Raw genomic sequence first — 144,179 nt, forward strand, 5'->3', positions numbered from 1 at the left:
GTAACGTTCAGGGCCTTCTAATGACGATGGAACACTCAATTTGCGTCGAGATTCAATACATCGGCCTCCAGCCGACTTGTCTCCAAGGGTCTGTTGCTGCCTCGGGCACCTTATGGTCGTTCTCCTGTGAGTCTAGATTTTCGAATCCGACGCAAAAATGATAGTTAATTGTAACGTTCAGGGCCTTCTAATGACGATGGAACACTCAAATTGCGTCGAGGTTCAATACATCGGCCTCCAGCCGACTTGTCTCCATGGGTCTATTGCTGCCTCGGGCACCTTATGGTCGTTCTCCTGTGAGTCTAGATTTACGAATCCGACGAGAAACTGATAGTTAATTGTAAGGTTCAGGGCCTCTTAATGACGATGGAACACTCAAATTGCGTCGAGATTCAATACGTCGGCCTCCAGCGGACTTTTCTCCAAGGGGATATCGCTGCCTCGGGCACCACATGGTCCGTCTCCGGTGATTCTACGTTTTCGAATCCACGCAAAACTCATAGTTAATTGTAACGTTCAGGGACTCCTAATGACGATGGAACTCTCAAATTGCGTCGAGATTCAATACATCGTCCTCCAGCCGACTTGTCTCCAAGGGTCTATTGCTGCCTCGGGCACCTTATGGTCGTTCTCCTGTGAGTCTAGATTTTCGAATCCGACGCGAAACTGATAGTTAACTGTAACGTTCAGGGCCTCGTAATGCCGATGGAACACTCACATTGCGTCGAGATTCAATACATCGGACTCCAGCCGACTTGTCTCCAAAGGGATATCGCTGGCTCCGGCACCACATGGTCCGTCTCCGGTGATTCTACGTTTTCGAATCCGACGCAAAACTCATAGTTAATTGTAACGTTCAGGGCCTCCTAATGACGATGGAGCACACGAATTGAGTCGAGATTCAATACATCGACCTCCGGCCGACTTGTCTCCAAGGGTCTGTTGCTGCCTCGGGCACCTTATGGTCGTTCTCCTGTGAGTCTAGACTATCGAATCCGACGCAAAAATGATAGTTAATTGTAACGTTCAGGGCCTTCTAATGACGATGGAACACTCAAATTGCGTCGAGGTTCAATACATCGGCCTCCAGTCGACTTGTCTCCAAGGGTCTATTGCTGCCTCGGGCACCTTATGGTCGTTCTCCTGTGAATCTAGATTTTCGAATCCGACGCAAAAATGATAGTTAATTGTAACGTTCAGGGCCTTGTAATGACGATGGAACACTCAAATTGCGTCGAGAGTCAATACATCGACTTCCAGTCGACTTGTATCCAAGGGGATATTGCAATCTCGGGCACCTTATGGTCGTTCTCCTGTGAGTCTAGATTTTCGAATCCGACGCAAAACTCATGGTTAATTGTAACGTTCGGGGCCTCCTAATGCCGATGGAACACTCAAATTGCGTCGAGATTCAATACATCGTCCTCCAGCCGATTTGTCTCCAAGGGGATATTGCAGTCTCGTGCACCATGTGATCCTTCTCCTGTTAGTAGATTTTCGAATCCGACGCAAAAACGATAGTTAATTGTAACGTTCAGGGCCTTCTAATGACGATGGAACACTCAATTTGCGTCGAGATTCAATACATCGGCCTCCAGCCGACTTGTCTCCAAGGGTCTATTGCTGCCTCGGGCACCTTATGGTCGTTCTCCTGTGAGTCTAGATTTTCGAATCCGACGCAAAAATGATAGTTGATTGTAACGTTCAGGCCTCCTAATGACGATGGAACACTCAAATTGCGTCAAGAATCAATACATCGGTTTCCAGCGGACTTGTCTCCAAGGGTCTATTGCTGCCTCGGGCACCTTATGGTCGTTCTCCTGTGACTCTAGATTTTCGAATCCGACGCAAAAATGATAGTGAATTGTAACGTTCAGCGCCTCCTAATGACGATTGGACACTCAAATTGCGTCGAGAGTCAATACATCTTCCTCCAGCCGACTTGTCTACAAGGGGATATTGCTGCCTCGGGCTCCATGTGGTCCGTCTCCTGTGAGTCTAGATTTTCGAATCCGATGCGAAACTGATAGTTAATTGTAAGGTTCAGGGCCTCTTAATGACGATGGAACACTCAAATTGCGTCGAGATTCAATACGTCGGCCTCCAGCGGACTTGTCTCCAAGGGGATATCGCTGCCTCGGGCTCCACATGGTCCGTCTCCGGTGATTCTACGTTTTCGAATCCGACCCAAAACTCATAGTTAATTGTAACGTTCAGGGACTCCTAATGACGTTGGAACTCTCAAATTGCGTCGAGATTCAATACATCTTCCTCCAGCCGACTTGTCTACAAGGGGATATTGCTGCCTCGGGCTCCATGTGGTCCGTCTCCTGTGAGTCTAGATTTTCGAATCCGATGCGAAACTGATAGTTAATTGTAAGGTTCAGGGCCTCTTAATGACGATGGAACACTCAAATTGCGTCGAGATTCAATACATCGGACTCCAGCCGACTTGTCTCCAAGGGGATATCGCTGGCTCCGGCACCACATGGTCCGTCTCCGGTGATACTACGTTTTCGAATCCGACGCAAAACTCATAGTTAATTGTAACGTTCAGGGCCTCCTAATGACGATATAGCACACGAATTGAGTCGAGATTCAATACATCGACCTCCGGCCGACTTGTCTCCAAGGGGATATTGCAATCTCGGGCACCTTATGGTCGTTCTCCTGTGAGTCTAGATTTTCGAATCCGACGCAAAACTCATGCTTAATTGTAACGTTCAGGGCCTCCTAATGACGATGGAACACTCAAATTGCGTCGAGATTCAATACATCGTCCTCCAGCCGATTTGTCTCCAAGGGGATATTGCAGTCTCGTGCACCATATGATCCTTCTCCTGTTAGTAGATTTTCGAATCCGACGCAAAAATGATAGTTAATTGTAACGTTCAGGGCCTTCTAATGACGATGGAACACTCAATTTGCGTCGAGATTCAATACATCGGCCTCCAGCCGACTTGTCTCCAAGGGTCTGTTGCTGCCTCGGGCACCTTATGGTCGTTCTCCTGTGAGTCTAGATTTTCGAATCCGACGCAAAAATGATAGTTAATTGTAACGTTCAGGGCCTTCGAATGACGATGGAACACTCAAATTGCGTCGAGGTTCAATACATCGGCCTCCAGCCGACTTGTCTCCATGGGTCTATTGCTGCCTCGGGCACCTTATGGTCGTTCTCCTGTGAGTCTAGATTTACGAATCCGACGAGAAACTGATAGTTAATTGTAAGGTTCAGGGCCTCCTAATGACGATGGAACACTCAAATTGCGTCGAGATTCAATACATCGTCCTCCAGGCGACTTGTCTCCAAGGGTCTATTGCTGCCTCGGGCACCTTATGGTCGTTCTCCTGTGAGTCTAGATTTTCGAATCCGGCGCGAGACCGATAGTTAATTGTAAGGTTCAGGGCCTCCTAATGCCGATGGAACACTCAAATTGCGTCGAGATTCAATACATTGTTCTCCAGCCGATTTGTCTCCAAGGGTCTTTTGCAGTCTCGTGCACCATATGATCCTACTCCTGTTAGTAGATTTTCGAATCCGACGCTAAAATGATAGTTAATTGTAAGGTTCAGGGCCTCCTAATGACGAAGGAGCACACGAATTGAGTCGAGATTCAATACATCGACCTCCGGCCGACTTGTCTCCAAGGGTCTGTTGCTGCCTCGGGCACCTTATGGTCGTTCTCCTGTGAGTCTAGATTTTCGAATCCGACGCAAAACTCATTGTTAATTGTAACGTTCAGGGCCTCCTAATGACGATGGAACACTCAAATTGCGTCAAGAATCAATACATCGGTTTCCAGCGGAGTTGTCTCCAAGGGTCTATTGCTGTCTCGGGCACCTTATGGTCGTTCTCCTGTGAGTCTAGATTTTCGAATCCGACGCAAAAATGACAGTGAATTGTAACGTTCAGCGCCTCCTAATGACGATGGGACACTCAAATTGCGTCGAGAGTCAATACATCTTCCTCCAGCCGACTTGTCTACAAGGGGATATTGCTGCCTCGGGCTCCATGTGGTCCGTCTCCTGTGAGTCTAGATTTTCGAATCCGACGCGAAACTGATAGTTAATTGTAAGGTTCAGGGCCTCTTAATGACGATGGAACACTCAAATTGCGTCGAGATTCAATACGTCGGCCTCCAGCGGACTTTTCTCCAAGGGGATATCGCTGCCTCGGGCACCACATGGTCCGTCTCCGGTGATTCTACGTTTTCGAATCCGACGCAAAACTCATAGTTAATTGTAACGTTCAGGGACTCCTAATGACGATGGAACTCTCAAATTGCGTAGAGATTCAATACATCGTCCTCCAGCCGACTTGTCTCCAAGGGTCTATTGCTGCCTCGGGCACCTTATGGTCGTTCTCCTGTGAGTCTAGATTTTCGAATCCGACGCGAAACTGATAGTTAACTGTAACGTTCAGGGCCTCCTAATGCCGATGGAACACTCAAATTGCGTCGAGATTCAATACATCGGACTCTAGCCGACTTGTCTCCAAAGGGATATCGCTGGCTCCGGCACCACATGGTCCGTCTCCGGTGATTCTACGTTTTCGAATCCGACGCAAAACTCATAGTTGATTGTAACGTTCAGGGCCTCCTAATGACGATGGAGCACACGAATTGAGTCGAGATTCAATACATCGACCTCCGGCCGACTTGTCTCCAAGGGTCTGTTGCTGCCTCGGGCACCTTATGGTCGTTCTCCTGTGAGTCTAGATTTTCGAATCCGACGCAAAAATGATAGTTAATTGTAACGTTCAGGGCCTTCTAATGACGATGGAACACTCAAATTGCGTCGAGGTTCAATATATCGGCCTCCAGCCGACTTGTCTCCAAGGGTCTATTGCTGCCTCGGGCACCTTATGGTCGTTCTCCTGTGAATCTAGATTTTCGAATCCGACGCAAAAATGATAGTTAATTGTAACGTTCAGGGCCTTGTAATGACGATGGAACACTCAAATTGCGTCGGGAGTCAATACATCGACTTCCAGTCGACTTGTATCCAAGGGGATATTGCAATCTCGGGCACCTCATGGTCGTTCTCCTGTGAGTCTAGATTTTCGAATCCGACGCAAAACTCATGGTTAATTGTAACGTTCAGGGCCTCCTAATGACGATGGAACACTCAAATTGCGTCGAGATTCAATACATCGTCCTCCAGCCGATTTGTCTCCAAGGGGATATTGCAGTCTCGTGCACCATATGATCCTTCCCCTGTTAGTAGATTTTCGAATCCGACGCAAAAATGATAGTTAATTGTAACGTTCAGGGTCTTCTAATGACGATGGAACACTCAATTTGCGTCGAGATTCAATACATCGGCCTCCAGCCGACTTGTCTCCAAGGGTCTGTTGCTGCCTCGGGCACCTTATGGTCGTTCTCCTGTGAGTCTAGATTTTCGAATCCGACGCAAAAATGATAGTTAATTGTAACGTTCAGGGCCCTCTAAAGACGATGGAACACTCAAATTGCGTCGAGATTCTATACATCGGCCTCCAGCCGACTTGTCTCCAAGGGGATATCGCTGCCTCGGGTACCACATGGTCCGTCTCCGGTGATTCTACGTTTTCAAATCCGACGCAATACTCATAGTTAATTGTAACGCTCAGGGCCTCCTATTGGCGATGGAACACTCAAATTATGTCGAGATTCAATACATTGACTTCCAGCCGACTTGTCTGCAAGGGTCTATTGCTGCCTCGGGCACCTTATGGTCCTTCTCCTGTGAGTCTAGATTTTCGAATCCGACGCATAAATGATAGTTAATTGTAACGTTCTGGGACCCCTAAAGACGGTGGAACACTCAAATTGCGTCGAGAGTCAATACATCGACCTCCAGTCGACTTGCATCCAAGGGGATATTGCAGTCTCTGGCACAATATGGTCCTTCTCCTGTGAGTCTAGATTTTCGAATCCGACGCAAAAATGATAGTGAATTGTAACGTTCGGCGCCTCCTAATGACGATAGATGACTCAAATTGCGTCGAGATTCAATACATCGGCCTCCAGCGGACTTGTCCCCAAGGGGATATCGCTGCCTCGGGCACCACATGGTCCGTCTCCGGTGATTCTACGTTTTCGAATCCGACGCAAAACTCATACTTAATTGTAACGTTCAGGGCCTTTAATTGGCCGATGGAACACTCAAATTGCGTCGAGATTCAATACATCGTCCTCCAGCCGATTTGTCTCCAAGGGGATATTGCTGCCTCGGGCACCAAATGGTCCGCCTGCTGTGAGTCTAGATTTTCGAATCCGACGAAAAACTGATAGTTAATTGTAACATTCAGGGCCTCCTAATGACGATGGAACACTCAAATTGCGTCGAGAGTCAATACATCGACCTCCAGCCGACTTGTATCCAAGGGGATATTGCAGTCTCGTGAACCTTATGGTCGTTCTCCTGTGAGTCTAGATTTTCGAATCCGACGCAAAACTCATGGTTAATTGTAACGTTCAGGGCCTCCTAATGACGATGGAACACTCAAATTGCGTCGAGATTCAATACATCGACCTCCAGCCGACTTGTCTCCAAGGGTCTATTGCTGCCTCGGGCACCTTATGGTCGTTCTCCTGTGAGTCTAGATTTTCGAATCCGACGCAAAAATATAGTTAATTGTAACGTTCAGGGCCTTGTAATGACGATGGAACACTCAAATTGCGTCAAGAATCAATACATTGACCTCCAGCCGATTTGCCTCCAAGGGTTCATTGCAGTCTCGTGCACCATATGATCCTTCTCCTGTTAGTAGATTTTCGAATCCGACGCTAAAATGATAGTTAATTGTGAGGTTCACGGCCTCCTAATGCCGATGGAACACTCAAATTGCGTCGAGATTCAATACATCGTCCTCCAGCCGACTTGTCTCCAAGGGTCTATTGCTGCCTCGGCCACCTTATGGTCGTTCTCCTGTGAGTCTAGATTTTCGAATCCGACGCAAAAATGATAGTTAATTGTAAAGTTTAGGGCCTCTTAATGACGATGGAACACTCAAATTGCGTCGAGATTCAATATATCGGCCTCCAGCCGAGTTGTCTCCAAGGGTCTATTGCTGCCTCGGGCACCTTATGGTCATTCTCCTGTGAGTCAAGATTTTTGAATCCGACGCAAAACTCATAGTGAATTGTAACGTTCAGCGCCTCCTAATGACGATAGAAGACTCAAATTGCGTCGAGATTCAATACATCGTCCTCCAGCCGATTTGTCTCCAAGGGTCAATAGCTGCCACGGGCACCTTATGATCGTTCTGCTGTGAGTCTAGATTTTCGAACCCAACGCAAAAATGATAGTTAGTTGTAACGTTCAGGGCCTCCTAATGACGATGGAACACTCAAATTGCGTCAAGAATCAATACATCGGTTTCCAGCCGACTTGTCTCCAACGGTCTATTGCTGCCTCGGGCACCTTATGGTCACTCTCCTGTGAGTCTAGATTTTCGAATCCGACGCATAAATCATAGTTAATTGTAACGTTCAGGGACTCCTAAAGACGATGGAACACTCAAATTGCGTCGAGAGTCAATACATCGACCTCCAGTCGACTTGTATCCAAGGGGATATTGCAGTCTCGGGCACTATATGATCCTTCTCCTGTGAGTCTAGATTTTCGAATCCGACGCAAAAATGATAGTGAATAGTAGCGTTCAGCGCCTCCTAATGACGATAGAAGACTCAAATTGCGTCGAGATTCAATACATCGTCCTCCAGCCGACTTGTCTCCAAGGGTCTATTGCTGCCTCGGGCACCTTATGGTCGTTCTCCTGTGAGTCTAGATTTTCGAATCCGACGCGAAACTGATAGTTAATTGTAAGGTTCAGGGCCTCCTAATGACGATAGAACACTCAAATTGCGTCGAGATTCAATACATCGTCCTCCAGCCGACTTGTCTCCAAGGGTCTATTGCTGCCTCGGGCACCTTATGGTCGTTCTCCTGTGAGTCTAGATTTTCGAATCCGACGCGAGACCGATAGTTAATTGTAAGGTTCAGGGCCTCCTAATGCTGATGGAACACTCAAATTGCGTCGAGATTCAATACATTGACCTCCAGCCGATTTGTCTCCAAGGGTCTATTGCAGTCTCGTGCACCATATGATCCTTCTCCTGTTAGTAGATTTTCGAATCCGACGCTAAAATGATAGTTAATTGTAAGGTTCAGGGCCTGCTAATGCCGATGGAACACTCAAATTGCGTCGAGATTCAATACATCGTCCTCCAGCCGACTTGTCTCCAAGGGTCTATTGCTGCCTCGGGCACCTTATAGTTGTTCTCCTGTGAGGCTAGATTTTCGAATCCGACGCAAAAATGATAGTTAATTGTAACGTTTAGGGCCTCCTAATGACGATGGAACACTCAAATTGCGTCGAGATTCAATACATCGGCCTCCAGCCGAGTTGTCTCCAAGGGTCTAGTGCTGCCTCGGGCACCTTATGGTCGTTCTCCTGTGAGTCTAGATTTTCCAATCCGACGCAAAAATGATAGTGAATTGTAACGTTCAGCGCCTCCTAATGACGATGGGACACTCAAATTGCGTCGAGAGTCAATACATCTTCCTCCAGCCGACTTGTCTGCAAGGGGATATTGCTGCCTCGGGCTCCATGTGGTCCGTCTCCTGTGAGTCTAGATTTTCGAATCCGACGCGAAACTGATAGTTAATTGTAAGGTTCAGGGCCTCCTAATGGCGATGGAACACTCAAATTGCGTCGAGATTCAATACATCGGCCTCCAGCGGACTTGTCTCCAAGGGGATATCGCTGCCTCGGGCACCACATGGTCCGTCTCCGGTGATTCTACGTTTTCGAATCCGACGCAAAACTCATAGTTAATTGTAACGTTCAGGGACTCCTAATGACGATGGAACTCAAAAATTGCGTCGAGATTCAATACTTCGTCCTCCAGCCGACTTGTCTCCAAGGGTCTATTGCTGCCTCGGGCACCTTATGGTCGTTCTCCTGTGAGTCTAGATTTTCGAATCCGTGGCGAAACTGATAGTTAACTGTAACGTTCATGGCCTCCTAATGCCGATGGAACACTCAAATTGCGTCGAGATTCAATACATCGGACTCCAGCCGACTTGTCTCCAAGGGGTTATCGCTGGCTCCGGCACCACATGGTCCGTCTCCGGTGATTCTACGTTTTCGAATCCGACGCAAAACTCATAGTTAATTGTAACGTTCAGGGCCTCCTAATGACGATGGAGCACACGAATTGAGTCGAGATTCAATACATCGACCTCCGGCCGACTTGTCTCCAAGGGTCTGTTGCTGCCTCGGGCACCTTATGGTCGTTCTCCTGTGAGTCTAGATTTTCGAATCCGACGCAAAACTCATGGTCAATTGTAACGTTCAGGGCCTCCTAATGACGATGGAACACTCAAATTGCGTCGAGATTCAATACATCGTCCTCCAGCCGATTTGTCTCCAAGGGGATATTGCAGTCTCGTGCACCATATGATCCTTCTCCTGTTAGTAGATTTTCGAATCCGACGCAAAAATGATAGTTAATTGTAACGTTCAGGGCCTTCTAATGACGATGGAACACTCAATTTGCGGCGAGATTCAATACATCGGCCTCCAGCCGACTTGTCTCCAAGGGTCTGTTGCTGCCTCGGGCACCTTATGGTCGTTCTCCTGTGAGTCTAGATTTTCGAATCCGACGCAAAAATGATAGTTAATTGTAACGTTCATGGACTTGTAATGACGATGGAACACTCAAATTGCGTCAAGAATCTATACATTGACCTCCAGCCGATTTGTCTCCAAGGGTCTATTGCAGTCTCGTGCACCATATGATCCTTCTCCTGTTAGTAGATTTTCGAATCCGACGCTAAAATGATAGTTAATTGTGAGGTTCAGGGCCTCCTAATGCCGATGGAACACGCAAATTGCGTCTAGATTCAATACTTCGGCCTCCAGCCGAGTTGTCTCCAAGGGTCTATTGCTGCCTCGGGCACCTTATGGTCGTTCTCCTGTGAGTCTAGATTTTCGAATCCGACGCAAAACTCATAGTTAATTGTAACGTTCAGGGCCTCCTAATGACGATGGAACACTCAAATTGCGTCAAGAATCAATACATCGGTTTCCAGCGGACTTGTCTCCAAGCGTCTATTGCTGCCTCGGGCACCTTATGGTCGTTCTCCTGTGAGTCTAGATTTTCGAATCCGACGCAAAAATGATAGTGAATTGTAACGTTCAGCGCCTCCTAATGACGATGGGACACTCAAATTGCGTCGAGAGTCAATACATCTACCTCCAGCCGACTTGTCTACAAGGGGATATTGCTGCCTCGGGCTCCATGTGGTCCGTCTCCTGTGACTCTAGATTTTCGAATCCGACGCGAAACTGATAGTTAATTGTAAGGTTCAGGGCCTCCTAATGACGATGGAACACTCAAATTGCGTCGAGATTCAATACATCGGCCTCCAGCGGACTTGTCTCCAAGGGGATATCGCTGCCTCGGGCACCAAATGGTCTGTCTCCGGTGATTCTACGTTTTCGAATCCGACGCAAAACTCACAGTTAATTGTAACGTTCAGGGCCTCCTAATGACGATGGAGCACACGAATTGAGTCGAGATTCAATACATCGACCTCCAGCCGCCTTGTCTCCAAGGGTCTGTTGCTGCCTCGGGCACCTTATGGTCGTTCTCCTGTGAGTCTAGATTTTCGAATCCGACGCAAAAATGATAGTTAATTGTAACGTTCAGGGCCTTCTAATGACGATGGAACACTCAAATTGCGTCGAGATTCAATACATCGGCCTCCAGCCAACTTGTCTCCAAGGGTCTATTGCTGCCTCGGGCACCTTATGGTCGTTTTCCTGTGAATCTAGATTTTCGAATCCGACGCAAAAATGATAGTTAATTGTAGCGTTCAGGGCCTCCTAATGACGATGGAACACTCAAATTGCGTCGAGATTCAATACATCGTCCTCCAGCCGATTTGTCTCCAAGGGGATATTGCTGCCTCGGGCACCAAATGGTCCGCCTGCTGTGAGTCTAGATTTTCGAATCCGACGAAAAACTGATAGTTAATTGTAACATTCAGGGCCTCCTAATGACGATGGAACACTCAAATTGCGTCGAGAGTCAATACATCGACTTCCAGTCGACTTGTATCCAAGGGGATATTGCAGTCTCGGGAACCTTATGGTCGTTCTCTGTGAGTCTAGATTTTCGAATCCGACGCTAAAATGATAGTTACATGTAATGCTCAGGGCCTCTTAATGACGATGGAACACTCAAATTGCGTCGAGAGTCAATTCATCTTCCTCCAGCCGACTTGTCTACAAGGGGATATTGCTGCCTCGGGCTCCATGTGGTCCGTCTCCTGTGAGTGTAGATTTTCGAATCCGACGCGAAACTGATAGTTAATTGTAAGGTTCAGGGCCTTCTAATGACGATGGAACACTCAAATTGCGTCGAGATTCAATACATCGTCCTCCAGCCGACTTGTCTCCAAGGGGATATCGCTGCCTCGGGCACCACATGGTCCTTCTCCGGTGATTCTACGTTTTCGAATCCGACGCAAAACTGCTAGTTAATTGTAACGTTCAGGGCCTCCTAAAGACGATGGAACACTCAAATTGCGTCGAGATTCAATACATCGGCCTCCAGCCGACTTGTCTCCAAGGGTCTATTGCTGCCTCGGGCACCTTATGGTCGTTCTCCTGTGAGTCTAGATTTTCGAATCCGACGCGAAACTGATAGTTAACTGTAACGTTCAGGGCCTCCTAATGCCGATGGAACACTCAAATTGCGTCGAGATTCAATACATCGGCCTCCAGCCGACTTGTCTCCAAGGGTCTATTGCTGCCTCGGGCACCTTATGGTCGTTCTCCTGTAAGTCTATATTTTCGAATCAGACGCAAAAATGATAGTGAATTGCAACGTTCAGGGCCTCCTAATGACGATGGAACACTCAAATTACGTCTAGAATCAATACATCGGTTTCCAGCCGACTTGTCTCCAAGAGTCCATTGCTGCCTCGGGCACCTTATGGTCGTTCTCCTGTGAGTCTAGATTTTCGAATCCGTCGCAAAAATGATAGTTAATTGTAACGTTTAGGGCCTCCTAATGACGATAGGACACTCAAATTGCGTCGAGATTCAATACATCGTCCTCCAGCCGACTTGTCTCCAAGGGGATATTGCTGTCTCGGGGACAATATGATCCTTCTCCTGTGAGTCTAGATTTTCGAATCCGACGCAAAAATGATAGTGAATTGTAACGTTCAGCGCCTCCTAATGACGATGGGACACTCAAATTGCGTCGAGAGTCAATACATCTTCCTCCAGCCGACTTGTCTACAAGGGGATATTGCTGCCTCGGGCTCCATGTGGTCCGTCTCCTGTGAGTCTAGATTTTCGAATCCGACGCAAAAATGATAGTTAATTGTAACGTTCAGGGCCTTGTAATGTCGATGGAACAGTCAAATTGCGTCGAGATTCAATACATCGGCCTCCAGCCGAATTGTCTCCAAGGGTCTAATGCTGCCTCGGGCACCTTATGGTCGTTCTCCTGTGATTTTAGATTATCGAATCCGACGCAATAATGATAGTTAATTGTAACGTTCAGGGCCTCCTAATGCCGATGGATCACTCAAATTGCGTCGAGATTCAATACATCGTCCTCCAGCCGACTTGTCTCCAAAGGTCTAATGCTGCCTCGGGCACCTTATGGTCGTTCTCTTGTAAGTCTAGATTTTCGAATCCGACGCCAAAATGAAAGTTAATTGTAACGTTCTAAGACCCCTAAAGACGGTGGAACATTCAAATTGCGCCGAGAGTCAATACATCGACCTCCAGTCGACTTGTATCCAAGGGGATATTGCAGTCTCGGGGACAATATGATGCTTCTCCTGTGAGTCTAGATTTTCGAATCCATCGCAAAAATGATAGTGAATTGTAACGTTCGGCGCCTCCTAATGACGATAGATGACTCAAATTGCGTCGAGATTCAATACATCGTCCTCCAGCCGACTTGTCTCCAAGGGTCTATTGCTGCCTCGGGCACCTTATAGTCGTTCTCCTGTGAGTCTAGATTTTCGAATCCGACGCAAAAATGATAGTGAATTGTAACGTTCAGGGCCTCCTAATGACGATGGAACACTCAAATTGCGTCAAGAATCAATAAACCGGTTTCCAGCCGACTTGTCTCCAAGGGTCTATTGCTGCCTCGGGCACCTTGTGGTCGTTCTCCTGTGAGTCTAGATTTTCGAATCCGTCGCAAAAATGATAGTTAATTGTAACGTTTAGGGCCTCCTAATGGCGATAGGACACTCAAATTGCGTCGAGATTCAATACATCGTCCTCCAGCCGACTTGTCTCCAAGGGGATATTGCTGTCTCGGGGACAATATGATCCTTCTCCTGTGAGTCTAGATTTTCGAATCCGACGCAAAAATGATAGTGAATTGTAACGTTCAGCGCCTCCTAATGACGATGGGACACTCAAATTGCGTCGAGAGTCAATACATCTTCCTCCAGCCGACTTGTCTTCAAGGGGATATTGCTGCCTCGGGCTCCATGTGGTCCGTCTCCTGTGAGTCCAGATTTTCGAATCCGACGCGAAACTGATAGTTAATTGTAAGGTTCAGGGCCTCCTAATGACGATGGAACACTCAAATTGCGTCGAGATTCAATACATCGGCCTCCAGCGGACTTGTCTCCAAGGGGATATCGCTGCCTCGGGCACCAAATGGTCCGTCTCCGGTGATTGTACGTTTTCGAATCCGACGCAAAACTCACAGTTAGTTGTAACGTTCAGGGACTCCTATTGACGATGGAACTCTCAAAGTGCGTCGAGCTTCAGTACATCGTCCTCCAGCCGACTTGTCTCCAAGGGTCTATTGCTGCCTCGGGCATCTTATGGTCGTTCTCCTGTGAGTCTAGGTTTTCGAATCCGACGCGAAACTGATAGTTAACTGTAACGTTCAGGGCCTCCTAATGCCGATGGAACACTCAAATTGCGTCGAGATTCAATACATCGGACTCCAGCCGACTTGTCTCCAAGGGGATATCGCTGGCTCCGGCACCACATGGTCTGTCTCCGGTGATTCTACGTTTTCGAATCCGACGCAAAACTCATAGTTAATTGTAACGTTCAGGGCCTCCTAATGACGATGGAGCACACGAATTGAGTCGAGATTCAATACATCGACCTCCAGCCGACTTGTCTCCAAGGGTCTGTTGCCGCCTCGGGCACCTTATGGTCATTCTCCTGTGAGTCTAGATTTTCGAATCCGACGCAAAAATGATAGTTAATTGTAACGTTCAAGGCCTTCTAATGACGATGGAACACTCAAATTGCGTCGAGATTCAATACATCGGCCTCCAGCCGACTTGTCTCCAAGGGTCTATTGCTGCCTCGGGCACCTTATGGTCGTTTTCCTGTGAATCTAGATTTTCGAATCCGACGCAAAAATGATAGTTAATTGTAACGTTCAGGGCCTTGTAATGACGATGGAACACTCAAATTGCGTCGAGAGTCAATACATCGACCTCCAGTCGACTTGTATCCAAGGGGATATTGCAATCTCGGGCACCTTATGGTCGTTCTCCTGTGAGTCTAGATTTTCGAATCCGACGCAAAACTCATAGTTAATTGTAACGTTCAGGGCCTCCTAATGACGATGGAACACTCAAATTGCGTCGAGATACAATACATCGTCCACCAGCCGATGTGTCTCCAAGGGGATATTGCTGCCTCGGGCACCAAATGGTCCGCCTGCTGTGAGTCTAGATTTTCGAATCCGACGAAAAACTGATAGTTAATTGTAACATTCAGGGCCTCCTAATGACGATGGAACACTCAAATTGCGTCGAGAGTCAATACATCGACTTCCAGTCGACTTGTATCCAAGGGGATATTGCAGTCTCGGGAACCTTATGGTCGTTCTCTGTGAGTCTAGATTTTCGAATCCGACGCTAAAATGATAGTTACATGTAATACTCTGGGCCTCTTAATGACGATGGAACACTCAAATTGCGTCGAGAGTCAATACATCCTCCTCCAGCCGACTTGTCTACAAGGGGATATTGCTGCCTCGGGCTCCATGTGGTCCGTCTCCTGTGAGTCTAGATTTTCGAATCCGACGCGAAACTGATAGTTAATTGCAAGGTTCAGGGCCTTCTAATGACGATGGAACACTCAAATTGCTTCGAGATTCAATACATCGGCCTCCAGCCGACTTGTCTCCAAGGGGATATCGCTGCCTCGGGCACCACATGTTCCTTCTCCGGTGATTCTACGTTTTCGAATCCGACGCAAAACTGCTAGTTAATTGTAACGTTCAGGGCCTCCTAAAGACGATGGAACACTCAAATTGCGTCGAGATTCAATACATCGGCCTCCAGCCGACTTGTCTCCAAGGGTCTATTGCTGCCTCGGGCACCTTATGGTCGTTCTCCTGTGAATCTAGATTTTCGAATCCGACGCAAAAATGATAGTTAACTGTATTGTTCAGGGCCTCCAAATGCCGATGGAACACTCAAATTGCGTCGAGATTCAATACATCGGCCTCCAGCCGACTTGTCTCCAAGGGTCTATTGCTGCCTCGGGCACCTTATGGTCGTTCTCCTGTAAGTCTATAGTTTCGAATCCGACGCAAAAATGATAGTGAATTGCAACGTTCAGGGCCTCCTAATGACGATGGAACACTCAAATTACGTCTAGAATCAATACATCGGTTTCCAGCCGACTTGTCTCCAAGGGTCTATTGCTGCCTCGTCCACCTTATGGTCGTTCTCCTGTGAGACTATATTTTCGAATCCGACGCAAAAATGATAGTTAATTGTAACGTTCAGGGCCTTGTAATGACGATGGAACAGTCAAATTGCGTCGAGAGGCAATACATCGGCCTCCAGCCGAATTGTCTCCAAGGGTCTAATGCTGCCTCGGGCACCTTATGGTCGTTCTCCTGTGATTTTAGATTATCGAATCCGACGCGATAATGATAGTCAATTGTAACGTTCAGGGAATCCTAATGCCGATGGAACACTCAAATTGCGTCGAGATTCAATACATCGTCCTCCAGCCGACTTGTCTCCAAAGGTCTAATGCTGCCTCGGGCACCTTATGGTCGTTCTCTTATAAGTCTAGATTTTCGAATCCGACGCCAAAATGATAGTTAATTGTAACGTTCTAAGACCCCTAAGGACGGTGGAACACTCAAATTGCGTCGAGAGTCAATACATCGACCTCCAGTCGACTTGTATCCAAGGGTCTATTGCAGTCTCGTGAACCATATGATCCTTCTCCTGTTAGTAGATTTTCGAATCCGACGCTAAAATGATAGTTAATTGTGAGGTTCAGGGCCTCCTAATGCCAATGGAACACTCAAATTGCGTCGAGATTCAATACATCGTCCTCCAGCCGATTTTTCTCCAAGGGTCTAATGCTGCCTCGGGCACCTTATGGTCAGTCTCCTGTGAGTTTAGATTTTCGAATCCGACGCAAAAATGATAGTTAATTGTAACGTTTAGGGCCTCCTAATGACGGTAGGACACTCAAATGGCGTCGAGATTCAATACATCGTCCTCCAGCCGACTTGTCTCCAAGGGGATATTGCTGTCTCGGGGACAATATGATCCTTCTCCTGTGAGTCTAGATTTTCGGATCCGACGCAAAAATGATAGTGAATTGTAACGTTCAGCGCCTCCTAATGACGATGGGACACTCAAATTGCGTCGAGAGTCAATACATCTTCCTCCAGCCGACTTGTCTACAAGGGGATATTGCTGCCTCGGGCTCCATATGGTTCGTCTCCTGTGAGTCCAGATTTTCGAATCCGACGCGAAACTGATAGTTAATTGTAAGGTTCAGGGCCTCCTAATGACGATGGAACACTCAAATTGCGTCGAGATTCAATACATCGGCCTCCAGCGGACTTGTCTCCAAGGGGATATCGCTGCCTCGGGCACCAAATGGTCCGTCTCCGGTGATTCTACGTTTTCGAATCCGACGCAAAACTCACAGTTAGTTGTAACGTTCAGGGACTCCTATTGACGATGGAACTCTCAAATTGCGTCGAGCTTCAGTACATCGTCCTCCAGCCGACTTGTCTCCAAGGGTCTATTGCTGCCTCGGGCACCTTATGGTCGTTCTCCTGTGAGCCTAGGTTTTCGAATCAGACGCGAAACTGATAGTTAACTGTAACGTTTAGGGCCTCCTAATGCCGATGGAACACTCAAATTGCGTCGAGGTTCAATACATCGGACTCCAGCCGACTTGTCTCCAAGGGGATATCGCTGGCTGAGGCACTACATGGCCTGTCTCCGGTGATTCTACGTTTTCGAATCCGACGCAAAACTCATAGTTAATTGTAACGTTCAGAGCCTCCTAATGACGATGGAGCACACGAATTGAGTCGAGATTCAATACATCGACCTCCAGCCGACTTGTCTCCAAGGGTCTGTTGCTGCCTCGGGCACCTTATGCTCATTCTCCTGTGAGTCTAGATTTTCGAATCCGACGCAAAAATGATAGTTAATTGTAACGTTCAGGGCCTCCTAATGACGATGGAACACTCAAATTGCGTCAAGAATCAATACACCGGTTTCCAGCCGACTTGTCTCCAAGGGTCTATTGCTGCCTCGGGCACCTTATGGTCGTTCTCCTGTGAGTCTAGATTTTCGAATCCGACGCAAAAATGATAGTTAATTGTTACGTTCAGGGCCTTGTAATGACGATGGAACACTCAAATTGCGTCAAGAATCAATACATTGACCTCCAGCCGATTTGTCTCCAAGGGTCTATTGCAGTCTCGTGCACCATATGATCCTTCTCCTGTTAGTAGATTTTCGAATCCGACGCTAAAATGATAGTTAATTGTGAGGTTCAGGGCCTCCTAATGCCAATGGAACACTCAAATTGCGTCGAGATTCAATACATCGTCCTCCAGCCGACTTGTCTCCAAGGGTCTAATGCTGCCTCGGGCACCTTATGGTCAGTCTCCTGTGAGTTTAGATTTTCGAATCCGACGCAAAAATGATAGTTAATTGTAACGTTTAGGGCCTCCTAATGACGATAGGACACTCAAATTGCGTCGAGATTCAATACATCGTCCTCCAGCCGACTTGTCTCCAAGGGGATATTGCTGTCTCGGGGACAATATGATCCTTCTCCTGTGAGTCTAGATTTTCGAATCCGACGCAAAAATGATAGTGAATTGTAACGTTCAGCGCCTCCTAATGACGATGGGACACTCAAATTGCGTCGAGAGTCAATACATCTTCCTCCAGCCGACTTGTCTACAAGGGGATATTGCTGCCTCGGGCTCCATGTGGTTCGTCTCCTGTGAGTCCAGATTTTCGAATCCGACGCGAAACTGATAGTTAATTGTAAGGTTCAGGGCCTCCTAATGACGATGGAACACTCAAATTGCGTCGAGATTCAATACATCGGCCTCCAGCGGACTTGTCTCCAAGGGGATATCGCTGCCTCGGGCACCAAATGGTCCGTCTCCGGTGATTCTACGTTTTCGAATCCGGCGCAAAACTCACAGTTAGTTGTAACGTTCAGGGACTCCTATTGACGATGGAACTCTCAAATTGCGTCGAGCTTCAGTACATCGTCCTCCAGCCGACTTGTCTCCAAGGGTCTATTGCTGCCTCGGGCACCTTATGGTCGTTCTCCTGTGAGTCTAGGTTTTCGAATCCGACGCGAAACTGATAGTTAACTGTAACGTTCAGGGCCTCCTAATGCCGATGGAACACTCAAATTGCGTCGAGGTTCAATACATCGGACTCCAGCCGACTTGTCTCCAAGGGGATATCGCTGGCTCCGGCACCACATGGTCTGTCTCCGGTGATTCTACGTTTTCGAATCCGACGCAAAACTCATAGTTAATTGTAACGTTCAGGGCCTCCTAATGACGATGGAGCACACGAATTGAGTCGAGATTCAATACATCGACCTCCAGCCGACTTGTCTCCAAGGGTCTGTTGCTGCCTCGGGCACCTTATGCTCATTCTCCTGTGAGTCTAGATTTTCGAATCCGACGCAAAAATGATAGTTAATTGTAACGTTCAGGGCCTCCTAATGACGATGGAACACTCAAATTGCGTCAAGAATCAATACACCGGTTTCCAGCCGACTTGTCTCCAAGGGTCTATTGCTGCCTCGCGCACCTTATGGTCGTTCTCCTGTGAGTCTAGATTTTCGAATCCGACGCAAAAATGATAGTTAATTGTAACGTTCAGGGCCTTGTAATGACAATGGAACACACAAATTGCGTCAAGAATCAATACATTGACCTCCAGCCGATTTGTCTCCAAGGGTCTATTGCAGTCTCGTGCACCATATGATCCTTCTCCTGTTAGTAGATTTTCGAATCCGACGCTAAAATGATAGTTAATTGTAAGGTTCAGGGCCTCCTAATGACGATGGAACACTCAAATTGCGTCGAGATTCAATACATCGGCCTCCAGTTGACTTGTCTCCAAGGGGATATCGCTGCCTCGGGCACCAAATGGTCCGTCTCCGGTGATTCTACGTTTTCGAATCCGACGCAAAACTCACAGTTAGTTGTAACGTTCAGGGACTCCTATTGACGATGGAACTCTCAAATTGCGTCGAGCTTCAGTACATCGTCCTCCAGCCGACTTGTCTCCAAGGGTCTATTGCTGCCTCGGGCACCTTATGGTCGTTCTCCTGTGAGTCTAGGTTTTCGAATCCGACGCGAAACTGATAGTTAACTGTAACGTTCAGGGCCTCCTAATGCCGATGGAACACTCAAATTGCGTCGAGATTCAATACATCGGACTCCAGCCGACTTGTCTCCAAGGGGATATCGCTGGCTCCGGCACCACATGGTCTGTCTCCGGTGATTCTACGTTTTCGAATCCGACGCAAAACTCATAGTTAATTGTAACGTTCAGGGCCTCCTAATGACGATGGAGCACACGAATTGAGTCGAGATTCAATACATCGACCTCCAGCCGACTTGTCTCCAAGGGTCTGTTGCTGCCTCGGGCACCTTATGGTCATTCTCCTGTGAGTCTAGATTTTCGAATCCGTCGCAAAAATGATAGTTAATTGTAACGTTCAAGGCCTTCTAATGACGATGGAACACTCAAATTGCGTCGAGATTCAATACATCGGCCTCCTGCCGACTTGTCTCCAAGGGTCTATTGCTGCCTCGGGCACCTTACGGTCGTTTTCCTGTGAATCTAGATTTTCGAATCCGACGCAAAAATGATAGTTATTTGTAACGTTCAGGGCCTTGTAATGACGATGGAACACTCAAATTGCGTCGAGATTCAATACATCGGCCTCCAGCCGACTTGTCTCCAAGGGTCTAATGCTGCCTCGGGCACCTTATGGTCGTTCTCCTGTGAGTTTAGATTATCGAATCCGACGCAATAATGATAGTTAATTGTAACGTTCAGGGCCTCCTAATGCCGATAGAACACTCAAATTGCGTCGAGATTCAATACATCGTCCTCCAGCCGACTTGTCTCCAAGGGTCTAATGCTGCTTCGGGCACCTTATTGTCGTTCTCTTGTTAGTCTAGATTTTCGAATCCGACGCAAAAATGATAGTTAATTGTAACGTTCAGGCCCTCCTAATGACGATGGAACACTCACATTGCGTCGCGATCCAATACATCGTCCTCCAGCCGACTGGTCTCCAAGGGTCTAATGCTGCCTCGGGCACCTTACGGTCGTTCTCTTGTAAGTCTAGATTTCTGAATCCGACGCAAAAATGATAGTTAATTGTAACGTTTAGGGCCTCCTAATGACGATGGAACACTCAAATTGCGTCGAGATTCAATACATCGGCCTCCAGCCGACCTGTCTCCAAGGGTCTATTGCTGCCTCGGGCACCTTATGGTCGTTCTCCTGAGAGTTTAGATTATCGAATCCGACGCAAAAATGATAGTTAATTGTAACGTTCAGGACCTCCTAATGGCGATGGAACACTCAAATTGCGTCGAGATTCAATACATCGGCCTCCAGCCGACTTTTCTCCAAGGGTCTAATGCTGCCTCGGGCACCTTATGGTCGTTCTCCTGCGAGTTTAGATTATCGAATCCGACGCAATAATGATAGTTAATTGTAACTTTCAGGGCATTCTAATGCCGATGGAACACTCAAATTGCGTCGAGATTCAATACATCGTCCTCCAGCCGACTTGTCTCCAAGGGTCTAATGCTGGTTCGGGCACCTTATGGTCGTTCTGTTGTTAGTCTAGATTTTCGAATCCGACGCAAAAATGATAGTTAATTGAAACGTTCAGGCCCTCCTAATGACGATGGAACACTCACATTGCGTCGCGATCCAATACATCGTCCCCCAGCCGACTTGTCTCCAAGGGTCTAATGCTGCCTCGGGCACCTTACGGTCGTTCTCTTGTAAGTCTAGAATTTTGAATCCGACGCAAAAATGATAGTTAATTGTAACTTTTAGGGCCTCCTAAGGACGATGGAACACTCAAATTGCGTCGAGATTCAATACATCGGCCTACAGCCGACTTGTCTCCAAGGGTCTATTGCTGCCTCTGGCACCTTATGGTCGTTCTCCTGTGAGTTTAGATTATCGAATCCGACGCAAAAATGATAGTTAATTGTAACGTTCAGGACCTCCTAATGCCGATGGAACACTCAAATTGCGTCGAGATTCAATACATCGGCCTCCAGCCGACTTGTCTCCAAGGATCTATTGCTGCCTCGGGCACCTTATGGTCGTCCTCTTGTAAGTCTGAATTTTCGAATCCGACGCAAAAATGATAGTTAATTGTAACGTTCAGGGCCTCCTAATGCCGATGGAACACTCAAATTGCGTCGAGATTCAATACAACGGCCTCCAGCCGACTTGTCTCCAAGGGTCTATTGCTCCCTCGGGCACCGTATGGTCGTTCCCCTGTGAGCAACAATTTAGAATCCGACGCAAAACTCATAGTTAATTGTAACGTTCAGGGCCTTGTAACGGCGAAGGAACACTCAAATTGCGTCGAGATTCAATACATCGGCCTCCAGCCGACTTGTCTCCAAGGGTCTGTTGCTGCCTCGGGCACCTTATGGTCGTTCTCCTGTGAGTCAACATTTTCGTATCCGACGCTAAAATGATAGTTAAATGTAATGCTCAGGGCCTCCTAATGACGATGGAGCACTCAAATTGCGTCGAGATTCAATACATCGACCTCCAGTCGACTTGTATCCAAGGGGATATTGCAGTCTCGGGCCCCTAATGGTCGTTCTCCTGTGAGTCTAGATTTTCGAATCCGACGCAAAAATGATAGTTTATTGTAACGTTCAGGGCCTCCTAATGACGATGGAACACTCAAATTGCGTCAAGAATCAATACATCGGTTTCCAGCCGACTTGTCTCCAAGGGTGTATTGCTGCCTCGGGCACCTTATGGTCGTTCTCCTGTGAGTCTAGATTTTCGAATCCGACGCGAAACTGATAGTCAACTGTAACGTTCAGGGCCTCCTGATGCCGATGGAACACTCAAATTGCGTCCAGATTCAATACATCGGCCTCCAGCCGACTTGTCTCCAAGGGTCTATTGCTGCCTCGGGCACCTTATGGTCGTTCTCTTGTAAGTCTAGATTTTCGAATCCGACGCAAAAATGATAGTGAATAGTAACGTTCAGCGCCTCCTGATGACGATAGAACTCTCAAATTGCGTCGAGATTCAATACATCGTCCTCCAGCCGACTTGTCTCCAAGGGTCTAATGCTGCCTCGGGCACCTTATGGTCGTTCTCTTGTAAGTCCAGATTTTCGAATCCGACGCAAAAATGATAGTTAATTGTAACGTTCAGGGCCTCCTAATGCCGATGGAACTCTCAAATTGCGTCGAGATTCAATACATCGGATTCCAGCCGACTTGTCTCCAAGGGTCTATTGCTGCCTCGGGCACCTTATGGTCGTTCTCCTGTGAGTCTAGATTTTCGAATCCGACGCAAGAACGGTAGTGAATTGTAACGTTCAGGGCCTCCTAATGACGATGGAACACTCAAATTGCGTCAAGAATCAATACATCGGTTTCCAGCCGACTTGTCTCCAAGGGTCTATTGCTGCCTCGGGCACCTTATGGTCGTTCTCCTGTGAGTCTAGATTTTCGAATCCGACGCAAAAATGATAGTTAATTGTAACGTTCAGGGCCTTGTAATGACGATGGAACACTCAAATTGCGTCGAGAGTCAATACATCGGCCTCCAGCCGACTTGTCTCAAAGGGTCTATTGCTGCCTCGGGCACCACATGGTCCTTCTCCTGTGAGTCTAGATTTTCGAATCCGACGCAAAAATGATAGTGAATTGTAACGTTCAGGGCCTCCTAATGACGATGGAACACTCACATTGCGTCAAGAATCAATACATCGGTTTCCAGCCGACTTGTCTCCAAGGGTCTATTGCTGCCTCGGGCACCTTATGGTCGTTCTCCTGTGAGTATAGATTTTCGAATCCGACGCCTAAAAGATAGTTAATTGTAACGTTCTGGGACCCCTAAAGACGGTGGAACACTCAAATTGCGTCGAGAGTCAATACATCGTCATCCAGTCGACTTGTGTCCAAGGGGATACTGCAGTATCGGGCACAATATGATCCTTCTCCTGTGAGTCTAGATTTTCGAATCCGACGCAAAAATGATAGTGAATTGTAACGTTCGGCGCCTCCTAATGACGATAGATGACTCAAATTGCGTCGAGATTCAATACATCGTCCTCCAGCCGACTTGTCTCCAAAGGTCTATTGCTGCCTCGGGCACCTTATGGTCGTTCTCCTGTGAGTCTAGATTTTCGAATCCGCCGCAAAAATGATAGTGAATTGTAACGTTCAGGGCCTCCTAATGACGATGGAAAACTCAAATTGCGTCAAGAATCAATACATCGGTTTCCAGCCGACTTGTCTGTAAGGGTCTATTGCTGCCTCGGGCACCTTATGGTCGTTCTCCTGTGAGTCTAGATTTTCGAATCCGACGCAAAAATGATAGTTAATTGTAACGTTCAGAGCCTTGTAATGACGAAGGAACACTCAAATTGCGTCGAGATTCAATACATCAACCTCCAGCCGACTTGTCTCCAAGGGTCTAATGCTGCCTCGGGCACCTTATGGTCGTTCTCCTGTGAGTTTAGATTATCGAATCCGACTCAATAATGATTGTTAATTGTAACGTTCAGGGCCTCCTAATGCCGATGGAACACTCAAATTGCGTCGAGATTCAATACATCGTCCTCCAGCCGACTTGTCTCCAAGGGTCTAATGCTGCTTCGGGCACCTTATTGTCGTTCTCTTGTTAGTCTAGATTTTCGAATCCGACGCAAAAATGATAGTTAATTGTAACGTTCAGGCCCTCCTAATGACGATGGAACACTCACATTGCGTCGCGATCCAATACATCGTCCTCCAGCCGACTGGTTTCCAAGGGTCTAATGCTGCCTCGGGCACCTTACGGTCGTTCTCTTGTAAGTCTAGATTTCTGAATCCGACGCAAATATGATAGTTAATTGTAACGTTTAGGGCCTCCTAATGACGATGGAACACTCAAATTGCGTCGAGATTCAATACATCGGCCTCCAGCCGACTTGTCTCCAATGGTCTATTGCTGCCTCGGGCACCTTATGGTCGTTCTCCTGTGAGTTTAGATTATCGAATCCGACGCAAAAATGATAGTTAATTGTAACGTTCAGGACCTCCTAATGGCGATGGAACACTCAAATTGCGTCGAGATTCAATACATCGGCCTCCAGCCGACTTTTCTCCAAGGGTCTAATGCTGCCTCGGGCACCTTATGGTCGTTCTCCTGTGAGTTTAGATTATCGAATCCGACGCAATAATGATAGTTAATTGTAACGTTCAGGTCCTCCTAATGCCGATGGAACACTCAAATTGCGTCGAGATTCAATACATCGTCCTCCAGCCGACTTGTCTCCAAGGGTCTAATGCTGCCTCGGGCACCTTATGGTCGTTCTGTTGTTAGTCTAGATTTTCGAATCCGACGCAAAAATGATAGCTAATTGTAACGTTCAGGCCCTCCTAATGACGATGGAACACTCACATTGCGTCGCGATCCAATACATCGTCCCCCAGCCGACTTGTCTCCAAGGGTCTAATGCTGCCTCGGGCACCTTACGGTCGTTCTCTTGTAAGTCTAGAATTTTGAATCCGACGCAAAAATGATAGTTAATTGTAACGTTTAGGGCCTCCTAATGACGATGGAACACTCAAATTGCGTCGAGATTCAATACATCGGCCTCCAGCCGACTTGTCTCCAAGGGTCTATTGCTGCCTCGGGCACCTTATGGTCGTTCTCCTGTGAGTTTAGATTATCGAATCCGACGCAAAAATGATAGTTAATTGTAACGTTCAGGACCTCCTAATGCCGATGGAACACTCAAATTGCGTCGAGATTCAATACATCGGCCTCCAGCCGACTTGTCTCCAAGGGTCTATTGCTGCCTCGGGCACCTTATGGTCGTTCTCTTGTAAGTCTGAATTTTCGAATCCGACGCAAAAATGATAGTTAATTGTAACGTTCAGGGCCTCCTAATGCCGATGGAACACTCAAATTGCGTCGAGATTCAATACAACGGCCTCCAGCCGACTTGTCTCCAAGGGTCTATTGCTGCCTCGGGCACCTTACGGTCGTTTTCCTGTGAGTCTAGATTTTCGAATCCGACGCAAAAATGATAGTTAATTGTAACGTTCAGGGCCTTGTAATGACGATGGAACACTCAAATTGCGTCGAGATTCAATACATCGGCCTCCAGCCGACTTGTCTCCAAGGGTCCATTGCTGCCTCGGGCACCGTCTCGTCGTTCCCCTGTGAGTCAACAATTTAGAATCCGACGCAAAACTCATAGTTAATTGTAACGTTCAGGGCCCTGTAACGGCGAAGGAACACTCAAATTGCGTCGAGATTCAATACATCGGCCTCCAGCCGACTTGTCTCCAAGGGTCTGTTGCTGCCTCGGGCACCTTATGGTCGTTCTCCTGTGAGTCAACATTTTCGAATCCGACGCTAAAATGATAGTTAAATGTAATGCTCAGGGCCTCTTAATGACGATGGAACACTCAAATTGCGTCGAGAGTCAATACATCTTCTTCCAGCCGACTTGTCTACAAGGGGATATTGCTGCCTCGGGCTCCATGTGGTCCGTCTCCTGTGAGTCTAGATTTTCGAATCCAACGCGAAACTGATAGTTAATTGTAAGGTTCAGGGCCTCCTAATGACGATGGAGCACTCAAATTGCGTCGAGATTCAATACATCGACCTCCAGTCGACTTGCATCCAAGGGGATATTGCAGTCTCGGGCGCCTTATGGTCGTTCTCCTGTGAGTCTAGATTTTCGAATCCGACGCAAAAATGATAGTTAATTGTAATGTTCAGGGCTTTCTAATGACGATGGAAGACTCAAATTGCGTCGAGATTCAATACATCGTCCTCCAGCCGACTTGTCTCGAAGATGATATCGCTGCCTCGGGCACCACATGGTCCTTCTCCGGTGATTCTACGTTTTCGAATCCGACGCAAAACTGCTAGTTAATTGTATCGTTCAGGGCCTCCTAAAGACGATGGAACACTCAAATTGCGTCGAGATTCAATACATCGGCCTCCAGCCGACTTGTCTCCAAGGGTCTGTTGCCGCCTCGGGCACCTTATGGTCGTTCTCCTGTGGGTTTAGATTATCGAATCCGACGCAAAAATGATAGTGAATTGTAACGTTCAGGGCCTCCTAATGACGATGGAACACTCAAATTGCGTCAAGAATCAATACATCGGTTTCCAGCCGACTTGTCTCCAAGGGTGTATTGCTGCCTCGGGCACCTTATGGTCGTTCTCCTGTGAGTCTAGATTTTCGAATCCGACGCGAAACTGGTAGTTAACTCTAACGTTCAGGGCCTCCTGATGCCGATGGAACACTCAAATTGCGTCGAGATTCAATCCATCGGCCTCCAGCCGACTTGTCTCCAAGGGTCTATTGCTGCCTCGGGCACCTTATGCTCGTTCTCTTGTAAGTCTAGATTTTCGAATCCGACGCAAAAATGATAGTGAATAGTAACGTTCAGCGCCTCCTGATGACGATAGAACTCTCAAATTGCGTCGAGATTCAATATATCGTCCTCCAGCCGACTTATCTCCAAGGGTCTAATGCTGCCTCGGACACCTTATGGTCGTTCTCTTGTAAGTCTAGATTTTCGAATCCGACGCAAAAATGATAGTTAATTGTAACGTTCAGGGCCTCCTAATGCCGATGGAACTCTCAAATTGCGTCGAGATTCAATACATCGGATTCCAGCCGACTTGTCTCCAAGGGTCTATTGCTGCCTCGGGCACCTTATGGTCGTTCTCCTGTGAGTCTAGATTTTCGAATCCGACGCAAAAATGATAGTTAATTGTAACGTTCAGGGCCTTGTAATGACGATGGAACACTCAAACTGCGTCGAGATTCAATACATCGGCCTCCAGCCGACTTGTCTCCAAGGGTCTATTGCTGCCTCGGGCACCACATGGTCCTTCTCCTGTGAGTCTAGATTTTCGAATCCGACGCAAAAATGATAGTGAATTGTAACGTTCAGGGCCTCCTAATGACGATGGAACACTCACATTGCGTCAAGAATCAATACATCGGTTTCCAGCCGACTTGTCTCCAAGGGTCTATTGCTGCCTCGGGCACCTTATGGTCGTTCTCCTGTGAGTATAGATTTTCGAATCCGACGCCTAAATGATAGTTAATTGTAACGTTCTGGGACCCCTAAAGACGGTGGAGCACTCAAATTGCGTCGGGAGTCAATACATCGTCATCCAGTCGACTTGTGTCCAAGGGGATATTGCAGTATCGGGCACAATATGATCCTTCTCCTGTGAGTCTAGATTTTCGAATCCGACGCAAAAATGATAGTGAATTGTAACGTTCGGCGCCTCCTAATGACGATAGATGACTCAAATTGCGTCGAGATTCAATACATCGTCCTCCAGCCGACTTGTCTCCAATGGTCTATTGCTGCGTCGGGCACCTTATGGTCGTTCTCCTGTGAGTCTAGATTTTCGAATCCGCCGCAAAAATGATAGTGAATTGTAACGTTCAGGGCCTCCTAATGACGATGGAAAACTCAAATTGCGTCAAGAATCAATACATCGGTTTCCAGCCGACTTGTCTGTAAGGGTCTATTGCTGCCTCGGGCACCTTATGGTCGTTCTCCTGTGAGTCTAGATTTTCGAATCCGACGCAAAAATGATAGTTAATTGTAACGTTCAGGGCCTTGTAATGACGATGGAACACTCAAATTGCGTCGAGATTCAATACATCAACCTCCAGCCGACTTGTCTCCAAGGGTCTAATGCTGCCTCGGGCACCTTATGGTCGTTCTCCTGTGAGTTTAGATTATCGAATCCGACTCAATAATGATTGCTAATTGTATCGTTCAGGGCCTCCTAATGCCGATGGAACACTCAAATTGCGTCGAGATTCAATACATCGTCCTCCAGCCGACTTGTCTCCAAGGGTCTAATGCTGCTTGGGGCACCTTATTGTCGTTCTCTTGTTAGTCTAGATTTTCGAATCCGACGCAAAAATGATAGTTAATTGTAACGTTCAGGCCCTCCTAATGACGATGGAACACTCACATTGCGTCGCGATCCAATACATCGTCCTCCAGCCGACTGGTCTCCAAGGGTCTAATGCTGCCTCGGGCACCTTACGGTCGTTCTCTTGTAAGTCTAGATTTCTGAATCCGACGCAAAAATGATAGTTAATTGTAACGTTTAGGGCCTCCTAATGACGATGGAACACTCAAATTGCGTCGAGATTCAATACATCGGCCTCCAGCCGACTTGTCTCCAATGGTCTATTGATGCCTCGGGCACCTTATGGTCGTTCTCCTGTGAGTTTAGATTATCGAATCCGACGCAAAAATGATAGTTAATTGTAACGTTCAGGACCTCCTAATGGCGATGGAACACTCAAATTGCGTCGAGATTCAATACATCGGCCTCCAGCCGACTTTTCTCCAAGGGTCTAATGCTGCCTCGGGCACCTTATGGTCGTTCTCCTGTGAGTTTAGATTATCGAATCCGACGCAATAATGATAGTTAATTGTAACGTTCAGGTCCTCCTAATGCCGATGGAACACTCAAATTGCGTCGAGATTCAATACATCGTCCTCCAGCCGACTTGTCTCCAAGGGTCTAATGCTGCCTCGGGCACCTTATGGTCGTTCTGTTGTTAGTCTAGATTTTCGAATCCGACGCAAAAATGATAGTTAATTGTAACGTTCAGGCCCTCCTAATGACGATGGAACACTCACATTGCGTCGCGATCCAATACATCGTCCCCCAGCCGACTTGTCTCCAAGGGTCTAATGCTGCCTCGGGCACCTTACGGTCGTTCTCTTGTAAGTCTAGAATTTTGAATCCGACGCAAAAATGATAGTTAATTGTAACGTTTAGGGCCTCCTAATGACGATGGAACACTCAAATTGCGTCGAGATTCAATACATCGGCCTCCAGCCGACTTGTCTCCAAGGGTCTATTGCTGCCTCGGGCACCTTATGGTCGTTCTCCTGTGAGTTTAGATTATCGAATCCGACGCAAAAATGATAGTTAATTGTAACGTTCAGGACCTCCTAATGCCGATGGAACACTCAAATTGCGTCGAGATTCAATACATCGGCCTCCAGCCGACTTGTCTCCAAGGGTCTATTGCTGCCTCGGGCACCTTATGGTCGTTCTCTTGTAAGTCTGAATTTTCGAATCCGACGCAAAAATGATAGTTAATTGTAACGTTCAGGGCCTCCTAATGCCGATGGAACACTCAAATTGCGTCGAGATTCAATACAACGGCCTCCAGCCACCTTGTCTCCAAGGGTCTATTGCTGCCTCGGGCACCTTACGGTCGTTTTCCTGTGAGTCTAGATTTTCGAATCCGACGCAAAAATGATAGTTAATTGTAACGTTCAGGGCCTTGTAATGACGATGGAACACTCAAATTGCGTCGAGATTCAATACATCGGCCTCCAGCCGACTTGTCTCCAAGGGTCCATTGCTGCCTCGGGCACCGTCTCGTCGTTCCCCTGTGAGTCAACAATTTAGAATCCGACGCAAAACTCATAGTTAATTGTAACGTTCAGGGCCCTGTAACGGCGAAGGAACACTCAAATTGCGTCGAGATTCAATACATCGGCCTCCAGCCGACTTGTCTCCAAGGGTCTGTTGCTGCCTCGGGCACCTTATGGTCGTTCTCCTGTGAGTCAACATTTTCGAATCCGACGCTAAAATGATAGTTAAACGTAATGCTCAGGGCCTCTTAATGACGATGGAACACTCAAATTGCGTCGAGAGTCAATACATCTTCCTCCAGCCGACTTGTCTACAAGGGGATATTGCTGCCTCGGGCTCCATGTGGTCCGTCTCCTGTGAGTCTAGATTTTCGAATCCAACGCGAAACTGATAGTTAATTGTAAGGTTCAGGGCCTCCTAATGACGATGGAGCACTCAAATTGCGTCGAGATTCAATACATCGACCTCCAGTCGACTTGCATCCAAGGGGATATTGCAGTCTCGGGCGCCTTATGGTCGTTCTCCTGTGAGTCTAGATTTTCGAATCCGACGCAAAAATGATAGTTAATTGTAACGTTCAGGGCCTTCTAATGACGATGGAAGACTCAAATTGCGTCGAGATTCAATACATCGTCCTCCAGCCGACTTGTCTCCAAGATGATATCGCTGCCTCGGGCACCACATGGTCCTTCTCCGGTGATTCTACGGTTTCGAATCCGACGCAAAACTGCTAGTTAATTGTATCGTTCAGGGCCTCCTAAAGACGATGGAACACTCAAATTGCGTCAAGAATCAATACATCGGTTTCCAGCCGACTTGTCTCCAAGGGTGTATTGCTGCCTCGTGCACCTTATGGTCGTTCTCCTGTGAGTCTAGATTTTCGAATCCGACGCGAAACTGATAGTTAACTCTAACGTTCAGGGCCTCCTGATGCCGATGGAACACTCAAATTGCGTCGAGATTCAATACATCGGCCTCCAGCCGACTTGTCTCCAAGGGTCTATTGCTGCCTCGGGCACCTTATGGTCGTTCTCTTGTAAGTCTAGATTTTCGAATCCGACGCAAAAATGATAGTTATTTGTAACGTTCAGGGCCTCCTAATGCCGATGGAACTCTCAAATTGCGTCGAGATTCAATACATCGGATTCCAGCCGACTTGTCTCCAAGGGTCTATTGCTGCCTCGGGCACCTTATGGTCGTTCTCCTGTGAGTCTAGATTTTCGAATCCGACGCAAAAATGATAGTTAATTGTAACGTTCAGGGCCTTGTAATGACGATGGAACACTCAAATTGCGTCGAGATTCAATACATCGGCCTCCAGCCGACTTGTCTCCAAGGGTCTATTGCTGCCTCGGGCACCACATGGTCCTTCTCCTGTGAGTCTAGATTTTCGAATCCGACGCAAAAATGATAGTGAATTGTAACGTTCAGGGCCTCCTAATGACGATGGCACACTCAAATTGCGTCAAGAATCAATACATCGGTTTCCAGCCGACTTGTCTGAAAAGGGTCTATTGCTGCCTCGGGCACCTTATGGTAGTTCTCCTGTGAGTATAGATTTTCGAATCCGACGCCTAAATGATAGTTAATTGTAACGTTCTGGGACCCCTAAAGACGGTGGAACACTCAAATTGCGTCGAGAGTCAATACATCGTCATCCAGTCGACTTGTATCCAAGGGGATATTGCAGTATCGGGCACAATATGATCCTTCTCCTGTGAGTCTAGATTTTCGAGTCCGACGCAAAAATGATAGTGAATTGTAACGTTCGGCCCCTCCTAATGACGATAGATGACTCAAATTGCGTCGAGATTCAATACATCGTCCTCCAGCCGACTTGTCTCCAATGGTCTATTGCTGCCTCGGGCACCTTATGGTCGTTCTCCTGTGAGTCTAGATTTTCGAATCCGCCGCAAAAATGATAGTGAATTGTAACGTTCAGGGCCTCCTAATGACGATGGAAAACTCAAATTGCGTCAAGAATCAATAAATCGGTTTCCAGCCGACTTGTCAGTAAGGGTCTATTGCTGCCTCGGGCACCTTATGGTCGTTCTCCTGTGAGTCTAGATTTTCGAATCCGACGCAAAAATGATAGTTAATTGTAACGTTCAGGGCCATGTAATGACGATGGAACACTCAAATTGCGTCGAGATTCAATACATCGGCCTCCAGCCGACTTGTCTCCAAGGGTCTAATGCTGCCTCGGGCACCTTATGGTCGTTCTGCTGTGAGTTTAGATTATCGAATCCGACGCAATGATGATAGTTAAATGTAACGTTCAGGGCCTCCTAATGCCGATGGAACACTCAAATTGCGTCGAGATTCAATACATCGTAATCCAGCCGACTTGTCTCCAAGGGTCTAATGCTGCCTCGGGCACCTTATTGTCGTTCTCTTGTTAGTCTAGATTTTCGAATCCGACGCAAAAATGATAATTGCAACGTTCAGGCCCTCCTAATGACGATGGAACACTCACATTGCGTCGCGATCCAATACATCGTCCTCCAGCCGACTTGTCTCCAAGGGTCTAATGCTGCCTCGGGCACCTTACGGTCGTTCTCTTGTAAGTCTAGATTTCTGAATCCGACGCAAAAATGATAGTTAATTGTAACGTTTAGGGCCTCCTAATGACGATGGAACACTCAAATTGCGTCGAGATTCAATACATCGGCCTCCAGCCGACTTGTCTCCAAGGGTCTATTGCTGCCTCGGGCACCTTATGGCCGTTCTCCTGTGAGTTTAGATTATCGAATCCGACGCAAAAATGATAGTTAATTGTAACGTTCAGGGCCTCCTAATGCCGATGGAACACTCAAATTGCGTCGAGATTCAATACATCGTCCTCCAGCCGACTTGTCTCCAAGGGTCTAATGCTGCCTCGGGCACCTTATGGTCGTTCTCTTGTTAGTCTAGATTTTCGGATCCGACGCAAAAATGATAGTTAATTGTAACGTTCAGGCCCTCCTAATGACGATGGAACACTCACATTGCGTCGCGATCCAATACATCGTCCCCCAGCCGACTTGTCTCCAAGGGTCTAATGCTGCCTCGGGCACCTTACGGTCGTTCTCTTGTAAGTCTAGAATTTTGAATCCGACGCAAAAATGATAGTTAATTGTAACGTTTAGGGCCTCCTAATGACGATGGAACACTCAAATTGCGTCGAGATTCAATACATCGGCCTCCAGCCGACTTGTCTCCAAGGGTCTATTGCTGCCTCGGGCACCTTATGGTCGTTCTCCTGTGAGTTTAGATTATCGAATCCGACGCAAAAATGATAGTTCATTGTAACGTTCAGGACCTCCTAATGCCGATGGAACACTCAAATTGCGTCGAGATTCAATACATCGGCCTCCAGCCGACTTGTCTCCAAGGGTCTATTGCTGCCTCGGGCACCTTATGGTCGTTCTCTTGTAAGTCTAGATTTTCGAATCCGACGCAAAAATGATAATTGCAACGTTCAGGCCCTCCTAATGACGATGGAACACTCACATTGCGTCGCGATCCAATACATCGTCCTCCAGCCGACTTGTCTCCAAGGGTCTAATGCTGCCTCGGGCACCTTACGGTCGTTCTCTTGTAAGTCTAGATATTTGAATCCGACGCAAAAATGATAGTTAATTGTAACGTTTAGGGCCTCCTAATGACGATGGAACACTCAAATTGCGTCGAGATTCAATACATCGGCCTCCAGCCGACTTGTCTCCAAGGGTCTATTGCTGCCTCGGGCACCTTATGGCCGTTCTCCTGTGAGTTTAGATTATCGAATCCGACGCAAAAATGATAGTTAATTGTAACGTTCAGGGCCTCCTAATGCCGATGGAACACTCAAATTGCGTCGAGATTCAATACATCGTCCTCCAGCCGACTTGTCTCCAAGGGTCTAATGCTGCCTCGGGCACCTTATGGTCGTTCTCTTGTTAGTCTAGATTTTCGAATCCGACGCAAAAATGATAGTTAATTGTAACGTTCAGGCCCTCCTAATGACGATGGAACACTCACATTGCGTCGCGATCCAATACATCGTCCCCCAGCCGACTTGTCTCCAAGGGTCTAATGCTGCCTCGGGCACCTTACGGTCGTTCTCTTGTAAGTCTAGAATTTTGAATCCGACGCAAAAATGATAGTTAATTGTAACGTTTAGGGCCTCCTAATGACGATGGAACACTCAAATTGCGTCGAGATTCAATACATCGGCCTCCAGCCGACTTGTCTCCAAGGGTCTATTGCTGCCTCGGGCACCTTATGGTCGTTCTCCTGTGAGTTTAGATTATCGAATCCGACGCAAAAATGATAGTTCATTGTAACGTTCAGGACCTCCTAATGCCGATGGAACACTCAAATTGCGTCGAGATTCAATACATCGGCCTCCAGCCGACTTGTCTCCAAGGGTCTATTGCTGCCTCGGGCACCTTATGGTCGTTCTCTTGTAAGTCTGAATTTTCGAATCCGACGCAAAAATGATAGTTAACTGTAACGTTCAGGGCCTCCTAATGCCGATGGAACACTCAAATTGCGTCGAGATTCAATACAACGGCCTCCAGCCGACTCGTCTCCAAGGGTCTATTGCTGCCTCGGGCACCTTACGGTCGTTTTCCTGTGAGTCTAGATTTTCGAATCCGACGCAAAAATGATAGTTAATTGTAACGTTCAGGGCCTCCTAATGACGATGGAACACTCAAATTGCGTCAAGAATCAATACATCGGTTTCCAGCCGACTTGTCTGAAAAGGGTCTATTGCTGCCTCGGGCACCTTATGGTAGTTCTCCTGTGAGTATAGATTTTCGAATCCGACGCCTAAATGATAGTTAATTGTAACGTTCTGGGACCCCTAAAGACGGTGGAACACTCAAATTGCGTCGAGAGTCAATACATCGTCATCCAGTCGACTTGTATCCAAGGGGATATTGCAGTATCGGGCACAATATGATCCTTCTCCTGTGAGTCTAGATTTTCGAGTCCGACGCAAAAATGATAGTGAATTGTAACGTTCCACGCCTCCTAATGACGATAGATGACTCAAATTGCGTCGAGATTCAATACATCGTCCTCCAGCCGACTTGTCTCCAATGGTCTATTGCTGCCTCGGGCACCTTACGGTCGTTCTCCTGTGAGTCTAGATTTTCGAATCCGCCGCAAAAATGATAGTGAATTGTAACGTTCAGGGCCTCCTAATGACGATGGAAAACTCAAATTGCGTCAAGAATCAATACATCGGTTTCCAGCCGACTTGTCAGTAAGGGTCTATTGCTGCCTCGGGCACCTTATGGTCGTTCTCCTGTGAGTCTAGATTTTCGAATCCGACGCAAAAATGATAGTTAATTGTAACGTTCAGGGCCATGTAATGACGATGGAACACTCAAATTGCGTCGAGATTCAATACATCGGCCTCCAGCCGACTTGTCTCCAAGGGTCTAATGCTGCCTCGGGCACCTTATGGTCGTTCTGCTGTGAGTTTAGATTATCGAATCCGACGCAATAATGATAGTTAAATGTAACGTTCAGGGCCTCCTAATGCCGATGGAACACTCAAATTGCGTCGAGATTCAATACATCGTCCTCCAGCCGACTTGTCTCCAAGGGTCTAATGCTGCTTCGGGCACCTTATTGTCGTTCTCTTGTTAGTCTAGATTTTCGAATCCGACGCAAAAATGATAATTGCAACGTTCAGGCCCTCCTAATGACGATGGAACACTCACATTGCGTCGTGATCCAATACATCGTCCTCCAGCCGACTTGTCTCCAAGGGTCTAATGCTGCCTCGGGCACCTTACGGTCGTTCTCTTGTAAGTCTAGATTTCTGAATCCGACGCAAAAATGATAGTTAATTGTAACGTTTAGGGCCTCCTAATGACGATGGAACACTCAAATTGCGTCGAGATTCAATACATCGGCCTCCAGCCGACTTGTCTCCAAGGGTCTATTGCTGCCTCGGGCAACTTATGGCCGTTCTCCTGTGAGTTTAGATTATCGAATCCGACGCAAAAATGATAGTTAATTGTAACGTTCAGGGCCTCCTAATGCCGATGGAACACTCAAATTGCGTCGAGATTCAATACATCGTCCTCCAGCCGACTTGTCTCCAAGGGTCTAATGCTGCCTCGGGCACCTTATGGTCGTTCTCTTGTTAGTCTAGATTTTCGAATCCGACGCAAAAATGATAGTTAATTGTAACGTTCAGGCCCTCCTAATGACGATGGAACACTCACATTGCGTCGCGATCCAATACATCGTCCCCCAGCCGACTTGTCTCCAAGGGTCTAATGCTGCCTCGGGCACCTTACGGTCGTTCTCTTGTAAGTCTAGAATTTTGAATCCGACGCAAAAATGATAGTTAATTGTAACGTTTAGGGCCTCCTAATGACGATGGAACACTCAAATTGCGTCGAGATTCAATACATCGGCCTCCAGCCGACTTGTCTCCAAGGGTCTATTGCTGCCTCGGGCACCTTATGGTCGTTCTCCTGTGAGTTTAGATTATCGAATCCGACGCAAAAATGATAGTTCATTGTAACGTTCAGGACCTCCTAATGCCGATGGAACACTCAAATTGCGTCGAGATTCAATACATCGGCCTCCAGCCGACTTGTCTCCAAGGGTCTATTGCTGCCTCGGGCACCTTATGGTCGTTCTCTTGTAAGTCTGAATTTTCGAATCCGACGCAAAAATGATAGTTAATTGTAACGTTCAGGGCCTCCTAATGCCGATGGAACACTCAAATTGCGTCGAGATTCAATACAACGGCCTCCAGCCGACTTGTCTCCAAGGGTCTATTGCTGCCTCGGGCACCTTACGGTCGCTTTCCTGTGAGTCTAGATTTTCGAATCCGACGCAAAAATGATAGTTAATTGTAACGTTCAGGGCCGTGTAATGACGATGGAACACTCAAATTGCGTCGAGATTCAATACATCGGCCTCCAGCCGACTTGTCTCCAAGGGTCTATTGCTGCCTCGGGCACCACATGGTCCTTCTCCTGTGAGTCTAGATTTTCGAATCCGACGCAAAAATGACAGTGAATTGTAACGTTCAGGGCCTCCTAATGACGATGGAACACTAAAATTGCGTCAAGAATCAATACACCGGTTTCCAGCCGACTTGTCTCCAAGGGTCTATTGCTGCCTCGGGCACCTTATGGTCGTTCTCCTGTGAGTCTAGATTTTCGAATCCGACGCAAAAATGATAGTTAATTGTAACGTTCAGGGCCTTGTAATGACGATGGAACACTCAAATTACGTCGAGATTCAATACATCGGCCTCCAGCCGACTTGTCTCCAAGGGTCTAATGCTGTCTCGGGCACCTTATGGTCGTTCTCCTGTGAGTTTAGATTATCGAATCCGACGCAATAATGATAGTTAATTGTAGCGTTCAGGGCCTCCAAATGCCGATGGAACACTTAAATTGCGTCGAGAATCAATACATTGTCCTCCAGCCGACTTGTCTCCAAGGGTCTAATGCTGCCTCGGGCACCTTATGGTCGTTCTCTGGTAAGTCTAGATTTTCGAATCCGACCCAAAAATGATAGTTAATTGTAACGTTCAGGCCCTCCTAATGACGATGGAACACTCACATTGCGTCGCGATCCAATACATCGTCCTCCAGCCGACTTGTCTCCAAGGGTCTAATGCTGCCTCGGGCACCTTACGGTCGTTCTCTTGTAAGTCTAGATATTTGAATCCGACGCAAAAATGATAGTTAATTGTAACGTTTAGGGCCTTCTAATGACGATAGAACACTCAAATTGCGTCGAGATTCAATACATCGGCCTCCAGCCGACTTGTCTCCAAGGGTCTATTGCTGCCTCGGGCACCTTATGGTCGTTCTCCTGTGAGTCTAGATTTTCGAATCCGACGCAAGAATGATAGTGAATTGTAACGTTCAGGGCCTCCTAATGACGATGGAACACTCAAATTACGTCAAGAATCAATATATCGGTTTCCAGCCGACTTGTCTCCAAGGGTCTATTGCTGCCTCGGGCACCTTATGGTCGTTCTCCTGTGAGTCTAGATTTTCGAATCCGACGCAAAAATGATAGTAAATTATAACGTTCAGGGCCTTGTAATGACGATGGAACACTCAAATTGCGTCGAGATTCAATACATCGTCCTCCAGCCGACTTGCCTCCAAGGGTCTAATGCTGCCTCGGGCACCTTATGGTCGTTCTCTGGTAAGTCTAGATTTTCGAATCCGACCCAAAAATGATAGTTAATTGTAACGTTCAGGCCCTCCTAATGACGATGGAACACTCACATTGCGTCGCGATCCAATACATCGTCCTCCAGCCGACTTGTCTCCAAGGGTCTAATGCTGCCTCGGGCACCTTACGGTCGTTCTCTTGTAAGTCTAGATATTTGAATCCGACGCAAAAATGATAGTTAATTGTAACGTTTAGGGCCTCCTAATGACGATGGAACACGCAAATTGCGTCGAGATTCAATACATCGGCCTCCAGCCGACTTGTCTCCAAGGGTCTATTGCTGCCCCGGGCACCTTATGGTCGTTCTCCTGTGAGTTTAGATTATCGAATCCGACGCAAAAATGATAGTTAATTGTAACCTTCAGGGCCTTGTAATGACGATGGAACACTCAAATTGCGTCGAGATTCAATACATCGGCCTCCAGCCGACTTGTCTCCAAGGGTCTGTTGCTGCCTCGGGCACCGTATGGTCGTTCCCCTGTGAGTCAACATTTTAGAATCCGACGCAAAACTGATTGTTAAATGTAATGCTCAGGGCCTCTTAATGACAATGCAACACTCAAATTGCGTCGAGAGTCAATACATCTTCCTCCAGCCGACTTGTCTACAAGGGGATATTGCTGCATCGGGTTCCATGTGGTCCGTCTCCTGTGAGTCTAGATTTTCGAATCCGACGCAAAAATGATAGTGAATAGTAACGTTCAGCGCCTCCTGATGACGATAGAACTCTCAAATTGCGTCGAGATTCAATACATCGTCCTCCAGCCGACTTGTCTCCAAGGGTCTAATGCTGCCACGGGCACCTTATGGTCGTTCTCTTGTAAGTCTAGATTTTCGAATCCGACGCAAAAATGATAGTTAATTGTAACGTTCAGGGCCTCCTAATGCCGATGGAACACTCAAATTGCGTCGAGAATCAATACATCGGATTCCAGCCGACTTGTCTCCAAGGGTCTATTGCTGCCTCGGGCACCTTATGGTCGTTCTCCTGTGAGTCTAGATTTTCGAATCCGACGCAAAAACGATAGTGAATTGTAACGTTCAGGGCCTCCTAATGACGATGGAACACTCAAATTGCGTCAAGAATCAATACATCGGTTTCCAGCCGACTTGTCTCCAAGGGTCTATTGCTGCCTCGGGCACCTTATGGTCGTTCTCCTGTGAGTCTAGATTTTCGAATCCGACGCAAAAATGATAGTTAATTGTAACGTTCAGGGCCTTGTAATGACGATGGAACACTCAAATTGCGTCGAGATTCAATACATCGGCCTCCAGCCGACTTGTCTCCAAGGGTCTATTGCTGCCTCGGGCACCACATGGTCCTTCTCCTGTGAGTCTCGATTTTCGAATCCGACGCAAAAATGATAGTGAATTGTAACGTTCAGGGCCTCCTAATGACGATGGAACACTCAAATTGCGTCAAGAATCAATACATCGGTTTCCAGCCGACTTGTCTCCAAGGGTCTATTGCTGCCTCGGGCACCTTATGGTCGTTCTCCTGTGAGTATAGATTTTCGAATCCGACGCCTAAATGATAGTTAATTGTAATGTTCTGGGACCCCTAAAGACGGTGGAACACTCAAATTGCGTCGAGAGTCAATACATCCAGTCGACTTGTATCCAAGGGGATATTGCAGTCTCGGGCACAATATGATCCTTCTCCTGTGAGTCTAGATTTTCGAATCCGACGCAAAAATGATAGTGAATTGTAACGTTCGGCGCCTCCTAATGACGATAGATGTCTCAAATTGCGTCGAGATTCAATACATCGTCCTCCAGCCGACTTGTCTCCAATGGTCTATTGCTGCCTCGGGCACCTTATGGTCGTTCTCATGTGAGTCTAGATTTTCTAATCCGCCGCAAAAATGATAGTTAACTGTAACGTTCAGGGCCTCCTAATGACGATGGAAAACTCAAATTGCGTCAAGAATCAATACATCGGTTTCCAGCCGACTTGTCTGTAAGGGTCTATTGCTGCCTCGGGCACCTTATGGTCGCTCTCCTGTGAGTCTAGATTATCGAATCCGATGCAAAAATGATAGTTAATTGTAACGTTCAGGGCCTTGTAATGACGATGGAACACTCAAATTGCGTCGAGATTCAATACATCGGCCTCCAGCCGACTTGTCTCCAAGGGTCAAATGCTGCCTCGGGCACCTTATGTTCGTTCTCCTGTGAGTTTAGATTATCGAATCCGACGCAATAATGATAGTTAATTGTAACGTTCAGGGCCTCCTAATGCCGATGGAACACTCAAATTGCGTCGAGATTCAATACATCGTCCTCCAGCCGACTTGTCTCCAAGGGTCTAATGCTGCCTCGAGCACCTTATGGTCGTCCTCTTGTTAGTCTAGATTTTCGAATCCGACGCAAAAATGATATTTAATTGTAACGTTCAGGCCCTCCTAAAGACGATGGAACACTCACATTGCGTCGCGATCCAATACATCGTCCTCCAGCCGACTTGTCTCCAAGGGTCTAATGCTGCCTCGGGCACCTTACGGTCGTTCTCTTGTAAGTCTAGATTTTTGAATCCGACGCAAAAATGATAGTTAATTGTAACGTTTAGGGCCTCCTAATGACGATGGAACACTCAAATTGCGTCGAGATTCAATACATCGGCCTCCAGCCTAATTGTCTCCAAGGGTCTATTGCTGCCTCGTGCACCTTATGGTCGTACTCCTGTGAGTTTAGATTATCGAATCCGACGCAAAAATGATAGTTAATTGTAACGTTCAGGACCTCCTAATGCCGATGGAACACTCAAATTGCGTCGAGATTCAATACATCGGCCTCCAGCCGACTTGTCTCCAAGGGTCTAATGCTGCCTCGGGCACTTTATGGTCGTTCTCCTGTGAGTTTAGATTATCGAATCCGACGCAATAATGATAGTTAATTGTAACGTTCAGGGCCTCCTAATGCCGATGGAACACTCAAATTGCGTCGAGATTCAATACATCGGCCTCCAGCCGACTTGTCTCCAAGGGTCTATTGCTGCCTCGGGCACCTTATGGTCGTTCTCTTGTAAGTCTGAATTTTCGAATCCGACGCAAAAATGATAGTTAATTGTAACGTTCAGGGCCTTGTAATGACGATGGAACACTCAAATTGCGTCGAGATTCAATACATCGGCCTCCAGCCGACTTGTCTCCAAGGGTATAATGCTGTCTCGGGCACCTTATGGTCGTTCTCTTGTTAGTCTAGATTTTCGAATCCGACGCAAAAATGATAGTTAATTGTAACGTTTAGGGCCTCCTAATGACGATGGAACACTCAAATTGCGTCGAGATTCAATACATCGGCCTCCAGCCGACTTGTCTCCAAGGGTCTATTGCTGCCTCGGGCACCTTATGGTCGTTCTCCTGTGAGTTTAGATTTTCGAATCCGACGCAAAAATGATAGTAAATTGTAACGTTCAGGACCTCCTAATGCCGATGGAACACTCAAATTGCGTCGAGATTCAATACATCGTCCTCCAGCCGACTTGTCTCCAAGGGTCTATTGCTGCCTCGGGCACCTTATGGTCGTTCTCCTGTGAGTTTAGATTATCGAATCCGACGCAATAATGACAGTTTATTGTAACGTTCAGGGCCTCCTAATGCCGATGGAACACTTAAATTGCGTCGAGATTCAATACATCGTCCTCCAGCCGACTTGTCTCCAAGGGTCTAATGCTGCCTCGGGCACCTTATGGTCGTTCTCTTAATAGTCTAGATTTTTGAATCCGACGCAAAAATGATAGTTCATTGTAACGTTTAGGGCCTCCTAATGACGATGGAACACTCAAATTGCGTCGAGATTCAATACATCGGCCTCCACCCGACTTGTCTCCAAGGGTCTATTGCTGCCTCGAGCACCTTATGGTCGTTCTCCTGTGAGTTTAGATTATCAAATCCGACGCAAAAATGATAGTTAATTGTAATGTTCAGGCCCTCCTAATGACGATGGAACACTCACATTGCGTCGCGATCCAATACATCGTCCTCCAGCCGACTTGTCTCCAAGGTTCTAATGCTGCCTCGGGCACCTTACGGTCGTTCTCTTGTAAGTCTAGATTTTTGAATCCGACGCAAAATGATAGTTAATTGTAACGTTTAGGGCCTCCTAATGACGATGGAACACTCAAATTGCTTCGAGATTCAATACATCGGCCTCCAGCCGACTTGTCTCCAAGGGTCTATTGCTGCCTCGGGCACCTTATGGTCGTTCTCCTGTGAGTTTAGATTATCGAATCCGACGCAAAAATGATAGTTAATTGTAACGTTCAGGGCCTTGTAATGCCGATGGAACACTCAAACTGCGTCGAGATTCAATACATCGGCCTCCAGCCGACTTGTCTCCAAGGGTCTATTGCTGCCTTGGGCACCACATGCTCCTTCTCCTGTGAGTCTAGATTTTCGAATCCGACGCAAAAATGATAGTGAATTGTAACGTTCAGGGCCTCCTAATGACGATGGAACACTCAAATTGCGTCAAGAATCAATACATCGGTTTCCAGCCGATTTGTCTCCAAGGGTCTATTGCTGCCTCGGGCACCTTATGGTCGTTCTCCTGTGAGTCTAGATTTCCGAATCCGACGCAAAAATGATAGTTAATTGTTACGTTCAGGGCCATGTAATGACGATGGAACACTCAAATTGCGTCGAGATTCAATACATCGGCCTCCAGCCGACTTGTCTCCAAGGGTCTAATGCTGCCTCGGGCACCTTATAGTCCATATCCTGTAAGTTTAGATTATCGAATCCGACGCAAAAATGATAGTTAATTGTAACGTTCAGGGCCTCCTAATGCCGATGGAACACTCAAATTGCGTCGAGATTCAATACATCGGCCTCCAGCCGACTTGTCTCCAAGGGACTATTGCTGCTTTGGGCACCCCATGGTCGTTCCCCTGTGAGTTTAGATTATCGAATCCGACGCAAAAATGATAGTTAATTGTAACGTTCAGGGCCTCCTAATGCCGATGGAACACTCAAATTGCGTCGATATTCAATACATCGTCCTCCAGCCGACTTGTCTCCAAGGGTCTATTGCTGCCTCGGGCAACTTATGGTCGTTCTCCTGTGAGTCTAGATTTTCGAATCCGACGCAAAAATGATAGTTAATTGTAACGTTCAGGGCCTTGTAATGACGATGGAACACTCAAATTGCGTCGAGATTCAATACATCGTCCTCCAGCCGACTTGTCTCCAAGGGTCTGTTGCTGCCTCGGGCACCTTATGGTCGTTCTCATGTGAGTTTAGATTATCGAATCCGACGCAAAATGATAGTTAATTGTAACGTTCAGGCCCTCCTAATGACGATGGAACACTCACATTGCGTCGCGATCCAATACATCGTCCTCCAGCCGACTTGTCTCCAAGGGTCTAATGCTGCCTCGGGCACCTTACGGTCGTTCTCTTGTAAGTCTAGATTTTTTAATCCGACGCAAAAATGATAGTTAATTGTGACGTTTAGGGCCTCCTAATGACGATGGAACACTCAAATAGCGTCGAGATTCAATACATCGGCCTCCAGCCGACTTGTCTCCAAGGGTCTATTGCTGCCTCGGGCACCTTATGGTCGTTCTCTTGTAAGTCTGAATTTTCGAATCCGACGCAAAAATGATAGTTAATTGTAACGTTCAGGGCCTCCTAATGCCGATGGAACACTCAAATTGCGTCGAGATTCAATACAACGGCCTCCAGCCGGCTTGTCTCCAAGGGTCTATTGCTGCCTCGGGCACCTTACGGTCGTTTTCCTGTGAGTCTAGATTTTCGAATCCGACGCAAAAATGATAGTTAATTGCAACGTTCAGGGCCTTGTAATGACGATGGAACACTCAAATTGCGTCGAGATTCAATACATCGGCCTCCAGCCGACTTGTCTCCAAGGGTCTATTGCTGCCTCGGGCACCACATGGTCCTACTCCTGTGAGTCTAGATTTTCGAATACGACGCAAAAATGATAGTGAATTGTAACGTTCAGGGCCTCCTAATGACGATGGAACACTCAAATTGCGTCAAGAATCAATACATCGGTTTCCAGCCGGCTTGTCTCCAAGGGTCTATTGCTGCCTCGGGCACCTTATGGTCGTTCTCCTGTGAGTCTAGATTTCCGAATCCGACGCAAAAATGATAGTGAATTGTAACGTTCGGCGCCTCCTAATGACGATAGATTTCTCAAATTGCGTCGAGATTCAATACATCGTCCTCCAGCCGACTTGTCTCCAATGGTCTATTGCTGTCTCGGGCACCTTATGGTCGTTCTCCTGTGAGTCTAGATTTTCGAATCCGCCGCAAAAATGATAGTGAATTGTAACGTTCAGGGCCTCCTAATGACGATGGAAAACTCAAATTGCGTCAAGAATCAATACATCGGTTTCCAGCCGACTTGTCTGTAAGGGTCTATTGCTGCCTCGGGCACCTTATGGTCGTTCTCCTGTGAGTCTAGATTTTCGAATCCGACGCAAAAATGATAGTTAATTGTAACGTTCAGGCCCTCCTAATGACGATGGATCACTCACATTGCGTCGCGATCCAATACATCGTCCTCCAGCCGACCTGTCTCCAAGGGTCTAATGCTGCCTCGGGCACCTTACGGTCGTTCTCTTGTAAGTCTAGATTTTTGAATCCGACGCAAAAATGATAGTTAATTGTAACGTTTAGGGCCTCCTAATGACGATGGAACACTCAAATTGCGTCGAGATTCAATACATCGGCCTCCAGCCGACTTGTCTCCAAGGGTCTATTGCTGCCTCGGGCACCTTATGGTCGTTCTCCTGTGAGTTTAGATTATCGAATCCGACGCAAAAATGATAGTTAATTGTAACGTTCAGGACCTCCTAATGCCGATGGAACACTCAAATTGCGTCGAGATTCAATACATCGGCCTCCAGCCGACTTGTCTCCAAGGGTCTATTGCTGCCTCGGGCACCTTATGGTCGTTCTCTTGTAAGTCTGAATTTTCGAATCCGACGCAAAAATGATAGTTAATTGTAACGTTCAGGGCCTCCTAATGCCGATGGAACACTCAAATTGCGTCGAGATTCAATACATCGTCCTCCAGCCGACTTGTCTCCAAGGGTCTATTGCTGCCTCGGGCACCTTACGGTCGTTTTCCGGTGAGTCTAGATTTTCGAATCCGACGCAAAAATGATGGTTAATTGTAACGTTCAGGGCCTTGTAATGACGATGGAACACTCAAATTGCGTCGAGATTCAATACATCGGCCTCCAGCCGACTTGTCTTCAAGGGTCTATTGCTGCCTCGGGCACCACATGGTCCTTCTCCTGTGAGTCTAGATTTTCGAATCCGACGCAAAAATGATAGTGAATTGTAACGTTCAGGGCCTCCTAATGCCAATGGAACACTCAAATTTCGTCGAGATTCAATACATCGGCCTCCAGCCGACTTGTCTCCAAGGGTCTATTGCTGCCTCGGGCACCTTATGGTCTTTCTCTTGTAAGTCTGAATTTTCGAATCCGACGCAAAAATGATAGTGAATTGTAACGTTCAGGGCCTCCTAATGCCGATGGAACACTCAAATTGCGTCGAGAATCAATACATCGTCCTCCAGCCGACTTGTCTCCAAGGGTCAGTTGCTGCCTCGGGCACCTTATGGTCGTTCTCATGTGAGTTTAGATTATCGAATCCGACGCAAAATGATAGTTAATTGTAACGTTTAGGGCCTCCTTATGATGGGACACTCAAATTGCGTCGAGATTCAATACATCGTCCTCCAGCCGACTTGTCTCCAAGGGTGTAATGCTGCCTCGGCCACCTTTTGGTCGTTCTCTTGTAAGTCTAGATTATCGAATCCGACGCAAAAATGATAGTTACTTGCAACGTTCAGGGCCTCCTAATGCCGATGGAACACTCAAATTGCGTCGAGATTCAATACATCGTCCTCCAGCCGACTTGTCTCCAAGGGTCTATTGCTGCCTCGGGAACCACAAGGTCCTTCTCCTGTGAGTCTAGATTTTCGAATCCGACGCAAAAATGATAGTTAATTGTAACGTTCAGGGCCCCCTAATGACGATGGAACACTCAAATTGCGTCGAGATTCAATACATCGGCCTCCAGCCGACTTGCCTTTAAGGGGATATTGCTGTCTCGGGCACCATATGATCCTTCTCCTGTTAGCAGATTTTCGAATCCGACGCTAAAATGATAGTTAACTGTAACGTTCAGGGACTCCTAATGACGATGGAACACTCAAATGCCGTCGAGATTCAATACATTGGCCTCCAGCCGACTTGTCTCCAAGGGTCTGTTGCTGCCTCGGGCACCTTATGGTCGTTCTCCTGTGAGTTTAGATTATCGAATCCGACGCAAAAATGATAGTTAATTGTAACGTTTAGGGCCTCCTAATGACGATAGGACACTCAAATTGCGTCGAGATTCAATACATCGTCCACCAGCCGACTTGTCTCCAAGGGGATATTGCTGTCTCGGGGACAATATGATCCTTCTCCTGTGAGTCTAGATTTTCGAATCCGACGCAAAAATGATAGTGAATTGTAACGTTCAACGCCTCCTAATGACGATAGAAGACTCAAATTGCGTCGAGATTCAATACATCGTCTTGCAGCCGTTTTGTCTCCATGGGGATATTGCTGCCTCGGGCACCAAATGGTCCGTCTGCTGTGAGTCTAGATTTTCGAATCCGACGAAAAACTGATAGTTAATTGTAACATTCATAGCCTCCAAATGACGATGGAACACTTAAATTGCGTCGCGATCCAATACATCGTCCTCCAGCCGACTTGTCTCCAAGGGTCTAATGCTGCCTCGGGCACCTTATGGTCGTTCTCTTGTAAGTCTAGATTTTCGAATCCGACGCAAGAATGATAGTTAATTGTAACGGTCAGGGCCTTGTAATGCCGATGGAACACTCAAATTGCGTCGAGATTCAGTATATCGACCTCCAGTCGACTTGTATCCAAGGGGATATTGCAGTCTCGGGCACAATATGATCCTTCTCCTGTGAGCCTAGATTTTCGAATCCGACCCAAAAATGATAGTGAATTGTAACGTTCAGCGCCTCCTAATGACCATAGAAGTCTCAAATTGCGTCACGATCCAATACATCGTCCTCCAGCCGACTTGTCTCCAAGGGTCTAATGCTGCCTCGGGCACCTTATGGTCGTTCTCCTGTGAGTCTAGATTTTCGAATCCGACGCATAAATGATAGTTAATTGTAATGTTCAGGGACTCCTAAAGACGATGGAACACTCAAATTGCGACTAGAATCAATACATCGGTTTCCAGCCGACTTGTCTCCAAGGGTCTATTGCTGCATCGGGCACCTTATGGTCGTTCTCCTGTGAGTCTAGATTTTCGAATCCGATGCATAAATGATAGTTAATTGTAACGTTCAGGGACTCCTAATGACGATAGATTTCTCAAATTGCGTCGAGATTCAATACATCGTCCTCCAGCCGACTTGTCTCCAATGGTCTATTGCTGTCTCGGGCACCTTATGGTCGTTCTCCTGTGAGTCTAGATTTTCGAATCCGCCGCAAAAATGATAGTGAATTGTAACGTTCAGGGCCTCCTAATGACGATGGAAAACTCAAATTGCGTCAAGAATCAATACATCGGTTTCCAGCCGACTTGTCTGTAAGGGTCTATTGCTGCCTCGGGCACCTTATGGTCGTTCTCCTGTGAGTCTAGATTTTCGAATCCGACGCAAAAATGATAGTTAATTGTAACGTTCAGGCCCTCCTAATGACGATGGATCACTCACATTGCGTCGCGATCCAATACATCGTCCTCCAGCCGACCTGTCTCCAAGGGTCTAATGCTGCCTCGGGCACCTTACGGTCGTTCTCTTGTAAGTCTAGATTTTTGAATCCGACGCAAAAATGATAGTTAATTGTAACGTTTAAGGCCTCCTAATGACGATGGAACACTCAAATGGCGTCGAGATTCAATACATCGGCCTCCAGCCGACTTGTCTCCAAGGGTCTATTGCTGCCTCGGGCACCTTATGGTCGTTCTCCTGTGAGTTTAGATTATCGAATCCGACGCAAAAATGATAGTTAATTGTAACGTTCAGGACCTCCTAATGCCGATGGAACACTCAAATTGCGTCGAGATTCAATACATCGGCCTCCAGCCGACTTGTCTCCAAGGGTCTATTGCTGCCTCGGGCACCTTATGGTCGTTCTCTTGTAAGTCTGAATTTTCGAATCCGACGCAAAAATGATAGTTAATTGTAACGTTCAGGGCCTCCTAATGCCGATGGAACACTCAAATTGCGTCGAGATTCAATACATCGTCCTCCAGCCGACTTGTCTCCAAGGGTCTATTGCTGCCTCGGGCACCTTACGGTCGTTTTCCGGTGAGTCTAGATTTTCGAATCCGACGCAAAAATGATGGTTAATTGTAACGTTCAGGGCCTTGTAATGACGATGGAACACTCAAATTGCGTCGAGATTCAATACATCGTCCTCCAGCCGACTTGTCTCCAAGGGTCTATTGCTGCCTCGGGAACCACAAGGTCCTTCTCCTGTGAGTCTAGATTTTCGAATCCGACGCAAAAATGATAGTTAATTGTAACGTTCAGGGCCCCCTAATGACGATGGAACACTCAAATTGCGTCGAGATTCAATACATCGGCCTCCAGCCGACTTGCCTTTAAGGGGATATTGCTGTCTCGGGCACCATATGATCCTTCTCCTGTTAGCAGATTTTCGAATCCGACGCTAAAATGATAGTTAACTGTAACGTTCAGGGACTCCTAATGACGATGGAACACTCAAATGCCGTCGAGATTCAATACATTGGCCTCCAGCCGACTTGTCTCCAAGGGTCTGTTGCTGCCTCGGGCACCTTATGGTCGTTCTCCTGTGAGTTTAGATTATCGAATCCGACGCAAAAATGATAGTTAATTGTAACGTTTAGGGCCTCCTAATGACGATAGGACACTCAAATTGCGTCGAGATTCAATACATCGTCCACCAGCCGACTTGTCTCCAAGGGGATATTGCTGTCTCGGGGACAATATGATCCTTCTCCTGTGAGTCTAGATTTTCGAATCCGACGCAAAAATGATAGTGAATTGTAACGTTCAACGCCTCCTAATGACGATAGAAGACTCAAATTGCGTCGAGATTCAATACATCGTCTTGCAGCCGTTTTGTCTCCATGGGGATATTGCTGCCTCGGGCACCAAATGGTCCGTCTGCTGTGAGTCTAGATTTTCGAATCCGACGAAAAACTGATAGTTAATTGTAACATTCATAGCCTCCAAATGACGATGGAACACTTAAATTGCGTCGCGATCCAATACATCGTCCTCCAGCCGACTTGTCTCCAAGGGTCTAATGCTGCCTCGGGCACCTTATGGTCGTTCTCTTGTAAGTCTAGATTTTCGAATCCGACGCAAGAATGATAGTGAATTGTAACGTTCATGGCCTCCTAATGACGATGGAACTCTCAAATTGCGTCGAGATTCAATACATCGTCCTCCAGCCGACTTGTCTCCAAGGGTCTATTGCTGCCTCGGGCACCTTATGGTCGTTCTCCTGTGAGTCTAGATTTTCGAATCCGACGCAAAAATGATAGTTAATTGTAACGGTCAGGGCCTTGTAATGCCGATGGAACACTCAAATTGAGTCGAGATTCAATACATTGGCCTCCAGCCGACTTGTCTCCAAGGGTCTAATGCTGCCTCGGGCACCTTATGGTCGTTCTCCTGTGAGTCTAGATTTTCGAATCCGACGCATAAATGATAGTTAATTGTAACGTTCAGGGACTCCTAAAGACAATGGAACACTCAAATTGCGTCGAGAGTCAATACATCGTCCTCCAGCCGACTTGTCTCCAAGGGTCTAATGCTGCCTCGAACACCTAATGGTCGTTCTCTTGTAAGTCTAGATTTTCGAATCCGACGCAAAAATGATAGTTAATTGTAACGTTCAGGGCCTCGTAATGGAAATGTCGTGTGGCTAGGGTATCCCGTCGGGTAGACCGTTCGCCTGGTGCAGGTCTTTCGATTTGACGACACTTCGGCGACCTGCGCGTCGATGGGGATGAAATGATGATGATTGTGACAACACAACACCCAGTCCCTGAGCCGAGAAAATCTCCGACCCAGCCGGGAATCGAACTCGGGCCCGTAGGATTGACAGTCTGTCACGCTGACCACTCAGCTACCGGGGCGGACAGGGCCTCCTAATGACGATGGAACACTCAAATTGCGTCGAGATTCAATACATCGGTCTCCAGCCGACTTGTCTCCAAGGGCATATTGCTGTCTCGGGCACAATATGATCCTTCTCCTGTGAGTCTAGATTTTCGAATCCGACGCAAAAATGATAGTGAATTGTAACGTTCAGCGCCTCCTAATGACGATAGAAGTCTCAAATTGCGTCGAGATTCAATACATCGTCCTCCAGCCGATTTGTCTCCAGTGGGATATTGCTGCCTCGGGCACCAAATGGTCCGTCTGCTGTGAGTCTAGATTTTCGAATCCGAAGAAAAAATGATAGTGAATTGTAACGTTCAGGGGCTCCTAAAGACGATGGAACACTCAAATTGCGTCAAGAATCAATACATCGCTTTCCAGCCGACTTGTATCCAAGGGTCTATTGCTGCATCGGGCACCTTATGGTCGTTCTCCTGTGAGTCTAGATTTTCGAATCCGACGCAAAAATGATAGTTAATTGTAACGTTCAGGGCCTTGTAATGACGATGGAACACTCAAATTGCGTCGAGACTCAATACATCGGCCTCCAGCCGACATGTCTCCAAGGGTCTGTTGCTGCCTCGGGCACCTTATGGTCGTTCTCCTGTGAGTTTAGATTATCGAATCCGACGCAAAAATGATAGTTAATTGTAACGTTTAGGGCCTCCTAATGCCGATGGAACACTCAAATTGCGTCGAGATTCAATACATCGGCCTCCAGCCGACTTGTCTCCAAGGGTGTAATGCTGCCTCGGCCACCTTTTGGTCGTTCTCTTGTAAGTCTAGATTATCGAATCCGACGCAAAAATGATAGTTAATTGCAACGTTCAGGGCCTCCTAATGCCGATGGAACACTCAAATTGCGTCGAGATTCAATACATCGTCCTCCAGCCGACTTGTCTCCAAGGGTCTATTGCTGCCTCGGGAACCACAAGGTCCTTCTCCTGTGAGTCTAGATTTTCGAATCCGACGCAAAAATGATAGTTAATTGTAACGTTCAGGGCCCCCTAATGACGATGGAACACTCAAATTGAGTCGAGATTCAATACATTGGCCTCCAGCCGACTTGTCTCCAAGGGTCTGTTGCTGCCTCGGGCACCTTATGGTCGTTCTCCTGTGAGTTTAGATTATCGAATCCGACGCAAAAATGATAGTTAATTGTAACGTTTAGGGCCTCCTAATGACGATAGGACACTCAAATTGCGTCGAGATTCAATACATCGTCCTCCAGCCGACGTGTCTCCAAGGGTCTATTGCTGCCTCGGGCACCACATGGTCCTTCTCCTGTGAGTCTAGATTTTCGAGTCCGACGCAAAAATGATAGTGAATTGTAACGTTCAGGACCTCCTTATGACGATGGAACACTCAAATTACGTCAAGAATCAATACATCGGTTTCCAGCCGACTTGTCTCCAAGGGTCTATTGCTGCCTCGGGCACCTTATGGTCGTTCTCCTGTGAGTCTAGATTTCCGAATCCGACGCAAAAATGATAGTTAATTGTAACGTTCAGGGCCTTGTAATGACGATGGAACACTCAAATTGCGTCGAGATTCAATACATCGGCCTCCAGCCGACTTGTCTCCAAGGGTCTAATGCTGCCTCGGGCACCTTATGGTCGTTCTCCTGTGAGTTTAGATTATCGAATCCGACGCAATAATGACAGTTTATTGTAACGTTCAGGGCCTCCTAATGCCGATGGAACACTCAAATTGCGTCGAGATTCAATACATCGTCCTCCAGCCGACTTGTCTCCAAGGGTCTAATGCTGCCTCGGGCACCTTATGGTCGTTCTCTTAATAGTCTAGATTTTTGAATCCGACGCAAAAATGATAGTTCATTGTAACGTTTAGGGCCTCCTAATGACGATGGAACACTCAAATTGCGTCGAGATTCAATACATCGGCCTCCAGCCGACTTGTCTCCAAGGGTCTATTGCTGCCTCGAGCACCTTATGGTCGTTCTCCTGTGAGTTTAGATTATCAAATCCGACGCAAAAACGATAGTTAATTGTAACGTTCAGGACCTCCTAATGCCGATTTAACACTCAAATTGCGTCGAGATTTAATACATCGCCCTCCAGCCGACTTGTCTCCAAGGGTCTATTGCTGCCTAGGGCACCTTATGGTCGTTCTCTTGTAAGTCTGAATTCTCGAATCCGACGCAAAAATGATAGTTAATTGTAACGTTCAGGGCCTCCTAATGCCGATGGAACACTCAAATTGCGTCGAGATTCAATACAACGGCCTCCAGCCGACTTGTCTCCAAGGGTCTATTGCTGCCTCGGGCAACTTACGGTCGTTTTCCTGTGAGTCTAGATTTTCGAATCCGACGCAAAAATGATAGTTAATTGTAACGTTCAGGGCCTTGTAATGACGATGGAACACTCAAATTGCGTCGAGATTCAATACATCGGCCTCCAGCCGACTTGTCTCCAAGGGTCTATTGCTGCCTCGGGCACCACATGGTCCTTCTCCTGTGAGTCTAGATTTTCGAATCCGACGCAAAAATGATAGTGAATTGTAACGTTCAGGGCCTCCTAATGACGATGGAACACTCAAATTGCGTCAAGAATCAATACATCGGTTTCCAGCCGACTTGTCTCCAAGGGTCTATTGCTGCCTCGAGAACCTTATGGTCGTTCTCCTGTGAGTCTAGATTTCCGAATCCGACGCAAAAATGATAGTTAATTGTAACGTTCAGGGCCTTGTAATGACGATGGAACACTCAAATTGCGTCGAGATTCAATACATCGGCCTCCAGCCGACTTGTCTCCAAGGGTCTAATGCTGCCTCGGGCACCTTATGGTCGTTCTCCTGTAAGTTTAGATTATCGAATCCGACGCAAAAATGATAGTTAATTGTAACGTTCAGGGCCTCCTAATGCCGATGGAACACTCAAATTGCGTCGAGATTCAATACATCGGCCTCCAGCCGACTTGTCTCCAAGGGTCTATTGCTGCTTTGGGCACCCTATGGTCGTTCTCCTGTGAGTTTAGATTATCGAATCCGACGCAAAAATGATAGTTAATTGTAACGTTCAGGCCCTCCTAATGACGATGGAACACTCACATTGCGTCGCGATCCAATAAATCGTCCTCCAGCCGACTTGTCTCCAAGGGTCTAATGCTGCCTCGGGCACCTTACGGTCGTTCTCTTGTAAGTCTAGATTTTTGAATCCGACGCAAAAATGATAGTTAATTGTAACGTTTAGGGCCTCCTAATGACGATGGAACACTCAAATTGCGTCGAGATTCAATACATCGGCCTCCAGCCGACTTGTCTCCAAGGGTCTATTGCTGCCTCGGGCACCTTATGGTCGTTCTCCTGTGAGTTTAGATTATCGAATCCGACTCAAAAATGATAGTTAATTGTAACGTTCAGGGCCTCGTAATGCCGATGGAACACTCAAATTGCGTCGAGATTCAATACATCGTCCTCCAGCCGACTTGTCTCCAAGGGTCTATTGCTGCCTCGGGAACCACGAGGTCCTTCTCCTGTGAGTCTAGATTTTCGAATCCGACGCAAAAATGATGGTTAATTGTAACGTTCAGGGCCCCCTAATGACGATGGAACACTCAAATTGCGTCGAGATTCAATACATCGGCATCCAGCCGACTTGCCTCCAAGGGGATATTGCTGTCTCGGGCACCATATGATCCTTCTCCTGTTAGTAGATTTTCGAATCCGACGCAAAAATGATAGTTAATTGTAACGTTCAGGGCCTTGTAATGACGATGGAACACTCAAATTGCGTCGAGATTCGATACATCGGCCTCCAGCCGACATGTCTCCAAGGGTCTGTTGCTGCCTCGGGCACCTTATGGTCGTTCTCCTGTGAGTTTAGATTATCGAATCCGACGCAAAAATGTTAGTTAATTGTAACGTTTAGGGCCTCCTAATGACGATGGGACACTCAAATTGCGTCGAGATTCAATACATCGTCCTCCAGCCGACTTGTCTCCAAGGGTCTAATGCTGCCTCAAACACCTTATGAACGTTCTCCTGTGAGCCTAGATTTTCGAATCCGACGCAAAAATGATAGTTAATTGTAACGTTCAGGGCCTTGTAATGCCGATGGAACACTCAAATTGCGTCGAGATTCAATACATCGGTTTCCAGCCGACTTGTCTGTAAGGGTCTATTGCTGCCTCGGGCACCTTATGGTCGTTCTCCTGTGAGTCTAGATTTTCGAATCCGACGCAAAAATGATAGTTAATTGTAACGTTCAGGGCCTTGTAATGACGATGGAACACTCAAATTGCGTCGAGATTCAATACATCGGCCTCCAGCCGGCTTGTCTCCAAGGGTCTAATGCTGCCTCGGGCACCTTATGGTCGTTCTCCTGTGAGTTTAGATTATCGAATCCGACGCAATAATGATAGTTAATTGTAACGTTCAGGGCCTTGTAATGACGATGGAACACTCAAATTGTGTCAAGATTCAATACATCGACCTCCAGTCGACTTGTCTCCAAGGGGATATTGCAGTCTCGGGCACAATATGATCCTTCTCCTGTGAGCCTAGATTTTCGAATCCGACGCAAAAATGATAGTGAATTGTAACGTTCAGCGCCTCCTAATGACCATAGAAGTCTCAAATTGCGTCACGATCCAATACATCGTCCTCCAGCCGACTTGTCTCCAAGGGTCTAATGCTGCCTCGGGCACCTTATGGTCGTTCTCCTGTGAGTCTAGATTTTCGAATCCGACGCATAAATGATAGTTAATTGTAACGTTCAGGGACTCCTAAAGACAATGGAACACTCAAATTGCGTCGAGAGTCAATACATCGTCCTCCAGCCGACTTGTCTCCAAGGGTCTAATGCTGCCTCGGGCACCTAATGGTCGTTCTCTTGTAAGTCTAGATTTTCGAATCCGACGCAAAAATGATAGTTAATTGTAACGTTCAGGGCCTCGTAATGGAAATGTCGTGTGGCTAGGGTATCCCGTCGGGTAGACCGTTCGCCTGGTGCAGGTCTTTCGATTTGACGACACTTCGGCGACCTGCGCGTCGATGGGGATGAAATGATGATGATTGTGACAACACAACACCCAGTCCCTGAGCCGAGAAAATCTCCGACCCAGCCGGGAATCGAACTCGGGCCCGTAGGATTGACAGTCTGTCACGCTGACCACTCAGCTACCGGGGCGGACAGGGCCTCCTAATGACGATGGAACACTCAAATTGCGTCGAGATTCAATACATCGGTCTCCAGCCGACTTGTCTCCAAGGGCATATTGCTGTCTCGGGCACAATATGATCCTTCTCCTGTGAGTCTAGATTTTCGAATCCGACGCAAAAATGATAGTGAATTGTAACGTTCAGCGCCTCCTAATGACGATAGAAGTCTCAAATTGCGTCGAGATTCAATACATCGTCCTCCAGCCGATTTGTCTCCAGTGGGATATTGCTGCCTCGGGCACCAAATGGTCCGTCTGCTGTGAGTCTAGATTTTCGAATCCGAAGAAAAAATGATAGTGAATTGTAACGTTCAGGGGCTCCTAAAGACGATGGAACACTCAAATTGCGTCAAGAATCAATACATCGCTTTCCAGCCGACTTGTATCCAAGGGTCTATTGCTGCATCGGGCACCTTATGGTCGTTCTCCTGTGAGTCTAGATTTTCGAATCCGACGCAAAAATGATAGTTAATTGTAACGTTCAGGGCCTTGTAATGACGATGGAACACTCAAATTGCGTCGAGACTCAATACATCGGCCTCCAGCCGACATGTCTCCAAGGGTCTGTTGCTGCCTCGGGCACCTTATGGTCGTTCTCCTGTGAGTTTAGATTATCGAATCCGACGCAAAAATGATAGTTAATTGTAACGTTTAGGGCCTCCTAATGCCGATGGAACACTCAAATTGCGTCGAGATTCAATACATCGGCCTCCAGCCGACTTGTCTCCAAGGGTGTAATGCTGCCTCGGCCACCTTTTGGTCGTTCTCTTGTAAGTCTAGATTATCGAATCCGACGCAAAAATGATAGTTAATTGCAACGTTCAGGGCCTCCTAATGCCGATGGAACACTCAAACTGCGTCGAGATTCAATACATCGTCCTCCAGCCGACTTGTCTCCAAGGGTCTATTGCTGCCTCGGGAACCACAAGGTCCTTCTCCTGTGAGTCTAGATTTTCGAATCCGACGCAAAAATGATAGTTAATTGTAACGTTCAGGGCCCCCTAATGACGATGGAACACTCAAATTGAGTCGAGATTCAATACATTGGCCTCCAGCCGACTTGTCTCCAAGGGTCTGTTGCTGCCTCGGGCACCTTATGGTCGTTCTCCTGTGAGTTTAGATTATCGAATCCGACGCAAAAATGATAGTTAATTGTAACGTTTAGGGCCTCCTAATGACGATAGGACACTCAAATAGCGTCGAGATTCAATACATCGTCCTCCAGCCGACGTGTCTCCAAGGGTCTATTGCTGCCTCGGGCACCACATGGTCCTTCTCCTGTGAGTCTAGATTTTCGAGTCCGACGCAAAAATGATAGTGAATTGTAACGTTCAGGACCTCCTTATGACGATGGAACACTCAAATTGCGTCAAGAATCAATACATCGGTTTCCAGCCGACTTGTCTCCAAGGGTCTATTGCTGCCTCGGGCACCTTATGGTCGTTCTCCTGTGAGTCTAGATTTCCGAATCCGACGCAAAAATGATAGTTAATTGTAACGTTCAGGGCCTTGTAATGACGATGGAACACTCAAATTGCGTCGAGATTCAATACATCGGCCTCCAGCCGACTTGTCTCCAAGGGTCTAATGCTGCCTCGGGCACCTTATGGTCGTTCTCCTGTGAGTTTAGATTATCGAATCCGACGCAATAATGACAGTTTATTGTAACGTTCAGGGCCTCCTAATGCCGATGGAACACTCAAATTGCGTCGAGATTCAATACATCGTCCTCCAGCCGACTTGTCTCCAAGGGTCTAATGCTGCCTCGGGCACCTTATGGTCGTTCTCTTAATAGTCTAGATTTTTGAATCCGACGCAAAAATGATAGTTCATTGTAACGTTTAGGGCCTCCTAATGACGATGGAACACTCAAATTGCGTCGAGATTCAATACATCGGCCTCCAGCCGACTTGTCTCCAAGGGTCTATTGCTGCCTCGAGCACCTTATGGTCGTTCTCCTGTGAGTTTAGATTATCAAATCCGACGCAAAAACGATAGTTAATTGTAACGTTCAGGACCTCCTAATGCCGATTTAACACTCAAATTGCGTCGAGATTTAATACATCGCCCTCCAGCCGACTTGTCTCCAAGGGTCTATTGCTGCCTAGGGCACCTTATGGTCGTTCTCTTGTAAGTCTGAATTCTCGAATCCGACGCAAAAATGATAGTTAATTGTAACGTTCAGGGCCTCCTAATGCCGATGGAACACTCAAATTGCGTCGAGATTCAATACAACGGCCTCCAGCCGACTTGTCTCCAAGGGTCTATTGCTGCCTCGGGCAACTTACGGTCGTTTTCCTGTGAGTCTAGATTTTCGAATCCGACGCAAAAATGATAGTTAATTGTAACGTTCAGGGCCTTGTAATGACGATGGAACACTCAAATTGCGTCGAGATTCAATACATCGGCCTCCAGCCGACTTGTCTCCAAGGGTCTATTGCTGCCTCGGGCACCACATGGTCCTTCTCCTGTGAGTCTAGATTTTCGAATCCGACGCAAAAATGATAGTGAATTGTAACGTTCAGGGCCTCCTAATGACGATGGAACACTCAAATTGCGTCAAGAATCAATACATCGGTTTCCAGCCGACTTGTCTCCAAGGGTCTATTGCTGCCTCGAGAACCTTATGGTCGTTCTCCTGTGAGTCTAGATTTCCGAATCCGACGCAAAAATGATAGTTAATTGTAACGTTCAGGGCCTTGTAATGACGATGGAACACTCAAATTGCGTCGAGATTCAATACATCGGCCTCCAGCCGACTTGTCTCCAAGGGTCTAATGCTGCCTCGGGCACCTTATGGTCGTTCTCCTGTAAGTTTAGATTATCGAATCCGACGCAAAAATGATAGTTAATTGTAACGTTCAGGGCCTCCTAATGCCGATGGAACACTCAAATTGCGTCGAGATTCAATACATCGGCCTCCAGCCGACTTGTCTCCAAGGGTCTATTGCTGCTTTGGGCACCCTATGGTCGTTCTCCTGTGAGTTTAGATTATCGAATCCGACGCAAAAATGATAGTTAATTGTAACGTTCAGGCCCTCCTAATGACGATGGAACACTCACATTGCGTCGCGATCCAATAAATCGTCCTCCAGCCGACTTGTCTCCAAGGGTCTAATGCTGCCTCGGGCACCTTACGGTCGTTCTCTTGTAAGTCTAGATTTTTGAATCCGACGCAAAAATGATAGTTAATTGTAACGTTTAGGGCCTCCTAATGACGATGGAACACTCAAATTGCGTCGAGATTCAATACATCGGCCTCCAGCCGACTTGTCTCCAAGGGTCTATTGCTGCCTCGGGCACCTTATGGTCGTTCTCCTGTGAGTTTAGATTATCGAATCCGACTCAAAAATGATAGTTAATTGTAACGTTCAGGGCCTCGTAATGCCGATGGAACACTCAAATTGCGTCGAGATTCAATACATCGTCCTCCAGCCGACTTGTCTCCAAGGGTCTATTGCTGCCTCGGGAACCACGAGGTCCTTCTCCTGTGAGTCTAGATTTTCGAATCCGACGCAAAAATGATGGTTAATTGTAACGTTCAGGGCCCCCTAATGACGATGGAACACTCAAATTGCGTCGAGATTCAATACATCGGCATCCAGCCGACTTGCCTCCAAGGGGATATTGCTGTCTCGGGCACCATATGATCCTTCTCCTGTTAGTAGATTTTCGAATCCGACGCAAAAATGATAGTTAATTGTAACGTTCAGGGCCTTGTAATGACGATGGAACACTCAAATTGCGTCGAGATTCGATACATCGGCCTCCAGCCGACATGTCTCCAAGGGTCTGTTGCTGCCTCGGGCACCTTATGGTCGTTCTCCTGTGAGTTTAGATTATCGAATCCGACGCAAAAATGTTAGTTAATTGTAACGTTTAGGGCCTCCTAATGACGATGGGACACTCAAATTGCGTCGAGATTCAATACATCGTCCTCCAGCCGACTTGTCTCCAAGGGTCTAATGCTGCCTCGGGCACCTTATGAACGTTCTCCTGTGAGCCTAGATTTTCGAATCCGACGCAAAAATGATAGTTAATTGTAACGTTCAGGGCCTTGTAATGCCGATGGAACACTCAAATTGCGTCGAGATTCAATACATCGGTTTCCAGCCGACTTGTCTGTAAGGGTCTATTGCTGCCTCGGGCACCTTATGGTCGTTCTCCTGTGAGTCTAGATTTTCGAATCCGACGCAAAAATGATAGTTAATTGTAACGTTCAGGGCCTTGTAATGACGATGGAACACTCAAATTGCGTCGAGATTCAATACATCGGCCTCCAGCCGGCTTGTCTCCAAGGGTCTAATGCTGCCTCGGGCACCTTATGGTCGTTCTCCTGTGAGTTTAGATTATCGAATCCGACGCAATAATGATAGTTAATTGTAACGTTCAGGGCCTCCTAATGCCGATGGAACACTCAAATTGCGTCGAGATTCACTACATCGTCCTCCAGCCGACTTGTCTCCAAGGGTCTATTGCTGCCTCGAGCACCTTATGGTCGTTCTCCTGTGAGTTTAGATTATCAAATCCGACGCAAAAATGATAGTTAATTGTAACGTTCAGGACCTACTAATGCCGATGGAACACTCAAATTGCATCGAGATTCAATACAACGGCCTCCAGCCGACTTGTCTCCAAGGGTCTATTGCTGCCTCGGGCAACTTACGGTCGTTTTCCTGTGAGTCTAGATTTTCGAATCCGACGCAAAAATGATAGTTAATTGTAACGTTCAGGGCCTTGTAATGACGATGGAACACTCAAATTGCGTCGAGATTCAATACATCGGCCTCCAGCCGACTTGTCTCCAAGGGTCTATTGCTGCCTCGGGCACAATATGGTCGTTCTCCTGTGAGTTTAGATTCTCGAATCCGACACAAAAATGATAGTTAATTGTAACGTTCAGGCCCTCCTAATGCCGATGGAACACTCAAATTGCGTCGAGATTCAATACATCGTCCTCCAGCCGACTTGTCTCCAAGGGTCTATTGCTGCCTCGGGCACCTTATGGTCGTTCTCCTGTAGGTCTAGATTTTCGAATCCGACGCCAAAATGATAGGTAACTGTAACGTTCAGGGCCTTGTAATGACGATGGAACACTCAAATTGCGTCGAGATTCAATACATCGTCCTCCAGCCGACTTGTCTCCAAGGGTCTGTTGCTGCCTTGGGCACCTTATGGTCGTTCTCATGTGTGTTTAGATTATCGAATCCGACGCAAAATGATAGTTAATTGTAAAGTTTAGGGCCTCCTAATGACGATGGGACACTCCAATTGCGTCGAGATTCAATACATCGTCCTCCAGCCGACTTGTCTCCAAGGGTCTAATGCTGCCTCGGCCACCTTATGGACGTTCTCTTGTAAGTCTAGATTATCGAATCCGACGCAAAAATGATAGTTAATTGTAACGTTCAGGGCCTCCTAATGCCGATGGAACACTCAAATTGCGTCGAGATTCAATACATCGTCCTCCAGCCGACTTGTCTCCAAGGGTCTATTGCTGCCTCGGGAACCACTAGGTCCTTCTCCTGTGAGTCTAGATTTTCGAATCCGACTCAAAAATGATAGTTAATTGTAACGTTCAGGGCCCCCTAATGACGATGGAACACTCAAATTGCGTCGAGATTCAATACATCGGCATCCAGCCGACTTGCCTCCAAGGGGATATTGCTGTCTCGGGCACCATATGATCCTTCTCCTGTTAGTAGATTTTCGAATCCGACGCAAAAATGATAGTTAATTGTAACGTTCAGGGCCTTGTAATGACGATGGAACACTCAAATTGCGTCGAGATTCGATACATCGGCCTCCAGCCGACATGTCTCCAAGGGTCTGTTGCTGCCTCGGGCACCTTATGGTCGTTCTCCTGTGAGTTTAGATTATCGAATCCGACGCAAAAATGTTAGTTAATTGTAACGTTTAGGGCCTCCTAATGACGATGGGACACTCAAATTGCGTCGAGATTCAATACATCGTCCTCCAGCCGACTTGTCTCCAAGGGTCTAATGCTGCCTCGGGCACCTTATGAACGTTCTCCTGTGAGCCTAGATTTTCGAATCCGACGCAAAAATGATAGTTAATTGTAACGTTCAGGGCCTTGTAATGCCGATGGAACACTCAAATTGCGTCGAGATTCAATACATCGGTTTCCAGCCGACTTGTCTGTAAGGGTCTATTGCTGCCTCGGGCACCTTATGGTCGTTCTCCTGTGAGTCTAGATTTTCGAATCCGACGCAAAAATGATAGTTAATTGTAACGTTCAGGGCCTTGTAATGACGATGGAACACTCAAATTGCGTCGAGATTCAATACATCGGCCTCCAGCCGGCTTGTCTCCAAGGGTCTAATGCTGCCTCGGGCACCTTATGGTCGTTCTCCTGTGAGTTTAGATTATCGAATCCGACGCAATAATGATAGTTAATTGTAACGTTCAGGGCCTCCTAATGCCGATGGAACACTCAAATTGCGTCGAGATTCACTACATCGTCCTCCAGCCGACTTGTCTCCAAGGGTCTATTGCTGCCTCGAGCACCTTATGGTCGTTCTCCTGTGAGTTTAGATTATCAAATCCGACGCAAAAATGATAGTTAATTGTAACGTTCAGGACCTACTAATGCCGATGGAACACTCAAATTGCATCGAGATTCAATACAACGGCCTCCAGCCGACTTGTCTCCAAGGGTCTATTGCTGCCTCGGGCAACTTACGGTCGTTTTCCTGTGAGTCTAGATTTTCGAATCCGACGCAAAAATGATAGTTAATTGTAACGTTCAGGGCCTTGTAATGACGATGGAACACTCAAATTGCGTCGAGATTCAATACATCGGCCTCCAGCCGACTTGTCTCCAAGGGTCTATTGCTGCCTCGGGCACAATATGGTCGTTCTCCTGTGAGTTTAGATTCTCGAATCCGACACAAAAATGATAGTTAATTGTAACGTTCAGGCCCTCCTAATGCCGATGGAACACTCAAATTGCGTCGAGATTCAGTACATCGTCCTCCAGCCGACTTGTCTCCAAGGGTCTATTGCTGCCTCGGGCACCTTATGGTCGTTCTCCTGTAGGTCAAGATTTTCGAATCCGACGCCAAAATGATAGGTAACTGTAACGTTCAGGGCCTTGTAATGACGATGGAACACTCAAATTGCGTCGAGATTCAATACATCGTCCTCCAGCCGACTTGTCTCCAAGGGTCTGTTGCTGCCTTGGGCACCTTATGGTCGTTCTCATGTGTGTTTAGATTATCGAATCCGACGCAAAATGATAGTTAATTGTAAAGTTTAGGGCCTCCTAATGACGATGGGACACTCCAATTGCGTCGAGATTCAATACATCGTCCTCCAGCCGACTTGTCTCCAAGGGTCTAATGCTGCCTCGGCCACCTTATGGACGTTCTCTTGTAAGTCTAGATTATCGAATCCGACGCAAAAATGATAGTTAATTGTAACGTTCAGGGCCTCCTAATGCCGATGGAACACTCAAATTGCGTCGAGATTCAATACATCGTCCTCCAGCCGACTTGTCTCCAAGGGTCTATTGCTGCCTCGGGAACCACTAGGTCCTTCTCCTGTGAGTCTAGATTTTCGAATCCGACTCAAAAATGATAGTTAATTGTAACGTTCAGGGCCCCCTAATGACGATGGAACACTCAAATTGCGTCGAGATTCAATACATCGGCATCCAGCCGACTTGCCTCCAAGGGGATATTGCTGTCTCGGGCACCATATGATCCTTCTCCTGTTAGTAGATTTTCGAATCCGACGCTAAAATGATAGTTAACTGTAACGTTCAGGGCCTCCTAATGACGATGGAACACTCAAATTGCGTCGAGATTCAATACTTCGGCCTCCAGCCGACTTGTCTCCAAGGGTCTGTTGCTGCCTCGGGCACCTTATGGTCGTTCTCCTGTGAGTTTAGATTATCGAATCCGACGCAAAAATGATAGTTAATTGTAACGTTTAGGGCCTCCTAATGACGATATTACACTCAAATTGCGTTGAGATTCAATACATCGTCCTCCAGCCGACTTGTCTCAAAGGGGATATTGCTGTCTCGGGGACAATATGATCCTTCTCCTGTGAGTCTAGATTTTCGAATCCGACGCAAAAATGATAGTGAATTGTAACGTTCAGCGCCTCCTAATGACGATAGAAGACTCAAATTGCGTCGAGATTCAATACATCGTCCTCCAGCCGTTTTGTCTCCAAGGGGATATTGCTGCCTCGGGCACAAAATGGTCCGTCTGCTGTGAGTCTAGATTTTCGAATCCGACGAAAAACTGATAGTTAATTGTAACATTCATAGCCTCCTAATGACGATGGAACACTCAAATTGCGTCGCGATCCAATACATCGTCCTCCAGCCGACTTGTCTCCAAGGGTCTAATGCTGCCTCGGGCACCTTATGGTCGTTCTCTTGTAAGTCTAGATTTTCGAATCCGACGCAAGAATGATAGTTAATTGTAACGTTCAGGGCCTCCTAATGACGATGGAACTCTCAAATTGCGTCGAGATTCAATACATCGTCCTCCAGCCGACTTGTCTCCAAGGGTCTATTGCTGCCTCGGGCACCTTATGGTCGTTCTCTTGTAAGTCTAGATTTTCGAATCCGACGCAAAAGTGATAGTTAATTGTAACGGTCAGGGCCTTGTAATGCCGATGGAACACTCAAATTGCGTCGAGATTCAATACATCGACCTCCAGTCGACTTGTATCCAAGGGGATATTGCAGTCTCGGGCACAATATGATCCTTCTCCTGTGAGTCTAGATTTTCGAATCCGACGCAAAAATGATAGTGAATTGTAACGTTCAGCGCCTCCTAATGACCATAGAAAACTCAAGTTGCGTCGCGATCCAATACATCGTCCTCCAGCCTCCCGTCGGGTCGCCTGATGCAGGTCTTTCGATTTGACAAAACTTCGGCGACCTGCGCGTCGATGGGGATGAAATGATGATGATTAGGACAACACAACACCCAGTCCCTGATCCCAAAAAATCTCCGACCCAGCCGGGAATCGAACTCGGGCCCTTAGGATTGACAGTCTGTCACGCTGACCACTCAGCCACCGGGGCGGACAGGGCCTCCTAATGACGATGGAACACTCAAATTGCGTCGAGATTCAATACATCGGTCTCCAGCCGACTTGTCTCCAAGGGCATATTGCTGTCTCGGGCACAATATGATCCTTCTCCTGTGAGTCTAGATTTTCGAATCCGACGCAAAAATGACAGTGAATTGTAACGTTCAGCGCCTCCTAATGAAGATAGAAGTCTCAAATTGCGTCGAGATTCAATACATCGTCCTCCAGCCGATTTGTCTCCAAGGGGATATTGCTGCCTCGAGCACCATATGGTCCGTCTGCTGTGAGTCTAGATTTTCGAATCCGACGCAAAAATGATAGTGAATTGTAACGTTCAGGGCCTCCTAAAGACGATGGAACACTCAAATTGCGTCAAGAATCAATACATCGGTTTCCAGCCGACTTGTATCCAAGGGTCTATTGCTGCATCGGGCACCTTATGGTCGTTTTCCTGTGAGTCTAGATTTTCGAATCCGACGCAAAAATGATAGTTAATTGTAACGTTCAGGGCCTTGTAATGACGATGGAACACTCAAATTGCGTCGAGATTCAATACATCGGCCTCCAGCCGACTTGTCTCCAAGGGTCTATTGCTGCCTCGGGCACCACATTGTCCTTCTCCTGTGAGTCTAGGTTTTCGAATCCGACGCAAAAATGATAGTGAATTGTAACATTCAGGGCCTCCTAATGACGATGGAACACTCAAATTGCGTCAAGAATCAATACATCGGTTTCCAGCCGACTTGTCTCCAAGGGTCTATTGCTGCCTCGGGCACCTTATGGTCGTTCTCCTGTGAGTCTAGATTTCCGAATCCGACGCAAAAATGATAGTTAATTGTAACGTTCAGGGCCTTGTAATGACGATGGAACACTCAAATTGCGTCGAGATTCAATACATCGGCCTCCAGCCGACTTGTCTCCAAGGGTCTAATGCTGCCTCGGGCACCTTATGGTCATTCTCCTGTGAGTTTAGATTATCGAATCCGACGCAAAAATGATAGTTAATTGTAACGTTTAGGGCCTCCTAATGACGATATTACACTCAAATTGCGTCGAGATTCAATACATCGTCCTCCAGCCGACTTGTCTCCAAGGGGATATTGCTGTCTCGGGGACAATATGATCCTTCTCCTGTGAGTTTAGATTTTCGAATCCGACGCAAAAATGATAGTGAATTGTAACGTTCAGCGCCTCCTAATGACGATAGAAGACTCAAATTGCGTCGAGATTCAATACATCGTCCTCCAGCCTCCCATCGGGTCGCCTGGTGCAGGTCTTTCGATTTGACGAAACCTCGGCGACCTGCGCGTCGATGGGGATGAAATGATGATGATTAGGACAACACAACACCCAGTCCCTGATCCCAAAAAAATCTCCGACCCAGCCGGGAATCGAACTCGGGCCCGTAGGATTGACAGTCTGTCACGCTGACCACTCAGCTACCGGGGCGGACAGGGCCTCCTAATGACGATGGAACACTCAAATAGCGTCGAGATTCAATACATCGGTCTCCAGCCGACTTGTCTCCAAGGGCATATTGCTGTCTCGGGCACAATATGATCCTTCTCCTGTGAGTCTAGATTTTCGAATCCGACGCAAAAATGATAGTGAATTGTAACGTTCAGCGCCTCCAAATGAAGATAGAAGTCTCAAATTGCGTCGAGATTCAATACATCGTCCTCCAGCCGATTTGTCTCCAAGGGGATATTGCTGCCTCGGGCACCAAATGGTCCGTCAGCTGTGAGTCTAGATTTTCGAATCCGACGCAAAAACGATAGTGAATTGTAACGTTCAGGGCCTCCTAAAGACGATGGAACACTCAAATTGCGTCAAGAATCAATACATCGGTTTCCAGCCGACTTGTATCCAAGGGTCTATTGCTGCATCGGGCACCTTATGGTCGTTTTCCTGTGAGTCTAGATTTTCGAATCCGACGCAAAAATGATAGTTAATTGTAACGTTCAGGGCCTTGTAATGACGATGGAACACTCAAATTGCGTCTAGATTCAATACATCGGCCTCCAGCCGACTTGTCTCCGAGGGTCTATTGCTGCCTCGGGCACTATATGGTCCTTCTCCTGTGAGTCTTGATTTTCGAATCCGACGCAAAAATGATAGTTAATTGTAACGTTCAGGGCCTCCTAATGCCGATGGAACACTCAAATTGCGTCGAGATTCAATACAACGGCCTCCAGCCGACTTGTCTCCAAGGGTCTGTTGCTGCCTCGGGCAACTTACGGTCGTTTTCCTGTGAGTCTAGATTTTCGAATCCGACGCAAAAATGATAGTTAATTGTAACGTTCAGGGCCTTGTAATGACGATGGAACACTCAAATTGCGTCGAGATTCAATACATCGGCCTCCAGCCGACTTGTCTCCAAGGGTTTATTGCTGCCTCGGGCACCACATGGTCCTTCTCCTGTGAGTCTAGATTTTCGAATCCGACGCAAAAATGATAGTGAATTGTAACGTTCAGGGCCTCCTAATGACGATGGAACACTCAAATTGCGTCAAGAATCAATACATCGGTTTCCAGCCGACTTGTCTCCAAGGGTCTATTGCTGCCTCGGGCACCTTATGGTCATTCTCCTGTGAGTCTAGATTTCCGAATCCGACGCAAAAATGATAGTTAATTGTAACGTTCAGGGCCTTGTAATGACGATGGAACACTCAAATTGCGTCGAGATTCAATACATCGGCCTCCAGCCGACTTGTCTCCAAGGGTCTAATGCTGCCTCGGGCACCTTATGGTCGTTCTCCTGTAAGTTTAGATTATCGAATCCGACGCAAAAATGATAGTTAATTGTAACGTTCAGGGCCTCCTAATGCCGATGGAACACTCAAATTGCGTCGAGATTCAATACATCGGCCTCCAGCCGACTTGTCTCCAAGGGTCTATTGCTGCTTTGGGCACCCTATGGTCGTTCTCCTGTGAGTTTAGATTATCGAATCCGACGCAAAAATGATAGTTAATTGTAACGTTCAGGGCCTCGTAATGACGATGGAACACTCAAATTGCGTCGAGATTCAATACATCGTTATCTAGCCGACTTGTCTCCAAGGGTCTGTTGCTGCCACGGGCACCTTATGGTCGTTCTCATGTGAGTTTAGATTATCGAATCCGACGCAAAATGATAGTTAATTGTAACGTTGAGGGCCTCCTAATGACGATGGGACACTCAAATTGCGTCGAGATTCAATACATCGTCCTCCAGCCGACTTGTCTCCAAGGGTCTAATGCTGCCTCGGCCACCTTATGGTCGTTCTCTTGTAAGTGTAGATTATCGAATCCGACGCAAAAATGATAGTTAATTGTAACGTTCAGGGCCTCCTAATGCCGATGGAACACTCAAATTGCGTCGCGATTCAATACATCGTCCTCCAGCCGACTTGTCTCCAAGGGTCTATTGCTGCCTCGGGAACCACAAGGTCCTTCTCCTGTGAGTCTAGATTTTCGAATCCGACGCAAAAATGATACTTAATTGTAACGTTCAGGGCCCCCTAATGACGATGGAACACTCAAATTGCGTCGAGATTCAGTACATCGGCATCCAGCCGACTTGCCTCCAAGGGGATATTGCTGTCTCGGGCACCATATGATCCTTCTCCTGTTAGTAGATTTTCGAATCCGACGCTAAAATAATAGTTAACTGTAACGTTCAGGGCCTCCTAATGACGATGGAACACTCAAATTGCGTCGAGATTCAATACTTCGGCCTCCAGCCGACTTGTCTCCAAGGGTCTGTTGCTGCCTCGGGCACCTTATGGTCGTTCTCCTGTGAGTTTAGATTATCGAATCCGACGCAAAAATGATAGTTATTTGTAACGTTCAGGGCCTCCTAATGCCGATGGAACACTCAAATTGCGTCGAGATTCAATACATCGGCCTCCAGCCGACTTGTCTCCAAGGGTCTATTGCTGCTTTGGGCACCCTATGGTCGTTCTCCTGTGAGTTTAGATTATCGAATCCGACGCAAAAATGATAGTTAATTGTAACTTTCAGGGCCTCCTAATGCCGATGGAACACTCAAATTGCGTCGAGATTCAATACATCGTCCTCCAGCCGACTTGTCTCCAAGGGTCTATTGCTGCCGCGGGCACCTTATGGTCGTTCTCCTGTGAGTCTAGATTTTCGAATCCGACGCAAAAATGATAGTTAATTGCAACGTTCAGGGCCTTGTAATGACGATGGAACACTCAAATTGCGTCTAGATTCAATACATCGGCCTCCAGCCGACTTGTCTCCAAGGGTCTATTGCTGCCTCGGGCACTATATGGTCCTTCTCCTGTGAGTCTTGATTTTCGAATCCGACGCAAAAATGATAGTTAATTGTAACGTTCAGGGCCTCCTAATGCCGATGGAACACTCAAATTGCGTCGAGATTCAATACAACGGCCTCCAGCCGACTTGTCTCCAAGGGTCTGTTGCTGCCTCGGGCAACTTACGGTCGTTTTCCTGTGAGTCTAGATTTTCGAATCCGACGCAAAAATGATAGTTAATTGTAACGTTCAGGGCCTTGTAATGACGATGGAACACTCAAATTGCGTCGAGATTCAATACATCGGCCTCCAGCCGACTTGTCTCCAAGGGTTTATTGCTGCCTCGGGCACCACATGGTCCTTCTCCTGTGAGTCTAGATTTTCGAATCCGACGCAAAAATGATAGTGAATTGTAACGTTCAGGGCCTCCTAATGACGATGGAACACTCAAATTGCGTCAAGAATCAATACATCGGTTTCCAGCCGACTTGTCTCCAAGGGTCTATTGCTGCCTCGGGCACCTTATGGTCATTCTCCTGTGAGTCTAGATTTCCGAATCCGACGCAAAAATGATAGTTAATTGTAACGTTCAGGGCCTTGTAATGACGATGGAACACTCAAATTGCGTCGAGATTCAATACATCGGCCTCCAGCCGACTTGTCTCCAAGGGTCTAATGCTGCCTCGGGCACCTTATGGTCGTTCTCCTGTAAGTTTAGATTATCGAATCCGACGCAAAAATGATAGTTAATTGTAACGTTCAGGGCCTTGTAATGACGATGGAACACTCAAATTGCGTCGAGATTCAATACATCGGCCTCCAGCCGACTTGTCTCCAAGGGCCTAATGCTGCCTCGGGCACCTTATGGTCGTTCTCCTGTAAGTTTAGATTATCGAATCCGACGCAAAAATGATAGTTAATTGTAACGTTCAGGGCCTCCTAATGCCGATGGAACACTCAAATTGCGTCGAGATTCAATACATCGGCCTCCAGCCGACTTGTCTCCAAGGGTCTATTGCTGCTTTGGGCACCCTATGGTCGTTCTCCTGTGAGTTTAGATTATCGAATCCGACGCAAAAATGATAGTTAATTGTAACGTTCAGGGCCTTGTAATGACGATGGAACACTCAAATTGCGTCGAGATTCAATACATCGTCCTCTAGCCGACTTGTCTCCAAGGGTCTGTTGCTGCCTCGGGCACCTTATGGTCGTTCTCATGTGAGTTTAGATTATCGAATCCGACGCAAAATGATAGTTAATTGTAACGTTTAGGGCCTCCTAATGACGATGGGACACTCAAATTGCGTCGAGATTCAATACATCGGCCTCCAGCCGACTTGTCTCCAAGGGTCTATTGCTGCTTTGGGCACCCTATGGTCGTTCTCCTGTGAGTTTAGATTATCGAATCCGACGCAAAAATGATAGTTAATTGTAACTTTCAGGGCCTCCTAATGCCGATGGAACACTCAAATTGCGTCGAGATTCAATACATCGTCCTCCAGCCGACTTGTCTCCAAGGGTCTATTGCTGCCTCGGGCACCTTATGGTCGTTCTCCTGTGAGTCTAGATTTTCGAATCCGACGCAAAAATGATAGTTAATTGTAACGTTCAGGGCCTTGTAATGACGATGGAACACTCAAATTGCGTCGAGATTCAATACATCGTCCTCCAGCCGACTTGTCTCCAAGGGTCTGTTGCTGCCTTGGGCACCTTATGTGTGTTTAGATTATCGAATCCGACGCAAAATGATAGTTAATTGTAATGTTTAGGGCCTCCTAATGACGATGGGACACTCAAATTGCGTCGAGGTTCAATACATCGTCCTCCAGCCGACTTGTCTCCAAGGGTCTAATGCTGCCTCGGCCACCTTATGGACGTTCTCTTGTAAGTCTAGATTATCGAATCCGACGCAAAAATGATAGTTAATTTTAACGTTCAGGGCCTCCTAATGCCGATGGAACACTCAAATTGCGTCGAGATTCAATACATCGTCCTCCAGCCGACTTGTCTCCAAGGGTCTATTGCTGCCTCGAGGACCACAAGGTCCTTCTCCTGTGAGTCTAGATTTTCGAATCCGACGCAAAAATGATAGATAATTGTAACGTTCAGGGCCCCCTAATGACGATGGAACACTCAAATTACGTCGAGATTCAATACATCGTCCTCCAGCCGACTTGTCTCCAAGGGTCTGTTGCTGCCTTGGGCACCTTATGTGTGTTTAGATTATCGAATCCGACGCAAAATGATAGTTAATTGTAACTTTCAGGGCCTCCTAATGCCGATGGAACACTCAAATTGCGTCGAGATTCAATACATCGTCCTCCAGCCGACTTGTCTCCAAGGGTCTATTGCTGCCGCGGGCACCTTATGGTCGTTCTCCTGTGAGTCTAGATTTTCGAATCCGACGCAAAAATGATAGTTAATTGCAACGTTCAGGGCCTTGTAATGACGATGGAACACTCAAATTGCGTCTAGATTCAATACATCGGCCTCCAGCCGACTTGTCTCCAAGGGTCTATTGCTGCCTCGGGCACTATATGGTCCTTCTCCTGTGAGTCTTGATTTTCGAATCCGACGCAAAAATGATAGTTAATTGTAACGTTCAGGGCCTCCTAATGCCGATGGAACACTCAAATTGCGTCGAGATTCAATACAACGGCCTCCAGCCGACTTGTCTCCAAGGGTCTGTTGCTGCCTCGGGCAACTTACGGTCGTTTTCCTGTGAGTCTAGATTTTCGAATCCGACGCAAAAATGATAGTTAATTGTAACGTTCAGGGCCTTGTAATGACGATGGAACACTCAAATTGCGTCGAGATTCAATACATCGGCCTCCAGCCGACTTGTCTCCAAGGGTTTATTGCTGCCTCGGGCACCACATGGTCCTTCTCCTGTGAGTCTAGATTTTCGAATCCGACGCAAAAATGATAGTGAATTGTAACGTTCAGGGCCTCCTAATGACGATGGAACACTCAAATTGCGTCAAGAATCAATACATCGGTTTCCAGCCGACTTGTCTCCAAGGGTCTATTGCTGCCTCGGGCACCTTATGGTCATTCTCCTGTGAGTCTAGATTTCCGAATCCGACGCAAAAATGATAGTTAATTGTAACGTTCAGGGCCTTGTAATGACGATGGAACACTCAAATTGCGTCGAGATTCAATACACCGGCCTCCAGCCGACTTGTCTCCAAGGGTCTAATGCTGCCTCGGGCACCTTATGGTCGTTCTCCTGTAAGTTTAGATTATCGAATCCGACGCAAAAATGATAGTTAATTGTAACGTTCAGGGCCTTGTAATGACGATGGAACACTCAAATTGCGTCGAGATTCAATACATCGGCCTCCAGCCGACTTGTCTCCAAGGGCCTAATGCTGCCTCGGGCACCTTATGGTCGTTCTCCTGTAAGTTTAGATTATCGAATCCGACGCAAAAATGATAGTTAATTGTAACGTTCAGGGCCTCCTAATGCCGATGGAACACTCAAATTGCGTCGAGATTCAATACATCGGCCTCCAGCCGACTTGTCTCCAAGGGTCTATTGCTGCTTTGGGCACCCTATGGTCGTTCTCCTGTGAGTTTAGATTATCGAATCCGACGCAAAAATGATAGTTAATTGTAACGTTCAGGGCCTTGTAATGACGATGGAACACTCAAATTGCGTCGAGATTCAATACATCGTCCTCTAGCCGACTTGTCTCCAAGGGTCTGTTGCTGCCTCGGGCACCTTATGGTCGTTCTCATGTGAGTTTAGATTATCGAATCCGACGCAAAATGATAGTTAATTGTAACGTTTAGGGCCTCCTAATGACGATGGGACACTCAAATTGCGTCGAGATTCAATACATCGGCCTCCAGCCGACTTGTCTCCAAGGGTCTATTGCTGCTTTGGGCACCCTATGGTCGTTCTCCTGTGAGTTTAGATTATCGAATCCGACGCAAAAATGATAGTTAATTGTAACTTTCAGGGCCTCCTAATGCCGATGGAACACTCAAATTGCGTCGAGATTCAATACATCGTCCTCCAGCCGACTTGTCTCCAAGGGTCTATTGCTGCCTCGGGCACCTTATGGTCGTTCTCCTGTGAGTCTAGATTTTCGAATCCGACGCAAAAATGATAGTTAATTGTAACGTTCAGGGCCTTGTAATGACGATGGAACACTCAAATTGCGTCGAGATTCAATACATCGTCCTCCAGCCGACTTGTCTCCAAGGGTCTGTTGCTGCCTTGGGCACCTTATGTGTGTTTAGATTATCGAATCCGACGCAAAATGATAGTTAATTGTAATGTTTAGGGCCTCCTAATGACGATGGGACACTCAAATTGCGTCGAGGTTCAATACATCGTCCTCCAGCCGACTTGTCTCCAAGGGTCTAATGCTGCCTCGGCTACCTTATGGACGTTCTCTTGTAAGTCTAGATTATCGAATCCGACGCAAAAATGATAGTTAATTTTAACGTTCAGGGCCTCCTAATGCCGATGGAACACTCAAATTGCGTCGAGATTCAATACATCGTCCTCCAGCCGACTTGTCTCCAAGGGTCTATTGCTGCCTCGAGGACCACAAGGTCCTTCTCCTGTGAGTCTAGATTTTCGAATCCGACGCAAAAATGATAGATAATTGTAACGTTCAGGGCCCCCTAATGACGATGGAACACTCAAATTACGTCGAGATTCAATACATCGTCCTCCAGCCGACTTGTCTCCAAGGGTCTGTTGCTGCCTTGGGCACCTTATGTGTGTTTAGATTATCGAATCCGACGCAAAATGATAGTTAATTGTAACGTTTAGGGCCTCCTAATGACGATGGAACACTCAAATTGCGTCGAGATTAAATACTTCGGCCTCCAGCCGACTTGTCTCCAAGGGTCTGTTGCTGCCTCGGGCACCTTATGGTCGTTCTCCTGTGAGTTTAGATTATCGAATCCGACGCAAAAATGATAGTTAATTGTAACGTTTAGGGCCTCCTAATGACGATATTACACTCAAATTGCGTCGAGATTCAATACATCGTCCTCCAGCCGACTTGTCTCCAAGGGGATATTGCTGTCTCGGGGACAATATGATCCTTCTCCTGTGAGTCTAGATTTTCGAATTCGACGCAAAAATGATAGTGAATTGTAACGTTCAGCGCCTCCTAATGACGATAGAAGACTCAAATTGCGTCGAGATTCAATACATCGTCTTCCAGCCGTTTTGCCTCCAAGGGGATATTGCTGCCTCGGGCACCAAATGGTCCGTCTGCTGTGAGTCTAGATTTTCGAATCCGACGAGAAACTGATAGTTAATTGTAACATTCATAGCCTCCTAATGACGATGGAACACTCAAATTGCGTCGCGATCCAATACATCGTCCTCCAGCCGACTTGTCTCCAAGGGTCTAATGCTGCCTCGGGCACCTTATGGTCGTTCTCTTGTAAGTCTAGATTTTCGAATCCGACGCAAGAATGATAGTTAATTGTAACGTTCAGGGCCTCCTAATGACGATGGAACTCTCAAATTGCGTCGAGATTCAATACATCGACCTCCAGTCGACTTGTATCCAAGGGGATATTGCAGTCTTGGGCACAATATGATCCTTCTCCTGTGAGTCTAGATTTTCGAATCCGACGCAAAAATGATAGTGAATTGTAACGTTCAGCGCCTCCTAATGACCATAGAAAACTCAAGTTGCGTCGCGATCCAATACATCGTCCTCCAGCCGACTTGTCTCCAAGGGTCTAATGCTGCCTCGGGCACCTTATGGTCGTTCTCTTGTAAGTCAAGATTTTCGAATCCGACGCAAGAATGATAGTTAATTGTAACGTTCAGGGCCTCCTAATGACGATGGAACTCTCAAATTGCGTCGAGATTCAATTCATCGTCCTCCAGCTGACTTGTCTCCAAGGGTCTATTGCTGCCTCGGGCACCTTATGGTCGTTCTCTTTTAAGTCTAGATTATCGAATCCGACGCAAGAATGATAGTTAATTGTAACGTTCAGGGCCTCCTAATGACGATGGAACTCTCAAATTGCGTCGAGATTCAATACATCGGTCTCCAGCCGACTTGTCTCCAAGGGCATGTTGCTGTCTCGGGCACAATATGATCCTTCTCCTGTGAGTCTAGATTTTCGAATCCGACGCAAAAATGATAGTGAATTGTAACGTTCAGCGCCTCCTAATGAAGATAGAAGTCTCAAATTGCGTCGAGATTCAATACATCGTACTCCAGCCGATTTGTCTCCAAGGGGATATTGCTGCCTCGGGCACCATATGGTCCGTCTGCTGTGAGTCTAGATTTTCGAATCCGACGCAAAAATGATAGCGATTTGTAACGTTCAGGGCCTCCTAAAGACGATGGAACACTCAAATTGCGTCAAGAATCAATACATCGGTTTCCAGCCGACTTGTATCCAAGGGTCTATTGCTGCATCGGGCACCTTATGGTCGTTTTCCTGTGAGTCTAGATTTTCGAATCCGACGCAAAAATGATAGTTAATTGTAACGTTCAGGGCCTTGTAATGACGATGGAACACTCAAATTGCGTCGAGATTCAAAACATCGGCCTCCAGCCGACCTGTCTCCAAGGGTCTATTGCTGCCTCGGGCACCACATGGTCCTTCTCCTGTGAGTCTAGATTTTCGAATCCGACGCAAAAATGATAGTGAATTGTAACGTTCAGGGCCTCCTAATGCCGAAGGAACACTCAAATTGCGTCGAGATTCAATACAACGGCCTCCAGCCGACTTGTCTCCAAGGATCTATTGCTGCCTCGGGCAACTTACGGTCGTTTTCCTGTGAGTCTAGATTTTCGAATCCGACGCAAAAATGATAGTTAATTGTAACGTTCAGGGCCTTGTAATGACGATGGAACACTCAAATTGCGTCGAGATTCAATACATCGGCCTCCAGCCGACTTGTCTCCAAGGGTCTATTGCTGCCTCGGGCACCACATTGTCCTTCTCCTGTGAGTCTAGGTTTTCGAATCCGACGCAAAAATGATAGTGAATTGTAACGTTCAGGGCCTCCTAATGACGATGGAACACTCAAATTGCGTCAAGAAACAATACATCGGTTTCCAGCCGACTTGTCTCCAAGGGTCTATTGCTGCCTCGGGCACCTTATGGTCGTTCTCCTGTGAGTCTAGATTTCCGAATCCGACGCAAAAATGATAGTTAATTGTAACGTTCAGGGCCTTGTAATGACGATGGAACACTCAAATTGCGTCGAGATTCAATACATCGGCCTCCAGCCGGCTTGTCTCCAAGGGTCTAATGCTGCCTCGGGCACCTTATGGTCGTTCTCCTGTAAGTTTAGATTATCGAATCCGACGCAAAAATGATAGTTAACTGTAACGTTCAGGGCCTCCTAATGCCGATGGAACACTCAAATTGCGTCGAGATTCAATACATCGGCCTCCAGCCGACTTGTCTCCAAGGGTCTATTGCTGCTTTGGGCACCCTATGGTCGTTCTCCTGTGAGTTTAGATTATCGAATCCGACGCAAAAATGATAGTTAATTGTAATGATCAGGGCCTCCTAATGCCGATGGAACACTCAAATTGCGTCGAGATTCAATACATCGTCCTCCAGCCGACTTGTCTCCAAGGGTCTATTGCTGCCTCGGGCACCTTATGGTCGTTCTCCTGTGAGTCTAGATCTTCGACTCCGACGCAAAAATGATAGTTAATTGTAACGTTCAGGGCCTTGTAATGACGATGGAACACTCAAATTGCGTCGAGATTCAATACATCGTCCTCTAGCCGACTTGTCTCCAAGGGTCTGTTGCTGCCTCGGGCACCTTATGGTCGTTCTCATGTGAGTTTAGATTATCGAATCCGACGCAAAAATGATAGTTAATTGTAACGTTCAGGGCCTTGTAATGACGATGGAACATACAAATTGCGTCGAGATTCAATACATCGTCCTCCAGCCGACTTGTCTCCAAGGGTCTATTGCTGCCTCGGGAACCACAAGGTCCTTCTCCTGTGAGTCTAGATTTTCGAATCCGACGCAAAAATGATAGTTAATTGTAACGTTCAGGGCCTTGTAATGACGATGGAACATACAAATTGCGTCGAGATTCAATACATCGGCCTCCAGCCGACTTGCCTCCAAGGGGATATTGCTGTCTCGGGCACCATATGATCCATCTCCTGTTAGTAGATTTTCGAATCCGACGCTAAAATGATAGTTAACTGTAACGTTCAGGGCCTCCTAATGACGATGGAACACTCAAATTGCGTCGAGATTCAATACATCGGCCTCCAGCCGACTTGTCTCCAAGGGTCTGTTGCTGCCTCGGGCACCTTATGGTCGTTCTCCTGTGAGTTTAGATTATCGAATCCGACGCAAAAATGATAGTTAATTGTAACGTTTAGGGCCTCCTAATGACGATAGGACACTCAAATTGCGTCGAGATTCAATACATCGTCCTCCAGCCGACTTGTCTCCAAGGGGATATTGCTGTCTCGGGGACAATATGATCCTTCTCCTGTGAGTCTAGATTTTCGAATCCGACGCAAAAATGATAGTTAATTGTAACGTTCAGCGCCTCCTAATGACGATAGAAGACTCAAATTGCGTCGAGATTCAATACATCGTCCTCCAGCCGTTTTGTCTCCAAGGGGATATTGCTGCCTCGGGGACCAAATGGTCCGTCTGCTGTGAGTCTAGATTTTCGAATCCGACGAAAAACTGATAGTTAATTGTATCATTCATAGCCTCCTAATGATGATGGAACACTCAAATTGCGTAGCGATCCAATACATCGTCCTCCAGCCGACTTGTCTCCAAGGGTCTATTGCTGCCTCGGGCACCTTATGGTCGTTCTCCTGTGAGTCTAGATTTTCGAATCCGACGCAAAAATGATAGTTAATTGTAACGGTCAGGGCCTTGTAATGCCGATGGAACACTCAAATTGCGTCGAGATTCAATACATCGACCTCCAGTCGACTTGTATCCAAGGGGATATTGCAGTCTCGGGCACAATATGATCCTTCTCCTGTGAGTCTAGATTTTCGAATCCGACGCAAAAATGATAGTGAATTGTAACGTTCTGCGCCTCCTAATGACCATAGAAGACTCAAATTGCGTCGCGATCCAATACATCGTCCTCCAGCCTCCCGTCGGTTCGCCTGGTGCAGGTCTTTCGATTTGACGACACTTCGGCGACCTGCGCGTCGATGGTGATGAAATGATGATGATTAGGACAACACAACACCCAGTCCCTGATCCCAAAAAATCTCCGACCCAGCCGGGAATCGAATTCCTGCCCTTAGGATTGACAGTCTGTCACGCTGACCACTCAGCTACCGGGGCAGACAGGGCCTCCTAATGACGATAGAAGTCTCAAATTGCGTCGAGATCAATACATCGTCCTCCAGCCGTTTTGTCTCCAAGGGGATATTGCTGCCTCGGGCACCAAATGGTCCGTCTGCTGTGAGTCTAGATTTTCGAATCCGACGCAAAAATGATAGTGAATTGTAACGTTCAGGGCCACCTAAACACGATGGAACACTCAAATTGCGTCAAGAATCAATACATCGGTTTCCAGCCGACTTGTATCCAAGGGTCTATTGCTGCATCGGGCACCTTACGGTCGTTCTCCTGTGAGTCTAGATTTTCGAATCCGACGCAAAAATGATAGTTAATTGTAACGTTCAGGGCCTTGTAATGACGATGGAACACTCAAATTGCGTCGAGATTCAATACATCGGCCTCCAGCCGACATGTCTCCAAGGGTCTGTTGCTGCCTCGGGCACCTTATGGTCGTTCTCCTGTGAGTCTAGATTTTCGAATCCGACGCAAAAATAATAGTTAATTGTAACGTTCAGGGCCTTGTAATGCCGATGGATCGCTCAAATTGCGTCGAGATTCAATACATCGGCCTCCAGCCGACTTGTCTCCAAGGGTCTGTTGCGGCCTCGGGCACCAAATGGTCGTTCTCCTGTGAGTTTAGATTATCGAATCCGACGCAAAAATGATAGTTAATTGTAACATTCAGGGCCTCCTAATGACGATGGAACACTCAAATTGCGTCGCGATCCAATATATCGACCTCCAGCCGACTTGTCTCCAAGGGTCAATTGCTGCCTCGGGCACCTTGTGGTCGTTCTCCTGTGAGTCTAGATTTTCGAATCCGACGCAAAAATGATAGTTAATTGTAACGTTGAGGGCCTTGTAATGACGATGGAACACTCAAATTGCGTCGAGATTCAATACATCGGCCTTCAGCCGACTTGTCTCCAAGGGTCTGTTGCTGCCTCGGGCACCTTATGGTCGTTCTCCTGTGAGTTTAGATTATCGAATCCAACGCAAAAATGATAGTTAATTGTAACGTTTAGGGCCTCCTAATGACGATGGAACACTAAAATTGCGTCGAGATTCAATACATCGGCCTCCAGCCGACTTGTCTACAAGGGTCTGTTGCTGCCTCGGGCACCTTATGGTCGTTCTCCTGTGAGTTTAGATTATCGAATCCGACGCAAAAATGATAGTTAATTGTAACGTTCAGGGCCTTGTAATGACGATGGAACACTCAAATTGCGTCGAGATTCAATACATCGGCCTCCAGCCGACTTGTATCCAAGGGGATATTGCAGTCTCGTGCACCATATGATCCTTCTCCTGTTAGTAGATTTTCGAATCCGACGCTAAAATGATAGTTAACTGTAACGTTCAGGGCCTGCTAATGCCGATGGAACATTCAAATTGCGTCGAGATTCAATACATCGGCCTCCAGCCGACTTGTCTCCAAGGGGATATTGCTGCCTCGGGCACCTTATGGTCGTTCTCCTGTGAGTCTAGATTTTCGAATCCGACGCAAAAATGATAGTTAATTGTAACGTTCAGGGCCTTCTAATGACGATGGAACATTCAAATTGCGTCGAGATTCAATACATCGGCCTCCAGCAGACTTGTCTCCAAGGGTCTATTGCTGCCTCGGGCACCTTATGGTCGTTCTCCTGTGAGTCTAGATTTTCGAATCCGACGCTAAAATGATAGTAAATTGTAACGTTCAGGGCCTTGTAATGACGATGGAACACTCAAATTGCGTCGAGATTCAATACATCGGCCTCCAGCCGACTTGTCTCCAAGGGTCTATTGCTGCCTCCGGCACCTTATGGTCGTTCTCCTGTGAGTCTAGATTTTCGAATCCGGCGCTAAAATGATAGTTAATTGTAACGTTCAGGGCCTTGTAATGACGATGGAACACTGAAATTGCGTCGAGATTCAATACATCGACCTCCAGTCGACTTGTCTCGAAGGGTCTGTTGCTGCCTCGAGCACCGTATGAACTTCTCCTGTGAGTAGATTTTAGAATCCGACGCTAAAATGATAGTTAATTGTAACGTTCAGGGCCTTGTAATGACGATGGAACATACAAATTGCGTCGAGATTCAATACATCGGCCTCCAGCCGACTTGTCTCCAAGGATCTATTGCTGCCTCGGGCACCTTATGGTCGTTCTCCTGTGAGTCTAGATTTTCGAATCCGACGCTAAAATGATAGTTAATTGTAACGTTCAGGGCCTTGTAATGACGATGGAACACTCAAATTGCGTCGAGATTCAATGCATCGACCTCCAGTCGACTTGTCTCCAAGGGTCTGTTGCTGCCTCGAGCACCGTATGAACTTCTCCTGTGAGTAGATATTTGAATCCGACGCAAAAATGATAGTTAATTGTAACGTTCAGGGCCTTGTAATGCCGATGGAACACTCAAATTTCGTCGAGATTCAATACATCAACCTCCAGCCGACTTGTCTCCAAGGGGATATTGCTGTCTCGGGCACCATATGATCCTTCTCCTGTTAGTAGATTTTCGAATCCGACGCTAAAATGATGGTTAATTGTAACGTTCAGGGCCTTGTAATGACGATGGAACACTCAAATTGCGTCGAGATTCAATACATCGGCCTCCAGCCGACTTGTCTCCAAGGGTCTGTTGCTGCCTCGGGCACCTTATGGTCGTTCTCCTGTGAGTTTAGATTATCGAATCCGACGCAAAAATGATAGTTAATTGTAACATTCAGGGCCTCCTAATGACGATGGAACACTCAAATTGCGTCGCGATCCAATACATCGACCTCCAGCCGACTTGTCTCCAAGGGTCTACTGCTGCCTCGGGCACCTTATGGTCGTTCTCCTGTGAGTCTAGATTTTCGAATCCGACGCAAAAATGATAGTTAATTGTAACGTTCTGGGCCTTGTAATGACGATGGAACACTCAAATTGCGTCGAGATTCAATACATCGGCCTCCAGCCGACTTGTCTCCAAGGGTCTGTTGCTGCCTCGGGCACCTTATGGTCGTTCTCCTGTGAGTTTACATTATCGAATCCAACGCAAAAATGATAGTTAATTGTAACGTTTAGGGCCTCCTAATGACGATGGAACACTAAAATTGCGTCGAGAATCAATACATCGGCCTCCAGCCGACTTGTCTCCAAGGGTCTGTTGCTGCCTCGGGCACCTTACGGTCGTTCTCCTGTGAGTTTAGATTATCGAATCGGACGCAAATATGATAGTTAATTGTAACGTTTAGGGCCTTGTAATGACGATGGAACACTCAAATTGCGTCGCGATTCGATACATCGTCCTCCAGCGGACTGGTCTCAAAGGGGATATTGCTGCATCGGGCACTCTATGGTCCGTCTCCTGTGAGTCTAGATTTTCGAATCCGACTAAAAACTGATAGTTAACTGTAACATTCAGGGCCTCCTAATGACGATGGAACACTCAAATTGCGTCGAGATTCAATACATCGGCCTCCAGCCGAATTGTCTCCAAAGGTCTATTGCTGCCTCGGGCACCTTATGGTCGTTCTCCTGTGAGTCTAGATTTTCGAATCCGACGCAAAACTGATTGTTAATTGTAACGTTCAGGGCCTTGTAATGACGATGGAACACTCAAATTGCGTCGAGATTCAATACATCGGCCTCCAGCCGACTTATCTCCAAGGGTCTGTTGCTGCCTCGGGCACCTTATGGTCGTTCTCCTGTGAGTCTAGATTTTCGAATCCGACGCATAAATGATAGTTAATTGTAACGTTCAGGGACTCCTAAAGACGATGGAACACTCAAATTGCGTCGAGATTCAATACATCGGCCTCCAGCCGAATTGTCTCCAAAGGTCTATTGCTGCCTCGGGCACCTTATGGTCGTTCTCCTGTGAGTCTAGATTTTCGAATCCGACGCAAAACTGATAGTTAAATGTAATGCTCAGGGCCTCTTAATGACGATGGAACACTCAAATTGCGTCGAGAGGCAATACATTTTCCTCCAGCCGACTTGTCTACAAGGGGATATTGCTGCCTCGGGCTCCATGTGGTCCGTCTCCTGTGAGTCTAGATTTTCGAATCCGACGCGAAACTGATAGTTAATTGTAAGGTTCAGGGCCTCCTGATGACGATGGAACACTCAAATTGCGTCGAGATTCAATACATCGGCCTCCAGCGGACTTGGCACCAAGGGGATATTGCTGTTTCGGGCACAATACGATTCTTCTCCTGTGAGTCTAGATTTTCGAATCCGACGCAAAAATGGTAGTTAATTGTAACGTTCAGGGCCTTGTAATGACGATGGAACACTCAAATTGCGTCGAGATTCAATACATCGGCCTCCAGCCGACTTGTCTCCAAGGGTCTGTTGCTGCCTCGAGGCCCTTATGGTCGTTCTCCTGTGAGTTTAGATTATCGAATCCGACGCAAAAATGATAGTTAATTGTAACGTTTAGGGCCTTGTAATGACGATGGAACACTCAAATTGCGTCGAGATTCAATACATCGGCCTCCAGCCGACTTGTATCCAAGGGGATATTGCAGTCTCGTGCACCATATGATCCTTCTCCTGTTAGTAGATTTTCGAATCCGACGCTAAAATGATAGTTAACTGTAACGTTCAGGGCCTCCTAATGCCGATTTAACACTCAAATTGCGTCGAGATTCAATACATCGGCCTCCAGCCGGCTTGTCTCCAAAGGGATATAGCTGCCTCGGGCACCTTATGGTCGTTCTCCTGTGAGTCTAGATTTTCGAATCCGACGCAAAAATGATAGTTAATTGTAACGTTCAGGGCCTTGTAATGACGATGGAACATTCAAATTGCGTCGAGATTCAATACTTCGGCCTCCAGCCGACTTGTCTCCAAGGGTCTATTGCTGCCTCGGGCACCTTATGGTCGTTCTCCTGTGAGTCTAGATTTTCGAATCCGACGCTAAAATGATAGCTAATTGTAACGTTCAGGGCCTTGTAATGACGATGGAACACTCAAATTGTGTCAAGATTCAATACATCGACCTCCAGTCGACTTGTCTCCAAGGGTCTGTTGCTGCCTCGAGCACCGTATGAACTTCTCCTGTGAGTAGATTTTTGAATCCGACGCAAAAATGATAGTTAATTGTAACGTTTAGGACCTCCTAATGACGATAGAAGACTCAAATTGCGTCGAGATTCAATACATTGTCCTCCAGCTGATTTGTCTCCAAGGGGATATTGCTGCCTCGGGCACCAAATGGTCCGTCTCCTGTGAGTCTGGATTTTTGAATCCGACGCGAAACTGATAGTTAATTGTAACGTTCAGGGCCTCCAAATGACGATGGAGCACTCAAATTGCGTCGAGATTCAATACATCGTCCTCCAGCCGACTTGTCTCCAAGGAGCTATTGCTGCCTCGGGCACCTTATGGTCGTTCTCCTGTGTGTCTAGATTCTCGAATCCGAGGCAAAAATGATGGTGAATTGTAACGTTCAGGGCCTTCTAAGGACGATGGAACACTCAAATTGCGTCGAGATTCAATACATCGTCCTCCAGCCGACTTGTCTCCAAGGGTCTATTGCTGTCTCGAGCACCGTATGAACTTCTCCTGTGAGTAGATTTTCGAATCCGACGCTAAAATGATAGTTAATTGTAACGTTGAGGGCCTTGTAATGACGATGGAACACTCAAATTGCGTCGAGAGGCAATACATCGGCCTCCAGCGGACTTGGCTCCAAGGGGATATTGCTGTCTCGGGCACCATATGATCCTTCTCCAATAAATTTTCGAATCCGACGCTAAAATGATAGTTAACTGTAACGTTCAGGGCCTCCCAATGCCGATGGAACACTCAAATTGCGTCGAGATTCAATACATCGGCCTCCAGCCGACTTGTCTCCAAGGGTCTATTGCTGCCTCGGGCACCTTATGGTCGTTCTCCTGTGAGACTAGATTTTCGAATCCGACGCAAAACTCATAGTTAATTGTAACGTTCAGGGCCTTGTAATGACGATGGAACATTCAAATTGCGTCGAGATTCAATACATCGGCCTGCAGCCGACTTGTCTCCAAGGGGATATTGCTGTCTCGGGCACAATATGATCCTTCTCCTGTGAGTATAGATTTTCGAATCCGACGCAAAAATGATAGTTAATTGTATCTCTCAGGGCCTCCTAATGACGATGGAACACTCAAATTGCGTCGACATTCAACACATCGGCCTCCAGCGGACTTGTCTCCAAAGGGATATTGCTGTCTCGGGCACCATATGATCCTTCTCCTGTTAGTAGATTTTCGAATGCGACGCTAACAAGATAGTTAACTGTAACGTTCAGGGCCTCCTTATGTCGATGGAACACTCAAATTGCGTCGAGATTCAATACATCGGCCTCCAGCCGACTTGTGTCCAAGGGTCTATTGCTGCCTCGGGCACCTTATGGTCGTTCTCCTGTGAGTCTAGATTTTCGAATTTGACGCAAAACTCATAGTTAATTGTAACGTTCAGAGCCTTGTAATGACGATGGAACACTCAAATTGCGTCGAGATTCAATACATCGGCCTCCAGCCGACTTGTCTCCAAGGGGATATTGCTATCTCGGGCACAATATGATCCCTCTCCTGTGAGTCTAGATTTTCGAATCCGACGCAAAAATGATAGTTCATTATATCGTTCAGGGCGACCTAATGACGATGAAACACTCAAATTGCGTCGAGAGTCAATACATCGGCCACCAGTCGATTTGTCTCCAAGGGGTATATTGCTGTCTCGAGCACCGTATGAACTTCTCCTGTGAGTAGAGTTTCGAATCCAACGCTAAAATGATAGTTAATTGTAACGTTCAGGGGCTTGTAATGACGATGGAACACTCAAATTGCGTCGAGATTCAATACGTCGGCCTCCAGCCGACTTGTCCCCAAGGGTCTGTTGCTGCCACGGGCACCTTATGGTCGTTCTCCTGTGAGTCTAGATTTTCGAATCCGACGCATAAATGATAGTTAATTGTAACGCTCAGGGCCTCTTAATGACGATGGAACACTCAAATTGCGTCGAGATACAATACATCTTCCTCCAGCCGACTTGTCTACAAGGGGATATTGCTGCCTCGGGCTCCATGTGGTCCGTCTCCTGTGAGTCTAGATTTTCGAATCCGACGCGAAACTGATAGTTAATTGTAAGGTTCAGGGCCTCCTAATGACGATGGAACACTCTAATTGCGTCGAGATTCAATACATCGGCCTCCAGCGGACTTGTCTCCAAGGGTCTATTGCTGCCTAGGGCACCTTATGGTCGTTCTCCTGTGAGTCTAGATTTTCGAATTCGACGCAAAACTCATAGTTAATTGTAACGTTCAGGGCCTTGTAATGACGATGGAACACTCAAATTGCGTCGAGATTCAATACATCGGCCTCCAGCCGACTTGTCTCCAAGGGGATATTGCTGTCTCGGGCACCATATGATCCTTCTCCTGTGAGTCTAGTTTTTCGAATCCGGCGCAAAAATGATAGTGAATTGTAACGTTCAGCGCCTCCTAATGACGTTAGAAGACTCAAATTGCGTCGAGATTCAATACATCGTCCTCCAGGCGATTTGTCTCCAAGGGGATATTGCTGCCTCGGGCACCAAATGGTCCATCTGCTGTGAGTCTAGATTTTCGAATCTGACGAAAAACTGATAGTTAATTGTAACGTTCAGGAACTCCTATTAGCGATGGAACACTCAAATTACGTCGAGATTCAATACATCTACCTCCAGCCGACTTGTCTCCAAGGGTCTAATGCTGCCTCGGCCACCTTATGGTCGTTCTCTTGTAAGTCTAGATTTTCAAATCCGACGCAAAAATGATAGTTAATTGTAACTTTCAGGGCCTCCTAATGACGATGGAACACTCAAATTGCGTCGAGATTCAATACATCGGCCTCCAGCCGACTTGTCTCCAAGGGGATATCGCTGCCTCGGGCTCCACATGGTCCGTCTCCGGTGATTCTACGTTTTCGAATCCGACGCAAAAATGATAGTGAATTGTAACGTTCAGGGCCTCCTAATGACGATGGAACACTAAAAATTGCGTCAAGAATCAATACATCGGTTTCCAGCCGTCTTGTCTCCAAGGTTCGCCTCGGGCACCTTATGGTCGTTCTCCTGTGAGTAGATTTTCGAATCCGACGCTAAAATCATTGTTAATTGTAACGTTCAGGGACTCCTAAAGACGATGGAACACTCAAATTGCGTCGAGAGTCAATACATCGGCCTCCAGTCGACTTGTATCCAAGGGGATATTGCAGTCTCGGGAACAATATGATCCTTCTCCTGTGAGTCTAGATTTTCGAATCCGACGCAAAAATGATAGTGAATTGTAACGTTCACCGCCTCCTAATGACGATAGATGACTCAAATTGCGTCGAGATTCAATACATCGGCCTCCAGCTGACTTGTCTCCAAGGGTCTATTGCAGCCTCGGGCACCTTATGGTCGTTCTCCTGTGAGTCTAGATTTTCGAATCCGACGCAAAACTGATAGTTAAATGTAATGCTCAGGGTCTCTTAATGACGATGGAACACTCAAATTGCGTTGAGAGTCAATACATCTTCCTCCAGCCGACTTGTCTATAAGGGGATATTGCTGCCTCGGGCTCCATGTGGTCCGTCTCCTGTGAGTCTAGATTTTCGAATCCGACGCGAAACTGATAGTTAATTGTAAGGTTCAGGGCCTCCTAATGACGATGGAACACTCAAATTGCGTCGCGATTCGATACATCGTCCTCCAGCGGACTGGTCTCCAAGGGGATATTGCTGCATCGGGCACCTTATTGTCCGTCTCCAGTGAGTCTAGATTTTCGAATCCGACGAAAAATTGATAGTTAATTGTAACATTCAGGGCCTCCTCATGACGATGGAACACTCAAATTGCGTCGCGATCCAATACATCGTTCTCCAACCGACTTGTCTCCAAGGGTCTGTTGCTGCCTCGGGCACCTTATGGTCGTTCTCCTGTGAGTCTAGATTTTCGAATCCGACGCATAAATGATAGTTAATTGTAACGTTCAGGGACTCCTAAAGACGATGGAGCACTCAAATTGCGTCGAGAGTCAATACATCGACCTCCAGCCGACTTGTCTTCAAGGGTCTTATGCTGCCTCGGGCACCTTATGGTTGTTCTCCTGTGAGTCTAGATTTTCGAATCCGACGCAAAACTCATAGTTAATTGTAACGTTCAGGGCCTTGTAATGACGATGCAACACTCAAATTGCGTCGAGATTCAATACATCGGCCTCCAGCCGACTTGTCTCCAAGGGAATATTTCTGCCCCGGGCACCGTATGGTTGTTCTCCTGTGAGTCTAGATTTTCGAATTCGACGCATTAATGATAGTTAATTGTAACGTTCAGGGCCTTGTAATGACGATGGAACACTCAAATTGCGTCGAGATTCAATACATCGGCCTCCAGCGGACTTGTCTCCAAGGGGATATTGCTGTCTCGGGCACCATATGATACTTCTCCTGTTAGTAGATTTTCGAATCCGACGCTAAAATGATAGTTAACTGTAACGTTCAGGGCCTGCTAATGCCGATGGAACACTCAAATTGCGTCGAGATTCAATACATCGGCCTCCAGCCGACTTGTCTCCAAGGGGATATTGCTGTCTCGGGCATAATATGATCCTTCTCCTGTGAGTCTAGATTTTCGAATCCGACGCAAAAATGATAGTGAATTGTAACGTTCAGCGCCTCCTAATGACGATAGCCGACTCAAATTGCGTCGATATTCAATACATCGTCCTCCGGCCGATTTGTCTCCAAGGGGATATTGTTGCCTCGGGCACCGAATGGTCCGTCTGCTGTGAGTCTAGATTTTCGAATCCGACGAAAAACTGATAGTTAATTGTAACGTTCAGGGCTTCCAATTGGCGAAGGAACACTCAAATTGCGTCGAGATTCAATACATCGACCTCCAGCCGACTTGTCTCCAAGGGTCTAATGCTGCCTCGGGCATCTTATGGTCGTTCTCTTGTAAGTCTAGATTTTCGAATCCGACGCAAAAATGATATTTAATTGTAACGTTCAGGGCCTCCTAATGACGATGGAACTCTCAAATTGCGTCGAGATTCAATACATCGGCCTCCAGCCGACTTGTCTCCAAGGGGATATTGCTGTCTCGGGCACAATATGATCCTTCTCCTGTGAGTCTAGATTTTCGAATCCGACGCAAAAATGATAGTGAATTGTAGCTTTCAGCGCCTCCTAATGACGATAGAAGATTCAAATTGCCTCGAGATTCAATACATCGGCCTCCAGTCGATTTGTCTCCAAGGGGTATATTGCTGTCTCGAGCACCGTATGAACTTCTCCTGTGAGTAGATTTTCGAATCCGACGCTAAAATGATAGTTAATTGTAACGTTCAGGGCCTTGTAATGGCGATGGAACACTCAAATTGCGTCGAGATTCAATACATCGGCCTCCAGCCGACTTGTCTCCAAGGGTCTGTTGCTGCCTCGGGCACCTTATGGTCGTTCTCCTGTGAGTGTAGATTATCGAATACGACGCAAAAATGATAGTTAATTGTAACGTTTAGGCCCTCCTAATGACGATGGGACACTCAAATTGCGTCGAGATTCAATACATCGGATTCGAGCGGGCTTGTCTCCAACGGGATATTGCTGTCTCGAGCACCGTATGAACTTCTCCTGCGAGTAGATTTTCGAATCCGACGCTAAAATGATCCTTAATTGTAACGTTCAGGGCCTCCTAATGACGATGGAACACTCAAATTGCGTCAAGAATCAATACATCGGTTTCCAGCCTACTTGTCTCCAAGGGTCTATTGCTGCCTCGAGCACCGTATAAACTTCTCCTGTGAGTAGATTTTCGAATCCGACGCATAAATGATAGTTAATTGTAACGTTCAGGGGCTCCTAAAGACGATGGAACACTCAAATTGCGTCGAGAGTCAATACATCGACCTCAAGTCGACTCGTATCCAAGGGGATATTGCAGTCTCGTGCACCATATGATCCTTCTCCTGTGAGTTTCGATTATCGAATCCGACGCAAAAATGATAGTTAATTGTAACGTTCAGGGCCTGCTAATGCCGATGGAACACTCAAATTGCGTCGAGATTCAATACATCGGCCTCCAGCCGATTTGTCTCCAAGGGTCTATTGCTTCCTCGGGCACCTTACGGTCTTTCTCCTGTGAGTTTAGATTATCGAATCCGACGCAAAAATGATAGTTAATTGTAACGTTCAGGGCCTCCTAATGACGATGGAACACTCAAATTGCGTCGAGATTCAATACATCGGACTCCAGCGGACATGTCTCCAAGGGGATATTGCTGTCTCGGGCACCTTATGGTCTTCCTCCTGTGAGTTTAGATTATCGAATCCGACGCAAAAATGATAGTTAATTGTAACGTTTAGGGCCTCCTAATGCCGATGGAACACTCAAATTGCGTCGAGATCCAATACATCGGCCTTTAGCCGACTTGTCTACAAGGGGATATTGCTGTCTCGGGCACCATATGATCCTTCTCCTGTGAGTCTAGATTTTCGAATCCGACGCAAAAATGATAGTGAATAGTAACGTTCAGGTCCTCCTAATGACGACAGAAGACTCAAATTGCGTCGAGATTCAATACATCGTCCTCCAGCCGATTTGTCTCCAAGGGGATATTGCTGCCTCGGGCACCAAATGGTCCGTCTGCTGTGAGTCTAGATTTTCGAATCCGACGAAAAACTGATAGTTAATTGTAACGTTCAGGGCAATATCCCCTTGGATACAAGTCGACTGGAGGTCGATGTATTGAATCTCAACGCAATTTGAGTGTTCCATCGTCATTAGGAGGCCCTGAACCTTACAATTAACTATCAGTTTCGCGTCGGATTCGAAAATCTAGACTCACAGGAGACGGACCACATGGAGCCCGAGGCAGCAATATCCCCTTGTAGACAAGTCGGCTGGAGGAAGATGTATTGACTCTCGACGCAATTTGAATGTTCCATCGTCATTAAGAGGCCCTGAGCATTACATTTAACTATCAGTTTTGCGTCGGATTCTAAAATGTTGACTCACAGGAGAACGACCATAAGGTGCCCGAGGCAGCAACAGACCCTTGGAGACAAGTCGGCTGCAGGCCGATGTATTGAATCTCGACGCAATTTGAGTGTTCCATCGTCATAACAAGGCCCTGAACGTTACAATTAACAATGAGTTTTGCGTCGGATTCGAAAATCTAGAATCACAGGAGAACGACCATAAGGTGCCCGAGGCAGCAATAGACCCTTGGAGACAAGTCGGGTGGAGGCTGATGTGTTGAATCTCGACGCAATTTTAATGTTCCATCGTCTTTAGGAGTCCCTGAACGTTACAATTAACTATCATTTATGCGTCGGATTCGAAAATCTACTCACAGGAGAAGTTCATACGGTGCTCGAGACAGCAATATCCCCTTGGAGACAAGTCCGCTGGAGGCCGATGTATTGAATCTCGACGCAATTTGAGTTTTCCATCGTAATTAGGAAGCCCTGAACGTTACAATTAACAATCAGTTTCGCGTCGGATTCGAAAATCTTGACTCACATGAGAGCGAAAATAAGAGGCCGGAGGCAGTAATATCCCCATGGAGACAAGTCGGCTGGAGGACGACGTATTGAAGCTCGACGCAATTTGAGTGCCCCATCGTCATTAGGAGGCCCTAAACGTTACAATTAACTATCATTTTTACGTCGGATTCGATAATATAAACTCACAAAAGAACGACCATAAGGTGCCCGAGGCAGCAACAGACCCTTGGAGACAAGTCGGCTGGAGGCCGATGTATTGAATCTCGACGCTATTTGGGCGTTCTATCGTCATTAGGAAGCCCTAAACCTTACAATTAACTATCAGTTTCGCGTCGGATTCGAAAATCTAGACTCACAGGAGACGGACCACATGGAGCCCGAGGCAGCAATATCCCCTTGTAGACAAGTCGGCTGGAGGAAGATGTATTGACTCTCGACGCAATTTGAGTGTACCATCGTCATTAAGAGGCCCTGAGCATTACATTTAACTAACAGTTTTGCGTCGGATTCTAAAATGTTGACTCACAGGAGAATGACCATAAGGTGCCGCGAGGCAGCAATAGACCCTTTGAGACAAGTCGGCTGGAGGCCGATGTATTGAATCTCGACGCAATTTGAGTGTTCCATCGTCTTTAGGAGTCCCTGAACGTTGCAATTAACTATCATTTATGTGTCGGATTCGAAATTCTACTCACAGGAGAAGTTCATACGGTGCTCGAGACAGCAATATCCCCTTGGAGACAAGTCCGCTGGAGGCCGATGTATTGAATCTCGACGCAATTTTGAGTGTTCCATCGTCTTTAGGAGTCCCTGAACGTTACAATTAACTATCATTTATGCGTCGGATTCGAAAACGTAGAATCACCGGAGAAGGACCATGTGGTGCCCGAGGCAGCGATATCCCCTTGTAGACAAGTCGGCTGGAGGACGATGTATTGAATCTCGACGCAATTTGAGTGTTCCATCGTCATTAGAAGGCCCTGAACGTTACAATTAACTATCATTTTTGCGTCGGATTCGAAAATCTAGACTCACAGGAGAACGACCATAAGGTGCCCGAGGCAGCAATAGACCCTTGGAGACGAGTCGGCTGGAGGACGATGTATTGAATCTCGACGCAATTTGAGAGTTCCATCGTCATTAGGAGGCCCTGAACGTTACAATTAAGTATCGTTTTTGCGTCGGATTCGAAAATCTAGACTTACAAGAGAACGGCCATAAGGTGCCCTAGGCAGGAATAGGCCCTTGGAGACAAGTCGGCTGGAGGCCGATGTATTGAATCTCGACGCAATTTGAGAGTTCCATCGCCAATAGGAGGCCCTGAACGTTACAATTAACTATGAGTTTTGCGTCGGATTCGAAAACGTAGAATCACCGGAGACGGACCATGTGGTGCCCGGGGCAGCAATATCCCCTTGTAGACAAGTCGGCTGGAGGTCGATGTATTGAATTTCGACGCAATTTGAGTGTGCCATCGTAATTAGGAAGCCCTGAACGTTACAATTAACATTCAGTTTCGCGTCGGATTCGAAAATCTAGACTCACATGAGAGCGAACATAAGAGGCCGGAGGCAGTAATATCTCCATGGAGAAAAGTCGGCTGGAGGACGATGTATTGAATCTCGACGCAATTTGAGTGTCCCATCGTCATTAGGAGGCCCTAAACGTTACAATTAACTATCATTTTTGCGACGGATTCGATAATCTAAACTCACATGAGAACGACCATAAGGTGCCCGAGGCAGCAACAGACCCTTGGAGACATGTCGGCTGGAGGCCGATGTATTGAATCTCGACGCAATTTGAGTGTTCCATCGTCATTAGGAGGCCCTAAACGTTACAATTAACAATCATTTTTGCGTCGGATTCGATAATCTAGTCTCACACGAGAACGATCATACGGTGCCCGAGGCAGCAATACACCCTTGGAGACAAATCGGCTGAATGCCGATGTATTGAATCTCGACGCAATTTGAGTCTTGTATCGTCATTAGGAGGCGCTGAACGTTACAATTCATTATCATTTTTGCGTCGGATTCGAAAATCTAGACTCACAGGAGACGGACCACATGGAGCCCGAGGCAGCAATATCCCCTTGTAGACAAGTCGGCTGGAGGCCGATATATTGAATCTCGACGCAATTTGAGTGTTCCATCGTCATTAGGAGGCCCTGAACCTTACAATTAACTATCATTTTAGCGTCGGATTCGAAAATCTACTAACAGGAGAAGGATCATATGGTGCACGAAACTGCAATGTCCCCTTGGATACAAGTCGACTGGAGGTCGATGTATTGACTCTCGACGCAATTTGAGTGTTCCATCGTCATTAGAAGGCCCTGAATGTTACAATTAACTATCATTTTTGCGTCGGATTCGAAAATCTAGACTCACAGGAGAACGACCATAAGGTGCCCGAGGCAGCAATAGACCCTTGGAGACAAGTCGGCTGGAGGACGATGTATTGAATCTCGACGCAATTTGAGAGTTCCATCGTCATTAGGAGGCCCTAAACCTTACAATTAACTATCAGTTTCGCGTCGGATTCGGATATCTACTCACAGGAGAAGTTCATACGGTGCTCGAGACAGTAATATACCCTTGGAGACAAGTCGCCTGGAGGACGATGTATTGAATCTCGACGCAATTTGAGACTTCCATCGTCATTAGGAAGCCCTGAATGTTACAATTAACAATCAGTTACGCGTCGGATTCGAAAATCTAGACTCACATGAGGGCGAACATAAGAGGCCGGAGTTAGCAATATCCCCAAGGAGACAAGTCGACTGGAGGACGATGTATTGAATCTCGACGCAATTTGAGTGTCCCATCGTCATTAGGAGGCCCTAAACGTTACAATTAACTATCATTTTTGCGTCGGATTCGATAATCTAAACTCACAGGAGAACGACCATAAGGTGCCCGAGGCAGCAACAGACCCTTGGAGACAAGTCGGCTGGAGGCCGATGTATTGAATCTCGACGCAATTTGAGTGTTCCATCGTCATTAGGTGGCCCTGAACCTTACAATTAACTATCAGTTTCGCGTCGGATTCGAAAATCTAGACTCTCAGGAGACGGACCACATGGAGCCCGAGGCAGCAATATCCCCTTGTAGACAAGTCGGCTGGAGGAAGATGTATTGACTCTCGACGCAATTTCAGTGTTCCATCGTCATTAAGAGACCCTGAGCATTACATTTAACAATCAGTTTTGCGTCGGATTCTAAAATGTTGACTCACAGGAGAACGACCATAAGGTGCCCGAAGCAGCAACAGACCCTTGGAGACAAGTCGGCTGCAGGCCGATGTATTGAATCTCGACGCAATTTGAGTGTTCCATCGTCATAACAAGGCCCTGAACGTTACAATTAACAATGAGTTTTGCGTCGGATTCGAAAATCTAGACTCACAGGAGAACGACCATAAGGTGCCCGAGGCAGCAATAGACCCTTGGAGACAAGTCGGCTGGAGGCTGATGTATTGAATCTCGACGCAATTTGAGTGTTCCATCGTCTTTAGGAGTCCCTGAACGTTACAATTAACTATCATTTTTGCGTCGGATTCGATAATCTAAACTCACAGGAGAACGACCATAAGGTGCCCGAGGCAGCAACAGACCCTTGGAGACAAGTCGGCTGGAGGCCGATGTATTGAATCTCGACGCAATTTGAGTGTTCCATCGTAATTAGGAAGCCCTGAACGTTACAATTAACAATCAGTTTCACGTCGGATTCGAAAATCTTGACTCGCATGAGAGCGAAAATAAGAGGCCGGAGGCAGTAATATCCCCATGGAGACAAGTCGGCTGGAGGACGACGTATTGAAGCTCGACGCAATTTGAGTGCCCCATCGTCATTAGGAGGCCCTAAACGTTACAATTAACTGTCATTTTTGCGTCGGATTCGATAATCTAAACTCACAGGAGAACGACCATAAGGTGCCCGAGGCAGCAACAGACCCTTGGAGACAAGTCGGCTGGAGGCCGATGTATTGAATCTCGACGCAATTTGAGTGTTCCATCGTCATTAGGAGGCCCTAAACGTTACAATTAACTATCATTTTTGCGTCGGATTCGATAATATAAACTCACAGGAGAACGACCATAAGGTGCCCGAGGCAGCAACAGACCCTTGGAGACAAGTCGGCTGGAGGCCGATGTATTGAATCTCGACGCTATTTGAGTGTTCTATCGTCATTAGGAGGCCCTGAATCTTACAATTAACTATCAGTTTCGCGTCGGATTCGAAAATCTAGACTCACAGGAGACGGACCACATGGAGCCCGAGGCAGCAATATCCATTTGTAGACAAGTCGGCTGGAGGACGACGTATTGAATCTCGACGCAATTTGAGAGTTCCATCGTCATTAGGAGGCCCTGAACGTTACAATTAAGTATCATTTTTGCGTCGGATTCGAAAATCTAGATTTACAAGAGAACGGCCATAAGGTGCCCTAGGCAGCAATAGGCCCTTGGAGACAAGTCGGCTGGAGGCCGATGTATTGAATCTCGACGCAATTTGAGAGTTCTATCGCCAATAGGAGGCCCTGAACGTTACAATTAACTATGAGTTTTGCGTCGGATTCGAAAACGTAGAATCACCGGAGACGGACCATGTGGTGCCCGGGGCAGCAAAATCCCCTTGTAGACAAGTCGGCTGGAGGTCGATGTATTGAATTTCGACGCAATTTGAGTGTTCCATCGTAATTAGGAAGCCCTGAACGTTACATTTAACATTCAGTTTCGCGTCGGATTCGAAAATCTAGACTCACATGAGAGCGAACATAAGAGGCCGGAGGCAGTAATATCCCCATGGAGAAAAGTCGGCTGGAGGACGATGTATTGAATCTCGACGCAATTTGAGTGTCCCATCGTCATTAGGAGGCCCTAAACGATACAATTAACTATCATTGTTGCGTCGGATTCGATAATCTAAACTCACAGGAGAACGACCATAAGGTGCCCGAGGCAGCAATAGACCCTTGGAGACAAGTCGGCTGGAGGCCGATATATTGAATCTCGACGCAATTTGAGTGTTCCATCGGCATTAGGGGGCCCTGGACGTTACAATTTACTATCAGTTTTGCGTCGGATTCGAAAATCTAGACTCACAGGAGAAGGATCATATTGTGCCCGAGACTGCAATATCCCCTTGGATACAAGTCGACTGGAGGTCGATGTATTGAATCTCGACGCAATTTGAGTGTTCCATCGGCATTAGGGGGCCCTGGACGTTACAATTAACTATCATTTTTGCGTCGGATTCGAAAATCTAGACTCACAGGAGAAGGATCATATTGTGCCCGAGACTGCAATATCCCCTTGGATACAAGTCGACTGGAGGTCGATGTATTGACTCTCGACGCAATTTGAGTGTTCCATCGTCTTTAGGAGTCCCTGATCGTAACAATTAACTATCATTTATGCGTCGGATTCGATAATCTAAACCCACAGGAGAACGACCATAAGGTGCCCGAGGCAGCAACAGACCCTTGGAGACAAGTCTGCTGGAGGCCGATGTATTGAATCTCGACGCAATTTGAGTGTTCCATCGTCATTACAAGGCCCTGAACGTTCCAATTAACTATGAGTTTTGCGTCGGATTCAAAAATCTAGACTCACAGGAGAACGACCATAAGGTGCCCGAGGCAGCAATAGACCCTTGGAGACAAGTCGGCTGGAGGCCGATATAATGAATCTCGACGCAATTTGAGTGTTCCATCGGCATTAGGGGGCCCTGGACGTTACAATTTACTATCAGTTTTGCGTCGGATTCGATAATCTAAACTCACAGGAGAACGACCATAAGGTGCCCGAGGCAGCAATAGACCCTTGGAGACAAGTCGGCTGGAGGCCGATGTATTGAATCTCGACGCAATTTGAGTGTTCCATCGTCATTAGAAGGCCCTGAACGTTCCAATTAACTATCGTTTTTGCGTCGGATTCGAAAATCTAGACTCACAGGAGAACGACCATAAGGTGCCCGAGGCAGCAATAGACCCTTGGAGACAAGTCGGCTGGAGGACGATGTATTGAATCTCGACGCAATTTGAGAGTTCCATCGTCATTAGGAGGCCCTAAACCTTACAATTAACTATCAGTTTCGCGTCGGATTCGGATATCTACTCACAGGAGAAGTTCATACGGTGCTCGAGACAGCAATATACCCTTGGAGACAAGTCGGCTGGAGGCCGATGTATTGAATCTCGACGCAATTTCAGTGTTCCATCGTCATTACAAGGCCCTGAACGTTACAATTAACTATCATTTTTGCGTCGGATTCGATAATCTAAACTCACAGGAAAACGACCATAAGGTGCCCGAGGCAGCAATAGACCCTTGGAGACAAGTCGCCTGGAGGACGATGTATTGAATCTCGACGCAATTTGAGATTTCCATCGTCATTAGGAAGCCCTGAATGTTACAATTAACAATCAGTTACGCGTCGGATTCGAAAATCTAGACTCACATGAGAGCGAACATAAGAGGCCGGAGTTAGTAATATCCCCAAGGACACAAGTCGACTGGAGGACGATGTATTGAATCTCGACGCAATTTGAGTGTCCCATCGTCATTAGGAGGCTCTAAACGTTACAATTAACTATCATTTTTGCGTCGGATTCGATAATCTAGACTTACAAGAGAACGACCATAAGGTGCTCGAGGCAGCAACAGACCCTTGGAGACAAGTCGGCTGGAGGCCGATGTATTGAATCTCGACGCAATTTGAGTGTTCCATCGTCATTAGGAGTCCCTGAACCTTACAATAAACTATCAGTTTCGCGTCGGATGCGAAAATCTAGACTCACAGGAGAAGGATCAAATTGTGCCCGAGACTGCAATATCCCCTTGATTACAAGTCGACTGGAGGTCGATGTATTGACTCTCGACGCAATTTGAGTGTTCCATCGTCTTTAGGAGTCCCTGAACGTAACAATTAACTATCATTTATGCGTCGGATTCGATAATCTAAACCCACAGGAGAACAACCATAAGGTGCCCGAGGCAGCAACAGACCCTTGGAGACAAGTCGGCTGGAGGCCGATGTATTGAATCTCGACGCAATTTGAGTGTTCCATCGTCATTAGGAGGCCCTGAACCTTACAATTAACTATCAGTTTGGCATCGGATTCGAAAATCTAGACTCACAGGAGACGGACCACATGGAGCCCGAGGCAGCAATATCCCCTTGTAGACAAGTCGGCTGGAGGAAGATGTATTGACTCTCGACGCAATTTGAGTGTTCCATCGTCATTAAGAGGCCCTGAGCATTACATTTAACTATCAGTTTTGCGTCGGATTCTAAAATGTTAACTCACAGGAGAACGACCATAAGGTGCCCGAGGCAGCAACAGACCCTTGGAGACAAGTCGGCTAGAGGCCGATGTATTGAATCTCGACGCAATTTGAGTGTTCCATCGTCATTACAAGGCCCTGAACGTTACAAATAACTATCATTTTTGCGTCGGATTCGATAATCTAAACTCACAGGAAAGCGACCATAAGGTGCCCGAGGCAGCAATAGACCTTTGGAGACAAGTCGCCTGGAGGACGATGTATTGAATCTCGACGCAATTTGAGACTTCCATCGTCATTAGGAAGCCCTGAATGTTACAATTAACAATCAGTTTCGTGTCGGATTCGAAAATCTAGACTCACATGAGAACGAAAATAAGAGGCCGGAGGTAGTAGTATCCCCAAGGAGACAAGTCGGCTGGAGGACGATGTATTGAATCTCGACGCAATTTGGGTGTCCCATCGTCATTAGGAGGCCCTAAACGTTACAATTAACTATCATTTTTGCGTCGGATTCGATAATCTAAACTCACAGGAGAACGACCATAAGGTGCCCGAGGCAGCAACAGACCCTTGGAAACAAGTCGGCTGGAGACCAATGTATTGAATCTCGACGCAATTTGAGTGTTCCATCGTCATTACAAGGCCCTGAACGTTACAATTAACTATCATTTTAGCGTCGGATTCGAAAATCTACTCACAGGAGAAGTTCATACGGTGCTCGAGACAGCAATATACCCCTTGGAGACAAGTCGGCTGGAGGCCGATGAATTGAATCTCGACGCAATTTGAGTGTTCCATCGTCATTAGGAGGCCCTAAACGTTACAATTAACTATCATCTTTGCGTCGGATTCGAAAATCTAGACTTACAAGAGAACGACCATGAGGTGCCCGAGGCAGCATTAGACCCTTGGAGACAAGTCGGCTGGAGGCCGATGTACTGAATCTCGACGCAATTTGAGTGTTCCATCGTCTTTAGGAGGCCCTAAACGTTACAATTAACTATCATTTTTGCGTCGGATTCGATAATCTAAACTCACAGGAAAACGACCATAAGGTGCCCGAGGCAGCAATAGACCCTTGGAGACAAGTCGCCTGGAGGACGATGTATTGAATCTCGACGCAATTTGAGATTTCCATCGTCATTAGGAAGCCCTGAATGTTACAATTAACAATCAGTTACGCGTCGGATTCGAAAATCTAGACTCACATGAGAGCGAACATAAGAGGCCGGAGTTAGTAATATCCCCAAGGACACAAGTCGACTGGAGGACGATGTATTGAATCTCGACGCAATTTGAGTGTCCCATCGTCATTAGGAGGCTCTAAACGTTACAATTAACTATCATTTTTGCGTCGGATTCGATAATCTAGACTTACAAGAGAACGACCATAAGGTGCTCGAGGCAGCAACAGACCCTTGGAGACAAGTCGGCTGGAGGCCGATGTATTGAATCTCGACGCAATTTGAGTGTTCCATCGTCATTAGGAGTCCCTGAACCTTACAATAAACTATCAGTTTCGCGTCGGATGCGAAAATCTAGACTCACAGGAGAAGGATCAAATTGTGCCCGAGACTGCAATATCCCCTTGATTACAAGTCGACTGGAGGTCGATGTATTGACTCTCGACGCAATTTGAGTGTTCCATCGTCTTTAGGAGTCCCTGAACGTAACAATTAACTATCATTTATGCGTCGGATTCGATAATCTAAACCCACAGGAGAACAACCATAAGGTGCCCGATGCAGCAACAGACCCTTGGAGACAAGTCGGCTGGAGGCCGATGTATTGAATCTCGACGCAATTTGAGTGTTCCATCGTCATTAGGAGGCCCTGAACCTTACAATTAACTATCAGTTTGGCATCGGATTCGAAAATCTAGACTCACAGGAGACGGACCACATGGAGCCCGAGGCAGCAATATCCCCTTGTAGACAAGTCGGCTGGAGGAAGATGTATTGACTCTCGACGCAATTTGAGTGTTCCATCGTCATTAAGAGGCCCTGAGCATTACATTTAACTATCAGTTTTGCGTCGGATTCTAAAATGTTAACTCACAGGAGAACGACCATAAGGTGCCCGAGGCAGCAACAGACCCTTGGATACAAGTCGGCTAGAGGCCGATGTATTGAATCTCGACGCAATTTGAGTGTTCCATCGTCATTAGGAGGCCCTAAACGTTACAATTAACTATCATCTTTGCGTCGGATTCGAAAATCTAGACTTACAAGAGAACGACCATGAGGTGCCCGAGGCAGCATTAGACCCTTGGAGACAAGTCGGCTGGAGGCCGATGTACTGAATCTCGACGCAATTTGAGTGTTCCATCGTCTTTAGGAGGCCCTAAACGTTACAATTAACTATCATTTTTGCGTCGGATTCGATAATCTAGACTTACAAGAGAACGACCATAAGGTGCTCGAGGCAGCAACAGACCCTTGGAGACAAGTCGGCTGGAGGCCGATGTATTGAATCTCGACGCAATTTGAGTGTTCCATCGTCATTAGGAGTCCCTGAACCTTACAATAAACTATCAGTTTCGCGTCGGATGCGAAAATGTAGACTCACAGGAGACGGACCACGTGGAGCCCGAGGCAGCAATATCCCCTTGTAGACAAGTCGGTTGGAGGAAGATGTATTGAATCTCGACGCAATTTGAGTGTCCCATCGTCATTAGAAGGCCCTGAACGTTACAATTAACTATCATTTTTGCGTCGGATTCGAAAATCTAGACTTACAAGAGAACGACCATAAGGTGCCCGAGACTGCAATATCCCCTTGGGTACAAGTCGACTGGAGGTCGATGTATTGAATCCCGACGCAATTTGAGTCTTCTATCGTCATTAGGAGGCACTGAACGTGACCATTCACTATCATTTTTGCGTCGGATTCGAAAATCTAGACTCACAGGAGAAGGATCATATTGTGCCCGAGACTGCAATATCCCCTTGGATACAAGTCGACTGGAGGTCGATGTATTGACTCTCGACGCAATTTGAGTGTTCCATCGTCTTTAGGAGTCCGTGAACGTAACAATTAACTATCATTTATGCGTCGGATTCGATAATCTAAACCCACAGGAGAACGACCATAAGGTGCCCGAGGCAGCAACAGACCCTTGGAGACAAGTCGGCTGGAGGCCGATGTATTGAATCTCGACGCAATTTGAGTGTTCCATCGTCATTACAAGTCCCTGAACGTTACAATTAACTATGAGTGTTGCGTCGGATTCGAAAATCTAGACTCACAGGAGAACGACCATAGGGTGCCCGAGGCAGCAACAGACCCTTGGAGACAAGTCGGCTGGAGGCCGATGTATTGAATCTCGACGCAATTTGAGTGTTCCATCGTCATTAGGAGGCCCTAAACCTTACAATTAACTATCATTTTTGCGTCGGATTCGATAATCTAAACTCACAGGAGAACGACCATAAGGTGCCCGAGGCAGCAACAGACCCTTGGAGACAAGTCGGCGGCAAACCGATGTATTGATTCTTGACGCAATTTGAGTGTTCCATCGTCATTAGGAGGCCTTGAATGTTACAATTAACTATCAGTTTTGCGTCGGATTCTAAAATGTTGACTCACAGGAGAACGACCATAAGGTGGCCGAGGCAGCAACAGACCCTTGGAGACAAGTCGGCTGGAGGCCGATGTATTGAATCTCGACGCAATTTGAGTGTTCCATCGTCATTACAAGGCCCTGAACGTTACAATTAACTATGAGGTTTGCGTCGGATTCGAAAATCTAGACTCACAGGAGAACGACCATAAGGTGCCCGAGGCAGCAACAGACCCTTGGAGACAAGTCGGCTGGAGGCCGATGTATTGAATCTCGACGCAATTTGAGTGTTCCATCGTCATTAGGAGGCCCTAAACCTTACAATTAACTATCAGTCTCGCGTCGGATTCGGATATCTACTCACAGGAGAAGTTCTTCGGTGCTCGAGACAGCAATATACCCTTGGAGACAAGTCGGCTGGAGGCCGATGTACTGAATCTCGACGCAATTTGAGTGTTCCATCGTCATTACAAGGCCCTGAACGTTACAATTAACTATCATTTTAGCGTCGGATTCGAAAATCTACTCACAGGGAAGTTCATACGGTGCTCGAGACAGCAATATACCCCTAGGAGACAAGTCGGCTGGAGGCCGATGTCTTGAATCTCGACGCGATTTGAGTGTTCCATCGTCATTAGGAGGCCCTAAACCTTACAATTAACTATCAGTTTCGCGTCGGATTCGGATATCTACTCACAGGAGAAGTTCTTTGGTGCTCGAGACAGCAATATACCCCTTGGAGACAAATCGACTGGAGGCCGATGTATTGAATATCGACGCAATTTGAGTGTTCCATCGTCATTAGGTCGCCCTGAACGTTATAATGAACTATCAGTTTTGCGTCGGATTCGAAAATCTAGACTTACAAGAGAACGACCATAAGGTGCCCACAGGCAGCATTACACCCTTGGAGACAAGTCGGCTGGAGGGCGATGTATTGGATCGCAACGCAATTTGAGTGTTCCATCGTCATTAGGAGGCCTTGAATGTTACAATTAACTATCAGTTTTTCGTCGGATTCGAAAATCTAGACTCACAGCAGACGGACCATTTGGTGATATAGGCAGCAATATCCCCTTGGAGACAAATCGGCTGGAGGACGATGTATTGAATCTCGACGCAATTTGAGTCTTCTATCGTCATTAGGAGGCGCTGAACGTTACAATTCACTATCAGTTTCGCGTCGGATTCGAAAATCTAGACTCACAGGAGACGGACCACATGGAGCCCGAGGCAGCAATATCCCCTTGGAGACAAGTCGGCTGGAGGTCGATGTATTGAATCTCGACTCAATTTAAGTGTTCCATCGTCATTAGGTGGCCCTGAACGTTACAATTAACTATCAGTTTTGCGTCGGATTCTAAAATGTTGACTCACAGGGGAACGACCATACGGTGCCCGAGGCAGCAATAGACCCTTGGAGACAAGTCGGCTGGAGGCCGATGTATTGAATCTCGACGCAATTTGAGTGTTCCATTGGCATTAGGAGGCCCTGAACGTTACAATTCACTATCATTTTTGCGTCGGATTCGAAAATCTACTAACAGGAGAAGGATCATATGGTGCACGAGACTGCAATATCCCTTTGGATACAAGTCGAGTGGAGGTCGATGTATTGAATCTCGACGCAATTTGAGTGTTCCATCGTCATTAGGAGGCCCTGAACGTTGCAATTAACTATCAGTTTTGCGTCGGATTCTAAAATGTTGACTCACAGGAGAACGACCATAAGGTGCCCGAGGCAGCAACAGACCCTTGGAGACAAGTCGGCTGGAGGCCGATGTATTGAATCTCGACGCAATTTGAGTGTTCCATCGTCATTACAAGGCCCTGAACGTTACAATTAACTATGAGTTTTGCGTCGGATACGAAAATCTAGACTCACAGGAGAACAACAATAAGGTGCCCGAGGCAGCTACAGACCCTTGGAGACAAGTCGGCTGGAGTCCGATGTATTGAATCTCGACGCAATTTGAGTGTTCCATCGTCATTAGGAGGCCCTGAACCTTACAATTAACTATCAGTTTCGCGTCGGATTCGAAAATCTAGACTCACAGGAGACGGACCACATGGTGCTTGAGACAGCAATATCCCCTTGTAGACAAGTCGGCTGGAGGAAGATATATTGACTCTCGACGCAGTTTGAGTGTTCCATCGTCATTAAGAGGCCCTGAGCATTACATTTAACTGTCAGTTCTGCGTCGGATTCTAAAATATTGACTCACAGGAGAACGACCATAAGGTGCGCGAGGCAGCAACAGACCCTTGGAGACAAGTCGGCTGGAGGCCGATGTATTGAATCTCGACACAATTTGAGTGTTACATCGTCATTAGGAAGCCCTGAACGTTACAATTAACAATCAGTTTCGCGTCGGATTCGTAAATCTATACTCACATGAGAGCGAACATAAGAGGCCGGAGGCAGTAATATCCCCATGGAGACAAGTCGGCTGGAGGCCGATGTATTGAATCTCGACGCAATTTGAGTGTTCGATCGTCATTAGGAGGCCCTAAACGTTACAATTAACTATAATTTTGGCGTCGGATTCGATAATCTAGACTTACAAGAGAACGACCAAAAGGTGCCCGAGGCAGCAACAGACCCTTTGAGACAAGTCGGCTGGAGGCCGATGTATTCAATCTCGCCGCAATTTGAGTGTTCCATCGTCATTAGGCGGCCCTAAACCTTACAATTAACTATCAGTTTCGCGTAGGATTCGAAAATCTACTCACAGGAGAAGTTCATACGGTGCTCGAGACAGCAATATACCCCTTGGAGACAAATCGACTGGAGGCCGATGTATTGAATATCGACGCAATTTGAGTGTTCCACCGTCTTTAGGTCGCCCTGAACGTTGTAATGAACTATCAGTTTTGCGTCGGATACGAAAATCTAGACTTACAAGAAAACGACCATAAGGTGCCCGAGGCAGCATTAGACCCTTGGAGACAAGTTGGCTGGAGGACGATGTATTGGATCGCGACGCAATTTGAGTGTTCTATCGTCATTAGGAGGCCTTGAATGTTACAATTAACTATCAGTTTTTCGTCGGATTCGAAAATCTAGACTCACAGCAGACGGACCATTAGGTGCCCGAGGCAGCAATATCCCCTTGGAGACAAATCGGCTGGATTACGATGTATTGAATCTCGTCGCAATTTGAGTGTTCCATCGTCATTAGAAGGCCCTGAACGTTACAATTAACTATCATTTTTGCGTCGGATTCGAAAATCTAGACTCACAGGAGAACGACCATAAGGTGCCCGTGGCAACAATAGACCCTTGGAGACAAGTCGGCTGGAAGACGATGTATTGAATCTCGACGCAATTTGAGAGTTCCATCGTCATTAGGAGGCCCTAAACCTTAAAATTAACTATCAGTTTCGCGTCGGATTCGGATATCAACTCACAGGAGAAGTTCATACGGTGCTCGAGACAGCAATATACCCTTGGAGACAAGTCGGCTGGAGGTCGATGTATTGAATCTCGACGCAATTTGAGTGTTCCATCGTCATTACAAGGCCCTGAACGTTACAATTAACTATCATTAATTTAGCGTCGGATTCGATAATCTAAACTCACAGAAAAACGACCATAAGGTGCCCGAGGCAGCAATAGACCCTTGGAGACAAGTCGCCTGGAGGACGATGTATTGAATCTCGACGCAATTTGAGACTTCCATCGTCATTAGGAAGCCCTGAATGTTACAATTAACAATCAGTTTCGCGTCGGATTCGAAAATCTAGACTTACATGAGAGCGAACATAAGAGGCCGGAGGTAGTAATATCCCCAAGGAGACAAGTCGGCTGGAGGACGATGTATTGAATCTCGACGCAATTTGAGTGTCCCATCGTCATTAGGAGGCCCTAAAAGTTACAATTAACTATCATTTTTGCGTCGGATTCGAAAATCTAGACTTACAAGAGAACGACCATAAGGTGCCCGAGGCAGCATTAGACCCTTGGAGACAAGTCGGCTGGAGGCCGATGTACTGAATCTCGACGCAATTTGAGTGTTCCATCGTCATTAGGAGGCCCTAAACGTTACAATTAACTATCATTTTTGCGTCGGATTCGATAATCTAGACTTACAAGAGAACGACCATAAGGTGATCGAGGCAGCAACAGCCCCTTGGAGACAAGTCGGCTGGAGGCCGATGTACTGAATCTCGACGCAATTTGAGTGTTCCATCGTCATTAGGGGGCCCTAAACGTTACAATTAACTATCATTTTTGCGTCGGATTCGATAATCTAGACTTACAAGAGAACGACCATAAGGTGCTCGAGGCAGCAACAGCCCCTTGGATACAAGTCGACTGGAGGTCGATGTATTGAATCTCGACGCAATTTGCGTGTTCCATCGTCATTAAAAGGCCCTAAACCTTACAATTAACTATCAGTTTCGCGTCGGATTCGGATATCTACTCACAGGAGAAGTTCATACGGTGCTCGAGACAGCAATATACCCTTGGAGACAAGTCGGCTGGAGGCTGATGTATTGAATCTCGACGCAATTTGAGTGTTCCATCGTCATTACAAGGCCCTGAACGTTACAATTAACTATCATTTTTGCGTCGGATTCGATAATCTAAACTCACAGGAGAACGCCCATAAGGTGCCCGAGGCAGCAGTAGACCCTTGGAGACAAGTCGCCAGGAGGACGATATATTGAATCTCGACGTAATTTGAGACTTCCATCGTCATTAGGAAGCCCTGAACGTTACAATTAACAATCAGTTTCGCGTCGGATTCGAAAATCTAGACTCACATGAGAGCGAACATAAGATTCCGGAGGCAGTAATATCCCCAAGGAGACAAGTCGGCTGGAGGACGATGTATTGAATCTCGACGCAATTTGAGTGTTCCATCGTCATTAGGAGGCCCCAAACGTTACAATTAACTATCATTTTTGCGTCGGATTCGAAAATCTAGACTTACAAGAGAACGCCCATAAGGTGCCCGAGGCAGCATTAGACCCTTGGAGACAAGTCGGCTATAGGCCGATGTATTGAATTTCGACGCAATTTGAGTGTTCCATCGTCATTAGGAGGCCCTAAACGTTACAATTAACTATCATTTTTGCGTCGGATTCCATAATCTAGACTTACAAGAGAACGACCATAAGGTGCTCGAGGCAGCAACAGACCCTTGGAGACAAGCCGGCTGAAGGACGATGTATTGAATCTCGCCGCAATTTGAGTGTTCCATCGTTATTAGGAGGCCCTAAACCTTACAATTAACTATCAGTTTCGCGTCGGATTCGAAAATCTACTCACAGGAGAAGTTCATACGGTGCTCGAGACAGCACTATACCCCTTGGAGACAAATCGACTGGAAGCCGATGTATTGAATATCGACGCAATTTGAGTGTTCCATCGTCATTAGGTCGCCCTGAACGTTATAATGAACTAACAGTTTTGCGTCGGATTCGAAAATCTAGACTTACAAGAGAACGACCATAAGGTGCCCGAGGCAGCATTAGACCCTTGGAGACAAGTCGGCTGGAGGACGATGTATTGGATCGCAACGCAATTTGAGTGTTCCATCGTCATTAGGAGTACTTGAATGTTACAATTAACTATCAGTTTTTCGTCGGATTCGAAAATCTAGACTCACAGCAGACGGACCATTTGGTGATATAGGCAGCAATATCCCCTTGGAGACAAATCGGCTGGAGGACGATGTATTGAATCTCGACGCAATTTGAGTGTTCCATTGGCATTAGGAGGCCCTGAACGTTACAATTCACTATCAATTTTGCGTCGGATTCGAAAATCTAGACTCACAGGAGAAGAATCATATTGTGCCCGAGACAGCAATATCCCCTTGGAGACAAGTCGGCTGGAGGCCGATGTATTGAATCTCGACACAATTTGTGTGTTCCATCGCCATTAGGAGGCCCTGAACGTTACAATTAACTATCAGTTTCGCGTCAGATTCGAAAATCTAGACTCACAGGAGACGGTCCACATGGAGCCCGAGGCAGCAATATCCCCTTGGAGACAAGTCGGCTGGAGGTCAATGTATTGAATCTCGACTCAATTTGAGTGTTCCATCGTCATTAGGTGGCCCTGAACGTTACAATTAACTATCAGTTTTGCGTCGGATTCTAAAATGTTGACTCACAGGGGAACGACCATACGGTGCCCGAGGCAGCAATAGACCCTTGGAGACAGGTCGGCTGGAGGCCGATGTATTGAATCTCGACGCAATTTGAGTGTTCCATTGGCATTAGGAGGCCCTGAACGTTACAATTCACTATCAATTTTGCGTCGGATTCGAAAATCTACTAACAGGAGAAGGATCATATGGTGCACGAGACTGCAATATCCCTTTGGATACAAGTCGACTGGAGGTCGATGTATTGAATCTCGACGCAATTTGAGTGTTCCATCGTCATTAGGAGGCCCTGAACATTGCAATTAACTATCAGTTTTGCGTCGGATTCTAAAATGTTGACTCACAGGAGAACGACCATAAGGTGCAAGAGGCAGCAACAGACCCTTGGAGACAAGTCGGCTGGAGGCCGATGTATTGAATCTCGACGCAATTTGAGTGTTCCATCGTCATTACAAGGCCCTGAACGTTACAATTAACTATGAGTTTTGCGTCGGATTCGAAAATCTAGACTCACAGGAGAACGACCATAAGGTGCCCGAGGCAGCTACAGACCCTTGGAGACAAGTCGGCTGGAGTCCGATGTATTGAATCTCGACGCAATTTGAGTGTTCCATCGTCATTAGGAGGCCCTGAACCTTACAATTAACTATCAGTTTCGCGTCGGATTCGAAAATCTAGACTCACAGGAGACGGACCACATGGTGCTTGAGACAGCAATATCCCCTTGTAGACAAGTCAGCTGGAGGAAGATGTATTGACTCTCGACGCAATTTGAGTGTTCCATCGTCATTAAGAGGCCCTGAGCTTTACATTTAACTATCAGTTCTGCGAAGGATTCTAAAATATTGACTCACAGGAGAACGACCATAAGGTGCGCGAGGCAGCAACAGACCCTTGGAGACAAGTCGGCTGGAGGCCGATGTATTGAATCTCGACGCAATTTGAGTGTTCCATCGTCATTACAAGGCCCTGAACGTTACAATTAACTATGAGTTTTGCGTCGGATTCGAAAATCTAGACTCACAGAAAACGACCATAAGGTGCCCGGGGCAGCATCAGACCCTTGGAGACAAGTCGGCTGGAGGCCGATGTATTGAATCTCGACGCAATTTGAGTGTTCGATCGTCATTAGGAGGCCCTAAACGTTACAATTAACTATCATTTTTGCGTCGGATTCGATAATCTAGACTTACAAGAGAACGACCATAAGGTGCCCGAGGCAGCAACAGACCCTTTGAGACAAGTCGGCTGGAGGCCGATGTATTGAATATCGACGCAATTTGAGTGTTCCACCGTCTTTAGGTCGCCCTGAACGTTGTAATGAACTATCAGTTTTGCGTCGGATTCGAAAATCTAGACTTACAAGAAAACGACCATAAGGTGCCCGAGGCAGCATTAGACCCTTGGAGACAAGTCGGCTGGAGGACGATGTATTGAATCTCGTCGCAATTTGAGTGTTCCATCGTCATTAGAAGGCCCTGAACGTTACAATTAACTATCATTTTTGCGTCGGATTCGATAATCTAGACTTACAAGAGAACGACCATAAGGTGCTCGAGGCAGCAAAAGCCCCTTGGAGACAAGTCGGCTGGAGGCCGATGTATTGAATCTCGACGCAATTTGAGTGTCCCATCGTCATTAGGAGGCCCTAAACGTTACAATTAACTATCATTTTTGCGACGGATTCGAAAATCTAGACTTACAAGAGAACGACCATAAGGTGCCCGAGGCAGCATTAGACCCTTGGAGACAAGTCGGCTGGAGGCCGATGTACTGAATCTCGACGCAATTTGAGTGTTCCTTCGTCATTAGGAGGCCCTAAACGTTACAATTAACTATCATTTTTGCGTCGGATTCGATAATCTAGACTTACAAGAGAACGACCATAAGGTGATCGAGGCAGCAACAGCCCCTTGGAGACAAGTCGGCTGGAGGCCGATGTACTGAATCTCGACGCAATTTGAGTGTTCCATCGTCATTAGGGGGCCCTAAACGTTACAATTAACTATCATTTTTGCGTCGGATTCGATAATCTAGACTTACAAGAGAACGACCATGAGGTGCTCGAGGCAGCAACAGCCCCTTGGATACAAGTCGACTGGAGGTCGATGTATTGAATCTCGACGCAATTTGAGTGTTCCATCGTCATTAAAAGGCCCTAAACCTTACAATTAACTATCAGTTTCGCGTCGGATTCGGATATCTACTCACAGGAGAAGTTCATACGGTGCTCGAGACAGCAATATACCCTTGGAGACAAGTCGGCTGGAGGCTGATGTATTGAATCTCGACGCAATTTGAGTGTTCCATCGTCATTACAAGGCCCTGAACGTTACAATTAACTATCATTTTTGCGTCGGATTCGATAATCTAAACTCACAGGAGAACGCCCATAAGGTGCCCGAGGCAGCAATAGACCCTTGGAGACAAGTCGCCAGGAGGACGATGTATTGAATCTCGACGTAATTTGAGACTTCCATCGTCATTAGGAAGCCCTGAACGTTACAATTAACAATCAGTTTCGCGTCGGATTCGAAAATCTAGACTCACATGAGAGCGAACATAAGAGGCCGGAGGCAGTAATACCCCCAAGGAGACAAGTCGGCTGGAGGACGATGTATTGAATCTCGACGCAATTTGAGTGTTCCATCGTCATTAGGAGCCCCCAAACGTTACAATTAACTATCATTTTTGCGTCGGATTCGAAAATCTAGACTTACAAGAAAACGCCCATAAGGTGCCCGAGGCAGCATTAGACCCTTGGAGACAAGTCGGCTATAGGCCGATGTATTGAATTTCGACGCAATTTGAGTGTTCCATCGTCATTAGGAGGCCCTAAACGTAACAATTAACTATCATTTTTGCGTCGGATTCCATAATCTAGACTTACAAGAGAACGACCATAAGGTGCTCGAGGCAGCAACAGACCCTTGGAGACAAGCCGGCTGAAGGCCGATGTATTGAATCTCGCCGCAATTTGAGTGTTCCATCGTTATTAGGAGGCCCTAAACCTTACAATTAACTATCAGTTTCGCGTCGGATTCGAAAATCTACTCACAGGAGAAGATCATACGGTGCTCGAGACAGCACTATACCCCTTGGAGACAAATCGGCTGGAAGCCGATGTATTGAATATCGACGCAATTAGAGTGTTCCATCGTCATTAGGTCGCCCTGAACGTTATAATGAACTAACAGTTTTGCGTCGGATTCGAAAATCTAGACTTACAAGAGAACGACCATAAGGTGCCCGAGGCAGCATTAGACCCTTGGAGACAAGTCGGCTGGAGGACGATGTATTGGATCGCAACGCAATTTGAGTGTTCCATCGTCATTAGGAGGCCTTGAATGTTACAATTAACTATCAGTTTTTCGTCGGATTCGAAAATCTAGACTCACAGGAGAAGGATCATATTGTGCCCGCGACAGCAATATCCCCTTGGAGACAAGTCGGCTGGAGGCCGATGTATTGAATCTCGACGCAATTTGTGTGTTCCATCGCCATTAGGAGGCCCTGAACGTTACAATTAACTATCAGTTTCGCGTCAGATTCGAAAATCTAGACTCACAGGAGACGGACCACATGGAGCCCGAGGCAGCAATATCCCCTTGGAGACAAGTCGGCTGGAGGTCGATGTATTGAATCTCGACTCAATTTGAGTGTTCCATCGTCATTAGGTGGCCCTGAACGTTACAATTAACTATCAGTTTTGCGTCGGATTCTAAAATGTTGACTCACAGGGCAACGACCATACGGTGCCCGAGGCAGCAATAGACCCTTGGAGACAAGTCGGCTGGAGGCCGATGTATTGAATCTCGACGCAATTTGAGTGTTCCATTGGCATTAGGAGGCCCTGAACGTTACAATTCACTATCATTTTTGCGTCGGATTCGAAAACCTACTAACAGGAGAAGGATCATATGGTGCACGAGACTGCAATATCCCTTTGGATACAAGTCGACTGGAGGTCGATGTATTGAATCTCGACGCAATTTGAGTGTTCCATCGTCATTAGGAGGCCCTGAACGTTGCAATTAACTATCAGTTTTGCGTCGGATTCTAAAATGTTGACTCACAGGAGAACGACCATAAGGTGCAAGAGGCAGCAACAGACCCTTGGAGACAAGTCGGCTGGAGGCCGATGTATTGAATCTCGACGCAATTTGAGTGTTCCATCGTCATTACAAGGCCCTGAACGTTACAATTAACTATGAGTTTTGCGTCGGATTCGAAAATCTAGACTCACAGGAGAACGACCATAAGGTGCCCGAGGCAGCTACAGACCCTTGGAGACAAGTCGGCTGGAGTCCGATGTATTGAATCTCGACGCAATTTGAGTGTTCCATCGTCATTAGGAGGCCCTGAACCTTACAATTAACTATCAGTTTCGCGTCGGATTCGAAAATCTAGACTCACAGGAGACGGACCACATGGTGCTTGAGACAGCAATATCCCCTTGTAGACAAGTCAGCTGGAGGAAGATGTATTGACTCTCGACGCAATTTGAGTGTTCCATCGTCATTAAGAGGCCCTGAGCTTTACATTTAACTATCAGTTCTGCGTCGGATTCTAAAATATTGACTCACAGGAGAACGACCATAAGGTGCGCGAGGCAGCAACAGACCCTTGGAGACAATTCGGCTGGAGGCCGATGTATTGAATCTCGACGCAATTTGAGTGTTCCATCGTCATTACAAGGCCCTGAACGTTACAATTAACTATGAGTTTTGCGTCGGATTCGAAAATCTAGACTCACAGGAAAACGACCATAAGGTGCCCGGGGCAGCATCAGACCCTTGGAGACAAGTCGGCTGGAGGCCGATGTATTGAATCTCGACGCAATTTGAGTGTTCGATCGTCATTAGGAGGCCCCAAACGTTACAATTAACTATCATTTTTGCGTCGGATTCGATAATCTAGACTTACAAGAGAACGACCACAAGGTGCCCGAGGCAGCAACAGACCCTTTGAGACAAGTCGGCTGGAGGCCGATGTATTGAATCTCGCCGGAATTTGAGTGTTCCATCGTCATTAGGCGGCCCTAACCCTTACAATTAACTATCAGTTTCGCGTAGGATTCGAAAATCTACTCGCAGGAGAAGTTCATACGGTGCTCGAGACAGCAATATACCCCTTGGAGACAAATCGACTGGAGGCCGATGTATTGAATATCGACGCAATTTGAGTGTTCCACCGTCTTTAGGTCGCCCTGAACGTTGTAATGAACTATCAGTTTTGCGTCGGATTCGAAAATCTAGACTTACAAGAAAACGACCATAAGGTGCCCGAGGCAGCATTAGACCCTTGGAGACAAGTCGGCTGGAGGACGATGTATTGAATCTCGTCGCAATTTGAGTGTTCCATCGTCATTAGAAGGCCCTGAACGTTACAATTAACTATCATTTTTGCGTCGGATTCGATAATCTAGACTTACAAGAGAACGACCATAAGGTGCTCGAGGCAGCAAAAGCCCCTTGGAGACAAGTCGGCTGGAGGCCGATGTATTGAATCTCGACGCAATTTGAGTGTTCCATCTTCATTAGGAGTCCCTGAACCTTACAATAAACTATCAGTTTCGCGTCGGATTCGAAAATGTAGACTCACAGGAGACGGACCACATGGAGCCCGAGGCAGCAATATCCCCTTGTAGACAAGTCGGTTGGAGGAAGATGTATTGAATCTCGACGCAATTTGAGTGTCCCATCGTCATTAGAAGGCCCTGAACGTTACAATTAACTTTCATTTTTGCGTCGGATTCGAAAACTAGACTTACAAGAGAACGACCATAAGGTGCCCGAGACTGCAATATCCCCTTGGATACAAGACGACTGGAGGTCGATGTATTGAATCTCGACGCAATTTGAGTGTTCCATCGTTATTAAAAGGCCCTAAACCTTACAATTAACTATCAGTTTCACGTCGGATTCGGATATCTACTCACAGGAGAAGTTCATACGGTGCTCGAGACAGCAATATACCCTTGGAGACAAGTCGGCTGGAGGCCGATGTATTGAATCTCGACGCAATTTGAGTGTTCCATCGTCATTACAAGGCCCTGAACGTTACAATTAACTATCATTTTTGCGTCGGATTCGATAATCTAAACTCACAGGAGAACGACCATAAGGTGCCCGAGGCAGCAATAGACCCTTGGAGACAAGTCGCCAGGAGGACGATGTATTGAATCTCGACGTAATTTGAGACTTCCATCGTCATTAGGAAGCCCTGAACGTTACAATTAACAATCAGTTTCGCGTCGGATTCGAAAATCTAGACTCACATGAGAGCGAACATAAGAGGCCGGAGGCAGTAATATCCCCAAGGAGACAAGTCGGCTGGATTACGATGTATTGAATCTCGACGCAATTTGAGTGTTCCATCGTCATTAGGAGGCCCCAAACGTTACAATTAACTATCATTTTTGCGTCGGATTCGAAAATCTAGACTTACAAGAGAACGCCCATAAGGTGCCCGAGGCAGCATTAGACCCTTGGAGACAAGTCGGCTGGAGGCCGATGTATTGAATTTCGATGCAATTTGAGTGTTCCATCGTCATTAGGAGGCCCTAAACGTTACAATTAACTATCATTTTTGCGTCGGATTCCATAATCTAGACTTACAAGAGAACGACCATAAGGTGCTCGAGGCAGCAACAGACCCTTGGAGACAAGCCGGCTGAAGGCCGATGTATTGAATCTCGCCGCAATTTGAGTGTTCCATCGTCATTAGGAGGCCCTAAACCTTACAATTAACTATCAGTTTCGCGTCGGATTCGAAAATCTACTCACAGGAGAAGTTCATACGTTGCTCGAGACAGCAATATACCCCTTGGAGACAAATCGACTGGAAGCCGATGTATTGAATATCGACGCAATTTGAGTGTTCCATCGTCATTAGGTCGCCCTGAACGTTATAATGAACTATCAGTTTTGCGTCGGATTCGAAAATCTAGACTTACAAGAGAACGACCATAAGGTGCCCGAGGCAGCAGTAGACCCTTGGAGACAAGTCGGCTGGAGGACGATGTATTGGATCGCAACGCAATTTGAGTGTTCCATCGTCATTAGGAGGCCTTGAATGTTACAATTAACTATCAGTTTTGCGTCGGATTCTAAAATGTAGACTCACAGGAGAACGACCATAAGGTGCCCGAGGCAGCAACAGACCCTTGGAGACAAGTCGGCTGGAGGCCGATGTATTGTATCTCGACGCAATTTGAGTGTTCCATCGTCATTAGGAGGCCCTAAACCTTACAATTAACTATCAGTTTCGCGTCGGATTCGGATATCTACTCACAGGAGAAGTTCATACGGTGCTCGAGACAGCAATATACCCTTGGAGACAAGTCGGCTGGAGGCCGATGTATTGAATCTCGATGCAATTTGAGTGATCCATCGTCATTACAAGGCCCTGAACGTTACAATTAACTATCATTTTTGCGTCGGATTCGATAATCTAAACTCACAGGAGAACGACCATAAGGTGCCCGATGCAGCAATAGACCCTTGGAGACAAGTCGCCTGGAGGACGATGTATTGAATCTCGATGCAATTTGAGACTTCCATCGTCATTAGGAAGCCCTGAACGTTACAATTAACAATCAGTTTCGCGTCGGATTCGAAAATCTAGACTCACATGAGAGCGAACATAAGAGGCCGGAGGCAGTAATATCCCCAAGGAGACAAGTCGGCTGGAGGCCGATGTATTGAATCTCGACGCAATTTGAGTGTTCCATCGTCATTAGGAGGCCCTAAACGTTACAATTAACTATCATTTTGCGTCGGATTCGAAAATCTAGACTTACAAGAGAACGACCATAAGGTGCCCGAGGCAGCATTATACCCTTGGAGACAAGTCGGCTGGAGGCCGATGTACTGAATCTCGACACAATTTGAGTGTTCCATCATCATTGGAGGCCGTAAACGTTACAATTAACTATCATTTTTGCGTCGGATTCGATAATCTAGACTTACAAGAGAACGACCATAAGGTGCTCGAGGCAGCAACAGACCCTTGGAGACAAGTCGGCTGGAGGCCGATGTATTGAATCTCGACGCAATTTGAGTGTTCCATCGTCATTAGGAGTCCCTGAACCTTACAATAAACTATCAGTTTCGCGTCGGATTCGAAAATGTAGACTCACAGGAGACGGACCACATGGAGCCCGAGGCAGCAATATCCCCTTGTAGACAAGTCGGTTGGAGGAAGATGTATTGAATCTCGACGCAATTTGTGTGTCCCATCGACATTAGAAGGTCCTGAACGTTACAATTAACTATCATTTTTGCGTCGGATTCGAAAACTAGACTTACAAGAGAACGACCATAAGGTGCCCGAGACTGCAATATCCCCTTGGATACAAGTCGACTGGAGGTCGATGTATTGAATCTCGACGCAATTTGAGTGTTCCATCGTCATTAAAAGGCCCTAAACCTTACAATTAACTATCAGTTTCGAGTCGGATTCGGATATCTACTCGCAGGAGAAGTTCATACGGTGCTCGAGACAGCAATATACCCTTGGAGACAAGACGGCTGGAGGCCGATGTATTGAATCTCGACGCAATTTGAGTGTTCCATCGTCATTACAAGGCCCTGAACGTTACAATTAACTATCATTTTTGCGTCGGATTCGATAATCTAAACTCACAGGAGAACGACCATAACGTGCCCTAGGCAGCAATAGACCCTTGGAGACAAGTCTCCTGGAGGACGATGTATTGAATCTCGACGTAATTTGAGACTTCCATCGTCATTAGGAAGCCCTGAACGTTACAATTAACAATCAGTTTCGCGTCGGATTCGAAAATCTAGACTCACATGAGAGCGAACATAAGAGGCCGGAGGCAGTAATATCCCCAAGGAGACAAGTCGGCTGGAGGACGATGTATTGAATCTCGACGCAATTTGAGTGTTCCATCGTCATTAGGAGGCCCCAAACGTTACAATTAACTATCATTTTTGCGTCGGATTCGAAAATCTAGACTTACAAGAGAACGCCCATAAGGTGCCCGAGGCAGCATTAGACCCTTGGAGACAAGTCGGCTGGAGGCCGATGTATTGAATCTCGACGCTATTTGAGTGTTCCATCGTCATTAGGAGGCCCTAAACGTTACAATTAACTATCATTTTTGCGTCGGATTCCATAATCTAGACTTACAAGAGAACGACCATAAGGTGCTCGAGGCAGCAACAGACCCTTGGAGACAAGCCGGCTGAAGGCCGATGTATTGAATCTCGCCGCAATTTGAGTGTTCCATCGTCATTAGGAGGCCCTAAACCTTACAATTAACTATCAGTTTCGCGTCGGATTCGAAAATCTACTCACAGGAGAAGTTCATACGGTGCTCGAGACAGCAATATACCCCTTGGAGACAAATCGACTGGAAGCCGATGTATTGAATATCGACGCAATTTAATTTTTCCATCGTCATTAGGTCGCCCTGAACGTTATAATGAACTATCAGTTTTGCGTCGGATTCGAAAATCTAGACTTACAAGAGAACGACCATAAGGTACCCGAGGCAGCATTAGACCCTTGGAGACAAGTCGGCTGGAGGACGATGTATTGGATCGCAACGCAATTTGAGTGTTCCATCGTCATTAGGAGGCCTTGAATGTTACAATTAACTATCAGTTTTGCGTCGGATTCTAAAATGTAGACTCACAGGAGAACGACCATAAGGTGCCCGAGGCAGCAACAGACCCTTGGAGACAAGTCGGCTGGAGGCCGACGTATTGAATCTCGACGCAATTTGAGTGTTCCATCGTCATTAGGAGGCCCTAAACCTTACAATTAACTATCAGTTTCGCGTCGGATTCGGATATCTACTCACAGGAGAAGTTCATACGGTGCTCGAGACAGCAATATACCCTTGGAGACAAGTCGGCTGGAGGCCGATGTATTGAATCTCGATGCATTTTGAGTGTTCCATCGTCATTACAAGGCCCTGAACGTTACAATTAACTATCATTTTTGCGTCGGATTCGATAATCTAAACTCACAGGAGAACGACCATAAGGTGCCCGATGCAGCAATAGACCCTTGGAGACAAGTCGCCTGGAGGACGATGTATTGAATCTCGACGCAATTTGAGACTTCCATCGTCAATAGGAAGCCCTGAACGTTACAATTAACAATCAGTTTCGCGTCGGATTCGAAAATCTAGACCCACATGAGAGCGAACATAAGAGGCCGGAGGCAGTAACATCCCCAAGGAGACAAGTCGGCTGGAGGCCGATGTATTGAATCTCGACGCAATTTGAGTGTTCCATTGGCATTAGGAGGCCCTGAACGTTACAATTCACTATCATTTTTGCGTCGGATTCGAAAACCTACTAACAGGAGAAGGATCATATGGTGCACGAGACTGCAATATCCCTTTGGATACAAGTCGACTGGAGGTCGATGTATTGAATCTCGACGCAATTTGAGTGTTCCATCGTCATTAGGAGGCCCTGAACGTTGCAATTAACTATCAGTTTTGCGTCGGATTCTAAAATGTTGACTCACAGGAGAACGACCATAAGGTGCAAGAGGCAGCAACAGACCCTTGGAGACAAGTCGGCTGGAGGCCGATGTATTGAATCTCGACGCAATTTGAGTGTTCCATCGTCATTACAAGGCCCTGAACGTTACAATTAACTATGAGTTTTGCGTCGGATTCGAAAATCTAGACTCACAGGAGAACGACCATAAGGTGCCCGAGGCAGCTACAGACCCTTGGAGACAAGTCGGCTGGAGTCCGATGTATTGAATCTCGACGCAATTTGAGTGTTCCATCGTCATTAGGAGGCCCTGAACCTTACAATTAACTATCAGTTTCGCGTCGGATTCGAAAATCTAGACTCACAGGAGACGGACCACATGGTGCTTGAGACAGCAATATCCCCTTGTAGACAAGTCAGCTGGAGGAAGATGTATTGACTCTCGACGCAATTTGAGTGTTCCATCGTCATTAAGAGGCCCTGAGCTTTACATTTAACTATCAGTTCTGCGTCGGATTCTAAAATATTGACTCACAGGAGAACGACCATAAGGTGCGCGAGGCAGCAACAGACCCTTGGAGACAAGTCGGTTGGAGGCCGATGTATTGAATCTCGACGCAATTTGAGTGTTCCATCGTCATTACAAGGCCCTGAACGTTACAATTAACTATGAGTTTTGCGTCGGATTCGAAAATCTAGACTCACAGGAAAACGACCATAAGGTGCCCGGGGCAGCATCAGACCCTTGGAGACAAGTCGGCTGGAGGCCGATGTACTGAATCTCGACGCAATTTGAGTGTTCGATCGTCATTAGGAGGCCCCAAACGTTACAATTAACTATCATTTTTGCGTCGGATTCGATAATCTAGACTTACAAGAGAACGACCATAAGGTGCCCGAGGCAGCAACAGACCCTTTGAGACAAGTCGGCTGGAGGCCGATGTATTGAATCTCGCCGGAATTTGAGTGTTCCATCGTCATTAGGCGGCCCTAAACCTTACAATTAACTATCAGTTTCGCGTAGGATTCGAAAATCTACTCGCAGGAGAAGTTCATACGGTGCTCGAGACAGCAATATACCCCTTGGAGACAAATCGACTGGAGGCCGATGTATTGAATCTCGTCGCAATTTGAGCGTTCCATCGTCATTAGAAGGCCCTGAACGTTACAATTAACTATCATTTTTGCGTCGGATTCGATAATCTAGACTTACAAGAGAACGACCATAAGGTGCTCGAGGCAGCAAAAGCCCCTTGGAGACAAGTCGGCTACAGGCCGATGTATTGAATCTCGACGCAATTTGAGTGTTCCATCTTCATTAGGAGTCCCTGAACCTTACAATAAACTATCAGTTTCGCGTCGGATTCGAAAATGTAGACTCACAGGAGACGGACCACATGGAGCCCGAGGCAGCAATATCCCCTTGTAGACAAGTCGGTTGGAGGAAGATGTATTGAATCTCGACGCAATTTGAGTGTCCCATCGTCATTAGAAGGCCCTGAACGTTACAATTAACTTTCATTTTTGCGTCGGATTCGAAAACTAGACTTACAAGAGAACGACCATAAGGTGCCCGAGACTGCAATATCCCCTTGGATACAAGACGACTGGAGGTCGATGTATTGAATCTCGACGCAATTTGAGTGTTCCATCGTTATTAAAAGGCCCTAAACCTTACAATTAACTATCAGTTTCACGTCGGATTCGGATATCTACTCACAGGAGAAGTTCATACGGTGCTCGAGACAGCAATATACCCTTGGAGACAAGTCGGCTGGAAGCCGATGTATTGAATCTCGACGCAATTTGAGTGTTCCATCGTCATTACAAGGCCCTGAACGTTACAATTAACTATCATTTTTGCGTCGGATTCGATAATCTAAACTCACAGGAGAACGACCATAAGGTGCCCGAGGCAGCAATAGACCCTTGGAGACAAGTCGCCAGGAGGACGATGTATTGAATCTCGACGTAATTTGAGACTTCCATCGTCATTAGGAAGCCCTGAACGTTACAATTAACAATCAGTTTCGCGTCGGATTCGAAAATCTAGACTCACATGAGAGCGAACATAAGAGGCCGGAGGCAGTAATATCCCCAAGGAGACAAGTCGGCTGGATTACGATGTATTGAATCTCGACGCAATTTGAGTGTTCCATCGTCATTAGGAGGCCCCAAACGTTACAATTAACTATCATTTTTGCGTCGGATTCGAAAATCTAGACTTACAAGAGAACGCCCATAAGGTGCCCGAGGCAGCATTAGACCCTTGGAGACAAGTCGGCTGGAGGCCGATGTATTGAATTTCGATGCAATTTGAGTGTTCCATCGTCATTAGGAGGCCCTAAACGTTACAATTAACTATCATTTTTGCGTCGGATTCCATAATCTAGACTTACAAGAGAACGACCATAAGGTGCTCGAGGCAGCAACAGACCCTTGGAGACAAGCCGGCTGAAGGCCGATGTATTGAATCTCGCCGCAATTTGAGTGTTCCATCGTCATTAGGAGGCCCTAAACCTTACAATTAACTATCAGTTTCGCGTCGGATTCGAAAATCTACTCACAGGAGAAGTTCATACGTTGCTCGAGACAGCAATATACCCCTTGGAGACAAATCGACTGGAAGCCGATGTATTGAATATCGACGCAATTTGAGTGTTCCATCGTCATTAGGTCGCCCTGAACGTTATAATGAACTATCAGTTTTGCGTCGGATTCGAAAATCTAGACTTACAAGAGAACGACCATAAGGTGCCCGAGGCAGCAGTAGACCCTTGGAGACAAGTCGGCTGGAGGACGATGTATTGGATCGCAACGCAATTTGAGTGTTCCATCGTCATTAGGAGGCCTTGAATGTTACAATTAACTATCAGTTTTGCGTCGGATTCTAAAATGTAGACTCACAGGAGAACGACCATAAGGTGCCCGAGGCAGCAACAGACCCTTGGAGACAAGTCGGCTGGAGGCCGATGTATTGTATCTCGACGCAATTTGAGTGTTCCATCGTCATTAGGAGGCCCTAAACCTTACAATTAACTATCAGTTTCGCGTCGGATTCGGATATCTACTCACAGGAGAAGTTCATACGGTGCTCGAGACAGCAATATACCCTTGGAGACAAGTCGGCTGGAGGCCGATGTATTGAATCTCGATGCAATTTGAGTGATCCATCGTCATTACATGGCCCTGAACGTTACAATTAACTATCATTTTTGCGTCGGATTCGATAATCTAAACTCACAGGAGAACGACCATAAGGTGCCCGATGCAGCAATAGACCCTTGGAGACAAGTCGCCTGGAGGACGATGTATTGAATCTCGATGCAATTTGAGACTTCCATCGTCATTAGGAAGCCCTGAACGTTACAATTAACAATCAGTTTCGCGTCGGATTCGAAAATCTAGACTCACATGAGAGCGAACATAAGAGGCCGGAGGCAGTAATATCCCCAAGGAGACAAGTCGGCTGGAGGCCGATGTATTGAATCTCGACGCAATTTGAGTGTTCCATCGTCATTAGGAGGCCCTAAACGTTACAATTAACTATCATTTTTGCGTCGGATTCGAAAATCTAGACTTACAAGAGAACGACCATAAGGTGCCCGAGGCAGCATTATACCCTTGGAGACAAGTCGGCTGGAGGCCGATGTACTGAATCTCGACACAATTTGAGTGTTCCATCATCATTGGAGGCCGTAAACGTTACAATTAACTATCATTTTTGCGTCGGATTCGATAATCTAGACTTACAAGAGAACGACCATAAGGTGCTCGAGGCAGCAACAGACCCTTGGAGACAAGTCGGCTGGAGGCCGATGTATTGAATCTCGACGCAATTTGAGTGTTCCATCGTCATTAGGAGTCCCTGAACCTTACAATAAACTATCAGTTTCGCGTCGGATTCGAAAATGTAGACTCACAGGAGACGGACCACATGGAGCCCGAGGCAGCAATATCCCCTTGTAGACAAGTCGGTTGGAGGAAGATGTATTGAATCTCGACGCAATTTGAGTGTTCCATCGTCATTAGGAGGCCCTAAACGTTACAATTAACTATCATTTTTGCGTCGGATTCGATAATCTAGACTTACAAGAGAACGACCATAAGGTGCTCGAGGCAGCAACAGACCCTTGGAGACAAGCCGGCTGAAGGCCGATGTATTGAATCTCGCCGCAATTTGAGTGTTCCATCGTCATTAGGAGGCCCTAAACCTTACAATTAACTATCATTTTTGCGTCGGATTCCATAATCTAGACTTACAAGAGAACGACCATAAGGTGCTCGAGGCAGCAACAGACCCTTGGAGACAAGCCGGCTGAAGGCCGATGTATTGAATCTCGCCGCAATTTGAGTGTTCCATCGTCATTAGGAGGCCCTAAACCTTACAATTAACTATCAGTTTCGCGTCGGATTCGAAAATCTACTCACAGGAGAAGTTCATACGGTGCTCGAGACAGCAATATACCCCTTGGAGACAAATCGACTGGAAGCCGATGTATTGAATATCGACGCAATTTAATTGTTCCATCGTCATTAGGTCGCCCTGAACGTTATAATGAACTATCAGTTTTGCGTCGGATTCGAAAATCTAGACTTACAAGAGAACGACCATAAGGTACCCGAGGCAGCATTAGACCCTTGGAGACAAGTCGGCTGGAGTACGATGTATTGGATCGCAACGCAATTTGAGTGTTCCATCGTCATTAGGAGGCCTTGAATGTTACAATTAACTATCAGTTTTGCGTCGGATTCTAAAATGTAGACTCACAGGAGAACGACCATAAGGTGCCCGAGGCAGCAACAGACCCTTGGAGACAAGTCGGCTGGAGGCCGATGTATTGAATCTCGACGCAATTTGAGTGTTCCATCGTCATTAGGAGTCCCTGAACCCTACAATAAACTATCAGTTTCGCGTCGGATTCGAAAATGTAGACTCACAGGAGACGGACCACATGGAGCCCGAGGCAGCAATATCCCCTTGTAGACAAGTCGGTTGGAGGAAGATGTATTGAATCTCGACGCAATTTGAGTGTTCCATCGTCATTAGGAGGCCCTAAACGTTACAATTAACTATCATTTTTGCGTCGGATTCGATAATCTAGACTTACAAGAGAACGACCATAAGGTGCTCGAGGCAGCAACAGACCCTTGGAGACAAGCCGTCTGAAGGCCGATGTATTGAATCTCGCCGCAATTTGAGTGTTCCATCGTCATTAGGAGGCCCTAAACCTTACAATTAACTATCAGTTTCGCGTCGGATTCGAAAATCTACTCACAGGAGAAGTTCATACGGTGCTCGAGACAACAATATACCCCTTGGAGACAAGTCGACTGGAGGCCGATGTATTGAATATCGACGCAATTTGAGTGTTCCATCGTCATTAGGTCGCCCTGAACGTTATAATGAACTATCAGTTTTGCGTCGGATTCGAAAATCTAGACTTACAAGAGAACGACCATAAGGTGCCTGAGGCAGCATTAGACCCTTGGAGACAAGTCGGCTGGAGGACGATGTATTGGATCGCAACGCAATTTGAGTGTTCCATCGTCATTAGGAGGCCTTGAATGTTACAATTAACTATCAGTTTTTCGTCGGATTCGAAAATCTAGACTCACAGCAGACGGACCATTTGGTGATCGAGGCAGCAATATCCCATTGGAGACAAATCGGCTGGAGGACGATGTGTTGAATCTCGACGCAATTTGAGTCTTCTATCGTCATTAGGAGGCGCTGAACGTTACAATTCACTATCATATTTGCGTCGGATTCGAAAATCTAGACTCACAGGAGAAGGATCATATTGTGCCCGAGACAGCAATATCCCCTTGGAGACTAGTCGGCTGGAGGCCGATGTATTGAATCTCGACGCAATTTGAGTGTTCCATCGTCATTAGGAGGCCCTGAACGTTACAATTAACTATCAGTTTCGCGTCGGATTCGAAATTCAAGACTCACAGGAGACGGACCACATGGAGCCCGAGGCAGCAATATCCCCTTGGAGACAAGTCGGCTGGAGGTCGATGTATTGAATCTCGACTCAATTTGAGTGTTCCATCGTCATTAGGTGGCCCTGAACGTTACAATTAACTATCAGTTTTGCGTCGGATTCTAAAATGTTGACTCACAGGGGAACGACCATACGGTGCCCGAGGCAGCAATAGACCCTTGGAGACAAGTCGGCTAGAGGCCGATGTATTGAATCTCGACGCAATTTGAGTGTTCCATCGGCATTAGGAGGCCATGAACGTTAAAATTCACTATCATTTTTGCGTCGGATTCGAAAATCTAGACTCACAGGAGAAGGACCTTGTGGTGCCCGAGACAGCAATATCCCCTTGGAGACAAGTCCGCTGGAGGCCGGTGTATTGAATCTCGACGCAATTTGAGTGTTCCATCGTCATTAGGAGGCCCTGAACCTTACAATTAACTATCAGTTTCGCGTCGGATTCGAAAATCTAGACTCACAGGAGACGGACCACATGGTGCCCGAGACAGCAATATCCCCTTGTAGACAAGTCGGCTGGAGGAAGATGTATTGACTCTCGACGCAATTTGAGTGTTCCATCGTCATTAAGAGGCCCTGAGCATTAAATTTAACTATCAGTTCTGCGTCGGATTCTAAAATATTGACTCACAGGAGAACGACCATAAGGTGCGCGAGGCAGCAACAGACCCTTGGAGACAAGTCGGCTGGAGGCCGATGTATTGAATCTCGACGCAATTTGAGTGTTCCATCGTCATTACAAGGCCCTGAACGTTACAATTAACTATGAGTTTTGCGTCGGATTCGAAAATCTAGACTCACAGGAAAACGACCATAAGGTGCCCGGGGCAGCATCAGACCCTTGGAGACAAGTCGGCTGGAGGCCGATGTATTGAATATCGACGCAATTTGAGTATTCCATCGTCATTAGGTCGCCCTGAACGTTGTAATGAACTATCAGTTTCGCGTCGGATTCGAAAATCTAGACTTACAAGAAAACGACCATAAGGTGCCCGAGGCAGCATTAGACGCATGGAGACAAGTTGGCTGGAGGACGATGTATTGGATCGCGACGCAATTTGTGTGTTCCATCGTCATTAGGAGGCCTTGAATGTTACAATTAACTATCAGTTTTTCGTCGGATTCGAAAATCTAGACTCACAGCAGACGGACCATTAGGTGCCCGAGGCAGCAATATCCCCTTGGAGACAAATCGGCTGGAGGACGATGTATTGAATCTCGACGCAATTTGAGTGTTCCATCGTCATTTTGAGGCCCTGAACGTTACAATTAACTATCAGTTTCGCGTCGGATTCGAAAATCTAGACTCACAGGAGACGGACCACATGGAGCCCGAGGCAGCAATATCCCCTTGGAGACAAGTCGGCTGGAGGTGGATGTATTGAATCTCGACTCAATTTGGTGTTCCATCGTTATTAGGTGGCCTTGAATGTTACAATTAACTATCAGTTTTGCGTCGGATTCTAAAATGTTGACTTACAGGGGAACGACCATAAGGTGCCCGATGCAGCAATATCCCCATGGAGAGAACTCGGCTGGAGGTCGATGTATTGAATCTCGACGCAATTTGAGTGTTCCATCGCCAATAGGAGGCCCTGAACGTTACAATTAACTATGAGTTTTGCGTCGGATTCGAAAACGTAGAATCACCGGAGACGGACCATGTGGTGAGCGAGGCAGCGATATCCCCTTGGAGACAAGTCGGCTGGAGGCCGATGTATTGAATCTCGACGCAATTTGACTGTTCCATCGGCATTAGGAGTCCCTGAACGTTACAATTAACTATCATTTGTGCGTCGGATTCGAAAATCTACTCACAGGAGAAGTTCATACGGTGCTCGAGGCAGCAATAGACCCTTGGAGACAAGTCGGCTGGAAACCGATGTATTGATTCTTGACGCAATTCGAGTGTTCCATCGTCATTAGGAGGCCCTGAACGTTACAATTAACAATCATTTTAGCGTCGGATTCGAAATTCTACTCACAGGAGAAGTTCATACGGTGCTCGAGACAGAAATATCTCCTTGGAGACAAGTCCGCTGGCGGCCGATGTAATGAATCTCAACGCAATTTGAGTGTTCCATCGTCATTAGGAGGCCCTCAACCTTACAATTAACTATCAGTTTCGCGTCGGATTCGAAAATCTGAACTCACAGGAGAACGACCATAAGGTGCCCGAGGCAGCAATAGACCCTTGGAGACAAGTCGGCTGGAGGCCGATGTTTAGAATCACGACGCAATTTGAGTGTTCCATCGGCATTACGAGGCCCTGAACGTTACAGTTAACTATCAGTTTCGCGTCGGATTCGAAAATCTAGACTCACAGGAGAACGACCATAAGGTGCCCGAGGCAGCAACAGACCCTTGGAGACAAATCGGCTGAATGCCGATGTATTGAATCTTGAGGCAATTTGAGTGTTACATCGTCATTAGGAAGCCCTGAACGTTACAATTAACAATCAGTTTCGCGTCGGATTCGTAAATCTATACTCACATGAGAGCGAAAATAAGAGGCCAGAGGCAGTAATATCCCCATGGAGACAAGTCGGCTGGAGGACGATGTATTGAATCTCGACGCAATTTGAGTGTCCCATCGTCATTAGGAGGCCCTAAACGTTACAATTAACTATCATTTTTGCGTCGGATTCGATAATCTAAACTCACAGGAGAACGACCATAAGGTGCCCGAGGCAGCAACAGACCCTTGGAGACAAGTCGGCTGGAGGCCGATGTATTGAATCTCGACACAATTTGAGTGTTCCATCGTCATTAGGAGGCACTAAACCTTTCAATTAACTATCAGTTTCGCGTCGGATTCGAAAATCTACTCACAGTTGAAGTTCATACGGTGCCCGAAGTAGCAACAGACCCTTGGAGACAAGTCGGCTGGAGGCCGATGTATTGAATCTCGACGCAATTTGAGTGTTCCATCGTCATTAGGAGGAGCTAAACGTTGGAATTAACTATCATTTTTGCGTCGGATTCGATAATCTAAACTCACAGGAGAACGACCATAAGGTGCCCGAGGCAGCAACATACCCTTGGAGACAAGTCGGCTGGAGGCCGATGTATTGAATCTCGACGCAATTTGAGTGCTCCATCGGCTTTAGGAGGCCCTGAACGCTACAGTTAACTATCAGTTTCGCGTCGGATTCGAAAATCAAGACTCACAGGAGAACGACCATAAGGTGCCTGAGGCAGCAATAGACCCTTGGAGACAAGTCGGCTGGAGGACGATGTATTAAATCTCAACGCAATTTGAGTGTCCCATCGTCATTAGGAGGCCCTAAACGTTACAATTAACTATCATGTTTGCGTCGGATTCGATAATCTAAACTCACAGTAGAACGACCATAAGGTGCCCGAGGCAGCAACAGACCCTTGGAGACAAGTCGGCTGGAGGCCGATGTATTGAATCTCGACGCAATTTGAGTGTTCCATCGTCATTACAAGGCCCTGAACGTTACAATTAACTATCATTTTTGCGTCGGATTCGAAAATCTAGACTCACAGGAGAACGACCATAAGGTGCCCGAGGCAGCAATAGACCCTAGGAGACAAGTCGGCTGGAGGCCGATATATTGAATCTCGACGCAATTTGAGTGTTCCATCGGCATTAGGGGGCCCTGAACGTTACAATTTACTATCAGTTTTGCGTCGGATTCGATAATCTAAACTCACAGGAGAACGACCATAAGGTGCCCGAGGCAGCAATAGACCCTTGGAGACAAGTCGGCTGGAGGCCGATGTATTGAACCTCGACGCAATTTGAGTGTTCCATCGGCATTAGGAGTCCCTGAACGTTACAATTAACTATCATTTGTGCGTCGGATTCGAAAATCTACTCACAGGAGAAGTTCATACGGTGCTCGAGGCAGCAATAGACCCTTGGAGACAAGTCCGCTGGAAATCGATGTATTGATTCTTGACGCATATCGAGTGTTCCATCGTCATTAGGAGGCCCTGGACGTTACAATTAACAATCATTTTAGCGTCGGATTCGAAAATCTACTCACAGGAGAAGGATCATATGGTGCACGAAACTGCAATGTCCCCTTGGATACAAGTCGACTGGAGGTCGATGTATTGACTCTCGACGCAATTTGAGTGTTCCATCGGCATTAGGAGTCCCTGAACGTTACAATTAACTATCAGTTTTGCGTCGGATTCGATAATCTAAACTCACAGGAGAACGACCATAAGGTGCCCGAGGCAGCAATAGACCCTTGGAGACAAGTCGGCTGGAGGCCGATGTATTGAATCTCGACGCAATTTGAGTGTTCCATCGGCATTAGGAGTCCCTGAACGTTACAATTAACTATCATTTGTGCGTCGGATTCGAAAATCTACTCACAGGAGAAGTTCATACGGTGCTCGAGGCAGCAATAGACCCTTGGAGACAAGTCGGCTGGAAACCGATGTATTGATTCTTGACGCAATTCGAGTGTTCCATCGTCATTAGGAGGCCCTGGACGTTACAATTAACAATCATTTTAGCGTCGGATTCGAAAATCTACTCACAGGAGAAGTTCATACGGTGCTCGAGACAGAAATATCCCCTTGGAGACAAGTCCGCTGGAGGCCGATGTAATGAATCTCAACGCAATTTGAGTGTTCCATCGTCATTAGGAGGCCCTGAACCTTACAATTAACTTCAGTTTCGCGTCGGATTCGAAAATCTAAACGCACAGGAGAACGACCATAAGGTGCCCGAGGCAGCAATTGACCCTTGGAGACAAGTCGGCTGGAGGCCGATGTATTGAATCTCGACGCAATTTGAGTGTTCCATCGGCATTAGGAGGCCCTGAACGTTACAGTTAACTATCAGATTCGCGTCGGATTCGAAAATCTAGACTCACAGGAGAACGACCATAAGGTACCCGAGGCAGCATTAGACCCTTGGAGACAAGTCGGCTGGAGGACGATGTATTGAATCTCGACGCAATTTGAGTGTCCCATCGTCATTAGGAGGCCCTAAACCTTTCAATTATCTATCAGTTTCGCGTCGGATTCGAAAATCTAGACTTACAAGAGAACGACTATAAGGTGCCCGAGGCAGCATTATACCCTTGGAGACAAGTCGGCTGGAGGCCGATGTACTGAATCTCGACGCAATTTGAGTGTTCCATCGTCATTAGGAGGCCCTAAACGTTACAATTAACTATCATTTTTGCGTCGGATTCGATAATCTAGACTTACAAGAGAACGACCATAAGGTGCTCGAGGCAGCAACAGACCCTTGGAGACAAGTCGGCTGGAGGCCGATGTATTGAATCTCGACGCAATTTGAGTGTTCCATCGTCATTAGGAGTCCCTGAACCTTACAATAAACTATCAGTTTCGCGTCGGATTCGAAAATGTAGACTCACAGGAGACGGACCACATGGAGCCCGAGGCAGCAATATCCCCTTGTAGACAAGTCGGTTGGAGGAAGATGTACTGAATCTCGACGCAATTTGAGTGTCCCATCGTCATTAGAAGGCCCTGAACGTTACAATTAACTATCATTTTTGCGTCGGATTCGAAAACTAGACTTACAAGAGAACGACCATAAGGTGCCCGAGACTGCAATATCCCCTTGGATACAAGTCGACTGGAGGTCGATGTATTGAATCTCGACGCAATTTGAGTGTTCCATCGTCATTAAAAGGCCCTAAACCTTACAATTAACTATCAGTTTCGCGTCGGATTCGGATATCTACTCACAGGAGAAGTTCATACGGTGCTCGAGACAGCAATTTACCCTTGGAGACAAGTCGGCTGGAGGCCGATGTATTGAATCTCGACGCAATTTGAGTGTTCCATCGTCATTACAAGGCCCTGAACGTTACAATTAACTATCATTTTTGCGTCGGATTCGATAATCTAAACTCACAGGAGAACGACCATAAGGTGCCCGAGGCAGCAATAGACCCTTGGAGACAAGTCTCCTGGAGGACGACGTATTGAATCTCGACGTAATTTGAGAATTCCATCGTCATTAGGAAGCCCTGAACGTTACAATTAACAATCAGTTTCGCGTCGGATTCGAAAATCTAGACTCACATGAGAGCGAACATAAGAGGCCGGAGGCAGTAATATCCCCAAGGAGACAAGTCGGCTGGAGGACGATGTATTGAATCTCGACGCAATTTGAGTGTTCCATCGTCATTAGGAGGCCCCAAACGTTACAATTAGCTATCATTTTTGCGTCGGATTCGAAAATCTAGACTTACAAGAGAACGCCCATAAGGTGCCCGAGGCAGCATTAGACCCTTGGAGACAAGTCGGCTGGAGGCCGATGTATTGAATCTCGACGCAATTTGAGTGTTCCATCGTCATTAGGAGGCCCTAAACGTTACAATTAACTATCATTTTTGCGTCGGATTCCATAATCTAGACTTACAAGAGAACGACCATAAGGTGCTCGAGGCAGCAACAGACCCTTGGAGACAAGCCGGCTGAAGGCCGATGTATTGAATCTCGCCGCAATTTGAGTGTTCCATCGTCATTAGGAGGCCCTAAACCTTACAATTAACTATCAGTTTCGCGTCGGATTCGAAAATCTACTCACGGGAGAAGTTCATACGGTGCTCGAGACAGCAATATACCCCTTGGAGACAAATCGACTGGAAGCCGATGTATTGAATATCGACGCAATTTGATTGTTCCATCGTCATTAGGTCGCCCTGAACGTTATAATGAACTATCAGTTTTGCGTCGGATTCGAAAATCTAGACTTACAAGAGAACGACCATAAGGTACCCGAGGCAGCATTAGACCCTTGGAGACAAGTCGGCTGGAGGACGATGTATTGGATCGCAACGCAATTTGAGTGTTCCATCGTCATTAGGAGGCCTTGAATGTTACAATTAACTATCAGTTTTGCGTCGGATTCTAAAATGTAGACTCACAGGAGAACTACCATAAGGTGCCCGAGGCAGCAACAGACCCTTGGAGACAAGTCGGCTGGAGGCCGATGTATTGAATCTCGACGCAATTTGAGTGTTCCATCGTCATTAAAAGGCCCTAAACCTTACAATTAACTATCAGTTTCGCGTCGGATTCGGATATCTACTCACAGGATATAAAATAAATAAAATAAAATAAAATAAAATAAAATATTAATTATTTTTATCTGTCTGATTGGCTCTCCTATGAGTCGTCAGGTTTTGATTATTCGGTATCAGACGCTTGACAATGGCTTTTTCGTAAAGGCAATGTTACTCGTAGTTGACCGTGAAATAAAACTGAAATAATCGGACTTCGTAATTAAATCGTTTCCAAAGACTGCTGCGGTAGGTGCGGACTCATAAACTAAATCTCAATATTACAATAATTTGCCAGCCATGCCAAAACGTCGTACAGAGGTGATTGTCTACTAAACAAAAAATTACACAGTTAGTTAAATCAGATATATTCAATGAATAAGCCTACAGTTCATAATCCTACTTACTTTTATAAATATAAATTCTTTACAGAATCGAGTGCCTAGTATGGTTGCAACTCGCAGTAATTTTCTATATCATGAAATATGGCGGTGTGCCAGACAATAAACTAAAATACGTGCTTCTCGCACCACTTCAACGAGAGCTCTTCCTTTTTTTTTAATCAAACATACGACTAACGAAAATGTACTTTTGTTTTATCAGCGACACAGCGCTGCAGTTGTGTGCCATAGGCTTTATTTATTTGTCACTGATTATTTATTTAATTAATATCTCGCGTTTCCGAGGAAACTCACGCTCGGCATGCAAATGTGCCTTTATATTGCCCCCTGAATTGCGAGGCGAAAGGACACACCTGCAGGCGAGCAATTCACCTAAAGGCACAAGAAAATCTAAGTTATCTACAACTATTTACATGACTTACATTATACTGTATATTATACACAAAATTTGAATGACGCGCGTGCACCGAAAAAGTTCTTATGTTGGCAAAACAGAGTGCGCGCATGCGCAGAAGCGTCTGTGTAACTACGGCACTGCCGTTATTTCGTAAATTTAGATCACGCGGCACAGTATTGCAGTTCATATTGTTCGTGTGCGCGCGCATTTCTTAGTCGTTGCACAAAGAAAATATTCCACCAAGATTACATATGAAGACTACATTCTATGACAGGTAACTTAGTTTTAAAATTACAATATTTGTTATAATACAATACAACTTTAGATTGTTGAATGTTCTTAGTTACATAGCATTGCAATGAAATGCTTCAAAGAAAAATGTCCGTATTTTTCAGGTGCGTTGACCTATACACATGGTGTCGTTATCACAGTTCATATTCATCTGCTTCACAATAATTTTTTACAGGTTAGTATCGTCGTGGTAAAGTTTTTTTGATCACAGTAACATCGTTGTATAACAACGTGATTGATACATAAGCATGTCCATTTCCTATTTCCATTATAGTCGTTGTGATGCAGTTCGTTGTGACAAAAAGCATTGTTTATTACAGATCAGACGTGACCCGTCGAGTAATTAGTCCATATGCAGTTCGTTTTCGATATTCCGTGGAAGCTTGGTTGCAGAACCTCGGACGCTACATAACTGGCATCGATCCTTGGACAGTCCAGGTAAGCGTGTCCGTCACATTTCGAGAACATTTAATTCCCTGAAGTTCCAACCAAAACTCTTCCACCCGTCGTGTTGTTTTCTGGACAGGCACTTTGTGTCCATTTAATCCAGTTAACATCTTGAAATTGGGTACTGTAGTAATGTCGCTAGACGATGCACGAATTATGCACTTCACATATTCAGTTTTTTTTTTTTTTAAATATAGCTCACCTAAATGTTCGTGGTTACTCATCGAAGAAATCGTTCATCGCGTTAACAAAGGTACGATGCATCATGAATGTCATTAACAGTTTCTTTCACATAGGTTTCTGCGTAGTTGCAGACTTAGTAATGTACGTTAATGTCCGTGAACAGTGGTTCACTACGCATTTTTTTTTAAAAAAAGTTTTTCACATTTTGGCACTCGTTATCGTTCAAATTTTCACACAGTAACAGTTACATTATACATCAGTTTAAAAAAATAAGTAATTATACATACACACGTCACATATTTTCTTAGCATAAACATAATACAGTTGCACATAAACATGTTTACATCATCATTACATAGCTATAGGTTATTACATTGTGTCACATTTGATTACATGAATTGCAGATATTTAGATCCTCTTTAGCGGTTTTGCTGGGATATTATCGATGTTTTTTGTGATGTCATCTGAAATTAAGATAGGTTAGACACAACATTCATTACATCAGTAGGCAAGACCAGGCGTTTTCACTACTCAATAAATATTCAAAATAGTAAGAGAGAGAAAATGTTCGATTCCTCGCGTTTTGTGCGTGTGTGTAGAGTGTCTATGTGGCCTTGACTACTGATAGATGCTTTTCGTGTTGAGAGATGTGCGTCTAATCTATTTCTCAAAGTAAAAGATCGCTTCACAGATGACGTCTGTCAGTTCGTCAGGTGTCATACCAGGTCAGTGGTACCTACAATAACAAATGTTCCGTGAAAAATTAATATGTAATTCACTGCTACGTAATCATAAATTTTACTTCAATATTCAGTCTTCTCGGTGGTGCCGCGGCGTTGAAAGAAAAGTTCTTCTGTCTTCAACTGCGTCACTGGAACGCTGAAATGAAAATTTCTATACTACTTATAATCTATGTTGTAATTTGTTTTAGTTCTTGCCACACAGCAGGTCGTTGAGATAACGGTACGTTATATGTCTTGTGGTAGAAGATCTTGTGAGGCTTAACTTCAATCTTGTACACATACGTGTTGATAACACCTAATCGTTTGGTAAAAACTTGTAAATATTTGGATAACACTTCCTGTAGTTTTATACGTTCATGTACACTGAGAGCTGTAGCTTCACTTATCTTATGATCAAGCAATGTTTTCAAGTCCATTAGCTCTCTGTCAGATGAGTGTGTTTGCATGTCTTGAATGTCTTTGTCAAGTACTAACTGTACCTTGTACCCTGTACAGTGTTTGTCATGCTTTAGAGTTCTCCTGTCCAATTCAATAATAATTACACTGCCTTTATCATTTAAAATACATTTACCTTTGGAGAAGTCTATAATGCAGTCCTTCTCGCTCATAATATCTATTCCTAATATGCAATTTGTCACAAGGTTTTGTACAACCAGGAATGGCCATTGTACGGTTCCATTACCTATTTTAACGTTTACAAAAACTTGCTTCGTAACCCTACATGACTTATTACCTAGTGCAGTAGTTATTTTACAGTTTTGGGCAGGAAACTCAGGCACAGGTTCCAATTCACACATCTTTTTATAAAAATTAAAAGATAAAACGCTCACAGCTGTACCTGTATCTAGGATAATAGTAGTTGGAATCCCACCTACTACACCAGTAGTGGATGCTAAAACAATTTCATTTGTGTTTAAACGACATTGTGTACTGTCTTGTAAAAGTTCATCTGATATATTGTTATTGTGGTTGTATCTTATAAATAAAACAGGTAGTTTTTGTTTAGAATTACTCGGCATATCATTATTCTGTTGTTCAAGTGTGGTGTCAAATAACTGATTAACATTGAAGCCGCCCCCCAAGGATTCTTCAGCCACGACCTGGGGCAAAGTAGTGACTGTTTCTAGTTTGTTGGATTATCATTTGTACTAGGTACTGACACAGATTGAGGTTGTGCATCAGGTGTCATTTCTATTATATTCACATTCGGATATTGCCTATTATGATCTCCAAACTTTTGCGGTTGTTGTTGCTGTTGCGCATTATAACTTACCTGTCGGTCGTAAGGTATGCTCCAATTTTGACCTGGTGGCTGCTGTGGTAAAGCAGAGTTTGAATGAAAGTACTGATCGTTACGAGTCCAACCTTGATGCTGTCTTGGCTCGTAGTTATTATTATTTCTATTTCTGTTTGTGTTTTTGTTATTACCTTTGTATCCGTTGTTACCGTTGCAGTTATTACCGCGGTGCCTTTTGTATGGATTGCCGCGTGAAATGTTATTACTGTTGTAACTATTGTTCGTATTGGAATACGCGTGTTGATTTTGATTTCCGTACTGAGACGGCATGTGAGTTTGCTGTTTTTGTTGTACCGCGTATCCAACTGTGGGCGCGCCAGAATTGTGTTGGCAAGCCTGCATGTTTTGCATGCCACTAGTGTAAACATTGTGGCTGCTGTTTTGCCGCGCGAAGCGCTGATCTTCAAGTAACATGTCAACCGAATCTAAAGCTGTTAAAAAATAATCTGAATCGTCATCTGGGATATGTAGAAGTTTTTCCTTAATGTTGAAAGGCAATTTGGCCTTCAACGCTCGGAGTATATCACGTGTTGCGACTGGTTCGTCTAAAAAATGTCCCATGTTCAAGTATTTTTCAAAATATCTGCGTAAGTTACCATTTTTACTGTTAAAAGTTTCAGGTTCTAAAATTTGTCTCCTGAGTCGCTCCTGGACGGATTGCGACCAGAATTTGTTCAGAAAGGCACGCTCAAACTCACTGTACGTGGTACATACGTCAGCTTGACTGTATGCCCAGACAGCTGCATCGCCTTGGATGTAACCGACAATATATGAAATCTTTTTCCGGTCACTCCAAGTGCGTGGAAATGCGTTACTAAAAGATTTAAGAAAAATCACCGGATGAATGGTTCGTTTCTCTGGGATAAAAGCCTGAAATTGCCTGTGTTTTATTAAGCTTTCTTCTTCCTTTGCATTATGATATGGATTTGTTCCACTGTAATTACTGCAATGCTCAGCTGGCGAGTAATTACGATAATGTTGCTGTGGTTTACCATGATAATAGCTTGTGTTTGTGGTTGCACGTCGTGGTATGTGTTGTAGTCGTGGTGTGTTTTGTTCTTGTGTGTTTGTGGTGTGCGGTATGTGTGCGTCATACTCGAATGTATATTGGTTTCTGAACTGTACATTTTGACTGATATTTTCGTTACATTCAGACTGTGGTTGATCGGTGAATTGTCTCATGGGTGCAGTGACGGATTGTACTGCGTCACTAATCAGCTGTTTGTTATTAGTGATGTATTCCGCTACGGAGTCGTGCACAATTGTTGGTAAATTTTCACGTATGCATCTATCAAAATGTTTGTCTTTGTTCTCTACCCAATCATGAAATTCTTTATTAATATTTTGAAAATGAGCTGTGGCATCAGATTGTAAGATGTCAGTCAGGTGTTGTTCAACATCGTCAAATTTATTCTGCACGTCAGTAATTCGTTTTTCAAGGTTGTAGTGTACTGAAGGATATGTTTGAATTTGTTCAGTAAGAGCTTCACACGTGACATTAAGGTTTTTTAATTGTTTCTGTAAAAGTGCTACGTCATTTGTAGTCTTTTCTTGTCTCGTATTAAGCTTGGAAAATTTCGTACTGAGTTCAGTCATCTGTTCGGTCAGTGTGGCGTCTATAAGTTCCACACGTTTACACAAAGTGTCATTACATGCCTTGATTGCTATGAGATCAGATTTAATTTCGTCATTTTGTGTCTTTAACTGTTCATTTTGTGTCTTTAAGGTTGCCATGTTTTCCGCGTTCTGCATCCTTAAGGTTGCCATATTTTCTGCGTTTTGTTTCATTAGCATTTGTAACATGTTGGCAATGTTTACTGTTTGCAAGGTCTCTGCCCCCGCCGCGTCATTAGACGTGACGTCATGTATTAACATGGGCTCTGACTGAGACTTTGAAATTTTTGTGGTGGACGGCCTATTGTCAAAATTTCCGTTGACACTTGCGTCAATATTTGATGTATCGTCACTACCGGTTGCTGTCGTAAAGTCATTTTCTAACATTTGTCTCTCGTCCGAGTCGGATTGCGTCTGAATAGTACGTCTTTGCTGTTCCATTTTTTCGTATTGTTTTCTAGTTATTACCATGCCACACGTGCTATATATTTCAAGAAATTAATGTTTGACACTGGTTTTAAAATAAAATGCAGTTGAGCATGAATCGGTCGTAGCAACAATGGCTGTCTGTTAATTTAAAAATATAAACTGAATTTGAGATTATTGGTAATGGCTGCTGGCCATGTTACATGATATCGTACAGAAGTCGGCCATATTGTACACTCGTGTATTGGTATTGTTGCATACGTTATTGTTTAAGGAAAAATACTGAGAATGGAATTTATCACTGAAACTGTTATGCGGAAAAGAAATACTACAGAATCTACTGAAGAGCTAATACACTGAATTATACGTCTGGTCAAGCCTGCTAATGCAAAGATGCTGCGTCTTACCTTATTTTGCTGGAAGCTTCTTTGCGTCTTCCCGCAAAATTTTATAATTGGCAAATATCTTCTGATTTTTTTTTTATTTCTCATATAGTCAAGTCCAGGACCAGAAGGTTGATTTTTCACATGAAACAAAGAGAACAATGTAACAAATGACAAAATAACAAGTCCGACACGCAGTCGCCAATATAAAATAAATAAAATAAAATAAAATAAAATAAAATATTAATTATTTTTATCTGTATGATTGGCTCTCCTATGAGTCGTCAGGTTTTGATTATTCGGTATCAGACGCTTGACAATGGCTTTTTCGTAAAGGCAATGTTACTCGTAGTTGACCGTGAAATAAAACTGAAATAATCGGACTTCGTAATTAAATCGTTTCCAAAGACTGCTGCGGTAGGTGCGGACTCATAAACTAAATCTCAATATTACAATAATTTGCCAGCCATGCCAAAACGTCGTACAGAGGTGATTGTCTACTAAACAAAAAATTACACAGTTAGTTAAATCAGATATATTCAATGAATAAGCCTACAGTTCATAATCCTACTTACTTTTATAAATATAAATTCTTTACAGAATCGAGTGCCTAGTATGGTTGCAACTCGCAGTAATTTTCTATATCATGAAATATGGCGGTGTGCCAGACAATAAACTAAAATACGTGCTTCTCGCACCACTTCAACGAGAGCTCTTCCTTTTTTTTTAATCAAACATACGACTAACGAAAATGTACTTTTGTTTTATCAGCGACACAGCGCTGCAGTTGTGTGCCATAGGCTTTATTTATTTGTCACTGATTATTTATTTAATTAATATCTCGCGTTTCCGAGGAAACTCACGCTCGGCATGCAAATGTGCCTTTATAAGGAGAAGTTCATACGGTGCTCGAGACAGCAATATACCCTTGGAGACAAGTCGGCTGGAGGCCGATGTATTGAATCTCGATGCAATTTGAGTGTTCCATCGTCATTACAAGGCCCTGAACGTTACAATTAACTATCATTTTTGCGTCGGATTCGATAATCTAAACTCACAGGAGAACGACCATAAGGTGCCTGATGCAGCAATAGACCCTTGGAGACAAGTCGCCTGGAGGACGATGTATTGAATCTCGACGCAATTTGAGACTTCCATTGTCAATAGGAAGCCCTGAACGTTACAATTAACAATCAGTTTCGCGTCGGATTCGAAAATCTAGACTCACAAGAGAGCGAACATAAGAGGCCGGAGGCAGTAATATCCCCAAGGAGACAAGTCGGCTGGAGGCCGATGTATTGAATCTCGACGCAATTTGAGTGTTCCATCGTCATTAGGAGGCCCTAAACCTTACAATTAACTATCATTTTCGCGTCGGATTCGAAAATCTAGACTTACAAGAGAACGACCATAAGGTGCCCGAGGCAGCATTAGACCCTTGGAGACAAGTCGGCTGGAGGCCGATGTATTGAATCTCGACGCAATTTGAGTGTTCCATCGTCATTAGGAGGCCCTAAACGTTACAATTAACTATCATTTTTGCGTCGGATTCGATAATCTAGACTTACAAGAGAACGACCATAAGGTGCTCGAGGCAGCAACAGACCCTTGGAGAAAAGCCGTCTGAAGGCCGATGTATTGAATCTCGCCGCAATTTGAGTGTTCCATCGTCATTAGGAGGCCCTAAACCTTACAATTAACTATCAGTTTCGCGTCGGATTCGAAAATCTAGACTCACAGGAGAAGGATCATATTGTGCCCGAGAAGGCAATATCCCCTTGGAGACTAGTCGGCTGAAAGCCGATGTATTGAATCTCGACGCAATTTGAGTGTTCCATCGTCATTAGGAGGCCCTGATCGTTACAATTAACTATCAGTTTCGCGTCGGAGTCGAAAATCAAGACTCACAGGAGACGGACCACATGGAGCCCGAGGCAGCAATATCCCCTTGGAGACAAGTCGGCTGGAGGTCGATGTATTGAATCTCGACTCAATTTGAGTGTTCCATCGTCATTAGGTGGCCCTGAACGTTACAATTAACTATCAGTTTTGCGTCGGATTCTAAAATGTTGACTCACAGGGGAACGACCACACGGTGCCCGAGGCAGCAATAGACCCTTGGAGACAAGTCGGCTGGAGGCCGATGTATTGAATCTCGACGCAATTTGAGTGTTCCATCGGCATTAGGAGGCCATGAACGTTACAATTCACTAACATTTTTGCGTTGGATTCGAAAATCTAGACTCACAGGAGAAGGACCTTGTGGTGCCCGAGACAGCAATATCCCCTTGGAGACAAGTCCGCTGGAGGCCGATGTATTGAATCTCGACGCAATTTAAGTGTTCCATCGTCATTAGGAGGCCCTGAACCTTACAATTAACTTTCAGTTTCGCGTCGGATTCGAAAATCTAGACTCACAGGAGACGGACCACATGGTGCCCGAGACAGCAATATCCCCTTGTAGACAAGTCGGCTGGAGGAAGATGTATTGACTCTCGACGCAATTTGAGTGTTCCATCGTCATTAAGAGGCCCTGAGCATTAAATTTAACTATCAGTTCTGCGTCGGATTCTAAAATATTGACTCACAGGAGAACGACCATAAGGTGCGCGAGGCAGCAACAGACCCTTGGAGACAAGTCGGCTGGAGGCCGATGTATTGAATCTCGACGCAATTTGAGTGTTCCATCGTCATTACAAGTCCCTGAACGTTACAATGAACTATGAGTTTTGCGTCGGATTCGAAAATCTAGACTCACAGGAAAACGACCATAAGGTGCCCGGGGCAGCATCAGACCCTTGGAGTCAAGTCGGCTGGAGGCCGATGTATTGAATCTCGACGCAATTTGAGTGTTCCATCGTCATTAGGAGGCTCTAAACGTTACAATTAACTATCATTTTTGCGTCGGATTCGATAATCTAGACTTACAAGAGAACGACCATAAGGTGCCCGAGGCAGCAACAGACCCTTGTAGACAAGTCGGCTGGAGGCCGATGTATTGAATATCGACGCAATTTGAGTTTTCCATCGTCATTAGGTCGCCCTGAACGTTGTAATGAACTAACAGTTTTGCGTCGGATTCGAAAATCTAGACTTACAAGAAAACGACCATAAGGTGCCCGAGGCAGCATTAGACCCTTGGAGACAAGTTGGCTGGAGGACGATGTATTGGATCGCGACGCAATTTGAGTGTTTTATCGTCATTAGGAGGCCTTGAATGTTACAATTAACTATCAGTTTTTCGTCGGATTCGAAAATCTAGACTCACAGCAGACGGACCATTAGGTGCCTGAGGCAGCAATATCCCCTTGGAGACAAATCGGCTGGAGGACGATGTATTGAATCTCGACGCAATTTGAGTGTTCCATCGTCATTTTGAGGCCCTGAACGTTACAATTAACTATCAGTTTCGCGTCGGATTCGAAAATCTAGACTCACAGGAGACGGACCACATGGAGCCCGAGGCAGCAATATCCCCTTGGAGACAAGTCGGCTGGAGGTCGATGTATTGAATCTCGACTCAATTTGGTGTTCCATCGTCATTAGGTGGCCTTGAATGTTACAATTAACTATCAGTTTTGCGTCGGATTCTAAAATGTTGACTTACAGGTTAACGACCATAAGGTGCCCGATGCAGCAATATCCCCTTGGAGACAACTCGGCTGGAGGTCGATGTATTGAATCTCGACGCAATTTGAGTGTTCCATCGCCAATAGGAGGCCCTGAACGTTACAATTAACTATCAGTTTTGCGTCGGATTCGAAAACGTAGAATCACCGGAGACGGACCATGTGGTGAGCGAGGCAGCGATATCCCCTTGGAGACAAGTTGGCTGGAGGCCGATGTATTGAATCTCGACGCAATTTGACTGTTCCATCGGCATCAGGAGTCCCTGAACGTTACAATTAACTATCATTTGTGCGTCGGATTCGAAAATCTACTCACAGGAGAACTTCATACGGTGCTCGATGCAGCAATAGACCCTTGGAGACAAGTCGGCTGGAAACCGATGTATTGATTCTTGACGCAATTCGAGTGTTCCATCGTCATTAGGAGGCCCTGAACGTTACAATTAACAATCATTTTAGCGTCGGATTCGAAAATCTACTCACAGGAGAAGTTCATACGGTGCTCGAGACAGAAATATCTCCTTGGAGACAAGTCCGCTGGCGGCCGATGTAATGAATCTCAACGCAATTTGAGTGTTCCATCGTCATTAGGAGGCCCTGAACCTTACAATTAACTATCAGTTTCGCGTCGGATTCGAAAATCTAAACTCACAGAAGAACGACCATAAGGTGCCCGAGGCAGCAATAGACCCTTGGAGACAAGTCGGCTGGAGGCCGATGTTTAGAATCTCGACGCAATTTGAGTGTTCCATCGGCATTAGGAGGCCCTGAACGTTACAATTAACAATCAGTTTCGCGTCGGATTCGTAAATCTATACTCACATGAGAGCGAACATAAGAGGCCGGAGGCAGTAATATCCCCATGGAGACAAGTCGGCTGGAGGACGATGTATTGAATCTCGACGCAATTTGAGTGTCCCATCGTCATTAGGAGGCCGTAAACGTTACAATTAACTATCATTTTTGCGTCGGATTCGATAATCTAAACTCACAGGAGAACGACCATAAGGTGCCCGAGGCAGCAACAGACCCTTGGAGACAAGTCGGCTGGAGGCCGATGTATTGAATCTCGACACAATTTGAGTGTTCCATCGTCATTAGCAGGCACTAAACCTTTCAATTAACTATCAGTTTCGCGTCGGATTCGAAAATCTACTCACAGTTGAAGTTCATACGGTGCCCGAAGTAGCAACAGACCCTTGGAGACAAGTCGGCTGGAGGACGATGTATTAAATCTCAACGCAATTTGAGTGTCCCATCGTCATTAGGAGGCCCTAAACGTTACAATTAACTATCATGTTTGCGTCGGATTCGATAATCTAAACTCACAGTAGAACGACCATAAGGTGCCCGAGGCAGCAACAGACCCTTGGAGACAAGTCGGCTGGAGGCCGATGTATTGAATCTCGACGCAATTTGAGTGTTCCATCGTCATTACAAGGCCCTGAACGTTACAATTAACTATCATTTTTGCGTCGGATTCGAAAATCTAGACTCACAGGAGAACGACCATAAGGTGCCCGAGGCAGCAATAGACCCTGGGAGACAAGTCGGCTGGAGGCCGATATATTGAATCTCGACGCAATTTGAGTGTTCCATCGGCATTAGGGGGCCCTGAACGTTACAATTTACTATCAGTTTTGCGTCGGATTCGATAATCTAAACTCACAGGAGAACGACCGTAAGGTGCCCGAGGCAGCAATAGACCCTTGGAGACAAGTCGGCTGGAGGCCGATGTATTGAATCTCGACGCAATTTGAGTGTTCCATCGGCATTAGGAGTCCCTGAACGTTACAATTAACTATCATTTGTGCGTCGGATTCGAAAATCTACTCACAGGAGAAGTTCATACGGTGCTCGAGGCAGCAATAGACCCTTGGAGACAAGTCGGCTGGAAACCGATGTATTAATTCTTGACGCAATTCGAGTGTTCCATCGTCATTAGGAGGCCCTGGACGTTACAATTAACAATCATTTTAGCGTCGGATTCGAAAATCTACTCACAGGAGAAGGATCATATGGTGCACGAAACTGCAATGTCCCCTTGGATACAAGTCGACTGGAGGTCGATGTATTGACTCTCGACGCAATTTGAGTGTTCCATCGGCATTAGGAGTCCCTGAACGTTACAATTAACTATCAGTTTTGCGTCGGATTCGATAATCTAAACTCACAGGAGAACGACCATAAGGTGCCCATAGCAGCAATAGACCCTTGGAGACAAGTCGGCTGGATGCCGATGTATTGAATCTCGACGCAATTTGAGTGTTCCATCGGCATTAGGAGTCCCTGAACGTTACAATTAACTATCATTTGTGCGTCGGATTCGAAAATCTACTCACAGGAGAAGTTCATACGGTGCTCGAGGCAGCAATAGGCCCTTGGAGACAAGTCGGCTGGAAACCGATGTATTGATTCTTGACGCAATTCGAGTGTTCCATCGTCATTAGGAGGCCCTGGACGTTACAATTAACAATCATTTTAGTGTCGGATTCGAAAATCTACTCACAGGAGAAGTTCATACGGTGCTCGAGACAAAAATATCCCCTTGGAGACAAGTCCGCTGGAGGCCGATGTATTGAATCTCGACGCAATTCGAGTGTTCCATCGTCATTAGGAGGCCCTGGTCGTTACAATTAACTATCATGTTTGCGTCGGATTCGAAACTCTAGACTCACAGGAGAAGGATCATATGGTGCCCGACACAGCAATATCCCCTTGGAGACCATTCCGCTGGAGCCCGATTTATTGAATCTCGACGCAATTTGAGTGTTCCATCGTCATTAGGAGGCCCTGAACCTTACAATTAACTATCAGTTTCGAGGCGAATTCGAAAATGTAGACTCACAGGAGACGGACCACATGGAGCCCGATGCAGCAATATCCCCTTGTAGACCAGTCGGCTGGAGGAAGATGTATTGACTCTCGACGCAATTTGAGTGTTCCATCGTCATTAAGAGGCCCTGAGCATTACATTTAACTATCGGGTTTGCGTCGGATTCTAAAATCTAGACTCACAGGAGAACGACCGTACGGTGCCCGAGGCAGCAATAGGCCCTTGGAGACAAGTCGGCTGGAGGACGATGTATTGAATCTCGACGCAATTTGAGTGTTCCATCGGCATTAGGAGTCCCTGAACGTTACAATTAACTATCATTTGTGCGTCGGATTCGAAAATCTTTTCACAG

The sequence above is a fragment of the Schistocerca americana genome, chromosome 5 (genome assembly GCF_021461395.2).
Source record: "Schistocerca americana isolate TAMUIC-IGC-003095 chromosome 5, iqSchAmer2.1, whole genome shotgun sequence".
In the NCBI taxonomy this organism is placed as follows: domain Eukaryota; kingdom Metazoa; phylum Arthropoda; class Insecta; order Orthoptera; family Acrididae; genus Schistocerca; species Schistocerca americana.